The 144,179-nt window shown below is 38.1% G+C and overlaps 5 protein-coding genes, 3 long non-coding RNA genes and 3 pseudogenes across 13 annotated transcripts; 6 read left to right on the top strand and 5 right to left on the bottom strand.

The window, feature by feature from the left end:
- The first annotated feature begins 18,132 nt into the window (after positions 1–18,132).
- On the top strand, positions 18,133–18,766 carry LOC139809851 (uncharacterized). Its single transcript, XR_011731194.1, has 2 exons — positions 18,133–18,562; positions 18,720–18,766. It is a non-coding gene; the product is annotated as an uncharacterized lncRNA (long non-coding RNA).
- An 18,318-nt stretch (positions 18,767–37,084) lies between these two features.
- Positions 37,085–40,672, top strand: LOC139809843 (uncharacterized). 3 transcript variants are annotated; one of them, XM_071773076.1, is made up of 9 exons: positions 37,085–38,395; positions 38,511–38,700; positions 38,872–39,036; positions 39,139–39,335; positions 39,412–39,640; positions 39,732–39,852; positions 39,947–40,033; positions 40,123–40,417; positions 40,483–40,672. In XM_071773076.1, the coding sequence occupies exons 2-7, from the start codon at positions 38,628–38,630 to the stop codon at positions 39,969–39,971; spliced, it is 810 nt and encodes a 269-aa protein (XP_071629177.1). In that variant the 5' UTR covers positions 37,085–38,395; positions 38,511–38,627; the 3' UTR covers positions 39,972–40,033; positions 40,123–40,417; positions 40,483–40,672. The 3 variants fall into 3 exon arrangements, with proteins under 3 accessions (XP_071629177.1, XP_071629176.1, XP_071629178.1); XM_071773075.1 differs by having other exon boundaries at positions 37,086–38,395; positions 39,947–40,417; XM_071773077.1 differs by having other exon boundaries at positions 37,088–38,395; positions 39,247–39,335; positions 39,947–40,417.
- A 32-nt stretch (positions 40,673–40,704) lies between these two features.
- On the bottom strand, positions 40,705–46,053 carry LOC139809842 (putative nuclease HARBI1; annotated as a pseudogene).
- Positions 46,054–49,786: 3,733 nt separating this feature from the next.
- On the top strand, positions 49,787–52,704 carry LOC139809882 (putative nuclease HARBI1). The gene is made up of 4 exons (XM_071773125.1): positions 49,787–50,764; positions 51,067–51,205; positions 51,442–51,598; positions 51,742–52,704. The coding sequence occupies exons 2-4, from the start codon at positions 51,067–51,069 to the stop codon at positions 52,526–52,528; spliced, it is 1,083 nt and encodes a 360-aa protein (XP_071629226.1). The 5' UTR covers positions 49,787–50,764; the 3' UTR covers positions 52,529–52,704.
- Positions 52,705–52,922: 218 nt separating this feature from the next.
- Positions 52,923–58,237, bottom strand: LOC139810564 (uncharacterized). 3 transcript variants are annotated; one of them, XM_071774215.1, is made up of 3 exons: positions 54,996–58,237; positions 54,358–54,880; positions 52,923–54,247 (listed from the first exon to the last, which is right to left on the bottom strand). In XM_071774215.1, exon 1 carries the CDS (start codon positions 56,493–56,495, stop codon positions 55,716–55,718), a length of 780 nt encoding a protein of 259 aa, XP_071630316.1. In that variant the 5' UTR covers positions 56,496–58,237; the 3' UTR covers positions 52,923–54,247; positions 54,358–54,880; positions 54,996–55,715. The 3 variants fall into 3 exon arrangements, with proteins under 3 accessions (XP_071630316.1, XP_071630317.1, XP_071630315.1); XM_071774216.1 differs by having other exon boundaries at positions 54,358–54,419; positions 55,010–58,237; XM_071774214.1 differs by having other exon boundaries at positions 54,358–58,237.
- Positions 58,238–58,979: 742 nt separating this feature from the next.
- On the top strand, positions 58,980–61,490 carry LOC139810271 (uncharacterized; annotated as a pseudogene).
- Positions 61,491–62,798: 1,308 nt separating this feature from the next.
- LOC139810272 (uncharacterized) lies at positions 62,799–114,540 on the bottom strand. The gene is made up of 4 exons (XR_011731274.1): positions 114,046–114,540; positions 67,205–67,383; positions 64,195–64,271; positions 62,799–64,076 (listed from the first exon to the last, which is right to left on the bottom strand). It is a non-coding gene; the product is annotated as an uncharacterized lncRNA (long non-coding RNA).
- Positions 93,184–96,889, bottom strand: LOC139810032 (uncharacterized). Its single transcript, XR_011731233.1, has 2 exons — positions 96,750–96,889; positions 93,184–96,688 (listed from the first exon to the last, which is right to left on the bottom strand). It is a non-coding gene; the product is annotated as an uncharacterized lncRNA (long non-coding RNA).
- Positions 114,541–115,550: 1,010 nt separating the features above from the next.
- On the bottom strand, positions 115,551–118,855 carry LOC139810225 (uncharacterized). Its single transcript, XM_071773604.1, has 3 exons — positions 117,787–118,855; positions 117,554–117,654; positions 115,551–117,469 (listed from the first exon to the last, which is right to left on the bottom strand). Exons 1-3 carry the CDS (start codon positions 118,010–118,012, stop codon positions 116,666–116,668), a joined length of 1,131 nt encoding a protein of 376 aa, XP_071629705.1. The 5' UTR covers positions 118,013–118,855; the 3' UTR covers positions 115,551–116,665.
- Positions 118,856–125,249: 6,394 nt separating this feature from the next.
- Positions 125,250–130,455, top strand: LOC139809844 (maltase 1-like). Of its 2 annotated transcripts, XM_071773078.1 has the most exons (8): positions 125,251–125,425; positions 125,641–125,828; positions 126,010–126,279; positions 127,012–127,254; positions 127,343–127,525; positions 128,034–128,289; positions 129,490–129,829; positions 130,278–130,455. In XM_071773078.1, exons 1-8 carry the CDS (start codon positions 125,269–125,271, stop codon positions 130,342–130,344), a joined length of 1,704 nt encoding a protein of 567 aa, XP_071629179.1. In that variant the 5' UTR covers positions 125,251–125,268; the 3' UTR covers positions 130,345–130,455. The 2 variants fall into 2 exon arrangements, with proteins under 2 accessions (XP_071629180.1, XP_071629179.1); XM_071773079.1 differs by lacking the exons at positions 129,490–129,829; positions 130,278–130,455 and adding an exon at positions 128,604–128,812 and having other exon boundaries at positions 125,250–125,425.
- Positions 130,456–131,992: 1,537 nt separating this feature from the next.
- Positions 131,993–134,244, top strand: LOC139810036 (uncharacterized; annotated as a pseudogene).
- The last annotated feature ends 9,935 nt before the right edge of the window (positions 134,245–144,179 follow it).

Genomic DNA, 144,179 nt, shown 5'->3' with positions numbered 1-144,179 from the left:
GATTTAAGAAAATAAGGCTATTGGTACTATGTGAAAAAATATTTTTTTGGACCTAAGTATTTCTTTTATTTAGTGCACATGTAGCACACTTTAAAGATCATCGTATACCAAAAATAAATAAAACATTATTTTCAGATTATATATATAATGGCGATCGTAACGCAGAAAAATGTGCGCTGGTCTAACGAGCCGAAGATCCGAGTTCAAATCCGACCAAAAATCGTCGGTTTTTATATGATCGCCACCTCTCGGAAGGGTTAATGGCAACCCATCGAGAGTGTATCTCGTATCTCTTGAGCACCCCTCTATATTTGATAACTGATCCTCCAAGTTGGGGGTTAGGCGCTAGGCTAACAACCCGTAAGAAAAAATTATTGTTAAAAAATTATTGTTAAAAATAATATAATAATATTATATATACAGGGTGTTCGAAAAATCGCCTACTCCACTTTGGGAGGTGATTCGGGACCCAAAAACAAACAAAAAAGTTCATACAAACATAGGTCCGGAAATGAGCCATTTCCGAGTTATAGCTACTTTTATGTTCAAAAATCGTAATTTAGAATCCGCTTAACATCCCTCTTTCTTAATTATTTCTTAAATTAAAAATTTTTATTTTTAAATATTTTTAATTTTTTTAATTTTATTTTTTTATTTTTTTTTATTTTTCAATATTTATAAATACGATTACATTATTTTTAAAAGAAATCAGTTGTTTTCACAGCTATTTGAAATCAGTTGTTTTCACGGCTATTCAAAATCAATTGTTTTCACGGCTACTTGAAATCAGTTGTTTTCACGCCTATTCAAAATCAGTAAGTAAATCACGGCTTTTCAATAAGTTTCAAATTATTATTTAACAACACCTTACTTTTAGGTTGTATCTAATCTTTCCGTATTCATCAATGGATCGTTTAAGTTTTAATGAATTAGCTGATATTTAAAAATAAAAATTTTTAATTTAAGAAATAATTAAGAAAGAGGGATGTCAAGCGGATTCTAAATTACGATTTTTGAACATAGAAGTGGCTATAACTCGGAAACGGCTCATTTCCGGACCTATGTTTGTATGAACTTTTTTGCTTGTTTTTGGGTCCCGAATCACCTCCCGAGTGGAGTAGGCGATTTTTCGGACACCCTATATATATATATATATATATATATATATTCAATTCAATCCTTTATTCTCTCCCTTTCCGGGGTTGAAAAGGCGTTTTATTTTGGGCAAACGTTCCCAAACCCTTACATATTATTCATATAAACACATAATACACATTTCACATGGCGTTTTATAGGGACGTACCCAACCCTTTACATAAATCCCTTAACCTAACTTATCATCTGGCTTTTTTACGACCTTACATATCCTATTACCCATCCCACCCCTTCTAGGACCTTCCCTCTCTCTTCTTCTTTTGCTCCGCTTTGTCCTCGTCCGTGCTCATCAGCAGCTGGTCTTCCATCTTCTCTACGATCTCGTCCTTCGCCGACTTCCTGGTCCCCCCACTTTCCTCCTCTTTCCTTTTCTTTTTCTTTTCCCTCTTTTTTCCTTCTTTGATCCTATCTTCCACCGACTTATCTGCATCTATCTTTACCTTCATCCTACTTCCTTCCTTCCTTCTCGCTTCCAGTACTTTCCTGCTATCTTTTTCGCTTCCCATCTTTACGAGGAATGTTATCCAATCCCCTCTATGTCCTATCTGGTTCACCTCCTTTACCTCTGCCCTCACCTTAAGCCCATCTGTAAAAAGTTGCTTCACCTTATTCAAATTCGAGCTACCTCCTCCCCATCTCTTCTTCTCGACCCTAATTATCACATTCTTCTTTCTTTTTTCATCGTCTTTCTCTTCTTCTTCTTCGTACCACCATTTTGTTTTACATACCTTACTATTTTCTTCCTCACTCTCGCTTCTCTTCCTTTTACCTGAGCATTGTTCGAGTCTGTATACCTTCCTTTTTAGCTTCTCTATTTCCTCTTTCATTTCCCTTATCTCCTCTTTGTACTCCTTCATCACCTTCACTATTCGTTCTTCTGCTACCATCTCTATCGCCTCTTTGTCGATTGCCATCGTTCCTTTGCAAATTAACTTTCGCTCCATCTTTATTCCTTCACCTCCTGCTTATCTGAAATCAAAAGAAATTTATTTAATCTCTCTGCTTAGCTGTCATTGTACTCGCTTGCCTTCTTTTCCTTTCTAATTCCGCCATCCACTTCTCTCCTTCACCCTTGCTGTCTAGTATTCTTTTGATTCTTTCGCTAATTCCTTCTCTTTCTTCTCCTTCTTCGTCTCTTGTGCACCATTCTAAAACATGCTCCCATGATTCTGCCTCCGCGCCACATATCCTGCAGCTTGTTTTTTCTATTGTATCCCAGTATCTTCCGCTTCTCATCTCGTTACCTAATCTGAATCTCGCTATCCTAATCATAGATTGTTCTTTTCCTTTTCTTTCCAGGTATTCAGGCCTCCTGATTTCTACTACCTCCTTGTACCATTTGTTGTATCTTGATTCTCTTATCCTTTCGTACTTTTCTTGAATCTGAATGTCCCTGTCTCTTTCCGCTAATTCCTCAATGCTACTCCATCCCTCCCCTCTTTTTCTCTCTATTTCCTTAACTGCATAACCTCTTCGCTCGTAAAAGCTCTTTCTTTTTTCTTCCCATTTTGACTTTTCTTTCCTATCCTTTTCTCTTATTTCCCTCCAGCACTCTCTTGCAATCTCGTTTCCTTCTCCTCTCTCCAATTTTTCTTCATACTTCATCGCCCTTTTACCAGCGCTTATTCTTGCTTTATCTCTTTTAGTTTCCTCTCTTATCATATATCCGGGCGTATTTCAGTCCAGGCCTAACGTCCACCTTATATACCTTTCGTGCATTCTTTCTATTTTCTCTCTTTCTTTCCATCCCCATATTTCTGCTCCATATAAGGCTATGCTTGCAACCAGCGGATCATATAACTTGATCCTTCTTATCCAGTCTCCTCCAAATAACCTTTTTCCTATTCCCCATACCTGTCTCATTGCTATGGTCGCTTTTCTTACTCTCTCATTTATATGCGCATCTTGTTCTCCGTTCTTTTGGAATGTGTAGCCTAGATAGCAGAATTCCTTCACCTCTTCTATTTCTTCTTCCTTCCAACTCCACTTTACTTTCTTCATTTTACCTCCTCCTTTCCTAAATCTCATTACTTTTGTTTTCCCTACATTAACTCTTAGCTTCTTTTTGTCAAAGTATTTTTCTAGTCTTTTCAGCATTCTCTTCAATTCCTCTTCATCCTCTGCTACAGCAACTATGTCATCCGCGTACGCTAACGTCCAGAATTTTATTTTTCCTACAACTATCCCTCCATCTTGTCCTTTCCTCATTGTCTCTTCCATGTCTGCCAGCAGAAGTATGAAGAGCATAGCGCTCAGCGGGCATCCTTGCCTAACTCCTTTGACCGTCCAGAAGCACTTTCCTTTTTCCCCTTTTACCCTTACCACACATCTTGTCTCCTCATACAGGTCTTCTATCCTTGTCCTCAATTGCTCACTGATTCCTTCTTTCTTCAGGACTTCCCATATTTTTTCTCTGTCCACTGAATCGAATGCGGCTTTCAGGTCTATAAATAATAATTAAGGGAAACCGCGTCTTGTCGCAAATTCTTGCTAAATTGTTTTGTTATCACAAGAACGTGATTCCCTAAAAATTTGGAGAAAATCGCTCTTTGCTAATCTACAGTTATTTATCGAATAATCAATAACAATTAATTAAAACATTGTTATATCAAATCAATGAAAAAATTGTTTAAATATTGTTAAAAAAATATATATAGATATATTTAATCTTTATTAATTAATTATATCTCAAAAAAGCCCAGTGGTCGATAATAATTAGCCTACGATACGTTCGTACCCCCCCCCCCCGAGGAACCCACATGACATTTGAACGTCTCCTTCCCGCGAGACGTTTCGCTGTTAGCGCCCGCTGCTAGCTTCAGCTATACGAGTTTTCGGGTTACGTTTATCTGCGGACTTCGATGACAGCGACGTGTAGTGGCTATGCTAGAAACTAAATGCATCTTCGATAAGCGACCATGCCCCCACCACTAGAATTAGCGGTAGTCTCCGGACCTGTATGTAAGACCGTGGTAGTAAGTTTAACATTATTTTTGGTTTTAATTTTAAGTATTATTCATTTTTCGTAAAAATAAATGCGTTCTATACTTATTTTTTATTAATGATCATTTGATTTAAACACAGAACAAGCGAGATTGATTTATGTAAAGTAAACAACTTGACTTCTTGAATTTTGGAAACTATGTCGTACTGTTGTCCAAGATGCCATTACACTGATAAATCTATCAAAGGTTTATCAATGCACATGAAATTAAAACATTATGGTACTTTTCATGATACCGTGTATTGTAAGCAAGATGGATGTATCAGAATTTTTAGCGATATATATACATTTAAAAAACATTTAAATGCTAAACACTCAACTGTTGTAAAATTATCGCCTAAAAAAGTAAATGTTCATGACACGTTTGAAGTAGATGTAAATGACACTACTGTCGAAAAATTACATAACAATTTTTCACCAGCAGCGGTAGGTTTATGTACACTTGGAATAGATGAATTTAAAAGTGCTTTAACTAAATCTGCATCAGAATTTGTGGCTAAGTTGTATTGTAATCCTAATATTTCAAAGGCAGCGATACAAGATATAATACAAAACACAAAAGAATTATTTAATTCTAATTTTCTAGATATTTTGAAACAAGTACATGTTAGTAGTAGTAACAATTCATATGATAATAATTTTAGCAACATGATTGAAGCTCTTTCAAATCCTTTTAAAAATTTGGAAACGGAATATCAAAGAGAAAAAAACTTAGAAAAAACAGGTTTCCTTATTCGACCTACTAAATTCCTAATAGGAATTTAGTAGGCGGAAGAATGTCCTAAGAAAACTCACAATACCATGACAGTAAAAGTAAAAAATGTAACAGAAAACTTTATTCTACTTAGAAGCATCTTTAAGAAATTTTTGGAACTACCGAATGTTTTTATTATAATAGAAAAATATATGAATAATTGCTCGACAGAAAAAAATATAACTTCATTTTTAAACGCTAAACTCTGGTCGAAAACAAAAACTAAATTTCCAGGAAAGTTTGTGATACTAATTATGCTTTTTTACGATGATTTTGAGGTAAACAATCTTTTCGGTCTTCATAAAGGTATTAATAAAATTGGTGCAATTTATTGTAAGATACTTGCTATTCCACCACAATATTCTTCAATGATAGAAAACATTTTTTTGGTTCAGCTGCATAAATCATCTCACCGCAATACTTTTGGGATAAAAAATATTTTAACGCCATTAATTGAGGAATTAAAGTTTTTAGAGAATACAGGCATTTCTATTGAAAATAATCAACGTGTTCGACAAGTATATTTTACATTATCGCTATTTGCGGGTGATAATCTCGAAATTCATACGCTTTTCGGTTTTCATGAAAGTTTTCGATCAAATTATTACTGTCATTTATGTCGTCTTGACAAACAAGTTTTAGAAATAACAACAGTTGAGGATATACAATACTTGAGAACAAAATCGAATTTTCAAGAAAATGTGCAAAACTATTGTTTGCCATGGACTGAAAAGTGAAACAGTTATTCATGACTTCCCAAATTTTTACATTACCGAGAACGTGTATTGTGATGTTATGCACGATGTTTTAAAAGGAATTTGTCGCTATGTTATTATTAAAGTCTTACGTAATCTCATAGATATTGATAAATTATTCTCTTTGGAAACCCTTAAGGGGATGCTGGAGCCGTCTGTATAACGGACAAAATTACCATTTTCTATGTTATCGACTATATTTGTCCTTGTATAGACAAAGATATAGACAAGGATAGCACGCTACATTGCATGCACACATACGCACGATGCACATCGACATTATACTTTTATATTACGCTTCCAAATCTTGATTTCGAGGGTTTATCGATGTTTTTCTTGTTGTGCAATTCGGGGGAACTTGTTTTCGCGTTCGTACCAATAGTATATCTCTTATATAAAATACATCTTGTGACGAGCTGACAGCTCGCCGCAACTCGAGACGTCATATTGGGATAAAAGTAGGATAAGGAAATCTGTACTTCCGTAATTTTTTCTCGTTTTCTATATAAAATCGGAGTTCCCCCGAATTATTAATGTATGTACTGCAATTCTAGAAAAGGATTTTTAATTCTGTCAAATTAATACGACGCTACGTGCCGACGAAAAATGCCGGTAAAACAGACGGCTCCAGCATCCCCTTAACCTTTAGACCGCCGGAAAGCCTAAATATAGGCTTTACGTATGATCGGAACTTTGTATATGTTATATATATAAGATATAAGCACAACAATTTAAGGACTTTCTAAGAGGATGAAAGCTCATCAAATGCCGGCGCTCTAAAGGTTAAGGGGATTCTGCAGTGACAGGCGAACTCGAACGCGAATACAACGCCACCCAAGCGGAACTAAAAATGTCGATAATACCGACATTTCTAATCCCGGTTCTAAACCGCGTTTTTCATGCAGCTGTTATCGATCGTTATTGATTTATCAAAGATTCTCAATTGTTCTGGAGCCTCGGGCCAGCCCGTGGCGTCCGCTTGAGTCGGAGGCTCCACAATTGAGAATCTCGCGATTCGCCGCGATGTAACGGGCGTCTCAGCATGGACGCAACAATATAATGCATATTATATGTATACACATTAGTGTGTCATTTTGGGGCAACTTTTTTTTTATTTCACGAATAGCATATATACTTCCAAGAAGGTAAAATAAGATACCTGTTAAATTTTTAGCCCTTAATATTAGCCCTTATTAATATTAACAAGTCGCTCATCACGATTTTTTATTTTTCATTTAATAAGATAGAAAAAAATTTATAACTATCTAACAAACAGTAATACAGCATTGCGCCACATAGATTTTTTGTAGTAAATTTACCGCTCTACAAAAAAGATCTCTTATCATTTTTTCATAAATTTAACCGTTCAAAAGATATTCAAAGTTAAAGTTTGATAAATTTTATAAAACTTGTTTTTGCTTCTTATGAATTTTGTATCATATCGACTATCAAAAATTATGAAATACTCAATACGTGTTTTTGTAGAAAATTTAACGATCTACAAAAAAGGTCTCTTATGTTTTTTTTATAAATATAAACATTTAGACGATATTAAGGTTTAAAGTTCAAAGTATAAAAAAATGCATTAAAAACTGATTATGCATGATATACATAATGCAAAATGCGCATACGTTAGTTTTTGATAATCATATACATTGTATTTCGTAATTAATTGTGGTTTGTATTTTGTATACATTATATCAAACATTACATCAAAAAAAGAAAGTTTCTTTTGTATGGTAATTTAATGGGACCGTAAAAATTCTAGTTTATTTCTCTAAACTGTGGATACGTAACGTACAGAAATTACAAGTGAATTGCATTCCAAGATTTCCCTATATGCTAATAAAGATATTCTTAAAATTATTTGTAAAATTCTACAATTCTAAAAATTGTACAAGAAGAAAGTCGTCAGATGTATATCAGGATATTTGAAGGGCTTGTTGTTATAATGGGCTAACCCAAAGTTTGTGAAAACGGAGAAAATAAACTCTAAAGATACATTCGGAAGATAAACTAGATGATAGCATATATTCTAATAGGTACCGGTCATTAGTACACTACCAATCCAAGTGTGTTATTTTTACACGCATAAACGTCTAAAAATGACACATTAGACAGTAGTTCTTTTTATGTGTTTCTTTACATATTAAATTACGTCATTTAATACATTTAATCATATTGAATTAAAAGTATATTGAGTTAATACGTTCAATCGTGTTAAAAGTTTTGATTTATCTGTAGTCTTTCAATATTTTGCGGACAAACATTTTTACGTGTTAATTTCTAAATTATACACCAAATAAAATATTGCCAGTAATTGACTATACGGATGAAATCAATCGACAAATAGTTTAATTGAGCGGTCCTACTATTTACATATTGCAATGAGGAAATCAGTTCTCAAATGTAATGATGACACTGAGAAAAAATTTTTTTGCACTTTAGTAAACATTAGTTTGCATACAACTGTTACTCTATTTATTAAAAAAAAGAAATTTTTTTATTTTATTTTAGTATACTTTTTTCTCAGTAAATACACGTGTAATAATGTAAAAAAAGAAAATTTTCTTTATTTTAGTAAATGGGGGTCACAATTGTATGCAAACTAATATTTACTAAAATGCAGAACATTTCTTTTTTTACAATCAGTGTATGTCGTACAGTAAAAGTTTGATTTGGCTGTAATCTGTCAATATTTCGTGGGCTAACATTTTCGTGTGTTAATCCTTGAATAATGCACCAGGTAAAGTATCGCAAGTTCTCAAGCAATTGAACGTACAGATGAAATTAATTGAGAAATAGTTAAACTAAGCGGTCCTGCTATTTACCATTGCACCGAGGAAATCAATCCTCGCATGTAACAATACGTCCTAGAGTAAAAATTTTGATTTGGCTGTAGTTTGTCCGTATTTCGTGGGCCAACATTTTCGTGTGTTAATCTTTAAATAATGCACCAAGTAGAATATTGCAAGTTCTCAAATAATAACCGAACGTATAGATGAAATTAATTAAGAAATAGTTAAACTGGGCGGTCCTGCTATTCACCATTGCACCGAAGAAATCAGTCCTCGTATGTAACAATACGTCCTAGAGTAAAAGTTTTGATTTGGCTGTAGTCTGTCCGTATTTCGTGGGCCAACATTTTCGTGTGTTAATCCTTGAATAATGCATCAAGTAAAATATCGTAAGTTCTCAAGCAACTGAAGTACAGATGAAATTAATTGAGAAATATTTAACCCTCAGGGTACAGACTATAAAAAAGTTACGTTCCGTACGGACATGGGTTAGTCTAACCCGGCGACTTTGATTAACTGTATATATCGGGCTGTAATTTGTCAATTAAAACAAATTTTTTTTCTTTGGATCGGAAATTTTCTCAAAAATACAATGGCGTTGATAGATTTATTACATTACTTGTTTAAACAAAGATACATTTGAAAATGTAAACTATTCTCAAAAAATTTTCATAAAAATTTACTTTTTCTTTTAAATTGCATAACTTTATGAAAAAAAAAAATATCGGCATTTTTTAAGTCACGTTTGAAAGCTAAAAAGTTGTTTTTTGAAATGGCTGAATTCGTTTTTTGATCCATTCCAAAAAGTATATTTTTTTTAACTATGACAATACCCGTTTTTTTTTGCGATAGCGATATAACGTTACTTGCTTGATTTATCGTAATAACGCAAAAAAAAATATCTTAAAGTAAAAATAGTTCTTTTGGATGTTGCTGATTAGTATAATATAAATAAATAACAAAAATTGAAATAATATTAACATGCATGCACGGATACGTTATGCTACAGAGCATCATTTTGAGGTTAGAATGCACAAAAGTATATTAAAAATAGTAAATTATACATACCAGAATACTAAAAAAAAAAGAACTTCTACTGCAGCAAATACTCGAAAAACACAAATTTTTTTTTAAAACACGGATTTTGTAACGTTCCGTACGGACTGGGTGTAGACTACCCGAGTTCAATTTTCAAAATCGTATAACTTGAGCACCAAGCGTAGACTGACGCTGCCCCTTGGCGCTCACATAGTAGCTACCTCAAAGATTCCCCCCCCCCCCGGTACGGACCCCCACCATTCACTTCCTTTGAAATGGCGTTACTTTCAAAATTCGCTCGGGTTACGCTAACCCAGTGTCTACCCTGAGGGTTAAACTGAGCGGTCCATTTACCATTGCACCGAGGAAGTCAGTCCTCGCATGTAACAATACGTCCTAGAGTAAAAATTTTGATTTGGCTATAGTTTGCCGTATTTCGTGGGCCAACATTTTCGTGTGTTATTCCTTAAATAATGCACCAAGTAAAATATCGCAAGTTCTCAAGCAACTGAACGTACAGATGAAATTAATTGAGAAATATAGTTAAACTGAGCGGTCCTGCTATTTACCATTGCACCGAGGAAGTCAGTCCTCGCATGTAACAATACGTCCTAGAGTAAAAATTTTGATTTGGCTGTAGTTTGCCCGTATTTCGTGGGTCAACATTTTCGTGTGTTAATTCTTAAATAATGCACCGTGTAGAATATTGCAAGTTCTTAAGTAATAACCAAACGTATAGATGACAATAATTGAGAAATAGTTAAACTGGACGGTCCTGCTATTGACCATTGCACTGAAGAAATCGGTCCTCGCATGTAACAATATACATCCTGCAGTAAAAGTTTTGATTTGGCTGTAATCTGTCGATATTTCGTGGGCCGACATTTTCGTGTGTTAGTACTTTAATAAAGCACTGAGTAAAATATTTCAAGTAATCGAAAGTACAGGTGAAATCAATCAATAAATTGTTTAACTAAACGGTCCTACTATTTACAAATGATACACTGAGAAAAAATTGTTCTGCATTTTAGTAAATATTTAGTTTGCATACAACTGTTACTCTATTAAAAAGAAGAAAGTTTTTCTTTTTTTATTTTAGAATACTTTTTTCTCAGTAAATGGGGTCACAGTTGCATGCAAACCAATATTTACTAAAATGCAGAACATTTCTTTTTTCATAATCAGTGTATATCGTATACAGTAAAGGTTTAATTTAGCTGTAAAATCTGTCGGCGTTTTGTGGGCCAACATTTTCGTGTGTTAATCCTTAAATAATGCACCAAGTAGAATATTGCAAGTTCTCAAGTAATAAACCAAACGTATAGATGAAAATAATTGAGAAATAGTTAAACTGGGCTGTCCTGTTATTTACCATTGCACCGAAGAAATCGGTCCTCACATGTAACGATACGTCGTAGAGTATAACCTTTGATTTGGCTGTAATCCCTCGGTATTTTGCAGTCCATCACTTTCGCTTTTAAATCTCTAAATTATGCGTTGTGTAAAATATAGCTTATGCGAAGTATACGTAAAATTTGTCGAGGAATAATTTATTTGATCGGTTCTGCTATTATCCATTATATATCATGGAAATCGGTCCTCGCATGTGACGATACGTCTAGTAAAAGTTTTGTTTCAGCTATAATTTTTACTTATGTTTTCATTATTTTCGTGCGTTTTTTCTTAAATAATGCACTGAATATAATATCTGAAAATTTGAACATGAAATTCTTCGAAAAGTATAACTGGTCAGAATCCTGCTGTTTGCTATTACATCGATGAAATCAGCGAAGGAGTCGAAAAACTTTTTTCTACAGTGTATCGTCGTAGAAGTTTGTATGGAAATCGATTTCTTTACTGTAACAACAAAAAATAGAACCTCGTAACATTTTAATTGATTAGTTCATTTATTGATGTTAATTATTTTCATTCTAATTTTAATTAAATTGACTAATTTAAATTTATAATTACAACTTTATCAAGCACAACGTAGTAACAATGATTTAATATAACTTTTTTTTAACATAACTTTTAGTAAAATATAGCATTTTAGAAAGCACATTTAGTAGCTTGATGCATACTTTTTAAATAGTAAAATATTGATAGATGTCCTTTATTATGAATAAATAATCATTATGTGCTAAATATATATAAGTATATAAACAGCTTGATTGGACTTTCTAAATATTTTGAATTTTATATTTAAGAAATAATACGCTCAAAGAATGATGATACAACTTAATTCAGTAAAATTGTTCAGATAAGGAGGTCCCGGTTTTTTACATTGCATATATCTAATTACCGGTACCGGTCCTTATAATTCACAATGCCTAGGAAGGAAACACGGTCCTACTTTGTTACGTTACACATCTTTGTATAAACTAGTACCGGGCCTGATAAGTTACCTTTCATACAGAAAATTACTGGGTCGGACCCAGCATGTGCCAAAAGTCCTGGTATGTGTTATTGCATCTCCGAAATGGTCCCGACATTATTACAAACCATAAAGGTTCTCTCTCTTTCTCTCTCTCTCTCTCTCTCTCTCTTTCTCTCTCTCTTTCTCTCCCTCTCTCTCCCTCTCCCTCTTCCTCTCTCTCTCTCTGGTGAGTACAGCGTGCACGTCTGTCTTATTGCTCCTGCTTTGACCGGATATTTCTCTGCCGTGAGTTGCCTTTGGGCTATTTTGTTGCAGGTGTGAGCATGTTCTTATATAGCTCGTCACGAGCTACTATCATTTTCTCTGCCACTGTCTCTTAATTCCTGGAAATTGTGTGACGAGTGTTTCTCATTATTCTAACCAAATTTCTGAGAATCATTCTCGAGGATCATTGATTCTTACTGCGCATGAGCCTGCTATCTGTTCTGCCCCCTTCTGCACTTTACTCTCGAGGTGCGCATGACGACCTGCTGGGGCCTGTTGCGTTCTGGGTGTTGGCTGACCTGCGTCTGGAACGGCTGGTGGTGCTGTCGGGTGGGGGTTGGCTGCCCTGCGAGCGTTCGATCTTGATCTTCGATACGATTGTCGCTAGTGATTGTGCGCGGAGAGTTAGCGTGCATTTTATCCGGTCGCTCTACGGTTCAACCTAGGCGTCGTCACTTGCGTTCTTGACGAACTTGCGTGTAATTCTTGCGTTGTGGTCATTGTATAACTACACATGCAGCCTACGTGTTATAAGTGCAGGAAATCAATTGCTAATAGGTCGATTGAGTGCAAAGAGTGCAGAAAGGCATTTCATCCCGGTTGTATTAGATCCTATTCGATGTCAAGGAACGCTGAGTCCTGCTGTATTTCTCTCTTAACATCATTGGATATACCCCCTCTTACACCAACACCTGTCACAACCGCGCTTTCATTTGAGTTTGAGAACATGGCTTCTTCTGCTGACTTGCATACTCAGTCGACCTTACTGCCTGCGACAAATGAGCTTCTGCTGGTTTTGATAGAGCAAATGAAATTGTCTGACTCGAAGATCTCAGCTTTTATTGCTAATCAACAAAAAATTAATGACGATATCATGAGATCTGATTTAAGAATCTCTGCTTTTATAGAGAGTCAGGAAAAAACGAATGAAGTTATTAATAGCAAATTAGATCTTATTAATTGCCTATCAGAAACAGTCGCCAACAATTCTCAGCGTATTTCCTCATTGGAACGTGAGAATGAGGCTCTTAAAAAAGAACTGCATGATTTAAAAATGTCTCGCTCGGAATGTCACGATGTTAGTGCTAATGAATTTATTGTCTCCGGGTTACCGGAGCCGCTTCCGTTATCTCCTTCTGTGGCTGCGCGCAACGTGCTTTCAGCGCTTGATGCTGTTGATGTTTCGCCGCATATTCTTAGTGTAAGAGTTGTCCGCAGGTCTCCCCCTGATTCTGCTTCTTCACACTCTACTGCTTCTGCAGCTAGTAATTCTTTGTTTATTACTGTGACCTCTAATGCCGTCCGTGATCTAATTATATCTAAGAAGCGAGCTAAGGGTGTTCTTAGGCAGGGAGAGGTCTGCGGAAATGACTCCAGGAGTATTGTATATATTAATGAATTGCTCACTAAGGATGGCTATGAGTTGCTGCAGCGGACCAAGCGTATTGCTAAGGAACGTTCTTTTAAATATGTTTGGATAAGGCATGGGCGGATTTGCGTGAGACGATCAGATGGCTCGTCTATTATTTACATTGATTCAAGCGCCGATCTGATTCGCCTCGATTGACCTCATGAGACGCATCCACTGAGGTGTTCGAGTCGCAATGAGTCTGAGTTTCGAGTTGCTCATTTCATTGCTAATTCTCTTCGTGGTCACATCGAGCTTCTCAGGCTTCACTTCCGAAACTTGCGCCTCAGTACTTAGTTTTATATACACTGTTTTGTTCTCTTTAGAAATACTGCTCCTTATCTTATTCTTTTCACTGAATTCATCGTTAGCCAAGCTGCGTTAGTTCTTAATTTTTTACAGTGTATATTATTGAGATTGCTGGTTGCTTGCCTTAAGAGAGAGAGCATGCACATCATACTAACTTCTGTCTGTTATACTTCGCTTTTGTTTATATCACATTGTATCTTTGCATCTTGTATTGTATTGTATTGTAATCACCATATTATTGTAACTGCTATTACTTTTTGCCTTTTAGCCTTTGCTTGGGCATAATAAATTTTATCAATCAATCAATCAATCTCTCTCTCTCTCTCTCCCTCTCTTTCTCTCTCTCCCTCTCTCTCTCCGTCTCTTTCTCCCTCTCCCTCTTTCTCCGTCTCTCTCTCTCTCTCTCTCTCTCTCTCTCTCTCTGTCTCTTTCTCTCTCTCTTTCTCCCTCTCTCTCTCCGTCTCTCTCTCCCTCTCCCTCTCCCTCCAACCAAAAAATTAAAAAAATCGACCAAAAAATTAAAAAAATTAAAAAAATCGGTTTCCAGAAAATCGGTAGCAATAAACTATACACTTTATGGCACTCCCCGGGAAATTCTACCCCTATTTCATGTACCCTTGATAAAAATTCGGTCCACTAACGAATGAGTAGTTCGCGGACAGACGGACGGACGGACGGACGGACAGACAAACAGTCGGGTTTTATATAATAGTCTATACTATTATTATAAAGCAACAGGGTTTGCATTTTTTTTGTCCGCTATGATCTCGGAAACCAATGGACCGAATTTTTACCAAACGTATATGAAATAGGGTAGAATTTCCCGGGGAGTGTTATAGGGTGTATAGTTTTTCGTTACCGATCTTCTGGAAACCGGTTTTTCTAATTTCTTCAATTTTTCGGTAAATAATTGACGGAATTTCAAAGAATTGTATATAAAACAGGGTTGAATTTTCCGGGGAATGCCATAAAGTGTATAATTTTTTGTTACCGATCTCTTTGGAAGCCGGTACTGAAATTTTTGAAATTAAAAATCGATTTTTACCAAACGTATATGAAATAGGGGTAGAATTTCCTGGGGAGTGCTATAGGGTGTATAGTTTTTCGTTACTGATCTTCTGGAAACCGGTTTTTCTAATTTCTTTAATTTTTCGGTAATAATTGACGGAATTTCAAAAAATTGTATATAAAACAGGGGTTGAATTTTTCGGGGAGTGCCATAAAGTGTATAATTTTTTGTTACCGATCTCTTTGGAAGCCGGTACTGAAATTTTTGAAATTAAAAATCATTTGACCGAATTTTTATTAAATTTTATATACTTTTAATATTGATTTTTTTGGAAACCGGTATCAGAAGTTTTTCGAATTAAAAACCATTTGACCAATTTTTATTAAAAGTATATGAAATAGGGGTAGGATTTCCCGGGGAGTGTAGAGGTAGAGTGTATAGTTTTTTTTACCGATTTTCTGGAAACCGGTTTTTTTTTAATTTTTCTAATTTTTCGAGAATAATTGACTGAATTTTTGCTAAAAGTATATGAAATAGGGGTAGAATTTTCTAGGGAGAATTATAAAGTGTATAATTTTTTGTTACCGAGATCATAGTAAATAAAAAAAGCTACAAACTGTTTTTTTATTATAATAGTAAAGAATTTTACATAAAATAGGGGAAATTAAAAATCATTTGACCGAATTTTTATTAAATTTCATATACTTTAAATATCGATTTTTTTGGAAACCGGTATCAGAAGTTTTTCGAATTAAAAACTATTTGACCGGATTTTATTAAAAGTATATGAAATAAGGGTAAAATTTCCCGGGGAGTGTAGAGGTAGAGTGTATATTTTTTTTACCGATTTTCTGGAAACCGGTTTTAATTTTTCTAATTTTTCGATAAATAATTGACCGAATTTTAACTAAAAGTATATGAAATAGGGGTAGAATTTCCCAGGGAGAACTATAAAGTGTATAATTTTTTGTTACCGAAATCATAGCAAATAAAAAAAAGCTACAAACTATTTTTTTATTATAATAGTAAAGAATTTACATAAAACAGGGGTAGAAGTTTCGAGACTAAATAAGTTGTTAAATTCACATGTTAAATATTAATCAATTAATCAATATCGAAAGTTGCTTTCGGAAAATAATTGATCAAATCTTCTGTGGTGTTATTTTTTGACTCGGTATTTATTCTTTTTGAATAGAGAATAAATAAGTTGTTAAATTCACATATTAAATAAAACAGGGGTAGAATTTTCGAGACTAAATAAGTTGTTAAATTCACATGTTAAATGTTAATCAATTAATCAATATCGAAAGTCGCTTTCGGAAAATAATTGATCAAATCTTCCTGTGGTGTTATTTTTTGACCCGGTAATTATTCTTTTTGAGTAGAGAATAAATAAGTTGTTAAATTCACATATTAAAAATGGAGAGAGGGAGAGGGAGAGGAAGAGAGAGAGAGAGAGAGGAGAGGGAGAGGGAGAGGGAAGAAGGGAGAAGGGAGAGGGAGAGGAGAGGGAGAGGAGAGGGAGAGAGGAGAGAGGGGAGAGAGAGGGGAGGAGAACGAGAGAGAGAGAGAGAGAGAGAGAGAGAGAGAGAGAGAGAGAGAGAGAGAAGAGAGAGAGAGAGAGAGAGAGAGAGAGAGAGAGAGAGAGAGAGATAGACTATTTGCGTGTCTTAATACACGCATGTTCTCCGGGGCGAAGCCCGGCGGGGCATGCTAGTATGATATAAAACCCGACTGTTTGTCTGTCCGTCCGTCCGTCTGTCCGCGAACTACTCATTCGTTAGTGGACCGAATTTTTACCAAGGGTACATGAAATAGGAGTAGAATTTCCCGGGAAGTGCTATAGGGTGTATAGTTTTTTGTTACCGATTTTCTGGAAACCGGTTTTTTTAATTTCTTCAATTTTTCGGGAAATAATTGACGGAATTTCAAAGAATTGAATATAAAACAGGGGTTGAATTTTTCGGGGAGTGCTATAAAGTGTATAATTTTTTGTTACCGATCTCTTTGGAAGCCGGTACCGAAATTTTTTCAATTAAAAACCATTTGACCGAATTTTTATTAAATTTCATATACTTTTAATACCGATTTTTTTGGAAACCGGTATGAGAAATTTTTCGAATTAAAAACTATTTGACCAAATTTTTATTAAAAGTATATGAAATAAGGGTAGAATTTTCCGGGGAGTGTAGAGTGTATAGTTTTTTGTTACCGATTTTTTGGAAACCGGTTTTTTTAATTTTTATAATTTTTTGGGAAATAATTGATTGAATCTCAAGGAATTATATATGAAGTAGGAGTATAATTTCCCGGGGAGTGCTATAAAATGTTACTATTTTTTGTTACCGATCTTTTTGGAAACAGGTTCCAAATGACTGAATCTCAAAGAATTGTACATAAAGTAGGTGTTGAATTTCTTAGGGAGTGCTATAATAAAGTATATAATTTTTTGTTACCGATCATTTTGGAAACCGGTATCAGAAGTAGATAAAAAAGTAATATTTTTCAATTTATAGCATTTTAGAGAGAGAAAGAGAGAAAGGGGGGGAGGGAGAGAAAAAGGGAGGGGGAGATGGAGGGAGGGGGAGAGAGGGGGGAGAAAGAGAGAGACTATTTGCGTGTCTTATTACACATGTCCTCCGGGGCGAAGCCCCGGTAACCAGCTAGTATATATATAATATATGTATATAACAATTTAAACTTAAATAGGAAACATACACAATTTATTATTATTTTTTTTTTAATTATAGTGATGTGTTACGTCCTGCGGACTCCACGATATCCCTTTTTTGCGGGAATTCTTATGCACCTAAGATAACCCTAAGATTAGGATAAACAAGCCGAGTACGGACGGTTATCGATCGGGGTGAGGTTAGGTCTCGCATTCCTTTTTTTATACAACTATAATAGCTATTTGCCTAGGCGACGAAGCGACCTTCCAGAGTAAAATATTGACAGACGGGGCATACGTAATCGGATTTTGTCTATCAACCTTGTCTAGCCCATAACTATAAATCCGGCGACACGACGCGCCAAAAGGGCCTGAATCCCAGACAGAGTTGATGAAGATCTTTATTGCATCGAGCGAGCTTTCTAAAATTGCTCGTGCGATGTTTCCGACAAACAGAGACAAAGCCTAGGACGTGACTGTAAATACACGTGGCGGAAGTTCTGTTTGCCTTGTACCTACTATTAAGATTGAGAAGTATGCATCGTCTGTCGATATAAAAACAAGGTCGCGAGATAAGTAAGGAACAGAATAATAAATTTCTTTCGCCAGTATATAGAATAACAATTAAAGTAATTTAAATCGACCGTGACTGGCAATATATAACGTCTTTTCGATATGAACATTGAAAAACTGTGAGCCAACTTGGTTTGTCGGATTCACACAGCACTTTTTCGGATCAATCATCGAGACATTATTAATTTTGACCATGGTTTTGGTCAGTTGATGTAATTTCTAAATTAAATAGTTTTTAAATTTTATTGCGAAAAATATTACCCCAGCCAGGGTTTGAACCTGGAACCTCCCGTATACCGTGCGGGTGTCTTGCCAATTCGACCACTGAGGCTGTAGTAATATTTATCGCAATAACAACTATAAGATGGAGCACCGATTTCTAGGTCGACGGTGTATAATAAACAGAATAATAAATTTCTTTCGCCAGTATATAGAATAACAATTAAAGTAATTTAAATCGACCGTGACTGGCAATATATAACGTCTTTTCGATATGAACATTGAAAAACTGTGAGCCAACTTATAGTTGTTATTGCGATAAATATTACTACAGCCTCAGTGGTCGAATTGGCAAGACACCCGCACGGTATACGGGAGGTTCCAGGTTCAAACCCTGGCTGGGGTAATATTTTTCGCAATAAAATTTAAAAACTATTTAATTTAGAAATTACATCAACTGACCAAAACCATGGTCAAAATTAATAATGTCTCGATGATTGATCCGAAAAAGTGCTGTGTGAATCCGACAAACCAAGTTGGCTCACAGTTTTTCAATGTTCATATCGAAAAGACGTTATATATTGCCAGTCACGGTCGATTTAAATTACTTTAATAAGTAAGGAACCCCAATAAAAGAGAAATCGGCGATAGCCGAAAAACAAATGCGTCACTGGAAAGAACCGATGGGTTACACCCTCAATAAGACAGTGGGGCCTTAAGAGGGGGCTCACCAATGGAAAACCGCAAAAATCGATAACCGTCTCTAGCTTTCCAGGATAGGCGAAAACTTAAGAATCTACCTCTTGGGTGAGGAACATCTCAACCAATAAGAAATCCGTCAAACAAAAATTAGAAACATCCCGCCAACCCGAAATCCTTTAAACGAAAACCAGACACATCCCACACGAAATCCACCCCTTCCATCCTTCGAAGCTTCCTATTTAAATCGCGACGTCGCAGGACTCCCCCCCAGAGAAATTTTCTCAGTTTCAGTCTGCATTGCTCGGTATTATAATCTCGACTCCACGTTTAGAGTCAGTGCAACAGATCCGACGGACCATCAGTCGCTCCGACTCATCCACCAGCGACACCAAAAAGAAACCCACTCGTTTTGAACTCATCAAGTAATAAGTCCCGTAATTCTCTTAATCCTTTTTTTTTCCGCGTTATCGCCCCCTTTCTTAAACGGTCTATCGATTGTCGGATCCCCGGAAGCTTATTATTTTGGGGTCGGTCAGTGTAGGCATCAGGTTCCCAGCGGTCGTTGGCGTTGTGGTAGGCCTGACTTGGCTCCCGGCGTCTCGTCGCTGTCGCGGACCCAGCCTGTCCACTGATCTCTCCCCCCCCTTTTTTGCTCGACGATTTCCTTTTGTTCGCTTCCGACCGGGTCCGAGAGAGATCGACTAAACAAATAAATAATTTTAGTGGACCCGAAAGTCCTACCCCCTCGAGGACAGAATCTCCGCACGTTCAGGCGACAGAGAAATCGCCAGAACAAGCGGGCGCGACGGGAGGTCGAACTCCCCCGGGAGCAGCTCAACGCCGGTCCTCCGCGACTCGCCATCCCACCGCCCCTACCAGCTTTTACGGAGGAACCCGGTTGTTCGCATCAGAATCGTCCCGCTATCATCTTGTCCAATCGCCCAGTCGTCCTACCCTCTCGCCCAATTGCCGAACATCGCCCTATTTGCCGCGTGGCTCCGTTTCGCGTGGTCCCGCCTCGCGTGGTCCCCGTCAACCCCGATCCAGCCCGCTTCCTAGAACCTCCCGATTTCCCCTCCTCTTCCCGAAGTCCGTCCCCGACCTCCTCAACCGCCTCGACTCTCGATCTTGAGGAAGTAGGCGATCCTGAGATCGTAACCTTAGATTGATAGCTATAAAATTAAGTTTTATTTATTTCAATTCTCATATGCTGTGCTTCATCAATTAACATACACACACACACACACACAGTAAATTCATGTAACTTCAATCCTGAAACTAATTGTAATAATAGCGGGCAAAATGTGCATTTTCAAGTAGGTATCCCCTTAGAAATCTTGTCCGATCACCCCCGCACTTATGTAACACCCGCGAGAAGTACACACATATACCTTAAACATACACTTCCATTGTAAAATGCTTTCAGTCTCCCGTTTAATTTGCCTAGTTCTCACCTATCGTAATATCGACAGATTACTTAACTTAAATTTATAATAAATGTTTTATTTACGTTAAATATAAATTTCCATTTATTTATAATCTAAGACCTCACCCACCATTCTTCCACCTCTCGAAATTGCACGAGGTCCGATCCTGAGTTAAAGGGATTAAATTCTCTGACTCGAAAAAGGACCGACGATCGCACCGCTCACGAAAGGCGTCCTAACGTCTTTACGGACGTTGACCCTTTCTAAGTCATAAAAGTGCGTTCGGCTCGCGCCACGCGTCTCAGAGCGCGTACCTGCGAGCGACATTTGTAAGTATCTAGCTGCGTCCTCCCTTCTCCCGACCCCTCTGGCTAGCCTTTCCCTTGCTTCCCAGATTTTCATATCTTAATCCCGGGGTTGGACGTAACAGATGTAACATTTACGTTTTCTGCTTGTCCCGTTCTGTATTGTATTTTTATTGTATTGTTCGCTTTCATCTTCATTTGTGACGGCTAAAAAATAAAATTGTACGTATTTTCTTACGTTTAAAAAATTAAGAAGGAAAATTTAAAACATAATATAATAATATAAATTAGGTTACCACAAAACGTTCGTCTTTCTTACTAATAATTTTTAAAAATAAAATTATTTAAGTTTTTTTTAGCAAATTATAAGAAATGCATCAAAATTTCAATTTGATGCATTTCTTATAATCCGCGAAAAGTTAAATCAAAATTGCTTTAATATCATGTGCCCTTGCACACAACTTTGTGACGAACCTTTTGTAGCAACCTAATATAAGAGAGAAATGAAGGAAAGGCACCATTTGGAATGTTATCTAATTCTTGTATTATAATTGGAATGTTATCTAATTCTGATATTATAATTAGAGCTGGTATTTCCTGTAATATATTTTCATTTCCTGCTGTCAATTCTTCAATGGCATCCTATATGCATCACAAATGTTTTGTTTTATAGAATCGCACATATATAAGTGTATAGACAGAGTGTATAAGTGTATAGAGTGCATGTGCAGGTACAAAATGATTCAACAAGAGAAAAACAATTTAACGCGTTTTACTTACATTATGTTTTTCGGGAAAACTATCAGGTACGCCTGTTATGCCTTGTTTCATGCCCAATAATTCCTAGAATTCTTTTATCTACTTCAGATAAAATTATGTCAATAGGATTATTTCCTGTAGCTGCTCTCCCTTTCCTCAATTTTTGTACTTTTTCTGAAATTTTAGATTTAAGATCTCGCCATTTCTGTAAGAAAATAAAATAATTATTATTAAACTAAAAATGAAAATATTACATAGCAAACATGATGACGAATTAATGATGGTAAAGGTAAGGATTTTTATGATCTGTGACATCATTAAAATGTCATCATGTTTGTTGAATAATAACATGTTACATATATACTTATTACTTACTGTTTTCCAGGATTTTACATCCTTTTCTTTACCTTTTGGTACTAATGAATTTAAAAATGTCGCTAAGTCTTCCCAACTTCCTTGTAATTGTGCATAACTGTTTATAGTTGTAAATTTGCCAGATGCCACATGAAGATGTTCTTCTAAATAAGTAATTAGAGCCTCAATCTGTCGTTGAGTGGCTCTCCCTTGACGACTTTTTCCAGATTTCCTAAAAGAAGTTTTAATATTACAGGCTACCCAAGCAGCATTTTTCGGCTAACTTTCCGACTAAGGACTACTTTTCTACTAATCACAACGTTTTAAGCGGTCCAAGAAAGTTATAAAATGTAACTTATAATTACTAACGTTTTTTGGACGTTGTCTTAACGTTAAAATTACGACGTGCTTTTTTTATCACTTTCCCAACGTCAAATTTGGAACAGTTTAAGTTCTATTACCCGACGTTAAGGTATTTAACGTTCGCCTGACGTTATACTTTGCACCACACTTTCAATACGTAATTCCCAACGTAAACCAACGTTTTGTTATCAAACGTTGTAAAACGCTAACGTTGTGAAACGTCGCCTGTGGTCATTTCTGACTGACGTTAAGAAATCGCGAGAAATGGTAACAAATTCTGCCTAAAAGAATGTAGAGCAGATTACTGCTGCGTCAAGCGGGCATCGCCGACGGCAATTTGCGGCGTTGTGCGTGAACTACGAGGACTATGCGACGAATGTTGACGATCCACGATCGAACCGGTCCATCTCATCTCACGCGGTTATCGTCGCGTCGTCGGAAAGCAACGCGCGCACGCCGCGCGGTTTACAGCTCGAGAGCGCGTTCACTCGGCTGCACGGCTGCCATAACCATGCTCTAGATCACCATAGATGGTATTGCATAGGTCGGATTTGGTTAAGATATACGACTCATTCGCAAATCTAGTATAGAATTTTCAACTAATCGATACTTTATCGACATGTTAAGTCAGTTTGGCGACCTTGTTAAGACTTTTAGTCAATATAGGTACAATTTTGCCTACAGTGGTATACTACTTAGTTTGCAAAAGTCTGAAAAAGTTCATTATTTTATACGAGAAGACAAATCTTAGTAGAATTTATCGCACCTTTTACTACGTAAAGTTTGATATAGTGTGGAACGCTGATTTCGCCATTTTCATTCCTCAAAGAGGAAGGCAAATAATCCGCCATTTTCCAATATATTCAGATTTATATTTTTTAACGCACTTTATTAACAATTTAAAGCATTTATATAATATCTGTTGTTAAGGTTTTGACAACATATTTATCTTAAAAGTAATTTTGATAAAAAAAAAACTAAAATCTACATTTTGAAAATTTTAGTTATTTATTAGAATATTTAGTAAATTGGAATATTTTAGAAGGGATTCGTCTAATTTCGACCTATCATTTCCACATTTATCAATAAAGTGGGTTTCGTTATACATTTTCAGTGCTGGGTTCGTGTATTTATGGAAAAATTACAATAGTATCAAAGACTGCGCAAACTATATTTTTCCTCTAAAGCCATTTTATTTGTGCCAAATTCATAAGTACGTATTATGATACATTTATTACACCAAGGCCGTCATATGGTTTGAATGGAAGCACGAAAACTACACCTAAAATGTACATTGTGAAAAAATAACCTCAGGTCTAGCAGAGTGTACAAAATCAAAGTTTACAAAAATTACTTATACCAACGTTAAAACTAGTGGAAAAAATGTAACCTCAATTTAACTTATATAAATCGGATCCCAACGTTGGTATGTGACCGGAACAACGAATGGAATGATATAAATTGAATTAATAACCACTTACTACTTGGGCTGTAATAACGGTCGCCACTGTATTTTCAGGCATAAATACAGAAAACCTTAATGTCTGCGATGCCCCGTCCTTCCTTCTGTTAAGATGGTTGCCTTCTTCTACGTCGCGAACACGTTCGGACAGGTCGGCCACGCCCTTGGATCGTCGTATGTGGAAAGGATGCATTCGGGGTCGCGAATGATTTAAAGATTGTTTGTTATAAACAAATAACAATTTATTTCACTGTTGTACAGCAATCTCTGGATTCGCGGCGCGTTCGCACGGTCGCGTGGATCGTCGTCACCGCTGAGTGCTTTTCTCGGATAAACCGAATAAGATGGGATATATTTCCCGTGTCTCCTTAATGTCGGATTCACAATTAACAATGTCACGCTAATGACGCTAGCGGATAACGGGATAAGACCGCCTGTATCGATTATTACGACGCAACCGTAACGCACGTGTTAACGTCTCGAAAGCTCGCGACGGACTGTCCCGAATATGATGGTAATTACTCGCATTTATCGTAGGCGATTACGGGGTAAGCCCCAAGGAATCGAATTGTTACGTGCAACCGTTAGACGTGTTGACGCCTCGAAATACCGCAAAGGACTGTCCGGGAGGAACGGTCGCAGTTTTCCCACCTCGGGCTCTTGCATGCGCAGAGTCACTCGTTTAGGCGCGAAGCCTCTAACGCTCGCTGCTTTCGTATCTGGTCGCTCGTACCGCGGGTGTCGACGGTACAACTCCGTCTGCACTATGTGCACTCGGATGAGCCGAGTCGATGTCGTGACTCGGCACCTTTTTTCAGAGATGCTACACCAAGGTGCAACGGCGTGAATTAGCTTTTGCACTCGCGTGAACCAAACACGTCGCTGCACGGCAATTTCGCGCAAGCGAACGAAGAATCACTCGATTTACATCGACTGACTCTTAAAAAGTCACATAGATGAATCCCGATGCCAGGTAAGTATAATTAGGAAATCTTTCCCATTTCTAATCTTTTTCTTTCTTTCAGGTACCCAGGATCGACATGGAATCGTCTCATCTCATCACCGGACTCCGGTAAGTCTCGACGGTAAATATAAAATAATGGTAACGCGGCTTATATTTGTCGCACGCGTAATATCGTTAAAACTAACTTCTAAATTGACAGGGAATACAATAAAATTATCGAAATTACGAATATAAAATCAAATTGGCTCGCAGCCGTCGTAAAGTGTAAAAAGTTCACAAAAGTTTAAGAAGGTGTAACTCAATATAAGCAAAATTAATGCAAAATAAAATATAAAATAAATCTTAGATTGGAATGACTCCATTGGTATGTTCTTCCTGTAATAAAATGTAATTGCTATTAGAAGCTAAAAATCTTATTGAAATAATTAAAGTTCGCACCTAAAATGCTCAAAGTGTAACGTAGGTGTACGGCCTTCACTCAGCTCGTCTCGCATGCTTATTCTAACGGTAAGAGTGTAGGAAGTGTAAAAAGTGTTGCACTTTTTCGGTGACTGACTCGTCTTTGTGTTGTGATCATATTGATGTGAAAAGTGTAGGAAGTGTTGAAAGTGTTACTCCTCTTCGGGAGCATCTCCTGAATTCAAGAGTGTAAGGTAGAGTGTATAAAGGGTGAATAAAGTTAGGATCATTTCTGGATCAGGAAAAGCTATTGTTAACGGTACAAATATAATGACTGAGACCATTAGGTATCTTTAAACTTCATCTTGAATATTTCAAGGTAGATAATAAGGTTCTGACTTTACTCTGTGTAAATAGGCTAATAATAGAATGCAGATTACTGCAATTGCAAATAATATGAAAATGAATGAAAATACTATTATTCTAAATTTATCTGGCTCCATGTTAATTAGGAATTGGAATGAATTGAGGTAAGTATGATTTATTTTTTTTGGAAAGTATTTAATGTGATAGGTTTATCGGGATGTATATGTTTATAGCTTAATTCTAACGCGTTGATTCGCTGTTTTTTACTCGAATAATGTTAATATCAAAGAAATAAAATAAAAATCAAATAAACTCAATGTTCGCACTTGTCCTGCACGTATGCATAAACTATATCTTAAAAAAGAAAACAACTTTCACTCCGCGCTCAACGCTTTTGCATCGCTAAACTTCTAATATAATAAAATGTTTCTCTCGCACAATTGTATAAAAAAGTTTATATTTGGGTGAACACGCGATTGTACCTCCTCCTCGTCAGGCTCAGGCTGGCTGGGATCTACGGAGTACAGCTCCTGCTGCACCGTCTTCGGCGTCGCGAAGATTTGCGACCCTGGTGATGCCGTCTCCACGATACGCATTACGCCCGCTGCCATCAGTCTGCTCACCTCGTCGTCCGGAAGCTCCTCATACCGTACTAATTCGATATGACTCCGTTGGGTTGTCAATTCTCCTTGAATCTCGGCTGGCTGCTCCGTCGCGTCTCGGTGCACCTCGACCGGCTGCACCCTCTGCACCTTTGCGTCCCCGTTGGTAATTTGGGACATCTCCAGAATGTCAGTTGATGAATTTCGATTCTGTGCGGAAATCGAAGATTTATCTTTTGATTTCAGGTACAACCTAAATTTGATTCCCAAATTAGTGCAAAAGAGGGTTGAAACGACGTAGCGAAAACGTTGGATACCAACGTTAAGTGTGTTTATCTTAACGCCGGGCGGACGTCAAAATGCTGCTTGGGAAGATTATGCATTCACATATTTACTGTAACATATACACTTACTACTTAATGTATACACATACTTATTGATCGTATATATAAGTATAGCAGACAATTTATGCATTCATACCATATATACCGTAACTCAACATATGTACATTTAGGGTATACATGTGCACAAAAAAATAGACCAATCCATTTCTTTACACATATACTTATGCACCTATGCAAGTTTGTCTGGATTGACCTTTAGGGCCTAGGCAAACTTGCATAGGTGCATAAGTATATGTGTAAAGAAATGGATTGGTCTATTTTTTTGTGCACATGTATACTCTAAATGTACATACTACCTTGATCAAAAAGTTCCCGGAATTTATTTAGAAAATGCAAAATACAAGTTTATTCATCAATATTAATATTGTCCCCTTCAAAGTACTCCCCATCGACTGCAACGCACTTATGCCAGCGCTTGATCCAATCCTCGAAACATTTTTTGTACTCGGTGTTCGGTATGGCCATCAGAGCCGTCTTCGATTTTTCCATTATCTCCTCTCGGCTGCTAAAACGCGTTCTTCGTAGTGGTTTTTTGATTCAATTGAACAGAAAGAAGTCGCAGGGAGCCAAATCAGGTGAATTCGATGGCTGTTGGATGGTGTTCGTTCCGTTCTTGGCCAAAAAGTTCCCGGAAGTGACTGAGAGCGCTACACAGTGGTAATTTGGTTGTATACGCAAGAGCAATGGTGCGACGTAATAAGATCTGCGAAAGTAACCGATCCGATATATAAAGTTCATATAATAGAGCAATCTGAAATTTTTGACTTCTCGAAACTTGTCCAGAAAAAGCAGTGGAAAAATGTTCCAATTTCAAAAATTACTAAAATAGAAATAAAAATAAATGGAGACAAAATCATTGCTTATAATAAAGAATATAATAACAATATGGTGAAATTCAAAAATATTTATGAAGATAGATAGTTGACGCAATGTTATACTTTCAAAATACAGTTGGATGAATCCAAAAAGAAAGATTTTGAGAATCTTATAAAAAACAATTTAATTCCAGCCGAATTTCATGATTTTTATTTTAAATTGATGGAATAAATTTTTTTCATGCAAATATAGTTTAAATTTTGCATTATTAAAAGACAATATTTTCTTTTCGTTAATTTTATATGTTTATGTTCTGTTAATAATTATATTATAGTAAATAAAAATACATATGTATATATATACAAATATGCATTGTATATAATTTATTTCATTCTAATAGAGAGAGGGAGGGGGAGAGAGAGAGAGAGAGTGCAACCATGGGTCATTCATGACCCACCATGTTTTTACAATACTCGATAGATATTTATTAACTTTTAATTCATAAAAATTAGTAAATTAAAAATGGAACCATATTCATTGAGCAATGTAAAAACATGAAAAATTTCTTATTGTAAAGTTTTTATAAAGACTGAATTTGTATTATTTATAATAATTCATGTTATTAAATATATCATTCCATCAATAGATTAAAATGTTATGCTTTTTTGTATAAGAGTTTTTTCGGTAATTATACAGTAATAGGGACCACCCTCCGATGACCTTGACCTTGACATATGTTGTCAAGGTCACCCTCCTGAGTGACCTTCGGAAGGTTTTAGCCGTCGCTCGTTTTTTATTAAAAAGTTATTAACAAAAAAAAGTTTGGCGACCTCACCGATTTTAATGACCTTAATATATGTTGTCAAGGTCATGACCCCGAGTGACCTTCAGAAGGTTTTAGCCATCGCTCGCTATTCGTTAAAAAGTTATTAACAAAAAAAGTTTGGAAAATATAGTATATATAAGTGCATATATAGGTTAGTTGACACGCTTTAAACACTTAAATACTTTTAAAGCGCGTCAACTAACCTATGTGGCATCTCGCATATTAACTTTCCACGCATGAAAAGTTCACGCATACACTTTCCACGCGAACCGAAGTTCACGCACACCTCTCCCTGCTTTCGGGCCGGAGGTGCGGTAGCCCCGAAAGCAGGGGGGGTGTGCGTGAACCTCGGTTCGCGTGGAAAGTGTATGCGTGAACTATTTCGGGGCTACCGCACCTCCCCCGAAAGCAGGGGGGGTGTGCGTAAACCTCGGTTTGCGTGAAAAGTGTATGCGTGAACTATTTCGACATATATATTAGTTATTTATGCGTTCCAATACTCAAAATAGCTGCTATATTTTCGAAACTTTTTTGTTAATAACTTTTTAACGAATAACGAGCGACGGCTAAAACCTTCCGAAGGTCACTCAGGAGGGTGACCTTGACAACATATGTCAAGGTCAAGGTCATCGGAGGGTGGTCCCTATTACTGTATAATTACCGTTTTTTCTTTATGGAAAAGCATAATATTATTTAGAATACAAGATTTTTGACATCAAATTCGTAATCAGCACCCTCGAAAACCTATATGCGCATGCTAATAATTTTTCGTTTCAATATGATTTATGTTATAAATATAAATCAAGCACCAACATTATTTCAGCAGTACTGCCAACTTAAATTGACGCGAAAAATTAGAGTGCGCGAGTTAACGCCTTATTCAACCGGCTTCCGAAATAACGCCTTTTTCAATCAGCTTCCGAGCTAACGCCTTTTCCAACCGACTTCCGAGTTAATGCCCTTTCCAACCGGCTTCCGAGTTAACGCCTTTTCCAACCGGCTTCCGAGTTAACGTCTTTTCCAACCGGCTTCCGAGTTAACGCCTTTTTCAACCGGCTTCCAAGTTAACGCCCTTTTATTCGGAAGCGACGATATTATCTCGTCTTGCCAAAAATCTGATAATGGTATAATAATAAAAATACACATAGATGTATTTGGCATTTGACGCTCTAAAATTTGCGTTGAAAAAATTGTTATATTTGGCAAAAATAATAGGTGGGGGTGGGGTTAAATTAAAAAATGTGACAAATTTGAAAAATCTGATTACGCCATTGTAAAGAACGCAAAAAGCCATAAACCTTTTGTACCAAACTTTTTTTCATACGCCTTATATTTTCGAAAATATTCACTAAAAACTATAAAATCCGTTATTTTTTAGGAGTTGTTTCAACCTCTAAACGTCGAGATAAGCAGCAAAAAAAACCCGTGTTTAATGTTTTTTGATGCTCGACAACATAGCCAAAGCGCATCCAAATCGGTCGTTATTTTTTAGGGGTTGTTTCAACCCCTAAACGTCGAGATAAGCAGCAAAAAAACCCGTGTCTAATGTTTTTTGATGCTCGACAACATAGCCAAAGCGCATCCAAATCGGTCGTTATTTTTTAGGGGTTTTTTCAACCCCTAAACGTCGAGATACGCCGCAAAAAAAATACGAGTCTACTATTTTTTGATGCTCAACAACATATCCAAAGCGCATCCAAATCGGGTAGGGACACTTCCGACCGTTCCCTTGTCAGTCATTATATTTGTACCGTTAACAATAGCTTTTCCTGATCCAGAAATGATCCTAACTTTATTCACCCTTTATACACTCTACCTTACACTCTTGAATTCAGAAGATGATCCCGAAGGGGAGTAACACTTTCAACACTTCCTACACTTTTCACATCAATATGATCACAACACAAATACGAGTAAGTAACCGAAAAAGGTGCAACACTTTCTACACTTTCTACACTTTTTACATTCACTTTGTCAAAACACGAAGACGAGTCAGTCACCGAAAGGGTGCGTCAATTTTTACACTTCCTACACTTTTATAGTTAGAATAAGCATGCGAGGATGCGAACCGAGCGAATTCCGTACACCAATGTTACACTTCGAGCACTTTAGGTGCGAACTTTGATTATTTTTTTAAGATTTTCAGCTTACAATAGCGATTACATTTAATTACGAGAAAAACATACCAATGGAGTTATTCCAATCTAAGATTTATTTTGTATTTTATTTTGCATTAATTTTGCTAATATTGAGTTACACATTCTTAAACTTTTGTGAACTTTTTACACTTTACGACGGCTGAGAGCCGATTTGATTTTATATTCGTAATTATAACTATTTTATTGCATTCCCTGTCAATTTAGAAATTAGTTTTAACGATATTACGCGTGCGACAAATATAAGCCGCGTTACCATTATTTTATACTTACCGTCGATACTTACCGGAGTCCGGTGATGAAATGAGACAATTCCATGTCGATCCTGGGTAGAAAAAAAACCTGAAAGAACCTAAAAAAAAGAAAAAGTTAGAAATGGAAAAGATTCCCAATTATACTTACCTGGCATCGGAATTCGTCTATGTGACTTTTCAAGAGTCACTCGACGTAAATCGAGTGATTCTTCGTTCGCTTGCGCGATATTTGCAGTGCAGCGACGTGTTTGGTTCACGCGATCGCGAAAGCCAATTCACGTCGGTGCACTTCGGTGTAGCATCTCTGTAAAAAAGGTGCCGAGTCACGACATCGACTCGGCTCATTCGAGTGTACATAGTACAGATGGAGTCGTACCGTCGACACCCGCGGTACGAACAACCAAATACGAAAGCAGCAAGCGCGAAAGGCTTCGCGCCTAAACGAGTGACTCTGCGCATGCGAGAGCCCGAGGTGGGAGAACTGCGACCGTTCCTCCCGGACAGTTCGTCGCGAGCTTTCGAGACATTAACACGTGCGATACGGTTGCGTCGTAATAATCGATACAGGCGGTCTTATCCCGTTATCCGCTAGCGTCAGTAGCGTGAAATTAACAATTGTGAATCCGACATTAAGGAGACACGAGAATTATATTCCATTTGAACCGGTTAATCCGAGATTAGCACTCAGCGATGACGACGATTCACTTGATCGTGCGAACGCGCCGCGAATCCAGAGATTGCTGTACAACAGTGAAATAAATTGTTATTTGTTTATAAAAAACAAACATTTAAATCATTCGCGACCCCGAATGTGTCCTTTCTACATACGACGATCCAAAGGCGTGGCCGACCTGTCCGAACGTGTTCGCGACGTAGAAGAAGGCAGCTATCTTAACAGAAGGAAGGACGCGACATTCGCAGACATTAATACAGTGGCGACCGTTATTACAGCCCAAGTAGTAAGTGGCTATTAATTTAATTTTTATCATTCCATTCGTTGTTCCGGTCACAACCTTACCCACACCACGGCGAATCTTCGAGGGAGTACCCGTAACGGAAGAGGTCCGGGAGGATCAAGGACCGAGGAGGGGTGGCGAAAGCTGAAACCACAGGGATCACGGGCGGCGAGAGCAACGCGGCAGGCGTGCGGCGCGTGAGGCAGCGATGAACAGGGCCGCCGATAGCGGGGCTCCAGGCGCTTGGGGAAAACCCGGCTTCAGCAATCTGCCTCCACGGAATACCGGCTCACGGGGTGGCTGGCCACCGCCCCGGGGCCGGTAGCGCACCGGCAGGAACAAAGTCCAGTCCGCTGCCCAAGAACAAATTGAAGGAGTCGCTACGCCGCCGAGGGACCGTTGCGCGCCCCCGAAGGATCCCCTTGCGACGATCCTGCGTTGAGATATCGCGCGAGCTTGCAAGCTCGCTCCCGATTGGTCGGCGCGCCCCTAAGGAAGGAGGTGCCACATCGATTCCGCAATCGAGCGGATTTAGCGAGACACTCGTCGGTCGTCCGTCGGCGAGTCCGAACACGTTACAGTAAGCTCCGCGATAGCCACCCCGAATCGGCAGTTAGTTTTCCGCATACGACGATCGAGCACGAGGTGACGACGAGGAACCCCAGGAGAAGGCGTCACACCGGGGAGGTTGCCCGCAAGTAATATCGAAATGTAAAGCCACGACGCCGCCCTCCGATACGCGTTCTCGCTCGGGAAAACGTTTGTAATATCGCGACACGCACGGTTCTTTGAGACCGAGTATAGAATTGCGATCGACAGCGAGAGCGAGGGCCTCGGGATGATATCGTGGCCGCGGAATTGTGACAAAGACGTTATGGCGATCCTCTGGAGATCGCGATAGATTCGTTGGCGAAAGCCTGTAATGCGAACCCGTTTTCGTGTAATGTCCGCTCTCGTGGTCGCGCCTCGCGCACACGGTGTTCACGGCGTATCGAATTACCAAATATTACTTATGTTGGAATGTCGTCCGCGTCGGCACATTAATCGCGTTAACATGTTTATGTTGGCTAATTGCATTAGGATATTATTCGTGTTAGGATAGTTATGTTCGGATGCGTTGTTTCGGTAATTGCGTGTGAGGATTAGTCGTGCTGGCTGGAAAACGTTATTCGCGTGGTTTACTCAATTCTCGCGGCAGACTCGTTGCATTCATAATTGCGTTCCATTATTGCTCGCGGTAATGCCGTATTTTCCCTCGCGTCCGTTCTAGTATTTCGTGTTATGTCGAGTACCTCGGCGTATCATTCTTCGCGTTCGAAAGAAGGTCACTAAAGACAGTGTGCCGCATTTGATCAGAATGACTTGCGTTAACTTTAGTTATTACATGCGTTAGATTAAGTCCGTATTTTTGCGTTAGTTATAATATTCCGCGTCTCCTCGCGATCGCGCCGAAATTTATCTCGCGTTATTGCGTTGAGTTTGGTCCTCATTACGTTGGAACGTGGCTTGCGCTACGATTCCTACTTGCGTTAGCTTAAGATAATTGGCGACAGAATTCTCATGCGACTCTATACGTGGCGTTCACGCGCTCCGAGCGTGACGTACCGTCCTCTCGCGATCTTTCCTGTGAGACTATATTTTCTATTTCCATGATTATTTCGCGTTTACTGTCTATTTTCCATATTAATCATAAGTTTCATTCTACTGTAATTCTCTAATCTAATCACAGCGTATTCTGCGCATTTACTATACGATAACGTAATACTCCGTTTATTTCTGGCGTCCGCGCCACTATTTTTGTTGTTTTGTTTCTGACGCCCGCGTAATTGATTATTTGATTTGTCCGATTGACTAAAGCCGAATTGGCATTTATTGTTTCACCCGAGAATTACTAAAAAATAAATGTTATTCTTGACTTGTTAATCGCTTGAGTTCGTGGCCTTATTTATTGTGTGTCACCCCGCCGAATATCGCGCTGCCCTTCATCAACCCCGCCCACAGCCCTTAGGTTGAGCTAACAATTCCCTCGCACACCGACTTACTTTGTTTTGCGTCTCCCCTTTTTTTGTTTCTCGCGGTTTCGCGGACGCGAATTCACGCGTCTGGCGCCCAACATTGAAATCGTTTCGGGAAGTGTCGGAGGTGCGAGCAAATCGTCGGAGAGGCCTATCACCTTTCTCTCCTTTTCCCCTTTTTGATCCGGCACACGCCCCGGACCGCTCCGGGAGTGAAAAAGTCGTGACAGTGTATACATTGAGTAGTAAGTGTATATGTTACAGTAAATATGTGAGTGCATAATCTTTTGCTATACATTTATATTATATTATCAATATGTATGTGCATACATTGACTAGTAAATAGTAAGTTTAAACGTTTACTGAATTGATACAATTAGTATGACATGTATACTTACTAATCAATGTGTGCACATATATATTGATAATATAACATATAAGTATAGCAAAAAAATTATGCATTCACACATTCACCGTGACACATACATATACTTACTAGTCACACAATATGTAATTATTGATAGTATATGTATAAGTACATATAACAAAAAAATGATGCTTTCAGTATTACATATGCACTTACTAGTCAATGCACATGCTTATATAGACAACATATAGGCTGCATTCCGATATTTACTGTCAGCAACTGTCAGTACTGGAAAATCTATAGTATACGTTGAAACCGGGTGATAAATCATCCGTTCCAGCGTCGAGTTCTGCTTGCTCTGCAGACGACATCCGACAGCCAATGAGCGTGCCGAGAGCGAGCATGACGGAGCCGACGGCGCCGATGACACGGAGGACCAATGAGGAGGAGGCGAACAACCTCGAGGACACCGAGATCGCACAAATCCTCGAACAGATCCCGAAAGGGGTAGCGGAAGCTATCATCCTTGCCGAAGGAGCCGAACAGCCCGCTGGACCAGGCGAGGTTGACGACGTGGTAGCCAGCCAATCCCCAGCAGCGGAGGAGGTGGTCGAGTCGACGGTTCCGGAGAGCCAATCGCAGCGCATAGAGGACTAAACCCGTGGCTGTGAAACCTTTTTTCCGTTATTTTTATTATTTTTTATGTTCATTCTGATTTTTATGTATTTTATTGGAAAGATTTCTATAACGCATGTTAAAGCAAAACGCGAGATAGCGCGAATCTCCGCGAGCGAGAGTTATTACATTTTATTTTACTGTTCTAATTATGACAGGTGCCATTGGGCATATTAGAGTGTTATACGAAGGTTTTATTTTATTTTGAAAGATTTATTCGTTTTTATTCGAGTACTAGAAAGATTGCGCGAGATAGGCGTAAAGCATTTATGTAAGCGAGCGAGTTATTTTTAAAGAACACATTAAAAACACGACTGATTTTAAACACGACTGAAATACATTTGAAACACACACGTTTACCAATCCCAATCATCCCGAGACAGAATAGTCACAATTAAAGTAGAGAAGTTGTTAGAGTCAAGTAGAGAGCCAATCAGAGGCCAGAGTCAAAGTTTTAGAAGCGATGGATTCGGATAAGTTCCGTATCTTAGTTTTGGCATTCATTTTTGTTTTATTTGCAATAGCGATCATATGCATACTGTTATTAGCCTATTCACACCGGGTGAAAGCAGAACCTTATTACTTAACGTAGAACGACCAATCAGAGCGATGCATTTCAAAGAGTACATAGTTGTCACATTAATCATCTTTATTCCCATAATAATTACATTTCCAGACGTACAGACAGTTACATTGATTTTTACACTATACACACTATACATTTTATTATTAAGCATCGAGATCGATCCGCGATTGATCATCGACGAACGATGAACCGTCAGAATAGAGTTTTGCATGAGAAAGGACCAATGGGGTTCCAGATAGACGGTTTCACACTTATTCATTTCATGTTAAAGATTTGACAGTAAGGGCGGAATTCATAGACCAAACTTGAAAGTCAAGACGGTCTTAAGCTCGTTCTCAAGACTACGATCGATTCATAGTTCTTGCTTAAGACCGACTTTCAAGTTTAATCTTGAGCTCGGTCTTAAGTAAGCAAATAACGTTGCATAGATAAATCTTAAGACCGAAATGGCATTATTCAATGCACAGTTCTTACTTAAGATTTGTCTTGAGCCGGTCTTGGTCAAGTCGAGCAAATAGTCGACTTAAGACGGTTTTGTGAGGTTATGTGCTACATTGGCTGCGTTCGGAAACGTCATCCGAGTGCACACTAGTATACTCTAGAGTCCTAGATAATAGAGAAGCGACATTGAAGGGAATGATCTGATTGGCTAACTAAATCACGTGATCCAACGCCATTTTGTTTCTCCCTTATGGTTAAATAAGTGAGGTTAATGCACGTTAGAGGCTTGCTGCACGTGAGACAACGCGAGACATTACTGTTACGGTTCTGTGAAAGGCCGTGATTCTTCGGATCCTACCGTGATATAGGACATCCTCAAGACAAAGTGGCCACCAGAGACAGGAGACAGGTACACGGAAGAGAAGGAAGCCAAAATCATAGAAAACACGTCGTCGTCGCAGCCTGATAACGTGGCCGCGAGTTACAAGGAGACCAAGAGCAAGACGTCCGTCAGGAAGAAAGACGTAAAGATCAAGGTAGGCGAGCAAATGTCAGATACTGAGCTGGTGGATCCTTTGCCGGAGAAGTTACGCTCGACAGTGAACGCCAGACTGAAGAACGATCTAATCGTGTGCGCGGTGATCGGCACCCTGTCTTTTGGAATTCATCGTACGACGGTGTTCACCGCTCTGCAACCGGAGCTCAATCCGGTACTGTGGAGTAAACTCTTATGTTTCATCGTTTTCCTAGAAATGAAGGACAGAAAGCTAGATGGATTAACAGTATCAGGAATATTAATGGATCTACTTGGGAGCCTAAGGATCCATTGTTTGTGTGCTCTGTAAGCTGCAGTGTAGCAAATATATACATATACATATATAGCGAAGTCATTTACTGATAGCATACATATTTTTTCAGGAGCAATTTGACAGGTTTTCTTGAGAGCGTGTTAGAGAAGATGGTAAGAGGAAACTGAAAATCGGAGCAATTCCTTCAGTTTTTAACGATAGTCTCCCATCGAAGCCATTTAATGAACATACATATTCAATGCCATTACCTGTTAGCGCAAACTTAAAGGGTCAAATATCAGGGAAAGTTAAAATATTACTCTGCAAGAAAGCAAATCCAAAACCTTTGGTTGCAACGATCGTAATATTGCCAGCTGCCGAGGAAAATTTTGAAATCTGAAGAGCACAATTATTCGAATTGTAATTGAGAGTTGAACCAAGTACAAATATAAAATAAATCATATTTTATTTAATTTAAAATGAATTTTCTCTTATAGATGTCAAATAAATCGAATATTATTGTCTCGTAGATATATGTATCTATAAAAAACGTAGTAAAGTTATATATAAATTTTTTTACACTATTCCTCAAAGAACTATTAATAATTTACAATAAAATACACAGTACGTTTTCATTTACTTTATTATATGTATCTGCAAGTATAATCTTGTGAATTAATATATCTTTCGTTTATATCGTCGACATGTTTCAAAGTAATTAACTTTCATATCTATATACATAGAAGATAAAATTGCGTAACTAAAATTAAAAATAACGCTCTTTTTGATATATGATACAACTTTTCAAAAGATAAAAAGATATAAATACATGTTTTTACAATTTCAGCCCGATTAATTTGTATAAATAATTCGTTTTCGTTATTATTAAATTTGCTACGCTTACAAAATTTTCAGTAATTAATAATCAAATAGACTGAGAATAACAGAGATGTAATTTTTCTATATATGTTCATTTAGTTGCAACTTTCCCCATAGCCATTTTCATTCCTATAAAAATAAATCTTATATTTTGTAAAATTATGGATACAAAAGAATTTCTAAAATAGCACAATATAATTATACATATATTTACGATTATTAAAATCATATACATAGGTTTATTGTGTTGTGTAAATAATGTTCAGAATACTTTAGAAGAGATATGGGATATAGGTTTCATTACGCTGTAATATATTTACGACAAGCACACCGTTTCTAAAATGGACAGTTTCTTATACGCACTTTCCTATTCCATATGGAGAAACAAAATGGCGGCTTTATCGATATATCGCACCTATCGATTTCAATGTCGCTTCTCTATTATCTAGGACTCTAGTATACTCCCTTCTCTTTTCTCAGCGAGTTTGAAGAAGGGAGTATACCCGTGTGTACCCGAGTGATGTTTCCGTGTGAGTGGTGATATTCCAGTGTCGGGATTGCTGGGGATTGCGTCATTCTCGCCGTCGTGGCCGGTGGCCGTCATCATCGCGTCGTGTACCGCGACGATTAACCTTAAAGAAAGCGATAGGTGCAGTGGTGGTGTTTTCCCTCCAAGAAGGTACGACGAGCATCATCGCGTCGTGTACCGCGACGATTAACCTTAAAGAGAGCGACGGGTGCATTGGTGGTGTTTTCCCTCCGAGGAGGTACGACGAGTAAACTCGAGTCGCCGATATTCGAGGCGAGGAGGTGTGACGAGGAAAGTGCGGTAGTCATCGATGTGAGAGACGAGCAGCCGAGAACGACGAGGAAGAGCAGAGGGAGCGAGTGCGAAAGGGGAGAGCGAGAGAGCGAGAGAGAGGGACAGCGGACAGGCCAAAGCGTCGCAAGCCAGGAAGTTCCGACGACCGCTACTCCATCAGGGAGCTCCAGAAGTGGCAACGGTTTCGTCGGGAAGTATCGAAATTGGCGCGAGGGGCGGAGAAGTCAGCTGTGGTCTGGCTCTGGTGATAGCGGCGGAAGCGGAAAATCCCGAGGCTCAATCGTTTATGGCTAGTTTTAACGCGTTCAAGTTTCCCAGCAGCGACAATATAAGATTCCAGTGCAACGCGTGTGCTTTGAACGCTGTCAACCTGTGAGTACTCGCTTTTGCAATCATTTTATACGTATGAGCCAAAATGCAAATTTTGACAATAAAAATATTAATATTTTTAAAATAAAAATGTAACGTGTATCTTTTCTACTAACAGGTAAATTGTCACGGTTATAACGCCTTCGGTCGTCGTCGCAGAGATGTTGATTCCGAGACTAATGACACATCTCTTATAAGTGTATCTGATGGATATGAAGGTCAACTTCGTGAAGAGATGACTATTCAATCGAACTTAATATTCACTCTGGAAAGGAGAGAGGAGAGGTATACAGCAGATCCAGCTGAAGGTAAAGCACAGCATGCGCAAAGAAATAACAACTTTCACGTATAGCGTATTGGAATAAAGGAAGTAATCATTCTTGCTCTTTTTGCTACATTAATTCAGCCCAAAGAGTGGAAGGTATCTGTGTTTCTATGGTCGGCTTTATCAATAGCATTAATAATTACGGCGCTTTTAGCACTGGTTGCCGTAGCTATCGCTGTGTCATGCTGGCTTATAGCGTATCGACGTGAGCCAAAGACTGCTGGACCACCGCCACACCCATCAGAGTTCCCAAACCCCTTGTTCACTACTGAATTTGTAACTGAATCTTCTCCTGACTATCTATTGCTGCATTGGTTACGTACGTATGAAATTCTCACGCTATATAATAATAAATAATTAGTAGTACTTGTATATATATATATATATTTTTTATATTTTCTGTTGTTTTTATTTAAAAAAGATTATTCTTTCAAAATGACAACGCCTAGAAGAACCGTGTATTCTGATTTGGAAAAACAAGTATTTCTGGAAATATTAAAAAAATATAAACATGTTGTTGAATCAAAAGGTACAAATTTCTCCACACTGAAAGGGAAATCAGAGGCTTGGACACTCATTACAGAAGAATACAACAACTCTTCTTTGATTAGTACTAAGGTATTAAATTTATTTTATAATTTTTAGATTACAGTTTAATGAATTTTTTTGCAATGGGTAATGTTTTATATTACAGAGGGACGTACAACGATTGAAAAAGTACTGGTCTAATGTAAAACAGCAAAGTAAAAATAATATATTTTTACTTGATTGTCTTTCAGTTGTTAATATAAGGTTTCTCACCGGAGGACGACCACAAAAAAATGTAGGTGAAGTCGATCCAAATGTTTTGGATATCATCCCTAATTTAATGACAACGGCACCAACCATTTCTTCAAGCAACTTTGATACACATGAGTCTGCAGGTACTTAAAATATCATTAAATAAAATATATAAATTTTATAATTTAAAGAAATTGTATTTGACAAGAGGAATGATTGAGTTGCATATTCTAGATCGGCAAAAAGAGGTTTTGAAAGCAATCCAGCAGAATTCTATGACATTTGATCACATTATTAATAAAGGACTTTCAAAAGGACAACAAAAGTCATTAACCTTACCACCCATTGAATATAAGTAGGTTAAATAATTAATTTCAATACAGTTTTTTAAATAGTAATTGTATTAATGAGATAATTATTTTTAACTGCATGTATAATTTTTTTATTAGATATAGTGGGCGAAGAAGTAAATAATGTGGAAATTAAAATTGATGATTCAATATCTATAGATAAAGGATCCAGCAATCAATCTAGTGGTACAATATCATTCAAAAATTATACAAATATTCAAAATAAAATGTTGTTTATTTTTAACATATGCATACAATTGGAAATCATGCTTTAGATATATTTATAATTGACAAAGAAAACAGAGCTTTAATAGATTTTAAGAAAAGCAAACGTATAGATGCCAATTCATGTTCCAATCCAAAGAAACAGAAAATGGAAAGAATTACATTAGTTAGTGAAAAAAAAATAGAATTGGCAAATATAAAAATTAGTCATGAAATCGAGATGTGTAAGCTTAAGAAACAACGAGAAGAATTTATCAATAAAATTACAATGAAAAAGTTATTATTAGAAAAAAAGGAATTGCAGGAGAAATTTAAGTTAGCGAAGTACCGTGCTCAAAAAGAGATGTAAGTAATTACTTTTTTTTCAAACTAACTAAAAATTTTATTTTAAAACGTTTTTTAAATTTTAGGGGAGATGATTACGTCTCGGATATTGATTAGTTTGAATGTTTTATATGAGATATATAATTATTAACAATGTGAAACTAATATATTATGTTGATTATACGTCGCTTTAGTTATAATAATACGCAATAAGAATACGCAATTAATAAACAGTGTAATAAGGTGTGAAGAATAAAAGTAATGATTTACTATTAACTGGTTTGATTCTTAATATCATTAAAATATAGTTAATAAAATAATTCTCGAACTACGTTTTGCCTAATAATATGACCATCTCCAGGTTGCCAATGAGGTTTATTGTAAGGTAGCTCCTCATTATCTTCAATTATTGCATTAGGTTCTGGTTCCTCTGGGAGAATGTCTTTGAAATGTAGTGATAAATTATGCAAAACTGCACAAGCTGATACGACTCCAGTACATGTTAAAAGTTTTAAAGATAGTCCTCTCGATAGACAAGAAAATCGTCTCTTCCATGTTTCAAATGTTCTCTCCACAACCATTCTCGTTCGTGATTGAATTTCGTTATACCTACAGTAAGAAATTTTTAATAGAAGATACATTTTTATCTGTGTATCTCTTAAAGCTTCTGGGTATTTGTCACAATTTTCTTCATTAATAATTATGCGGTTATTTGTTGATTGTAAGTAAGATTGTAGAGTAAGAAAAAAGTTTTTGGACTATTTTATAATAGTCTATTGCATCTACTCTATTGCAAGTGTCATCTTTCTATGTCATCGTATTTTGCAAGAATTTTAAAAGAATGTATTTTCTCGCTTCTAACGTCATAAATGAAGAGAATCACGACAAGAGACCAGGGAGTCGATTGTGTATCTTGAATCGAGGTGAAAATTATAACAGTGAAAAAATTCACTAATCTCTACATTTTATTTGTCGAAATCTAGTCAATCTGTTTACTTTTGCAATTTTTATCTCATTTTAAAATACACAATCAACCTCCAGAAGCTTTAAAATGTATTAAAATGTATTAAATTCTGCTTTTTTATAACCTTTGTTCTTCTTCGCTTTGTGGATTTCTGAATGGCGTTAAAAGAAATGTGAGAGAAGGATATCCTGAATATCCAACTAACATTCCTGTTAGTTCACGTTGTTGAAATCGCATGAAAACTCGAGAATTTTGGAAAATTATACTATCATGTTGACTTCCTGGCCATTCTGGGACAAGGTCCAAAAATTCCATTCTTGGACCTACTACAACCTTACACATAAAAGATAACAAAATAAAAATAAGAATAAATATATGTAAATAAACATTACTCTTATTAACTTACCTGGACATTTAAGGAAAAATAACCTTTTCTATTTCTATAAATTTCAGCTATTCCTCCAAAGTTATTACCACATAATCTTATATGGGTGCAATCTATAGCTCCATTAATACAAGGAAGCCCAATAGCTCCATAACCATATCCTAATTCTTTAAACAATCTTCGATTTCTTGTATAGCTGCTTGGTTTGTCGGAAATTTGACATAAGTATTTAGATAAGTTGCTAATGTAGCAGTTACTCTAAATACGATTCTGCAAATTGTAGGTTGTGGTAATTCCATAAGATCTCCGTTTACTTTCTAAACCATAAAGCAATATACATAATACAATTATTTGTATTCTTTCTTTAAAATTAAAAACATGTAATACAAAGAATTTATGTTACCTGAAAACTAGCAGTAGCATAAAATCTTAGACAAATCAGTAATTGAATAACTGATTCAATTGAAAGACCTCGCATATCAGGCTTTGTTAAACTATCAATAACTAAAGGCAGTAGTCCATACATAACAGATTTTTTTGAAAATCTGTATCTTATATGGAATTCGTGTTCACGATAAGCTGTAAATGGATTAATAGCATCTCGTACATATCGTTTTTCACGTATTATGCCAATATTGTCATTTTCTTCATCCGAAGAGCTTTCAGAACTATCAAATAAATTAATATCAAATTCGCCCAATATGTTACATTCCATACTGCTCTTATCTAAAATACATAATAATAAGTAATTACTAGTAATCTTGTATATATATATATATATTATTTATTATTATATATTTATGTACAATTTTTGAACTAATGCAGTCAGCGATAGGAAACAAACCTAAAAACTGTTGTTGTGATACATTACGGATTTGTATCGCATTTGACAGGTGATATGTAGAATCAAATTTTTGACATTATTTTGTTAATAATATATACAAATGTGCTTATTAAAAGATCTGAAAATTACTCAAGAAAAGTTGTCAGTTATATAACTTTTCTTGAGTAATTTTCAGGTCTTTTAATAAGCACATTTGTATACATTATTAACAAAATAATGTCAAAAATTTTTTATAAATTAATTCTACATATCACCTGTCAAATGCGATACAAATCCGTAATGTGTCACAACAACAGTTTTTAGGTTTGTTTCCTATCGCTGACTGCATTAGTTCAAAAATTGTACATAAATAAAGCGTGAGAATTTCATACGTACGTAACCAATGCAGCAATAGATAGTCAGGAAAAGATTCAGCTACAGATTCAGTAGTGAACAAGGGGTTTGGGAACTCTGGTGGGTGTGGCAGTGGTCCAGCAGTCTTTGGCTCACGTCGATACGCCATAAGCCAGCATGACACAGCGATAGCTACGGCAACCAGTGCTAAAAGCGCCGTAATTATTAATGCTATTGATAAAGCCGACCATAGAAACACAGATATCTTCCACTCTTTGGGCTGAAATGTAGCAAAAGGAGCAAGAATGATTACTTCCTTTATTCCAATACGCTATACGTGAAAGTTGTTATTTCTTTGCGCATGCTGTGCTTTACCTTCAACTGGATCTGCTGTATACCTCTCCTCTCTCCTTTCCAGAGTGAATATTAAGTTCGATTGAATAGTTATCTCTTCACGAAGTTGACCTTCATATCCATCAGATACACTTATAAGAGATGTGTCATTAGTCTCGGAATCAACATCTCTGCGACGACGACCGAAGGCGTTATAACCGCGACAATTTACCTGTTAGTAGAAAAGATACACGTTACATTTTTATTTTAAAAATATTAATATTTTTATTGTCGAAATTTGCATTTTGGCTTATACATATAAAATGATTGCAAAAGCGAGTACTCACAGGTTGACAGCGTTCAAAGCACACGCGTTGCACTGGAATCTTATATTGTCGCTGCTGGAAAACTTGAACGCGTTAAAACTAGCCATAAACGATTGAGCCTCGGGATTTTCCGCTTCCGCCGCTATCACCAGAGCCAGACCACAGCTGACTTCTCCGCCCCTCGCGCCAATTTCGATACTTCCCGACAAAACCGTTGCTACTTCTGGAGCTCCCTGATGGAGTAGCGGTCGTCGGAACTTCCTGGCTTGCGACGCTTCGGCCTGTCCGCTGTCCCTCTCTCTCGCTCTCTCGCTCTCCCCTTTCGCACTCGCTCCCTCTGCTCTTCCTCGTCGTTCTCGGCTGCTCGTCTCTCACATCGATGACTACCGCACTTTCCTCGTCACACCTCCTCGCCTCGAATATCGGCGACTCGAGTTTACTCGTCGTACCTCCTTGGAGGGAAAACACCACCACTGCACCCGTCGCTCTCTTTAAGGTTAATCGTCGCGGTACACGACGCGATGATGCTCGTCGTACCTCCTCGGAGGGAAAACACCACCAATGCAGCCGTCGCTCTCTTTAAGGTTAATCGTCGCGGTACACGACGCAATGACGGCCACCGGCCACGACGGCGAGAATGACGCAATCCCCGGTAAATTCCTGTAAATCTTTCTCATGATTGGTCAAAAAGCTTGGATTCCCGAACATTGCCGAAGCCATATTCTTAAGCACAGACTTCGTCAAGACGATCTTAAGCTAGAACTTGTGTTCTCAAGATTTATCTATGCATCTAAAGCCGTCTTCAGACGGTTTTCGATCTTAAGACCGTCTTTGCCAAGATCATGCTTAAGACAAGTCTTGAGCAACGTCTATGAATTCCGCCCTAAGACAGTCATGTCGAATCGAGACGACCAATGGGGAGCGACCCAGTCGATTTTGTTAAGATTAGCATTAGTTTCGATAGATTTAACAGTATCGCACATTCTCGACACAGCGATGGCCAATAGGAACGATTCCTGGCATTTTGACTTAATTTTACACATTTTCAGAATACTTTATGATTTTGCGAGGCCTTCAGCCAATGAGAGCGCGAGGCGCAACCTTTTGAGATAATCGCGACGAACCGACCAATAGGAAGCGAGCGTGGCTCAGCGAAGCGAGACAATGTCGAAACGCGCGAATTTACATTATATAATTATTATTTTATGTTTCCCTGTCGAGATAATTATGTTTAACCATATTTTATTGCATGCCATGCATTACCGTATACTTACCGACGTTGTGATTACCGGTAAGCCAATCACGTCCATTGATTGGGCGAGACGATCCTAAGAGACGCGGGTACCTGAAAAAAAAGGGGAATTAATAAAATTTGATTCCGGTAAAAGATATACTTACCTGCACTGTCGAGGAACGTCAAAATGACCATACAAGGTCACTCGGAACCGTTCCGAGTGACTAGCCGCGAAGGTGCACTATGTGCGCATTGCGACGGCTGGCATTGGTTGCCGCATCGCCGAGACCGAAGCGAGAGCCCTTGTCCGCCGTCCAATCGAACCGCAGTTTCTCTGATCTACCAGAGCTGGGCCAATCACAGCGGCTCAGCACGCGAAAACGATGCGTCGTTTAAAATGGGATCGTGTCGCTCGTCAGCAAGCGATACGATTGGTCGAGAGAGGTAAACGCGCGAGATAGAGTCTTTTCGCGCCGAAATGCGAAGCAACGCGCCGGCGCAAGCATCAAAGTGGGGGAACTCTACCCGTTTCTCCCGGACAGTCTATCGTTAGATTTTGAGGCGTTAACACGTTTCGACGGTTACGCGTATATTACTCGAGTCGAGGTGGCTTATCCCGTGATCGCCTACGATAAGCGCGAACATCCAGCCGTATCATACGAGTGCGAGCACGTTCTGTACACGCAAGACGACTTTTAGTCGCAATTAGCTCTGAATCGTGGATATTCGAGTTCGAGAAAGCTCGTTGCCGGTAATAGCGCGAGTGAACGAGACCGCGACGACGGAGAAACTGTAAACTGTGGAATATTAAATTGTTATTTGTTTATAATAAACAACCGAGTCATTATTGGCGACCCCAGTGAGAATCCTGTTCCAATGTCCGTGAATTACGCAACGCGCAACCAGGGCGTAGCCGACGGCCTTGAACACGTCCGCGACGTAAAAGACGGCAGCCATTAAGCTGAGAGGAAGGACGGGGCAACGCATACGATTCGGGTTTCTATATTTGAGCCTGAAAATACAGTGGCGACCGTAATTTCAGCCCAAATAGTAAGTGGCTAATATTTTAATTTTATCATCACTCATCGGTGATCCGGTCACAACGTAACGTAAAATATAGAAAAATATAGATATTCCAATGTAATATATAAATATAGCCTAAAAATATTATGCAATTACACACTTATTGTTACTACGTAGTACGTTTACGCGAGCGTTACTTCTTACGATAGTAAGTAACTGTAGAGGACGAGGGGTAAGAAGTGTGAGGTGAGGTTATACATCTGTCACCATCTGTCACTATCATAGCAAATGTGTTTTTCAGTATTTAGTAAGTGAATGTGTTGCATACTGTGTTTACGCGAACGTTACTTCTGTAGTAACTTACGATAATTCACTCCGCGTAAACGCAGAGACCCCCGTTTACATAGAGTAATTATCATATGTTACTACGGAATAACCCCGTTGACGCAGAGTGAATTATCGTAAGTTACTGCAGAAGTAACGTTCGCGTAAACACAGTATGCAACACATTCACTTACTAAATATTGAAAAACACATTTGCTATAGGGCGGCAGTGTAGTCTAGTGGTAGAGCGCCAGACTCGTAATCTGAGGAACCAGGTTCGAGTCCACTAGAGCCATGAAGCATGGAATGTTTTTCCGATAGCTGCGCCCCTCCGTGCAAGATAGGCCCTTGTGCGAAGAAAACTGGGCTCCGTCTTTCGGAAAGAGACGTTAAGCCGTTGGTCCAAAGGGTTAAAGTGAGAGGAAAAAGATAGTGTTGGTAGTAGATTGCGAACCCTGCGGGGATATGCAATAAATTACGAATTTTACAGGAAATTTTTACACATTTGCTATGATAGTGACAGATGGTGACAGATGTATAACCTTGAAGCCGTGCGCAAAAACCGTGCGCGCGCAGCTTCTCAGTCAGCCCCGTGTCGTGATAACACGACTGTCACCCGAAGAGCTGAGGCGTGCGGAGCGACGGGCGACGCCGCTGCCACGGCAGGTGGCAAGACGGAGCCGGCGGAGCACACCGCTGCCGTTGGTTCGCCGTGCGGTGGTGCACCAGTCGATGCAGTTGGCGGGGGACGCGAGCCAATGGGGCTTTCCCGCCGAAAGGGAGGCGATCCGGCAGGCTGCAGAGGCGTTCAACTGCGCCTACCAAATACAGTTGACCCGGGTCACCGTGCAGGAGACGGTGACGTTGACGGCGGTGCCGAGCGGGACGGCGCCGAACCAGCAACGAGCCCAGTGACGAGTTTATGAGCCCGTCCAGCGGGGAGGAGAACTCCGGAGACGAGGGGGACATCCCCGATTAAGTTTAAGTTGCGCGAGCGCTCCGAGGACGGAGTCGAGACACATTTCTTTTCTTTTCTTTTTTTCAGTTCATGGTATATTTATTTTCTTCTTTGTCATTTATTAGAGTCATCGATTTTATCCGTCCGGCGCCTTTAATATTAAGTAATGCGACAGCGGTCGCCGAGCAGCGGCTCGTATAGTTATTAAGACTTTTCCTTCCCAATCCACAGTTTCAGTTTCTTTTCGGCACGACGATGCCCGGCCCGACCAGTAGCGAAGGGATTTTATTTTGATTTGAACAGGTGCGTGGATTGCGGTAACGCACCGGTAAGTTAAATGGTCGAGTCACACACAATCTTCAGAGCGCGGGCACTTAGTGCACGTACCGCGCGTGCCACGCGAGTAGGAGTCAGGATGCCGACTCATGGGGTCCCTAAGAAGGGGCCTACGCAAAACGGGCGTGATCCGAACACGCGGACCTAGGGTTTGGGCGACAAGCCACGAAAACGCGAACGGGACGCTATAGCTCAAAATGGCTGAAGGTGCATCCAGAGGGAGGCCCAACCGACTCCTGGAATCGATCGCGGGCGAAATCCGAGCGCATAGTTCCCGGACGCATAGTTCGGGCGACAACCCGCGAAATAGCGAACGCGGCGCCATCTCGTGAAAAGGCCGAAGGTGCGCCCAAAGGAGACTCCGACGAACCCTAGAGACCGAGCGCGGGCGAAATCCGAGTACCCGGAGAGGTAGTTTGGGCGACAACCCGCGTAATAGAGAACGGGACGGTATCCCGGGAAACGGCCGGAGGTGCATGCTAGGGAACTCCTAAGACACCCGGGGAATCAATCGCGGTCTAGATCCGACCACCCGAACATGGGGTTCGCGCGACAATCTGCGCGATCGCGAATGGGGCGTCATCCCGGGAAATGGCCGGAGGTGCCAACTGGGTGACACCTAGTACACCCGAGAAATGTATCGCGACCGAGATCCGACCATCCGGAAGGTAGGTTATGGCGACAGTCGCGGGAACTGATAGACCCGGACATCGGCTGCGAGAATTTATGCCGGAATACGGTTAGTAGGGACTGGGAAAATAGGCACCAGGGTCGCCGCCATCGGCGGACATGTAGAAAGCGACCTGGACGTCGTCTCCAGGAAGTCGACCTGAAATCGGCATCAGGGACGTAGGAGAGGCCGTGCGCACGGGTCGGCGCCTTCATAAGTCAAATTTTCGAAGAGGTGGAAAACCACTACCCGGGAGCCCATTAAGCGTGTCGCAAATAGTGTACTGGGAGTCGATTGTGTATCTTGAAACGAGGTGAAAATTACAAAAGTGAACAGATTTTACTAGATTTCCACAAATGAAATCGTAGATACGCTAGTGAATTTCCTCACTTTTGTAATTTTCACCTCATTTCAAGATGCACAATCGACTCCCTGGCGGCGGAAATTTCCATCGAGAACATCTGGCGCACACCTGGCGATCCGAAACTCGTAAACAGCTATTGTATCTGCGTAGAATGGAAAGTTACCGCGAGGAGAAAGCGGCCGAGACCCCATGGTGGGGGTAAAACTTCGGAGGTAGGGAGCCCAAGAGAGGAATATTCCTCGAGGCAGTCTCTCGTGGGCGCTCGAATGGTAGCTATCTTCTCGCGCGTATATCTCGGCGTGTCGCAGTAACTATCGCGAAAACGTACCGGATTACGATTGTAAGCCTACCACAGTGTCCGAAACAAACGGGAACGCCCGCACATAGCATTACATGACGCCGATACGAAAGGCGTACGGTTTTTCGCGTACCGAAATCGTGAAATCGCACTTTGCAAGACGTGCGACCACCATCTTGCGCGGCATCAGTAATTGTAAACCACCACCATTGTGAAACGATAGTTAACAATAAAAGCAATAATTATTTGCAAAAATATATACAAATATATCGATCACTTACCTTCAACTTACCTGAACAAGCGGCTGTCGTCCATCTTGTGTGTTAGCGGTGACCGAGCTTCAAGGTCATCATCGATCCTGCATCAGAGGAGGCCATAGATGAGGCACCCGTGGCGGAAACTTGAAAAGAAACGGCATTAATTATAGTTATCGCGACAATTCTCATACTTACCTCGTGTCGCGACATCTCCCATACGCGGTGATCCTGGACGTCGGTGAGCAGCGGTGATCCATGACATCGGCGATGGTGATGAAGCACCCGTAGACGAAACCTGAAAATAAAAGATAATTAGTTAGTTAATTGAACTTAATGCTGGGACTTACCCGATCAAGCGGTTGTCGCGCCATCTGGGTTCCACGAATGAGGCAGGCGATTGATAGATAGCGGAAGCTTTAGGCAGAGCAACACAGAGGAGGCACCCGTGGCGGGAATCTAAAAAGTGAAAGGGTTAAGGAGAGATAGACGTATATATACCTGATCAAGCGGTTGTCGCGACAACCGGTATCCCTGGCTGGCCGACCAAGGTCATACCTAGCGATATCTTGAGCACAGGCGATGCTGACGAGGCACCCGTGGCGGGATTAAAAAATAAAATTGTTTAAACAAATTGTTCAACTTTTGTGTCGTTTGCATTACGAATACCTACCTTCTCGGTAGTTTAAGGTTAAACCGAGTGGCGACCGATGACTTAGAGAACAAAATCGCGTACCCCGTAGCCCGATTACGTATCGTTCGGTTACAACCACACCTCACACTTCTTACCCCTCGTCCTCTACACTCATCTCTGAGTGTGTGCGACCGTGCGTGCGTGCATGCGGTGCATGCCATGGAAATTTACAACGCCTCTAACCGAATATCTCGGAACTAATCTCCTGCTATTTTGCGCTCTACTTTTATCCACAATGCACGCATACATGCGCACGATACACGCATACATACGCACGATACACCTCGACATTATATTTTTATATTACGCTTCCAAATCTTGATTTGGGGGGTTTATCGATGTTTTTATTGTTGTGCAATTCAGGGGAACTTGTTTTCGCATTCATACCAATGGTATATTAATCTCTTATATGAAATACATCTTGTGACGAGCTGACAGCTCGCCGCAACTCGAGACGCCATATTAGGGTAAAAGTAGATAAGAAAATCTGTACTTCCGTAATTTTTTCTCGTTTTCTATATAAAATCGAAGTTTCCCTGAATCATTAATGTATGTACTGCAAGTCTGGAAAAAAATTTTTAATTCTGTCAAATTAATACGACGCTACGTGCCGACAAAAAAATGCCGGTAAAACAGACGGCTCCAGCATCTCCTTAACATCTTCCTCCATATCCTTCCTTCTGCTCCTTCTAGTTCCTGTCTTCCTTCCCTCTCTTTCCTTTCATCTGTTATCCTTGCAAGCTTATCCTCTTAGCTTCCTTCTGATCCGTCTTCTCTGTCTCCTGTCGCACCTCGCCTCCAGACTCAGCGCCTTCTACAACATTCAAAACAGTAGACAAAAGAGACAAGTCACTGGGTGTTTACGACAATTCGAGTACGAGTTAGTTCCACTAGGGCCGAAAAATATGATAAGTACAACCATCTACTATTTTCGTGAATCATTGCAACTCACAACGCTTCCGATAAGTCGAGTAGAGTTAGCTTGAGTTGGCTAGGCAAGACGTACGTAATACATTTATAAATCAACGGTACGTATTATCAGGTAAAGCAATATTGTAAAATAAGAAACGTTAAAAAACAGTACGTTATTAAATTTTAGCAAAATTACAAATACTAAATTAAAGTTACGATTAATAACAAGTATTATATATTTGTAGAATATCCGAAAAAAGAAAATTCGATTATTCTAACCTATAAATGAACATTATTTTTATGTAAATATAATGTAGCTGCTTGTATCAATTACTGACTTTTCATTATAAAAAAATCAAATTCTGTGTTAAAAGTAATAGTAAGTATTACAAATTATATATCTATACAATAATTTCAGATGGATATACAAGGAATGTGGGATTTATTTGATAATCCATCGGATGACGATGATATTATCGAGCATCAACCTGAAGGCGAGCATCATCCTAAAATCCCAAATTTCTTTGAAACTGTTGTATTAACATATTCTTTAACAGGTAAGAGACTTAAGTCCATTTCTACCCATGCAAATTAACTTTAACCTCGGTTCAATTTGCTTTTCAACTTACTTTCTCACATTTATAGCACTAGAAAAGGAAGTTAAAACGAAATTAAAATTAATCTACATTGGTAGAAATGAATATTAGTTTTGCTTTATTATATTTCATTGTTATAACTTTTTGCTGATGTTTCTTCTTATAAGTAATACATAATATTAACATTGTTTCATCAGATTTCAAGTCACACTTTCGACTAGAAAAGCATACATATGAAAGATTGGTGCAAGACTTTGGACCTCGTTTATACCACGAATATGGTGCTCCAAAAATGTCCCCTCATAAACAAATAGCTCTAACATTATGGTGCCTTGGTAATCAGGAAGTTTACAGGTTAGGTCTTTATTAATATGTGAAAAACATTCGACTTTTTTCAAATTTTGCTAGAAATCGATCCGAACTTACCTAACTGTGTACAAACACACACACTACACAAATCTAATTTTATATATAAATATATAAAATTTCTGTTTTAGATCAGTAGCAGATAGGTTTGGTATATCTAAAGATACCGTCTGGAAAACTATATTTGAAGTTATGATGCTACTCACTACAGATGTTGAGAGGTATATAAAATGGCCTGAACCACATGCAATGATAAACTTTGAACGAGAATTTTATCAATTAAGTGGTTTCCCTGGGGTAATTGGAGCAATTGATGGCTCCCATATTGCTATAAGTGCACCAATTGAAAATGCGGATAGAGATATTAACCGTAAAGGCTGTCACTCAATAGTATTACAAGGCATTTGTGACTATAAGTTAAGATTTATTGATGTTTTTACGGGTCTATGTGGGTGTGTTCATGATGCCAGAGTCTGGCGTTTAAGTCATATTAAGCAGTTAATAACAAATGACGAGAATAGATATTTCCAAAATCAATATCATCTGTTAGGTGATTCAGCATATCCCTTATCAAAATACTTGTTAACACCATATCGAGATAATGGTCACTTAAACAATGGACAAAGAAATTTTAACACTAAACATTCAAGCACTCGTGTAGTTATTGAGCGTGCGTTTGGTATTCTAAAAGGAAAATTTAGAAAATTAAAATATATTTACATGTATAATACGGAAATGATCCCCTTGGTAATTCTTACTTGTTGTATGTTACATAACATATGTATAGAAAATGAGGATGCACCATTAGAAAATGAGGATGAACCAATGGATTTAAATCTAATAGAAATGCAAGTTATTAATGAAAATGTGTTTATAAACGGAGCAGAGAAAAGAGAAGTTATTTCTCATTTATTGTAAATTATTGTAAAGTACCTTCTAAAAATGTTAAATGCTTTTGTAATAAACTATACTTTTTTATATTATTCTTGAAAAATAAAAACATTCTCTAAATTTGTGAAATTGTAAGAATACATATTTATTTACTAATATATTCATTACATTATACATATTTATAATATATTGGTTATCTATTATTTAAATATCTCTTTATTATATCCTGTACATTTTATATTTATTCTTATAAATTTATGTAAAAAAATTAATAACTAATGATCAAATAAGATTAATAATAAAAAAATATTTTCTTAAATTTTTAATCTTTCAATACGTACACGTTTAATAATTATCAATCTACGTAGCCATTTGATAAATGGCACACGATTTTTTTGCTTTAATTTATTTAATGTATGCACACGAGGAAAAATATAACAATTATAACTTAACTATTTTACTTAATTTTAATTAAGTAAAGATAATTTTAATTAATATCTTAACAATTATTGTAAATGTTCCAAAACGGTAAGAGATTTTTTATTTTTTAAACCTATTCTATGCTTTTATTGAGCAACGGTACAGATGGGGACATTTATTCATGTATATATTGTACATATATGTACGCGCGCACCCCTTCTCCGCACGCACGCACGCACGCACGCACGCACGCACGCACACGCTATAATTTTAAAGGAAAAGGAATATGAAATAAGACAGATAAAATGTCAATTCAATTCGTAATTATATTTAATACATTTATTATATATAACTTTTAAATACATCTAACTTTACATAAAAAATAAAAATAAAAGCGTTTGTTGTAGCAAAAAATATTACACTATATGTATTTGTACTATTAACTTTTATACAACTTTCATATAATTGTCTATAACAAACATAACTTTATGTAAAGTATTGAGAAGATAATAATCTTTAACAAAAAAGGTATGACATCTTGTCCAACAAAAACAGTGGAATGTTTGAACACAATAAAAAAAGAAAAATGTTATGATATAATAATATGATTAGATAATATCACATTTTATTAATACTTTTAATATCACATTCTTTTATACTTTTAAAATTGTAATTGTAATACTTATGTAACTACTATCTTATATAACTTTATTTGTTTAAATATTTTTCTAATAAGGATATAAATCTCTCGCTGAGCATAATTTCTTTCATGATGTTGTTGTCTTTGTTCAATTAATTGTTCAACCCAAGCTGGTGTTTTGGATTTTCTTGTTCTTACTATTCGATTTTGTGCAAAGTTAGTTGATTGTATTAAATGTAAATTTTCTTCATTTTTTTCAGTACAGTTATTAAAATTAGTTTCTTCTTCAGTACAGTTATTAAAATTAGTTTCTATATTTGTGCTTTCAGATGTACTTAAAGCAGTTTGATTTAATTGAAAGCCACGTGAGCTCGATGCTGTAGACAATGGTACAATATCTGATTTTTTAACTAACATGTCATTAATAATATCATAATATTCCCACTTTTGTCTTGCTGCGCCCGTTTTATTCTTTGCATCTTTTATCGTTTTATATTCTTTTTTTCAATCCATTCTATTTAATATTACAATTTTCCGCCGACAAATTGTAACCATGAATATTGATGCAGCAATGTCTTTCCATACTTGCTTATTTACTGGACTCGTCACAAGTTCTACATGTTTATTAATTTCAGTTAACAGCAATTTCACCATTGCATCAGTCCACTGAATTCTGCTGCAACTTACTAAATATATATATACATACAATAATTATTTACTGCTTAAGAGAATTTATTAACTTCTCGGAATAATACACTTATAAATACAATTATTCTAATTAAAGAATCATACGTACCAATATCATGCACTTCATTTAATGATTCTTCTTTCTCAGTCATTTTGTAGAACAAGATAAATCTGTGGAATTTAAAGCTGTTTTTCCATAAGAACACATGTAAAATTAGAAGTACAATAACTCATGAACTAGTTAAGCCCATTCTACAATAGCCGTAAAAGTGCGTTAAGACATAAGCAGTAAAAATTGACCAACTACAGTCGATCATTCTTGGATTTTAAAAATCCCATTAGTCAATAGCTTACTGCTTACGTCTTAACGCATACTTTTACGGCTATTGTAGAATGGGCTTTAGAGAATTGGCTTCAGGTTTTAACCACGTGTTCAGATAATAAATGGAAACAATCTATAAAAGTTCTACGGTATTTTCAATGTAACAGTGTTAGCGCCAGAACATCCTTAACACTATCTACATGATGATTAACATTACTTTGAACAAAAAGTTTTTATTCTATAAAAATAAATTACGAAAATAATGTTTATTTATTGGTTAGAATAATCGAATTTTCTTCTTTCGGATATTCTACAAATATATAATACTTTTTATTAATCGTAACTTTAATTTAGTATTTGTAATTTTGCTAAAATTTAATAACGTACTGTTTTTTAACGTTTCTCATTTTACAATATTGCTTTACCTGATAATACGTACCGTCGATTTATAAATGTATTACGTACGCCTTGCCTAGCCAACTCAAGCTAACTCTACTCGACTTATCGGAAGCGTTGTGAGTTGTCATGATTCACGAAAATAATAGATGGTTGTACCTATCATATTTTTCGGCCCTAGTGGAACTAACTCGTACTCGAATTATCGTAAACACCCACTGACAAAATTAAGCCCTCTCTCCCTCTCTCTCTCCCTACCCCCTTCTTCATCCACTCCTGCAACTGCTTTTCCTCTTCCTTTTCCCTGTGCTCTCCTCACACTCTCCTCCATTCCTTCCTATCTTCGTTTCAGTACATCTTCCTTCCATTAATCCACAAACGGCTACTCGTGGCAACCACCGAGTTTCCTAGATTTCTCTCTTTTTGCCTTTTCTTCTATTCTCTATCTCACGTATCTTTCCTCTCTGGTCAGTTTCTCGTTTACCATTACCCCCCATCTCTTCATTTCCCACCGTTTGCTAAAAAGCTTCTTTTTGTCCTCCTCCTCCTCCTCCTCCACTAGCAGTAACTCCTTCTTTCCTTCTCCTTTTATCTCCACCACGCCTTTTACTCCCACCTTTCTGTCCAGCGCCATCTCGGCTATGATCTCCATAAATTCTTTCCTTTCTACTGGTCCTGCACCCTCTAATCCGCGCCATACCAGAGATCTCCTTTTCTTTGCTGCTCTCTCTCTTTCTGCTCTATCCTCTTTATACGCTCTCTCTTACGCTTCTATCCCTTTCACTTTTCACTTTCTCTTCTCTTCTCATCACCATCTCCCAAGCATTACTCTTTACACTCTCTGCGCCTCTACCTTTCTTCTCTGCTTTTCTACCTCCTTCGCTACCTGTCTCCCCGTCTGTTCTCCGCTCCTTCTTTTCCTCCTTACTCGCCGATCCATCTTCGCTCACTTTTTCGCAACGCTCCTTCTCCTTTTCCGTTTTGACGTCCCCTCCTCTTCTTTCCATTGTCCTCTCATGCGTGTCATTGCCTTTTCCTTTGCCCTCTCTTCTGTCAAACTTCCACGATTCTTCGCTACTCTCCTCCTCCTCACTTGTCACCTCCTCCCGTCCATTTCTGCTCCGTCCTTTGTCACCCCCTCCTCTTTCTGTGCGTCTCTCCCCTTCGTGTTTCGATCTTTCTTCCACACATCTTCCTTTATGGATTTTTTCTTCTCTTTCTATCTCTTCCTCACTGGGTTTCTCCCCAACGTCTGCGACGCCATCACTTTCGTCTACTCTCCTCTTCTCTGCTTCTCCTCGTCCTCCACTTTCCTTCCTTTGTCTCCCTGGAGCCTGACTCTTCTCCATCCTCTCTAGCTGCCTCTTTATCTGCTTCATTTCTCGTCTGAGTTCCTCTCCTTCCCGTTTTACCTCTTTCAAGAGTTCTTGTCTCATTTCCCTTAGTTCATTCATAATTTCCTTCATAATTTCCTTACCCCAACCATCCTTCTCCTTCCTTTGACCTTCTCTCGACATCGTTCCTGCCATCTCTGCCTCTCCAATCTGTTGCCCTCCCCGCGCACCTGATTATTCCCACCGCTCTTTTTTGCCTCCTACCTTTGTTCTCCAAACCAGCCTCGGTCCACTCTTCTATCACTTTTCTCCTTTTTCCTCCTACAAGCAAAGATTTCTCAGATCCTGCTCTCTCTCTCTTTCTCTCTCGCCTTCTCCCTTAACCTCATCACATGAACAAATGTATTAGCCACCTGTCTCTCCTCCCTCCTATCTCTTGCTTCTTTCTCCTCTACTTACTTTTCTACTGCCTTTACCTCCAACTATCTCCTGCGTTTCCTGCTTCTACTTCCTTATTTCTCTCTTTCTTTTACTCGCATTCTTCACCTTCTACCCGAAATTGTCTTTCACCTCAGATTCCGACCACGCGCTATCGCCGGGCGCACCTCTGTTACGGTCGACCCGCCAATCTCGATCGATTGTGCATCGACCTCCCCATTTGTCACCGCAACAATCGATCTCCCATTCGACGCGTGCGGGTGGTACCAATAACCCCGGACTGCGCCTCGACGTCCCGCAGTGGCGCCAACCCACTCTTTTGGAGGGGCCAGCCCCCCGCGTCGCCTCAGCCCCAGTCGGAGTCCTGTCGTCTCACGTCGACTTCCGCCACGTGCGCTTGCTTGCGATTCTATCGGTCGATCTCTCGATCCCGACACTTCTCCATTGCACCCATTGCGATGACGCGTGTCAACTTCCCCACTATCGCCTCCGGTGCCACATCCTTCATCGCCCAGTTTGCCACGATCCTAACCTCTCTCTCCTGCCTCTTTTTCTTGAACAAATTTCATCCGTTCTGCAGCATATACCACCTGGCCTCCATTTGCTCTTCTTCCTTTCCACCTCCCGCACGCCTGCAATTCTTCTTCCACGTTTCCACGCCTCAATAAATCCTTTTTTCGACACATTTTTGCTCCCTTTCCACGCTCCACATGTTTCCCCGCCGAGGGCTACAGGGGACCTTAATGAGATTTTATAATAAAAGAAGATATCCAAAATCGCTATTAGAATAGGAAATAGAAATAGCATTCAGACGAGTCACCTGCATGACTCATTCGAGTGGAATCTAGTCCTCGCATAAGCCATATATGGGCATGTCGAGGCAGAGCGAGCCGCAGTACCATATAATGTCGCCCTATGACTCACTGTAACGAGGTGTGGTCACCTCCCATTATCGTTTCCGAAATTGTATAAAAGCCCAATCTTTCACCTCTTCAACGGAGAGTGTGGAACGAGTCAAGAACATATTTTATACTCACATATCTTATACTTGTTCTATCCTCTCATATAAGAGCCAAGACACTTGTAACGTGAAGTTCTACAATAAATACCATACTTTTATATCACAAAGAAAGATAAAAATTATTGAATACCTACCTTCAACGGATCCGAGGAGCCACAATCCACATCGCCGAGGACAGTTAATTATTTTGGGGTTTTACCTCCTTAACCGCAGAAGAAGAACCCATCAACGGAGACGTTCTGCCGTTCTGCAGGATCGAGCCACCTCGCATCACCAGGACATCACACGGGGACGTGCCTAGTGGTGTATTGGGAGGGTGCTTTTGGACCACAATATGATCACGCTCTTACTTTTATCTAATGTCGCTCTTATTTTTAAAGATTATTATTTTCTGGGATTTGTGGTGGGGCAGACATAACATGCTTCGTTAACTTAATACAAAATCGATTTCAAGAAGATTAGATACAGGTGATTTGCCGGGTCCTTGTACATGTTGCACAATGTTTTCGCAGTATAGCATTTTTCTTTTCCTGCAGATATTCAAAATGCGTTTTTAGTTCCACCCATTGATACAATATTCGCTTTACTGCTTCTTCCTACGCTAGCCATCAAGTTGCAGATAACTGTATGAGATTAAGAAGCACTTTGTTATTATCATTGATTAAGTTGAACAAATTTGCATAGTGAGCACGTCTCAACAAACTATTCGCGAACCAATTTCTCGTTTCTCGCACAAGAAACTCGAGAGATGAAGGCAATACCTCTGATGCTTTTGAACTACGTAGGTGCAGCGAATGGCAAATACGTTGTACGTTCTGAAGCTGTGGCAATGAAACTCTTTCCTTCAGAAGAGTGAATAGAGATGTTGACGTTATTGCTTTATGGAAGGAGTAGAAGGGCTAAAACTCTATATTCGTTTTTTATAATATATAGTTTGCTTATTGATCACACACTTCGATCCATACACCTCGTTTGCCAGCAACCAACTGAACTCTACTCACACGAGACAGCGGAAACCCGGTATATAACAGAAGAATACCGGAGGCAAGCGAGCTTACAGTAAATGGCGCAAAACTTAAATAATCCAACACTCCCTTCTGAGTTTAACTCTATAGTATTCTTTATAACTCAGACATGTCATAACGTCGTTTACTACTATTAAACTCTTAATCTAGGTTACAGTACACTAATTTTTGGCAATAACATATAAAATTATATAATATGATATCTATTTGCTTTATTCAAACAAACTTAAGCTACACTTTATCTTAGAACTCTAGCGTTATCCTCAACATTCCAGTTATTTCAATGTCATAAACTACTGTTCATACTATCTTCTTCTCGTTAATCACGTTGTTACTTTTGATTCATTGGCTTTCTAAAATCTAAAATTACCAAAACCAGTCGTTATTATGTAACGATGCACCCCTTTTGACAACGCATTGTTCCCCGGCAAACATCCGCCGGATGCCACCCGACCGATCCTCCGTCGGGCGAGAATAGGGCGCGGTGCGCCCACCTATTTTAAATTATTCCAAAGTACAGTGTGCGCGAGCAAAAGCGCGGCACCGGTACCTCCCCCCGCGCGGGCCCGCCAAGCCCCGACGGGAGCCGATCCGCACCGAAGACGAGCGTACGTACCCGTACCACTACGCGGCCCGCCTGGCCTGCGTTCAGAAACTTTTACCCAGGTAGAGTAGGAGTAGAGTTAGAGTTGACCGGGTTACTGTCGTTTATGGACGACGAAAGTAACATCACGGGTTAACATGGCGCTCTCCCATCAAGCATTGAATATGAGTGAAAATATGGCAGCGCATCAGGAAAATAGTGTCCGTATCAAACGAGCTATTTCTTTTGTAATAGCACGAATCGCTGCTCAAGCCGCTAATTATTGGACCATTATAAAGGCATCAGAGGTAAGTTGTTATCTACAAAATAATGTAATAATATTAGTCGGAAGACAATTGATATATTAATGTCAATTTTGTTAACCCATTGCCATTATGAGGTTAGGATTGACAAATTTTTACTGATGGAAAGCATTATACGTTTTTTATATATATACGAGGTTTATGTAGTATTAGATAGTCTTTATTTTAAATGGAACATTGACAATATAATTGAGAATGAAAATAATAAGTAAAAAATATATTAAGAATGATACGGTACAGTCTAATTTTAAGTAACATTAAAGCAAATGATTACATTTATGTACAATCTAATAGACTCACTATCGTAATTAATAAATCAGTAAGTGACCTTCACTAATTTTTGTTTACTTTAATCAAGCGATGTATGATAATTAAATTTAAGGAGGATGATGACGAAGAGGAATTGTTTTGCCTTATAGCATTGGAAAAAGGAAATACGCCAACACGCATTACTGGATATATTGAGAATGTGGTGTCGAATTACACGTCCGTTCAATTTCAACAACATTTCAGAGTACCACTTGATACTTTTGAGGATTTACTACAAATGATTGGATGTATGCTAATAGGTGATGATAATCGACAGGGCCGTCCAATGATCGACCCTCGGAAGCAATTACTTTCTGTAATTTGGCTCCTTCGTACACCAGACTCATATAGATATTTATTTATGGTATTTTTTATTGGTATTTTATTTATGCAGACAAAAATTATAACAGAAATAAATAGTTGACAATGTTAGATTACGGAATGTTAGAATTGTTTTCTGTAAGGACACTGCTTGAAATGACACATATTCACTTTACAGTCCCGCATAAGCTACAAAACGTTGCAGAAAGATTGTGACATTGGAACGAATAAAGCTCTTTATATCCTTTCTATTTATAGTTTTCTGTAAAAACGTTATATGCTCCAAAATATTGATCATACACAAAATTTTCTTTTCTAGATCCATTGGAGATCGATTCAACATGGCAAAGTCTTCATTGTCAGTATCATTCGTTCGAGTGGTTACAGCGTTGTGCAGAATTGCACACCGATTCATTAAATGGCCTCAACGAGCAGAAATAGAGGAGGTCAAAGAGAAGTTCCAAAAATTTTCACATATTCCGGGTGTACTTGGCGCGATTGACGGAACATATATCCCTATTAAAGCTCCACAAATAGATCTAGAGGTGTATATAAATCGAAAATGTTTTTATGGCATTACTTTGCAAGCCATCTGCGACCCATCGTTGAAATTTATAGATTGTTTTGCTGGCTATCCAAGCTCCGTAAGCGATGTCAGAATATTTCGTAACTCGGATATCTATGCACAAATAAGTGGTGAACCGCAAGCTTACTTCCCAAATGGGGAGTTTTTGTTAGGAGACAAGGCCTACCCTGTACTAACCTGGCTTATTCCCCCGTTCATCGACAGAGAACACTACCGAAATTCAAAGGCACTTTAATAGAAATTTGGCAAGCACTAGACAGGTGATTGAGAGATCTTTTGCGTTACTGAAAGGTCGTTTTAGAAGATTAAAATATCTGGACATGAATCGTACTGATTTGATACCTGCTACGATATTAGCATCATGTGTTCTGCACAACATGTGTATCGATCATAATGATTTATTTATAGAAAAATATGTCATTGAGGGAATGAACACTGACAACCAAGATGCAGAGCTGATCAATCCCGTACATCGAGCTGTGCCTGGTGAAAATGATGGACATCCGAAAAGAAACGAATTAGCCGAGTTATTGTATTACCGAGTCTAGCTGATGTAGAAATAAAGTACCCATTTTTATACTTCAGACATTTTTCTCAATTTGCAATTTCGAACTATTAATTGCACGAAAGTATGAAAATCGTTGAAGCTCAATATCGAAACGAAACGTATCCCTTTTTGTTCGCCGGTTCTTGTGAATAACTTGTGAATAACTTGTGAATAACTTTAACCTAAAAAAGGCGCGTTTCGAGAACATGCGTTATGTGCCCCTTATGTGACGGAATCCATATGTGCGCATGTCGAGTAATTTCTACCTACCTCCTCGACGTGGGTAGAAATAGTTAACTCGAGAGTTGACTCAAGCGTGTTTCTGAACGCCACAAATGGGTCAACTCGGCATTTCTGAACGCCTCGAGTTAACTAGAGTTAACTCGAGTAAGGTTTCAGAACGCAGGCTTGAGGATCGGCCTCCCTCCCACCGAACCCGCCGCGCCGGGATATATAAACCGGCGTTCCGGCGAGAAAAGACACTTCGTCTCCACACCAGCGTTCCGCTGTTCCCGACGAAGCTACCTAAGTCCTAGAGCGACACACCAATGAGGTCCAGCGCTCTGTGCCTCAATCGAGAGCTCTCGGTTGTCCCCGACCTTCGTCAACCAAATTCCCGTCGGCAAACGGTTAAGCGGCGGCCCAGATAACCAAGCGTGCGATTCCCGCACAAGAGACTGCTACCGTATTGTTACTGTACTGCCACGAGATGTCAGTGTACGGCGTAGCTGTACAGTACCAGTACAAAAATGATACATGATACTGATACAACGTACCATTCTGGTACTATCGTCGTACCTGTACTGCGTACTGTTCGGTTTATATGCGCAATAGGAACTGTACCATATCAGTACAGCGTACTGAGCATGTATTGAAATCTAAAATTTATAATATATATAAATATATATATACATGTATATATATATATATATTATATATATATAAAAGCGTCAAATTTACATCAATTTAGAAAGACCAAAATCCATGGTCGAAATGTCTTGACGATTTAATCTTGCAATTTAATTGGTCGAATTGTCATGACGCGATGATAGCCAATTGCAGTCGATCGATTAAAGAGTTTTAATTGGAAACCTAGAATACTTAACCCTTAATTAATATGCATACGTTTTTTCGGTACCTTCAAAGTGCATACGTGGGTCTGTCATCAGGTTCAACGCTATTTTCCCCTACCTTAAAGTACTTTAAAAAATCTAAAAAAAATTCATGAAACATTTGTCTACATTATAGTTGACAATTTTATAGGCATTTTGATAAATGAAAAAAAAACGAGCACATATATCACTTTATAGCTCGGACACCGTAGACCCATGTATGCACTTTAAGGATTAATTATAATTATTTTTATAATTAATTAATTGCAGTAATAACATTTTTTAAATTATTATTCTATATAATTTTAAATTAATTTAGCACTGATAATATTTATTCCTAATTGATTATAATAGTGGGATTGAGTCTGCGGGTTACTGTTTAAATTTGGGTCCTAACGTGACAGACCCACGTGTATCACAATAGCTCGGACACCGTAGACCTATGTATGCACCTTAAGGGGATCCTATAGTGGCGGTAGTTACCGACATTTTTTCATTTTAAGAAATCTTTGAATTGGCTTTACAGAATTGCAAGTTTTTGGTCTAGAATTAAAGTACGCACAAAAATCTACATCGCGTTATACGATTTCATATCGGGAACAAAAAAAAATTAAAAATTTTACTAATTTGGACACATACAACTGTCATCTGACGACAATAACAAAATTACTGCAGTTTATATATAATGACACCAAGGCGACGTAGAGACAACATGTAGGAACAATATCATGTAAATAAAACTAAGATTCAACGTCTAGAAAAAAAGATTTTGTAAAATGAAGTTTTATTAAGCAAAAGCACATTCAGGTTGATAGGATAAGCAGTATTGCGTGTAGCGAGAGATGGCGCAGCAATCGAACAAAGACAGATGCCTCTCGTTAGACAAGGACAGATATAGATATATAACATAGAAAACAGGATTAGAAATGTTGACATTACCGACGTCGAGGAAGTTCGGCCTTCGCTATAGGATCCCCTTAAGCAAAAGCACATTCAGGTTGATAGGATAAGCAGTATTGCGTGTAGCGAGAGATGGCGCAGCAATCGAACAAAGACAGATGCCTCTCGTTAGACAAAAACAGATATAGATATATAACATAGAAAACAGGATTAGAAATGTTGACATTACCGACGTCGAGGAAGTTCGGCCTTCGCTATAGGATCCCCTTAAGGATTAATTATAATTATTTTTATAATTAATTAACTGAAGTAATAACATTTTTTAATAATAACCTTACTATATTTTGGCGCGCGCAATCGACGCAAGCGCGGCCAGACGGGATGTGATAGCCCACATTGCCAATTGGCAAGCTGAAAACGCGATCTAATTCTGATTGGTCGACTGTGCTGGGTACACCTTATGCCGCCTTAATGGAGAAGTTTGTGCAGTGTAAATCCGCCATAATAACGGAAAGTCTCCTCCCAACGGCCAGCGCGGCTATTTTGTTTTTCTCTGCGCATTGTTCTTTTCTGCGATAACATGAACCTGTACGGACGTGTTTTCCTTACTTCTGTAATTTTTCAAGTTATTACAGAATATTCAGAAGGTTCAGGAATATCTTAAGGATTTGAGAATCATTGTTATTTATTCAGTATCTGAGGTAAGTAATTTTTCATGTAACAACTCACTCTGTATACATATATGTTATTTATATAACTGCAGCATTGTCTGTCGACACTCGACATTGATTTCTTTGTTATAAATTCTAAAAATAAGAGCTAAATCATTAATTGCTACTGAGCGGTTAAACGTACCTGTTAAACGTCCCTGGTAACGCAAGCTCAGATAAGTCCCGAAGAAGTGCGCAAGAAAACAGTCCAAAATTGCGACAGATGTGCATAATATCTGTGATTGAACGAGTACTTACTGTACTATTGCAGCAGTGTCTGCTGTAAGAAGCTAATGTGAAATTTATATATAAAAATTTATTACAAGTTATAATCACAGAGATATATTATAATCACATATATTATGTACTTCTATCGCAATTTTGTACTGTTTCCTTGCGCACTTCTTCGGGACGTATCTGAGCTATCAGATTGTGTTACCAGGGGTCTATTGAGTGTGACTTGTTAAAAAATTAAACATTATAATATATTAAACAAACACATTCCAAAACGTATTACAAAAAAATCAATCTTTCTGTCCACGATGTACATGAAAAAATAAGTATATTGTACATTGCATATTAAATATATATATATATACAATATATATATATATATATATATATATATATATATATATATATATATATATGTTACGGGCAATTTGATAAATTGGGCATTATGCATAATGGCCGGGCATTATGCATAATTCCCAATTTGTTCGGCCAATATGATTAATAGAGAAGAATTAATCAAATTGCCCGGTCATTATGCATATTTCCCAATGCTAAATGGTCATTTTGATAAATCATCTCATTTGAGTTGATTTTCCCGGCAATCTTAAGCCCCTTGCACAATAGGCGATAGCGATAGCGGACTTAAATATTTGTTAAAACTAAATAATTTGTTAAAACAGAGAATAGTTGATATATGAAAAGTAAATATTTATGTGTACTTTTCATATACCAACTATTCTCTGCTTTAACAAATTATTTCTGTTACAAATATTAAGCGTTTAAGTTAACGAAACATAAAAATAATTTGTTAAAACAGAGAATAGTTGGTATATGAAAAGTACACATAAATATTTACTTTTCATATATCAACTATTCTCTGCTTTAACAAATTATTTATGTTACAGATATTAAGTGTTGAAGTTAACGAAACAGAAATAAAATTGTTAAAGCAGAGAATAGTTGGTATATGAAAAGTTCATATTAATGATTTTCGTTAAAGCAGGGCACACACACGTGTGTATGCCCTGCTTTAACGAAAATCACAACTTCTATAAAGCAGGGCATACACCAGCATACACACGTGTGTGTGCCCTGCTTTAACGAAAATCACAACTTCTATAAAGCAGGGCATACACACGTGTGTATGTGCCCTGCTTTAACGAAAATTATTAAACAGTTACATCGTGCAGAATAACCAAGCATCTCGATTCAAGCAGTTAGGTCTCACGCTGGGAGTTTCATTAGTTTAATTATGCGTGAGAAACACACACACACACAACGGGGGGGTGCGAGGGGGGGGCCTTCGGCAGCCTTCCCCCGCACCCACCCCGCCGGTAGGCTGCGTGGACCTCGCTTTACAACATAAAGTACATGCTAAGTTGTAAAGCGAAATTATAAAGCACATGCATGGAGGGGTGCAAGGGGGCTTACATGCGTGAGCGCACGTGAACAGAAAGGCTTTTCTCCCCTGCACCCTCCCCCATGCATGTACTTTATAATTTCGTTTTACAACTTAGCATGTACTTTATGTTGTAAAGCGAGGTCCACGCAGCCTACCGGCGGGGTAGGTGCGGGGGAGGGGGGGCCGAAGGCCCCCCCTCGCACCCCCCCGTTGTGTGTGTGTGTGTGTGTGTGCTTCCCACGCATAATTAAACTAATGAAACTCCCAGCGTGAGACCTAACTGCTTGAATCGAGATGCTTGGTTATTCTGCACGATTGATTCATTTAAAATTGGCGCAGTTTTACATGCGCGTGCGACCACTGAGCATGCGCGTGTGGCCGCAGGGCATGGTCGTAGTCGCTGCATCTCGTCGATATGACAGGAATCATAACTTGATTCCTGTCAACTTTAACCGTTAATATCTCGCTTCGCGGGGCAGAGCGACACTTTTTTCTGCCAGATTCGGTCGTTTCGTGCAAAAACGCGTCGATTAAGCCCAAGTTGAACGAAATCGGTGAGGAGGCCACTATTCTTCAGATTTACCCAGTTAAATATTTTTAAAGCGCGTCATCTAACCTATGTAACTGTTTAAAGCGCGTCACTAACCTACATAAGTTAGATGACGCGTTTTAAAAATATTTAACTGTTTAAAGCGCGTCACTAACCTACATCTCGCTTCGCGGGGCAGAGCGACACTTTTTTCTGCCAGATTCGGTCGTTTTGTGCAAAAACGCGTCGATTAAGCCTAAGTTCAACGAAATCGGTGAGAAGGCCACTATTCTGCACATTTACCAAATAATTTATTAATTTGTCTGTTATAAATTATGTTTAAACACAAAATATAAAATATTTTAGTGCATGAACTCATTGTAAGTAAGAAAGTTGAAATTATAGACAGACTGCCATTCTTTTTAGAAAGATATTTTAATATGTTAATCACATTTCCCACTTGTCTGTGGGCATTATGCATAATGACCGGTCAGTTTGATTAATTTGAACATTTTTGCTTTTATTATTCAAATGTCCCGAAAGAAGCGGGCATTATGCATAATGCCCGGCCATTATGCATAATGACCGGATTAATCAAATTGCCCGTAACATATATATATATATAACAAAATTGTCAATTTATATATCTTTTTAGATCATGTACTAAATAAAGCTATTGTTTATATAAAATCGTGTATACTTTATTTATATATGTATATATATATATATATATATATATATATACATATATACATACATATATTATCTTTGAATATTATTATTGTATAGAATTATGAATATTATTGAGCCTCAAATGTTAAAAAATTTATGAATAATTATAATTTATTATAATTGTTTACACACCTGTTTCCATTGTTTTAATGTCCTCGTCTCAGTCTGCAGGGCATTCAAAACGTCCACCAACTCTTGCCACTGTCGGTGCAAATTTTCTTTGCCCCTGGCTCCGACAAATTTATTGGTTATGAGCTCGCTATGTTGCTATAATCGAGGATTATTCCGAAATGCTCTTCCGTGGTTCTCATCTAAAAACAAAGAAAAATTTAATTTATGTATAAATCACCAATCACTAATAATATAAGTTAATGAAAACATTGAATCTTCAAGTTATTAAAGAAACCAATGTATTGATCGTATAAAAAATTTATTTTACATAAACAATAATATTTTTATGTGAATTTTGTAAAGTTTTCAGAATATACAAACGTAAAATTGTTTATAAAATTATAATTTTATCACAGCGGTTGTTATTTCCTTTAAGTTGAGCAGTCTTCTTCTTTTTTTTCTTATGTATGTATGTATGTATGAAAGTACTTTATTTGCCCCTAAGGGGCCTTAAAGGGCGTTTTTAAGGAACGTACCCAAACCTTTACAATCTCCTACTCTTCTTCCTTTTCTCACAAACCATTGGCGTTTTTCAGGAACGTACCCAAACCTTTACAATATTTACATCTTATATCTAACTTAATTCTAACTTAATTCTAACTTAATTCTAAGGTTGGACTTCCGTTTCCTTTGCTTCCTTTCTTTCATATTTTTCTCTCATACGTCTCAATCACACTGCTCTCTCTTCTATCACTTCCCTTCTCCTCTCTTCCTCTCGTCGCATTTCCTCTATCGCTTTCATCCATTTCTTTCTTTCTCCTCCCTCTTCTAGTAAATTCTCCACCACATCCTGCCACCCCTCTCCATCCCATTTCTCCCATCTTGTACATTCCTCCCATATGTGTTTCCAAGTTTCTTCCTCCCTCTCGCATATCCTGCACCTTCTATTCTCCTCTTTTTCCCAATACAGTCCTTCCCTAATTTCATTACCGAGTCTGAACCTCGCGACCCTACTCCACCTTTCTTCCTCCCAGTTTTTCTCTAAGTATCCTGGAATCCCGTCCTTCCTTATAAATTTATACCACCTGTTGTATTTCGAGTCTACGATCTTTTCCATCCTTTCTTGTTTTTGCTTTGCCTTCTCTCTGCTCTCCAGATTTTTCACTTCTAACTCTTTCTCCTCTTCAACTCTCACCCCCAGCTCTTCCAGATAACTTTTTCTTTCTTGTTCCCACTTTCCTATTATCTTCCCCTTTTTCCATCTTTCTTTCATTTCCTCTAGGCATTTCTTCGCTATTCCCCCTCCGTTACATTCCTCTAACTTCTTCTCGAACTTCCAAGCTCTCTTGCTCGCCCTGCCTCTCATCTCTCTCTCCACTTCATCTCTCACCATATATCCGGATGTCCTCCAGTTTAGCCCAAATATCCATCTGATATATCTCTCGTGTATACTTTCTACCTCCACCCTTTCCTTTCCACCCCCACACTTCTGCCCCGTATCCCATCACTGTCCATATCAGAGTATCATACAGCCAGATCCTTTTTCTCCAGTCCTTTTTCCACATTCTTTTCCCTATCCCCCACACTTCCCTCATTACTCTCGCCGCCTTCCTTCTTCTCTCTCTGATATGTGTCTCTTGTCCCCCATTTTCCTTCAGTGTATATCCAAGATATTTAAATTCCTTAACTTCTTCTAGTTTCTTTCCTTTCCATCTCCAATCATACTTCCTCTTCCTTCCTCCTCCTTTTCTGAATCTCATTAACTTTGATTTCTCTATGCTCAATATTAGTCCCTTCTTGTCCAGGTATCCCTCTAGCCTGCTTATCATTGATCTCATGTCCTGTTCCTCTTCCGCCATCAGTGCTATATTATCCGCATACATTAACGTGTAAATCTTTCCCCCTCTCAGCTTCACACCTCCCCATCCTCCTTTCTTCATGTAATCTTCCAGGTCCGCGATCAATATGTTAAAAAGTATCGGGCTCAATGGACACCCTTGTCTCACGCCCTTCGCCATCCAGAATGCACCTCCACACTCTCTTCCTATTCTTACCCTACTCTTCGTTTCTCTCAATACCTCTTTAACCCTGTCTATTAAACCCTGCCTCACTCCCCTCTCTGTCATCGCCCTAATTAGTACTTCCTTGTCCACTGAGTCGAAGGCTGCCTTCAAATCTATGGAAAATACTGTCATCTTTCCTTTCTCCTTACCCAATTGTCTATTTACCAGATAATTCAGCGCGAATATCTGGTCCATCGTTCCTATCCCTTTTCTGAATCCTGCCTGGTTATCTGGAATCAAATTCTTTGTCTCGACCTCCTTCCTTAACCTTTCTGCCAGTATCGCTGTGTATATCTTGTACATTGATGACATTATTGTTATTCCTCTATAATCCTTCACCCCTCGTCCTTCTCCTTTTTTAATTATTGGGACTATTTCTCCTTCCTTCCATTGTTCCGGCCAGCCTTCCCCTCTCCAAACTTTTTTACAGATTTCCCATATCCATTTCTCCATTTCTTCTCCCCCAAATTTCCACGCCTCGTTCGGTATCCCGTCATTTCCTATTGCCTTTCCTGCTTTTAACTTCTTTATTACACTTCTTACCTCCTCCAACTCTATCTCCTCTTCTTTTTGTCTGTTCCCTTCCCCTTCTCCTTTCACTACCCTATTCTCCATCCCACCCATTAGTTCCATGAAGTACTCCTTCCATTCTTCCATCTTTATCTCTTCATTTATCCTTTTCCTTCTTTTTCTTACTCTGCCTATCAACTCCCATACTTTTCCTTCCGTTTTCGCTTCCCCTATTTCTCTTATCATCCTTTCTTTCTCCTCTTTCTTCTTTCTTTTACACATTTCTCTGTACTCCTTTCTCTCCTCTCTGTACCTTTCCACTTCTCCTCTTCCTTTCTTCCATTTTCTCAGTTCTTTCCTCACCTCTCTTTTTTTCTCCTTACATTCTTCGTCTCACCATCCTCTTCCATTCTTCTTCTCCCTTCTCCCTCCCTCATTTTCGTTCTCCTCTATTACTTTTCTTATCCTTGAGATTCCTACTTCTATCTCCTCTTGTATTTCTCCTTTTCCTCCCTTTATCGTTCCTAATCTCTCTTTAAATTGCGTTCTTCCCCCCTCGCTCCATATTCCTCTTCTTCTTACTCTTTCTCCTTCCTTTTTTCTCTGATCTTTCTCAAGTTTACCCCTCATCCATATTGTTATTGGGTGGTGATCTGAATCCACTCTTTCTCCTACCTCCAGTCTTTCCACCCTTTCTCTAACCTTCTCCTCCCCTATCACGTAGTCTATAATTGTCTCGCCTCTCCCTCCTGTGTACGTAAATTCACCCTCCTCATCTCCCTTCACGCCTCCATTTAGTATCATCCAACCTCTTTCCTCTATGAATTCCAATAGCTTTCTTCCGTCCCTATTTATTTTCTTGTCTTTTGATCTTCTCCCTCCACCTTCCACTCTTTCCTCGTCTTCCTCTACCCAACCTCCTTCGTCCCCCGTTCTCGCATTGAAATCCCCACCTATTATAGTCCTTACTCCTTTTTCTCCCTCCTCCGTCTTATCCTTCAGGCCCTCTAGCTTCCTGTCTATATCATTATTTACATAAAGCCCTATTATTCTCCATATTTCCTCTCCTATCCTTATCTTACATTCGATCTTACCTTCCTCTTCCTCCAACTTTCTTTCTTCCTTTATTTCTTCTATTCTCTTCCGTATTCCTAACAGCATACCCCCACTCGCTCTTCCTTTCTTGTTCTTCCTGGTCGCTATCTGTACTCTCCATTTGTATTCTCTTGGGATCTTCTCTTTCATCTTTTCCCACCCCCTCTCATCTAACCATGTCTCCATCATTATCACTACATCCCATTCCTTTATCGTTTCCCAGAATTCTTTATCCTTGTTTGCTATGCCCGCCACATTCCAGAAAGCCACCTTCCACATTTCCTCCTCCCTCCTACTTTTCCTTTTCTCTCTCTCTCCATTTTCGGTATCCTCCTCTCCATCTCTTCCTCCTAAGTTCTCTTCCTCATTCTCCTTTTTACCTTCTTTGTCCTTCTCATCTCCCTCTTCCATGTTACCTCCATCTTCTTCCTCTCTTAGTTTTCCCCTTTTTCTTTCCACACCTTTCCTTCATTATCTCTTAATACCTCTTCATCCTCTTCCCATTTCCACCATTTTCCTTCTAAATGTATCTTTCCATATCCTACTTTTACTCTCTTACCATTTCCTCTCTGTAAGAGTCAGTGATATTCATGTTCATATCTTTCTCGGTGGGCAAAGATAAAACCGAGTGGCGACCGTAAATAAAGTCAAATAAAATTTAAGTCCGGTCACAACCTTACGTCGGATTAGATTTTACAAAAATCTATTCCTAAACCGCGATCTCACATTAAAGGTAGTTGGTCCTTTGCGAGGACGATTGTGAATGCGAACATCGATACTGACAAGATCCTCATATCGCTTGATGTCAGGACTTTATTCACTAACATCCCGAAGGATTTGGTGTGCGAGGGGTTGACGAAGAGGTGGCACCACATTTCTCAACATACAAAACTCAATTTGGCACAGTTTCTCCACGCCGTTGAGTTGATTTTGCAGTCCACCAGTTTTGGTTTCGATGGTCAATTCTGTGAACAAATATTTGGTAGCCCCATGGGATCCCCTCTCTCACCGATCTTAGCCGACATAGTTATGGATGACTTGGAGACGCACTGCATTAGCCTTCTGAATTTTGAGATTCGGTTGTTCCTTCGGTATGTAGACGATATTTTTGCCATAGTGCCGAAGAATGCGGTTAATGCGATGCTTGACGTCTTTAATAACTACCACCCCCGTTTACAGTTCACCTTTGAAACCGAGGTTGATAACTTAATACCGTTTGTTGATACATTAGTCATAAGAGATGGTGAGAGGCTAATTACGAACTGGTGCAGAAAACCGACCTTTTCGGGACGATATATAAATTACTTCTCTAATCACCCACACAAATATAAAATGAATACTATAACGAACTTGGTTGACCGTGCTGTTTTGTTATCTGATGATCGGTTTCATTATGCAAATGTCAAAATTGTTAAAGACATTCTTATAAATAATTGTTTTCCGACCAAGTTAGTGAATAAGCGTATACATAATAGACTATTACAATTGAAGAACAGAAAAGATAGTGGCGATGATTTCTCAGATGTTTCCTTCGACACGCGTAATCATATAGTGATCCCGTATATTAAGGGCTTAAGCGAGGGCATATGTCGTACCTTAAAAAATGTCGGACTTGAAGTATTATACACGATACCGAAGAAGCTGAACACAGTTATCAAAAGGGGTAAGGATAGATTGACAATGAACAAAGAAACCAATATTGTTTATCAGATTGAATGTGGAAGCTGCGAGGCTTCTTATATAGGGCAAACTAAGAGACATCTCGAGACTAGAATTAGGGGGCATTGCAATGACATCAAGAAACATTTCAGCAATCACTCTGTTGTGAGCAAACAGATTACACAATAACCATAATTTCAAGTGGTCTGAACCTAAGATTTTACACAAGGAGTGTAATACGAAAAAGAGAGAGATAGCTGAAATGTTTTTTATAAAGAAACATAACAACATTATTAATCTTCAGAGAGATACAGATAATAATCTAAACGCTGTATACGACGGCGTCATCTCGTCAGTTTAATTGTTTATATTTGTTATTTTTCTTGGCAACCTTTTGACTCCTTGATTCTTTTCCTCGTCAGCGTTCAGTCTCCTGAGTGATTCCACTCACATAACATCACATATCGGAGAGTCTCAAACTTAAGATGCTTGGTGTGGAATTTTAATATTTAAGACACGTAAGAATTGATTGTCGCATTTCTCTCTCTGTATGTTGGTTTTATGTGAGTGATTTCCCGTAGTTTGTGCTTTGTGACAATGCTGGGACATTCCCATGAACGCAAGGAGGTCTTGATTAACTTATGACGAGTCTTTTTGACGATTAGACGGCACTTGATAAAGGCTCTAACGGTGAGCCGAAACGTTGTGCACCTATGTATAAATTTAGACAGGTAGTCGAGCAATAAAAAATTTGAATTTGTTTTTAATCACTGGCGGATAAAAGTTTTCGTTATAATCTTACGTCGGATCTTATTGAAAAAATTGAGATGATCCAATCGGGAAGTCAAAGCCTTCAGGGGCCACTAAGTGGCTCTCTTAGGCGTGATCTGCTAAATATTTCCGAAATCTTTTCTATTCTCTTCGAGAGATTGGAGTCAACCGGAGATGTCTCCTCTTTGAGAACTCAAAATCTCGAACTTTCTGCGCAGTTTTGGGCTTTCAAGCGCGAGGAGAAGACTAAAAGGGAGCAATCCCTAATTAAAGATGAGAATGTCATGCTTAAAAAGGAGATCGATGCTCTTCGAGATCGTATGACTAGGCTCGAGAAAGTCGAGCCGATTCTGACTTCTTCTGATACTCGCTATATCAGATTAGAGAAAGAGAACGATAAACTGAGAAGGGAGCTTGAGGCCCATCGTACTACTTCTAGCTTTCCTTCATCCGCACCGCGATCCCCTCGTAAGAAGACGGTACCTGCTACGGAGTCTGAGGAGACAAATTATATCATCAGGAGCAGCCGGAGTTTCCCCCCTTCCTCGGGTGATAACAAAACCTAAAATGACCAGCAACCAGTTGTTACTGGGAGACAGAAAAGTGCGGATACCATCTAGTGGATCGAACACGGATTTTCGATCTGGGATAAACTTTAGGAAACGTATTCCCGGTGTCAACAATAGCAAGATTGGCGTTCTTCCTGTACAAAAAACTGGAAAACCAGTTAAAACATGTCTGGACCCTCCTGGAGCTGTTCTCTCCCCTAATGAGGCGGAAAACGAAGAGCTTGATCTGGAGATAAACCAAATCAAGGTACAGATGAACTACTTGGCTGACCGCAAAAGACAGTTACGTGCGAAACTTGCGGCTCATTCAGACAGACCGTCTGAAGAGGCGAATACAAAAGAAACTCGGACGACAAGGAATATCCAGAAGGTAGCTCCTGGGAATTTCGATGGTGAAGTGGAACGTGAGCTCCGACGTGGTACACTTAGAAACATAGCGATATCTGGTGGAACAGGTAGAACCTCTCGCGGGGTCTCCCGACGTAAGCCCCCTAAATCAGCGGTTATTTCCATTACCAGCATCGACTCAGGGACCTCGTATGCAGATATCTTGAAGAAAACCCGGATAATATTGCTCTTGATACCTTGGGTATCGAAAACTCCAAGATACGTCGTGAAATAAATGGCGGTATTATTTTTGAGATCTCTGGCGAGAATGGAGCCTCTAAGGCTGACGCATTGTCTAAGAAATTAGAGGAGGTATTGGGAGGTTCTGACGCCCGTCAACAGGCCCACCACAATGGGCGAAATGCGTATTTGGAACATTGATGATTAAATCTCGACATTTCTAACACTGTCTTATCACTGGAGATTGCGATGAAGCAGACATAAAGATCGGGAACATCAGGCCGATGCGAAACGGTTTGCATTCAGTTTGGATTAAATTCCCGATGACCGCAGCAATTAAGGCGACTCTTTTTGGAAAACTGAAGATTGGATGGACGGTTGCTCGTGTAGAACTCCTGGACGCGAGGCCCGTTCAATGTTATAAATGTTGGAAATATGGGCTTATCAGGAACACATGCAGTTACCCGGAAGACCGTACCGGGTTCTGTTTCAAATTTGGCGCACAGGCCCACTAAATTGGAAAATGCGAAGCAGCTTCACACTGCGTGATTTGCGAGGAGGCTGGCAGGCAGTCAGCTAACCGACTGGGGTCCTCCCCTGCCTGGTTTGAGAGAAGCACTATTCCTAGGCCACATGCTGGCTTTAGCAATAAATAAACACAATGTCGACCATCATCCAAGTCAATCTGAACAAAAGCAGAGAGGCCCAGGATCTGCTTCTGCATCATGCTGAGGAGCTGGGGGCTGCCGTGTGTGTAGTATCTTATCTGAGCCTGCTTGCACACCCAGCTCCCAGCAATGATTTTGCAGTGGAAACGGATTAGCCGCTTTATATATTAATAACCGTATTGCGCGGCACCCTGCGGTTCTGCTCACCAAGGGCCGCTTTTCTTTTATTATCAAGTACGGTGATATTTGTATCGCTTCCTGTTATATGTCTCCTAACACGGATTACAGTGGATATTCTGGCTTCCTTGACCAGCTTACTATCTTATGCTCAAGTATCCTAAACAATCACAATTTGCTGATTTGTGGGGACTTTAACGCCCACGCGACTCTTTGGGGATCTAGATTTCAGGACTTCAAAGGTGATTTTTTAGAGGACTGGGTCGCTTAAACGGATGTCCGGCTTATTAACATCGGGAATAGACCTACTTTTATATCCGCTCAAGGAAGCTCAATCATTGATCTTACCTGGGCTTCTCCGAGCCTTCTGGGAAGGATCCGTCACTGGACTGTCCGCGATGACATAGAATACTTGTCGGACCATGTCTACATGACTTCAGATGTTTCCGATTCCTCATCTGAAGATCTCGTAGTTAAGCGAGCCCCACGATGGAATTTCCGAAATATGGACACGGAAATGTACCAGGCCTCTATAGAATGGACTTTCGCGGTCACTCCTCTGGACGAGGATTTTATGATAAACGCTAAGCCGGATAAATGGATCCACTCGTGTATTTCGAATGCGTGCAGTGCCGCGGTTCCTCGTGTTTATAATCATGTACTAACAATAAGTCACAAACTTACTGGTGGAGTAAAAATATTGCGAGACTTAGGAGAACGGCCAGAAGAACTTGGATGAGAAGCCGTGACAGGGATTTACCTGATCATTCGGAGCGCAAAAGAGCGGCCTTTGTTTTGGCGAATAAAGAGCTCAAGTTAGAAATTCGCAAGGCAAAATTGACCTCCTGGCAGGAGCTTATTGCGACTTTGGATGACGACCCTTGGGGCCTCTCATACAAGATTGTCTTCAATCGACTCAGGAGGTCTACACCAGGACTTACCACCTCCCAGGAACCCAACATATTGAACCAGCTGTTGGATAATCTGTTTCTTCACGGCAACGATCTGAGGCCTGTGGACCTGGGAGACTGTGAGGAGGATAGGCCCCCGATTACTGTGGAGGAGGTTGCCAGGGCCATAGACGCCAAAAAGGACGTAGGCACAGCTCCTGGTCCTGACAGCTTTAAAGCCACAGCATTGAAAAAGCTGCCATTGGTCATGAAGCAGAGGTTGGCTCAATGCTTTAATATTTATATAAAGCATGGCATCTTCCCTTTCAGTTGGAAGATTTCGGATCTAGTGTTGATTTCCAAGGGGGAAATACCTGTCTTTAGTGAAATCTCAAAAACGCGACCAATTTGTCTTCTCAATGAAATCGGGAAGACCTTTGAGAGAACTATAGCAGATAGTCTTAACAACTTTATGGATAAGAACCCCTCCGCCAATCTTTCAGATAATCAATTCGGATTTCGGAGGATGCGTTCGACGACCAACGCACTTCAACTTGTTAAGAAGATTGTTACTGAAACTCGAGAGAACGGCAAAGTCGCCCTCGCCTTTTCTCTCAACATCGAAAATGCGTTCAACTCCGTAAAGCTGCCGGGAATAAGAAGAGCTTTTCGCGTCAAGAATTTTCCTGCTTACCTCCGCAGGATGGTCGACGCCTATCTCTCTGGTAGGAGAGTCAGGTTTGTGACGCTTAATGGACGCCGTTATAGACGTGTTAACAGAAGGGGGTCCCTCAGGGTTCTGTATTGGGTCCCCTACTCTGGAATCTGGCATATAACTACGTACTTAGAACTCTGCTTTTCGAGGAATGCCACTTCATTTACCCTACTTGTTGTAAAAATTCCTGTAAAATTCGTAATTTATTGCATGTCTCCGTAGGGTTCGCAATCTACTACCAATACTATCCTTCTCCTCTTACTTTAACGCACAAGAGCCTATCTTGCACGGAGGGGCGCAGCTATCGGAAAAACATTCCATGCTTACATGGCTCTAGTGAACTCGAACCTGGTTCCTCAGATTACGAGTCTGGCGCTCTACCACTAGACCACACTGCCGCCCACCCTACTTGTTGTAATCGAGGACAATTTCGATGCTGCATGCGCCGAGTCGTGGAATGCTTAGAGAGGATTTTGATTAACATCCGCTTCCTCGGTCTCCGTGTGTTCTGGTCTAAGTTGGAGGTTATGTTTTTTGGTCGCGCTCTCCCTAACTTCTTCTTCGAATTTGAAGGAGTTAGAATCAACATTAAGAACTCTATGAAATATTTGGGGGTCTACATTGACAATCGGTGGGCTTTCAACACACATTTTAATTACATTGCTGACAAGGTCACCAGAGTTAGCAAAGCTTTGTGTGGTATTCTCCCAAATTTGAGGGGCCCCATTGAGAGTAAAAGAAGGCTCCATTATAGTGTTATAATGTCCATTATATTATACGCGGCCCCAATCTGGTCCGACGAGCTCTCTAGCTCTGGCAATAAACAAAGAATCTTACAACGCGCAATCAGACTTACGGCTCAGCGCACTGTCACTGTGGCCTATAAGACAGTGTCGTATGAAGCGGCTTCTCTCCTGGCGAGGATCTCATCAGTTTATTATATTTGAAACGTGTATACGATCGACTCAAGGAACTCAAGGATCTTGGCTTATACACCGTGGATTCACCGGCAGCGGAGCGTGCAGTGGAGTGACTGGCTCTCAGGAGAAAGTGGGCTGTCCACTTGGCGCGCGATAACTTATCCGGAAAAAGAACGAGTGCAATTGTGCCGAACCTGGATCTTTGGCTCGATCGACAATCGGGGTTCCTCACTTTCCGGATTACTTAATTTTTGACCGGTCACGGATGCTTCGGGGCCTTCCTTCATAAGATTAGTAAAGAAGCAACTCCGATCTGTCGGTACTGCGATAGTGCCGAGGATACGCTGTGTGTAACTTTTGGAGTTGTAAACGTGGGGTCACGGCGATCCTTGGCCAGGATCTCTCTTTGGCCAACGTTGTTGAAAAAAATCTGTGAATCTCGCGAGGCTTGGAACGCCTTTTCAGCCTTCGCTGAGAAAGTTTTGCGGCGCAAGGAAGATGACGAGCGGCGGAGACAGCAGGATCTTGCGGTTGGGGAAGATGATCTCCCCCCTTAATTTATTTGAAAGGTCTCTCTGGAGTTACTGTTAATTGCGTTTGCGTTTTGCGCTAGATTAATCTGTTTATTTATATAATTTGCGGTTGTTTATCTGGGTGCTTACGAAAAAGCGCTCGGAGCAGCTCGGAGTCAGAATTTGGTCAGAGGTACGCACGCCTCTCTATGATTCAAGTATTTCATGTTCTGCCCCAATTTGTCTGAAATAGCGACCCGGGTCGTTTGAATAGGGCTGGATAGTGGATAGGGCTCTTTGCACAAGAATATTTGGACACGTTACGTTATTGTAAGTAATTACATATATTTAGACCGTAAATTTAGACTTGATCTGAGCGTAGTAAGTCTGAATTTACATACAAATGTAAATAAATCAGCACTTAACGTAACGTAGCGTGTTACAAGTGTTCTTGTGCTGAGAACCTAACCAAGATATTGGATTTCGTTTTTATTCAAGATACCGTTCTTCAAGAGGTAACTATTACATATATTTAATGATATTTGCAATATATATAACATAAATACATATATAATATTTATATTTTTTCCTTTAAATTTACTTTGCGGAGATACTGGATTTCGTCACAAGCGTATATACTTTAGAAGTATACCGTTCTTCAAGAGGTAACTATTACATATGTTCAATAATATATGCAATATATATAATAAATAGATACATATATATGTAGGGGATGCCGGGTTTTGACGGTTTTATTATTGCGCGTGCGACATGATCACGCAAGATCAGCGTGACACGCAAGTCACGACCGTGCGAGTGTCCTCTGCGCGAGGCGATAGTCAGAGGCGAGCATTTGACGGGGACGCATCAGAGACGGTCCGCGAGTTACGACAATTGTATTATCTCCGAGAACTTACATCGTTTTCTAAATATTAAACGATTGCATGCTAATAAGATCTAGCCTCCGCTTTATCTACTTACATAACATCCTACATATATAATATTTAAATCTTTTTTTTCAGATTTACTTTACCGAGATATTAGATTTCGTCACGAGTCACGAGTGTAATTTAGAAGTATTTTCAAGATACCGTTTTTCAAGATACCGTTCTTCAAAAGATAACTATTATATGAAAAAGTAAATATCACATTATTCAGTAATATACACAAAATATACATATATTATAAATATACATATAGGAGTTCTCCCGTAGCCCTCGGCGGGGGAACAGGTGGATTATAGTAAGGAAGTTAAGAGTGTCTGGAAGAGTGTAATAGGGAGGAGGATGATGGAGGAGGAGTAGCGGAGGGTGTGAGGAAGGCAAAGAAGAGGTGCAGGAAATGGAGGCGAGAAAAAAGGCGGAGCAGGGCAAGAGAAAACAGTCGGAGAAAAAGAACCCGAAGAAAGAGGTTAGGGCGGATTGGAGGAGATGGCCAAGGGAAGGAGATGGCACAGGAGGCGAGAAGGAAGTAAGGCGAAGGGAGGACAGGAGGAGGAGACGAAGACAGGAAAGCACGTATGGTAAATAGAGGAAATAAATAGTTTTGTTTACAGATTCCGAAAGAGGAAAGGAAAGGAAGATGGACGAAAAAGTCGAATGTAGAGAAACACTAACAATCGACAGGGAGGTGATAGAGACGATAGTGGAGGAGCGAGCAGCAAGAATGACGAAGGAGCTTAAGAAGGAAATAGAAGAACTGAAAAGGAGGATACACAGAATGGAGCAAAGCTCAGGTAAAAGGATGTAACGATGCGCCCCAAAACGCATTATTCCCGGCGAGCATCAGTCGGATGCCTCCCGGCGGCGTCGGGGCGCCGTACTTCCCGAACACTCCGCCGCTCCATTTCGGCGCGCGCGATTGCCGTCGCGTATACCCCCGCCACGCCGACACGCCGCCGCGGGCGTATATAAACCGAGCAATGTTGCTAAGTTTTAGATTCCGCCGTGAGCTAGCAATATCGGTCGGATCGTCTGATCCGACCGATTTTCCGCTGCTCACGGATCCCGAAATCCCACAGTCGAACAACCAGGAGGTAGAGAGTGTTCTCTGCCTCTGCCAAGTGAAGTATCTAGGCGGTTGACTCGAACTTCCATCCACACACCTGTGACACCGGAGTGAACCAGGGTAAGAGAGTTCTTCTCTTACTCGCCAAGGGTCTTGGCCACCCGGTGCCGCCTTCCGCCTACACGATTCGATGCGCCAGGAGATAGAGAGTACTTCTCTATCTCCGCTAAGGGTCTTAGCCGCTCGATATCGCGTCTAATCACGCTCCAGCGCCGCGCGCGCTTACCGCCAACGCTATCCAAGCTTGCGGTACCGCGTCGTCCACACCGTGATCGTACACCGTGCCTCAGCGAGCCCGCGCGCCCACCGATCTGCGAACTCCGCGATCTCTCTATATACCACCGCCACCGTGACCACGTCCGCGATCTATTGTATATATCCGTTTCTTCCGCGATCTCTGTATATCACCGCCGTCGTAAGCACGTCCGCGATCTATTGTATATATCCGTTTACTTCGCGATCTCTGTACATCACCGCCGTCGTAATCACGTCCGCGATCTATTGTATATATCTGCTTAATCCGCGATCGTTGTATACCGCCGCCAGCATAACGGCGATCTTTTGTACCGTTTCCGCGATTACCTCGATGTATTCACGTTAACTGAATAAAACCCTATTTCGTTTTGTTGTATTTTAACCGAGTCTTGTGTCTTCCTCCGTGCCTACTCCGAACCCTGACCAGCCGCGAGTTAGGTCCGCGCTTCGGATCTAGGTTGTTTTAAGGAAAAGGGACGAGAGTGAGGAGAGAGGGGATATCGCGTACAAGAAAAAATGGTATGAAGATAATGAAGATAACAATGAAGAAAAAAGAAGGAAAAACATAATAATCAGGGTAGAGAGAGAGAGAGAGAGAGAGTTTGAGTTTGAGTTTGAGTTTGTTTATTATGCCATAGTCAAGACTTTAGGCAAATGATGAAAAATACAATGATATACATGAAGTAAACAAGAGTAAAGTAAAAACAAAAATTGGAAAAAGTAAGAACTAAAAAGATACAGTACAGATGAGATAATTATAATAAAGCAGTGAGCAAAAGGGGAAACAATGAAGATAATAATGACTATATTGCAAAAAGTAATAATGTTGTTTCCACCTCAGCAAACGCTTCAGAACCAAATTTTGTTGACAGTATTAATAACTGAATTAATACTGAAGAAAAAGAAAAAAATCAACAGAATTCGGTCGTGCTCTTTCTCTAACAACAATCGCAGAAAAATGACATTGATACTTAAAACTAGTTAAGACGTTAATGTAGCGACGATTAATGTACAGTGACTAGGAAAAATGACATTGATACTTAAAACTAGTTAAGACGTTAATGTAGCGACGATTAATGTACAGTGACTAGAAAGGTTTAGACTAGATGTACTTACAACTATCACGCACCAGCGCTACATCATACATAAACATTAGATAGCCCCAAGGTAGAACCTCAACCAGAACCGAGCTCAAGTGCAAATAGATAGCTATTGAGCTTCTGCTTAAATTCATTTAGAGACGAAGACGACACCACCTCGGTAGGAAGCGAATTCCATAAGTAAATACCCGCTAGGTGAAAGGACTGGTGGTAAGTCTCAGTTCTGTGAATGGGAATTTGGAAAGTACTAGGCAGTGCTAGCCGCGACGATCGTCTAATCGAGAGCTCGGCTCTGACAAAGATCTCCGAGAGATAGTTAGGAGACATACCATAATGTATCTTGAACATTTCGATGCCAAGGAAATAGAGACGTCGATTTCTAACAGACAGCCACCCTAATTGGTGACGGTAAGGAGTGATATGTTCGTCTCGATTCAAATTAAAGATAAACCGTATCGTACAATTAATAAGCCTCTGCAGTTTTGTGTTAAGCTCATCAGTAACGTCGTTATAAACAAGAGAGCAGTAGTCTAACAGAGGCCAAATCAATGCAGACACAAGTTTTACACGCAATTGTAATGATAAGGAGTTTTTGTGAAACTTAAGCTTGTGCAGCGTAAAGTGTACCCGCTTAGAAATATGAGCGACGTGGCCATTCCAGGGTAGAGAGAGAGAGAGAGAGAGAGAGAGAGAGAGGGAGAGGGAGAGGGAGAGGGAGAGGGAGAGGGAGAGGGAGAGAGAGAGAGAGAGAGAGAGAGAGAGAGAGAGAGAGAGAGAGAGAGAGAGAGAGAGAGAGAGAGAGAGGGAGAGAGGGAGAGAGGGAGAGAGAGGGAGAGGGAGAGAGAGGGAGAGAGAGAGGGAGAGGGAGAGGGAGAGGGAGAGGGAGAGAGAGAGAGAGAGAGAGAGAGAGAGAGAGAGAGAGAGAGAGAGAGAGAGAGAGAGAGAGAGAGAGAGAGAGAGAGAGAGAGAGAGAGAGAGAGAGAGAGAGAGAGAGAGAGAGAGAGAGAGAGAGAGATTGAAGTTTATTAGCCTTCTCGGCTATTTTTTACATAAAATATCCTTAAATTAATTCCTTTACATGAGGTACAATATATTCTCTTAACCTACGTTTAAATGGTACAATTCTTTCGCATTGCTTAATTTCTAACGGTAGGGCGTTGTACATATTCAAACCTTCATAAAATAAACTTTTCTGTGCGCTTTTCGTCCTGCGATATTGAATTCTAATATTCTCAGCCTGTCTCGTTCGTCGTCCACTCACATCTCCTACTATTTCTATCCTATTACTTAAGTGTTTTGGCATTATGCCTCTTACTATCTTAAAAATAAAAATACATACATTGTACATTAGCCTCTGTCTTACATTCATAAACTTAAGGGTTTGCAGCATCAAATCTACCTTTGTATATCGCGAGCACTGCAGTATGACTCTCATGGCACGGTTTTGTGCCACTTGCAGTCGATTCAGTTGCGTTTCACCCATGCTTACTAACATTGTTGCGCAATATTCAAAGTGAGGCGTTATGATAAACTTATACACAGTACATCGAGTGTACGCCGATATATCATTTCCTATTCTATTCAGAAAACTCACTTTTTTCCCTATTTTCTTTAACATATAATCACAGTGATTCTCCCAACGAAGTTTACTATCGATCATTACACCCAGATGTTTCGTTATCTCGACACGCTCAATTATAGTTCCATTCAAACTTTTTACTATTATGTCTGTTTTTATTTCTTTCCTTATACTTCTAACTATCATATATTTGGTCTTATCTGCATTCATTTTTAACATATTCACATTCATCCATTCTTCAAGTATACCGAGCACCATATTTAGTTTTATTTCTATTTCCTCACAACTTTCTCCTGTTACACTTGCGGTCGTGTCATCTGCAAATAATCTAAATATACTTCCCTCCGGACAGACCTTAACTATATCATTTATATACAAAATAAACAATAGAGGTCCTAATACTGATCCCTGTGGCACGCCATATACTGTCTCAATTATTTTAGAACACATATCATTGAATCTAACTTGCTGCTTTCTATTACTTAAATACGATATTATCCATTCCAGTACCACTCCTCTTATTTCATACTGATATAATTTTTCCACTAATCTTACCCTATCTATTGTCTCAAACGCTCTCCTGAGATCCAGGAATAACACTCCCACCATTTTTTTCTCCTCATATATCAACTTCCATTCTTCGATAAAACTTTGAATTGCTGTCTCACACGACTGCTGTTTCCTAAATCCCGATTGGTATTCGGTTATTATTTTATTGTCATCTAAAAATTTTTCCAACTGTTTTTTTACAACTAACTCTAATACTTTTTCATATATCGGTAACATATTAATCGATCTATACTCGCTCGCTTTTTTTGGTTTGTTTACCTTTGGTATCGGTATTATCGTGGATGTTTTCCATCCTTCTGGAAATTTACCTGTCCTAAGCGAATCATTTATTACCCCTACAAACTCATCTTTTATCACAGGTAGCACCATTTTCAGTATATCACTATTTATCCCTTCCTCTGTTCCGTTCTTTCGTGGTAGTTCCCTAACAATTTGTTCCAAATCACTTGCACTAATTGGCTCAAAATTTTCCATAATTTCCTTATTCTCAATTACATAAAAAATAGGTCTCCTACCCGTGCCTTCTATCCCCTTATTACTAATAGATTGCACAATGTTGCTAATACTTTTTACATAATATATATTAAATTTATCAGCTATATTGCATCCTTCTATGTTTCCTAATATTTCAAAATCTACATTATCGATGTTCTCTGAACCCCTTTGCTCACCTTTAATTAATTCTTTTAAAGTTTTCCACATTTTTGTGGGATCACTCCTATTATTATCTATCATATTCTCATAATATTCTTTCTTTTTTTCCCTGATAAGTTTAACTACTGCATTTCTTTCATTTTTGAAAAATTCCCAGTCCTGTTCTTTACCTGAGTTTATTGCTCTACTGTGAGCCTCATCCCTTCTATCTGCTGCCATTCTAATTTCATCTGAATACCACATTTTCCCTTCCCATATTTTCGGAATCTTAAACTTTTTCTTAGGTGCTACAGTATCCAATACACTTACTATACTATTAACAAACCTCTCCGCCCTTATGCTTATATCTAGCCCTTGACCTTGCTCAGTTCTTTCTTCCATTATTCTAAGAAATTCATCTACATTAAATTTACTATAGTCCCTGCCTCTAAATTCTTTATATTTATTTCTATTTTTATTTGTATTAAATTTTACTTTTAGCTATGTATGGTCTGTGATTTTAGGTTTCTCATTCACTTGTACCTTTATTTCTTTATTCGAAAAAATTAAATCTATTATCGTTCGACTATCTTTTGTAACTCTCGTTGGACAATCAACGTATTGCCTCATCCCTAGGTTTTGCATTACCGTTAATAATTTCTTTGTGTAAAATGAATCTACCATTATATCTATGTTAAAGTCCCCTATCACTATACAGTCATACTTTATTATTAAATCTTCAACCGTATCTTCCAAAAATCTCACGAAATCGCCATTTGACGCACTCGGCGAATGATACACTACTGCTATCATACCTTTATACAAATTCTCTCTTATTTCTACCACCACGCACCAACAATTTGACACTATCTTTTTCTTATCAACTATTTTAAATTTAATATCATCCCTAACATATAACAGTACTCCTCCTGTGTTTCTATTTTCAGCATCACATCTAACTATACTATACCCCGGTACATTAACCTCACTATCCTCAATTTCTACAGTCAATCTAGTCTCGGATAACGCTAGAATCACAGGATTCACCCTTGTAACGATGCACCCCCAAACATGCATCGTTCTGGCAAGAACATCACGCCGAGACCACCCCGCCGACCACCCGCGGGGTGAAGAACGGGCACGATGTGCCTAGCGTATTTTTTAATCATCGCATACGTTAGGAAGTCCGCGAAGGGACTTAAACGCGGCAACCGCTTCACCGCGCCGAGCGGTGCCGAAGGCGGCCGAAGACCGCCGAACGCGATCACGGCGTCGGGGCGCCGCGATCCCCGATCGTTCCGCCGCACCGGCCCGGCGCTCGCGACCGCCGTCGCTACCCCCACCACGCCGCGACGCCGCCGCGACGCCGCACAGTGGGGCGAATCTATCAAAAACCGGATATTGGACGAAAAAATGAAAAACGTATAATTCAAATTTTGACGAGATTTTATGTTAATATATATCCTAAACTATAAATAAATGTACTTATAATTGATTTTATCCCTTGTTCTTTCCTCAAAATGATCTGATAAAGTATGACATTTTCGTGAATACTGAAATTCTAGTAATTCGATAGGTTACTTTCTAAAGACTCTGCCGAAAGCCTAACTGCGAATATGAGTTAAATGCCTATCAGAACTTATTTATTAGGGTTCAAAAAACATATTTATTTTAGTTTTATGCCATTCGAGTACTATTATATATTAATAAATATACACGACATATTCGACTATTAAAAAATTCTTACTTCAATATTCAAACAGGAAGAAAGTTTGTGGATTAGAATGGATTAAGGTTTGCTCTGCGCCATTTGATAGGGCAAAGTGTCTAGTTTTTGGACATATAAGGTTGTTTATCCGTATATGTACGTCCGGCGTTTATGAGAAAATTGACGTCGAAGTTCACTCGACATGGTCGAACGTCGTCCACGAATAGCTCAGCGGACGCCGTTCGATCATGTCGAGTGAATATGGATGTCTATTTTCTCATAAAAGAAAGACGAAAGGGGATATATAATTTGTTTAAATATTGCTATTTTGTAATGATTAATTACATCCATATTTTATAACAATTAATTATGTCAATTAATATAATAGCGATGAGTCGAGGCTCTATTGGAAATCCAATCGTAGGGAAAGCGGGCTAATTAAGAGCCGTTTGCTGTTGACAATGCGAAAGTTTTGTTAAAAATATTATTAAAAATATTGTTCTCCTCGAGGAGGGAGGGGAGGAGAGAGAAGGGAGGGGAGGGGAGGGGAGGGGGAGGAAATAAAAACAGCGGAGATAAGAACTTTTCGTCAGTCTTTCTCGATCAGTAGTCGATTAAAGACTTTTTGATTTTGAAAGTTTTGCTTTACACAATTCACTTTGCGTCCTTTTCAGGATACAGTGAAAAATATATAGAATATATAAAATATATAGAAGATTATACTTTAACACGCTCGTAAAATGGAAAATTTCCGAATGAATCGTCAATTTTTTAATTGTATGCGTGCAAATAATCTGGATTTATCAAATTATCAGGCTTTAATAAGCCACATAACATCATGTATTAATACTAAATTATCCAAAGTTGCGTTGGAAGCATTGAAAAAAAAATTCATGATTTTCACGAAAAATTTGAAGTTAAAATTGGTAGCTAGCTCGTACAGTTACAACACATTTATTACAAAGCATGAAAGTTGGTTAAATTGTGAATTCTCTTTTCCGAACGAAGTACTGAATTTAATTCCTACTTCTTCACGATACAGACTGCCTTCAGAACAAAAGCAGGTCTCTTGATAAACTTCGTGAAACAAGGAAAAGGTACAACCAATGATGGCAACACGGCCAGAAAATTTTTTGCTAATCCAGAATTATCAGCTGCCATTACAGGTTTAGATAAGAATTTAATAACTAGATTTGGAGTTTTGTTGCAAGTAATCGCTAGCGGTAATAGGATTAACGTGTTGGAATTCGAATCCTATGCTTTTAGAACTGCCGAATTATTTGTATCATTATACCCATGGTACTACATGCCAGTCTCAGTTCACAAATTATTGATTCATGGCAGTGATATTATAAAAAATGCTATCGTACTAATAGGACAATTATCTGAAGATGCTCTGGAAGCAAACCATAAATATTTTAGAAAATATAGAAAAAATCATTCGCGCGAAAAATGTCGCGAATACAAAATAATGAAGATATTTTTAATAATTTGATAATTGCTTCAGATCCAACAATATCTAATTTGCGAAAAATTATGGGACATAAAAAGAAAGAATTAACTGAAGATGCAAAATGTTTATTATATTTCAGCGATAATGATGTAGATGATGATTAAGTAAAAGAATAGATGTGAGAAGCAAGAAAAACAGTTCCTTTTTTATTGTAAAACTCACAACTAAAACATCAGGGTACGGAGCAGTAAGGAAATATGCGATAATAATTAATCATATTAATTTAATGAAACACTAAAAAAGTATAAAATAAAAAATTTTTTTAAAAATAGAACCGACTTCAAAAAAAACTAAAAAGTATTTAAAAAATTATCTATGCACTTTTTATGAAAAATTGTTAATTAAATAATTTTGATTTTATACACTAAATGTATAATAATCGTATATGATTTATGTCAAGTTTCAAGTCATTTCATTAAAAAATGTAGAAGTTATAAGCAAATGACCGAAAAATGAGGCGTTCGCCCCACTGTGCGCCGCCGCGACGCGTATAAAAGCCCGGCGTCGCTGGCACAGAGCGCGATTCCCGATCATCCGTCTTCCAGACAACACCGATCCTGAATTCCCGCACGAAAGCTAATCCGAACGTAAGGTAGAGCGCCTCCGGCATTCTCTGTCTTCGCCGAGTGTGTCTCGGTTAGCGACCAGCTTTTCGCTCCTATCTGAATCACCCGAAGCCGTCCGGATACGAAGGTAGAGCGCCTCCGGCATTCTCTGTCTTCACCGAGTGTGTCTCGGCGAAGGACCAGCTTCTCATCTTCCTAATCATCCGAAGCCTGTCCGGACAAGACGGTAGAGCGCCTCTGGCATTCTCTGCCCTCGCCGAGTGTGTCTCGGCCGACGACTCGCTTATCCACGCTTCGCGATCCATATCGCCGCCGCGCTTCGCGCCATTTTTCCGCGCTCCGGGCCGCGCCAGCCGGGAAACCGGCGCCGCCCGTGCCGATACCTGCCGTCACGCGATTCGGTCCGCGCGAATACCCAAAGCAGCGGCTCCGCCCCGCACATACCGCGAGTTACCCCGCGCCGCCCGCGACCAAACCAACGTCGCCTCGCACGCATCGACCTATTGTATATGCCGCAAGCATAGATTGTAAATTGTCATAGAATAAATTCAACTATTTTCTTGTAACCGAGACGCGCCTTCATTTCGCTAACCTCGCCCTCCGTCTGCTTCTCCGCACCTCCTTCGAACCCCGGCCAACCGCGAGCTCGATCCGCGCTTCGAAGACAGGTTGTTTTACCCTCTTCATAATCTGATGTTGAATTTCGTCCTTATGCGCCAAGAAGCTTTGTGCATTCGTATACCAGAGTAAATCCGCTTCTCCCTGTGGTTGCTATTTTGCATCTTCCCAGCCGGCTCTTTTTTTCTTTTCCTCCAATACTTTCTTAAATGTCGGACATTCCGAATCTAGCGCCTCGTGTTCAACATTTATCTTCAAGTTGTACGTCTGATTCTTATAGGTACAGTTTACACACCTCTTCTTTGCCGTCGTACATTCATTCGCCTTATGATTTCCTGCACATTTATAGCATGTTTCCTGTCTCGTGCAATTCTTGACAATATGGTAATAGCCCCAGCATTTAAAACATCTTCTAACACTAATATAATTAAATATAGGACACTTTCGCCATCCTAAATTTATTTTTCCTCTGTTTATTAGTGAATTATGAGTGCTTTCATCCACTTCAATTATTACGGATTTTTGCTCAGTATCCTTACTTTTTCCTCTTAATATTTTCTTCACTAGGTGCATACAGGATTCTTCGCCAATTCTGTTCTGCTTCTTGATTGTATCTATCAGTTCATCATCCTCCATTTTCATTTCTTCTCCACCAACATTAATTATTTTAATCTTTGGTTTCCTTTTCTGTGGCTCAGAAACCTTGACCTCCTCGCCCATTGCCGCTTGTACCGTCGCCTTTAGCTTATCCTTCTCTTTTTTCGACTCACATCCTAAGATCACTGTCCCTTTACCTCCCTTTCTTAATTTGGTAATTCCTATTTCCATCTTGGTTATATCAATTTTATCTTTAATTGTTTTCTTCGTAATTTCACTCTCTTGTTGTACTATTGGTTTTATAATCAAGATATTTTCTTCCTTCCTTTCTTTAATCACATCGCTATATTTTCTTGTCGCTCCACCTGACGATCCATATGCCCCTTGCGTCAACATTTTTCTCAATTCTTTTATTTCCTGTTTAATGCCTCCCACCTCCTCACGGACTATTTCTTTTATCATTGACTGATCCCCCCCCCCGTGAGTGGGCTGTGGTCAATTGCAATGTGATCAATCAGACCCGTATCGTCTACAATTAGCATTTTTTACGTCTAAATATGTATTTTTGTATATATACGTACATTTATATTGACGTTTTGCATGTACAGATGTATTTTATGTTATTGATAAGATGTTATTTATTATTTGTATTTACATGCAGCATTTATAAAGAATTGTCTGTTATTTTTATTATATTGTTTATTGTGTGGCCGCTTGCCACTTACGCTGGGGCGTCGCGTGCCCTTCGCAGAGGATATGCCGTAGCGTGAGAGGAATCGTCGAGTGATCTGAGAGACAGATGTATGTAATAAATAGGTCGTTTATTCTATGTCCTATAATACAGATGTAGGTGTGTCAGTGTGCGGAAGAAGGCCCTGAGAAGGGCCGTTGAGGCGGCCCTGAAAAGGGCCGTTTAGGCTCTTCAGGTGCTGTGGTCTGGCCAGTGCTTCGTAGTCGATGGCCTGGTGTACAGCATCTACCCTCGATAAGGCGTCGGCTACGACATTGTCTTATCCTGACACATGTCGTATGTCCGTGGTGAACTGCGCCGTATATTCGAGGCGTCGTGTCTGCCGTGGTGAGCTGCTTGGTAGGTGATGGCGGCAGAGGCGACAAGAGTGGAGGCGCCGTCCATGATAGTTGAGGAGAAGTGTAGCGCCGGACTCTTACGTCCCACGTTGAGTGTGCGTGGAGGACGAGTCAGTCGTACCGGTGAGAGCTGGAGCGGGATGAGTTTCCCCGTGTGGCCAGGACGGTAGTCCAGGGGCCGTTGAGGGTGTCTCGGTGTCGGCAGGCGAAGTGGCGCAGCTCGTCTCGGTAGTGGCCGTAGCTTCGGCGGCGGCAAGGTGGCGGCGAGATGTAGTATCTTTTATCCAAAAGACTTCTCCTGGTCTTGGCGGTGAGCCTGCGAGCAGTCGATAGCTGCCTAGGCCGTCGCCGTGTGGCCTTTTATTCTTCCCTGTCGGGAAATGAAACGCGAGAAAGTCTGCCACCTATCGGCGGCACTTTCGTATAGCTTCGCGGGCCGTAGTCTGGCCCACGCGCTCGGTGCGTGATCGGTGGGCGTGCGCGCGGCGCGCGTACCATTTCGATTGTGCGGTCGGAAGACCGCTACATATTGCTTTACAAATATCTTATAATGATAAATAGCTTACTAATAATATTAATGTATATTTACAGGAAACAAAAATGGATTTTATTGATATATGGGAGTTATATTTTGATGAACAAAATGAAGATCAAGAAGAATATAATATACCATTATTTTGAGAAATACAAAATTTTTATGAGAATGTTGTCAAAGCATATTCCTTAAATGGTAACAAGATTTCTTTAAATTATTATATATTATTTGACCAATATTACTTTAATTATATAAGGAAAATTGTTAATTATATGACATTATTTTATAATTATTCACTTTGATAATAAAACATTATTTTATTGTTGCATTCTGTTTATATTTCTTGTTGAACGTTGGAAACAAAAGAATTTTACGAAAGTATATAAATTACAATTAATATTTTCATAACATTAAAAATTACGAATCAAATTTAAGAAACAAAATAGTAACAATAATCATATTTGTAAAGTATAAAATATTTTGAAAAAATCCTAATTACATAAAAAATATTAATATTCTTGAAATATACCCTTAAAACACTGGTAAATATATGAATAAAATTTATAGAATATTAATTTGTTTTCCAGATTTTAAAACACATTTTCGTGTAGAAAAAATAACATTGAAACGGCTAGTTCAAGATTTTGGACCAGCACTAATTTTGGATCAGCACTAATTTTGGATCCCAATGAAATATCTCCTGACAAACAAATTGCAATGTCATTATGGTATTTTGGAAATCAGAATGTTTATAGGTGAGTAATTGTATGTATGTATGTATGTATCCCTTTATTGCTTGTCCCCGCAGGGTTTGCAAGGCGTTTTTGAGGAACGGTCCCAAACCTTTACAAAATAGCCCGCTCCTCTCTTATCTGCATACATAAAAAATTTACATCACACATTTAACACAAACTTATCCTACACCCGTGGCGTTTTTCAGGGACGTACCCAATCCTTTACAAAACCTACCCCTTTCCTACGACCTGACCATTACGGCCCTTTACACTCTTTTTCCTCCCTCCTCTCCACGCCCTCTACCCTGATCTCATCCCCCATTCCTCCCTCTCCTCGCTCCATTTCCACTCTCTGGCATCTTTCTCTCCTTCCCCGCGTGACAGACCTTCTCCCTCGCAACAAATTTACACAAATTTACACCTTTCTAACCCGACTTGACCATCGTGGCCTTATACACACTACATTACTAGTCCAGTCAAAATACGGAAAAAAGGGGAGGTACCTAGAAAAAATTGCAACACAAGGTTTTATTACGTCATTAAGTTCAGAAAAATATACTGAACAACATATTCAAATTCCGCCATTTTCCGCTAAGTATGTTTTTTATTAACAATTTATAAACAAATTCGTTTTTCTCCACAAATACGATGAATTTTGAAATTTTTGTAGAAATCAAAGTTGTAGAACAGACAAATATCTACAAAAAATGTTTTTATAAATTTTTTGAAATATTTCATATTATTTGAGATATTTGCAACAAGAGCTACTAGGCTACGCGCGGAGCGGAGCGGAGAGTTCTAACAAGCACACGGCAGTCTCTACCGGTCGCTGCTAGTTCTCTAGGTTCTACAAGGAACTTGAGTTGGTTCTCGATACTAGTATATGTGTCTATGTATACACACATATATATATATATAGGACAATCCACGTCACTTTTACCCTCCTCTGTCCAAAATTGGTATGGATGGATTTGAATGACTAAGGGCGGAAAATGTTCGTCTTGAAAAAAGCTTTCGAAAGGCGTGTGGCATATATGCGCAATTCAACATAATGTCATGTACTTGAATCTGAAATTTTGAATTTATCCCTTTAAGCAGCCATAACTATGACGCCATGTTGAATTGCGCATATATGCCACACGCCTTTCGAAAGCTCTTTTCAAGACGAACATTTTTCGCCCTTAGTCATTCAAATCCGTCCATACCAATTTTGGACAGAGGGGGGTAAAAGTGACGTGGATTATCCCATATATATGTGCGTGCGTGCGTGCGTGCGTGCGTGCGTGCGTGCGTGCGTGCGTGCGTGCGTGCGTGCGTGCGTGCGTGCGTGCGTGCGTGCGTGCGTGCGTGCGTGCGTGCGTGCGTGCGTGCGTGCGTGCGTGCGTGCGTGCGTGCGTGCGTGCGTGCGTGCGTGCGTGCGTGCGTGCGTGCGTGCGTGTGTGTACATAGACACATATACTAGTATCGAGAACCAACTCAAGTTCCTTGTAGAACCTAGAGAACTAGCAGCGACCGGTAGAGACTGCCGTGTGCTTGTTAGAACTCTCCGCTCCGCTCCGCGCGTAGCCTAGTAGCTCTTGTTGTAAATATCTCAAATAATATAAGATATTTCAAAAAATTCATAAGAACATTTTTTGTAGATATTTGTTTGTTCTACAACTTTGATTTCTACAAAAAATTCAAAATTCATCGTATGTGTGGAGAAAAACAAATTTGTTTATAAATTGTTAATAAAAAACATACTTAAGGATAGCGAAAAATGGCGGAATTTGAATATGTTGTTCAGTATATTTTTCTGAACACAATGACGTAATAAAACCTTGTGTTGCAATTTTTTCTAGGTCTAATCGTATTTTGACTGAACTATACCTCCCTTCCTTCCACGCATCAAACTCCCCACCCCCTCATTTCCCTCCTTTCCGCCTTACTTTCGTCCTCCATTTCTTCCCCTGACAGGCTCTTTGCACCTTGCAGCCGCACCCTTCAGCGCAGCCACGGGAGCCGAATGCACCGTCTACCGTGCACATCACGGTGGACCACGGGTCCTTATGGAGAGAGTCATGGAGCCGGCGACGACCGGGCCAGCCGAGAACGAGCCCAACGAGACCGCCAAGTAGGCGACCGGAGGTAACGACCGGCCGTCGGAGATAACGACCGCGATAGCGACACGCGACAATAAGTTTAACGCGAGGAATTAGATTTGTATTACTGTAGAGACACCGCGGTCAGCGTTAGAATTAAGATTGTGGAAAAAATAAAAAGTTCAATGGTGATGGGTTAATAATATAAGTATTAGTGTCCTAAATATACGCGTAGTAAGTAAGCAAAATAATGTGCGAAATGCATCGGAGGGGTCGCGAACAGGATGACCACGCGTCCAGCGAGTCGAGGGAACCGGTTCGAGAAAATACGAGCGGGGAGATCCCGCGCCGGAACTCGCGAGACCACCGCAGTCAAGCAATCGCAAATAAGATGACCATGAGGTCCGCGGGACGGTAACCGCACTGTCCCAAGAACTAGCAAACCGAGACCGCTCGACGGGAATTGACGGCGCGAACGTATTAAGAGGGTCGCGAACAAGACACCCGAGAAATCCGCGAGGTGATCGGAGCACCGGCTTAGGAACTAGCGAACCAAGACACTTGCACAGGAAGTTGCGGTACAAACACGTAAAAGGGAACCCGAATAAGACAACCATGAGGGTCGCGAAGTAATAGGATCACCAGGTCCGGAATACGCGAGCCGGAGCACTTCCCCAGAAAGTAGCAACGAAAATACGTTAAGGAGAGCCTAAACAACACAGGCATATAATCCGCGACAAAGTCCGATCGCGGAAACGGAAACTAGCGAGCCGGGGGTCACCGCCGGGAACCAGCGGCTGATTCCGACAAAGGGTCCCGAGAGACCCCGTAGATAGAGCCAACGCGATTCGTGCAGCGGTTCGGGAGAACGCGTGCCACGGATGACAGGCGGTCCGAAAGGACCTAGGGCGCACTCCGCGTAACGAAAAGACGCTCGCGGACGAGAAGGCGAACGTAGCATGCGAATACGACGCGTTAATCCGAAATTGCCAGAAAATACGGATAAATGGAAGTTAAATAATATAGTGGGCAGTTTCGGAGTGAAGCATTGTAATAATATTAGAAAAAAATATTCTAATGTGAACTTGCGATACATCGAGCGCAATGGAATGCAGATGTAAACTTGTTATTCGACAGCGTGCGGCGAAAACACGCAAAAACACGATTGGCGGAATGCGGAAGACAAATGTTATTCGAGCCGGGAACAAAAGGATCACGCGAACGAGCGTGGCAAGTCACGACGTCGGTCCGTGAGGAGTGGGGATGAGACGTCGCTAGGAGGAGCCGAATGGACAACGGCTCGAGGCAGTCGCTCGAAGGAGGCTCACGCGAACGGACGTATCCAACTAGCCTCTCGTAACAAACGGGCACTTAGCCGCGGATACATGTAACGCGAATTATAACTTAGCGCGAAACAAGTCTTGTAAATTCGAATAGCGGTATTGGTCATCGGGATTGTAAGGCCATCCTGAAACAGAAAAGTGATTGTATTATGATCTATGAATAAAAGATCAATAGTTTATATCAATTTAATTTCTATCAAATTCAAAGATATTTTCAGAGATTCAGATACTCACTTATCATACTACAGTGTTAATAAATTAATTAAATTTATCAAAGTTCAGAAGGATGCTCTTCCGACTTTTGCAACGAGTAATGTTGTCTACAAGATTTTTTGCCGGAATTGCGACGCATCATACGTGGGTCAAACTGGTAGACAACTAAAAACCAGAATATCTGAACATCGCAACCACATCAATAGAAATAGTTCCTCCCACTCCGTGATCACTGATCATAGAATTCAGAATGACCACGATTTTGATTGGGATGGCGTCGAGATATTAGATCATGAAAGATTCTTCCACAAGCGACTTATTTCTGAAGTTCTATACATAAGACAACAGCGCCATAGTTTGAATTTACAATCGGATACCGACTGCTTACACCACGCATACCTGTCTGTCATAAATAATGGTTAACCTTTGGTTTTCCCTTTTCGGCTGGTTATTTTGTTTCTAATTACGTTTCCGACCGGCATACTTGTGACCCGCTTCTCACTTCGTTTTCTACCGACACGTGTGTGACTGCGATATTCTCGTTTCTGTTCCGAGATGTGCGACTCTCCGTATCCACACCGTTTTTCTACGACTTTTTAATTAATGCATATTGTATATATTGTATTTTTGACTGCTGCAGAACTTGAGGTGAGCTCTTTCCTTTCTTCTTTTGTTTCCTTTAACGATTGAATATACATAATGCCTTTTCCGTTTCTTAGTGGTAATGTCCACCATAATCGTGTGTACCAGCTCGTTTATCACGACATCTCTCCAGGAAGGGAGTTTGCTACCTCGAGCCCTGCAGAAATAATTTCCTGTTTGTGCTAATAAAGCTGAAGATGGCTCAAAGGAAGAGCCGAAACGTTCTTTACTTGTAAATACACGTTTTAATTTTTATTGCGCACCATGTTCCGCGCTTGACTCGCATCGCCGTTTGTATAGATGACATTTTCACGAGTCTAGATATATTATTAATAGTTTATAATTAATCAAAAGTTTCAATCAGTGAATACTTACCTGGTACTTACCTGATACTTACCTGGTCCTTTGATATCGGCGAACCGTGGTCCAGCGGCGATCCATGTCCAGCGTTGTCCAGCGGCGATTCATCGCTGTCCAGCGGGCGATCCAGGGTCACATCGTTGGGGGTCCATCGTTGTCCATCGGCGATCCATCGAAGGCAGGAACCTGAAACATAAAAGAATGGTTATTACTGATATCGTAGTCTAACGAGATACATAGAACTTACCTTCTCGGTATATTAGAGGTGAAACCGAGTGGCGACCGGACAGTAGATCAACATATTTCGCGAATCCGAGCCGTCACTTAGCCGTGTCCGGTTACAACCTTAGCTGGGTTTTTTCTTTTCACCTCCTTTCCTATTGTTTTCTTCGCTTTCTGTCCAGCTCCTCTCCGCGTCCTGCCATCTCCTTGTCCTGCTCCCTTTCTGCACACAAAACTTTATCAACCTCTCCTTACCACCCACCATCTTAACCTCCTCCTTATTTTCTCTCCTTAAAGAAAACTCCCTCTAATTTTACCCAAACAGATCACTAAACCAGCTTTCTCCCGTGATACCCCTTTCGTCTTTAACCGCCGCCTCGTCGTCCCACCGTAATGCCACCCTGCTCAGCATCTGATCCCTTGCGCCGTTTTGGTCCTCCTCCGCTCACCTCACCATAGCTGCCCTCCTGTTCTTCGCCTCATTTTACCCCACCACCTTCTCTTACCCCCCTTCGCTCGCCAACCCTCTGCAATTGCACCCAGCACCCGTTCTTTGCTATCCCAGCAAAAGTTCTTTGCTATAAGAAAAGAAATCCTCCTTTTCTTGCAAGATCTATCTGATACAAAATATGACAAATTTATATCTTTTTTGCAAAATGTAGACTCACTTTGCGAACTCGCACTTTTATCAGATATAACGAATCATTTGAATTATTTAAATCTAAAGCTGCAAAAGACCGAGCAAACTATTTCGCAATTAGTTTCTCCCTCATCAAACCCTCCGGTTCCTCTCCATCTCACCGCTCCCCTTTCTGCCACCTTTTCTTCACCCTCCTGCCCTCTTCTCCACTGCGCCACCTCATCTTTCTCTCCCCCCTGGTCACCTGATCTCAACCTAAACTCATTGTCAGCCTAAAAACCTCTCGAATGAGTGAGTGAGTGAGTGAAGGCTCCTTGACTTCTCGCTCCCTTCCTTCTCTCTTCCCTCTACCACTTTCTGTGGTCACTTCTTTCCGTCTTTTTGCCATGCGGCGGCCGCTCTCTTAGCTCACGCGCGCTCGGCACCTCCTCTCCTTACTCATTCTTTCCTCCTTCGTCTTCTCACTCTCTCTCTCTTTCTCTCTCTCTCTCCTGTCCACGCGGCCGGCCCCCAGTTCTCTCCACAGCCCTCGGCCCTCGACTCGCCTCGATCGTTCGATCGATCGATCCGTCGCGCCGACTCACAACTCCCTTCCTCACCAGTCACGCCACCATTAGCAGACTCTCCGTCTCGCGTCATATCGATCGATCGCCCGATCGATACTCCATGTTATCACTCCACGCTCGACTCCCTCGTCTTGTAACATGGACTGCCGACTATCCGGTTCCCCTGCCTTCTCTCGTCCTTCCGAGTATGCTCACCCCCCCCCCCGGCCGCTCCGGCGTTATAGGTGAGTAATTTTATATAGTATTTAAAAACGTAGAAAAACATTTCATAATAAATTATACATCTAATGAAAAAAGAGTTGAATTACATAATCGTTATTTGAATCTCATAACTGTTATTAAAAACAAGTACATTATTAATTACATTATTAACATACATTACATTAATTCAATTAAAATAAATTTTAATTTATGCAATAATAATCCACATTTACAATAGATGTAGTAAGCCGTTAGCTTTTTGCTGTAAATCTAATTTTGTTGTAATTTCTGATAAAACGCGTTTTTTTTTCACGCTATGACAATCATACAACTTAAACATAGGGATTAAGGCGTTATTTATTACTTTTGGCAACTTAATTCTAATATTAATTGTATTGAAAATAAAAGACAGCGGATAGTCATTCTCTAAAAATGTGTCAATAATAAATTTCATATTTTTAAAATGAAATTTTGGGTGTGATAAGAGAAACGCTCTATTTACCATGCTCATTATTGTGCCTATTTTTGGGGAAACAGAGTGCTGCGACATAAAATTAAGATACCGGCCTGAGAAAGTAGGTTTGTGAAACCAGTCAAATTCTAAAACGTTATTATTAATGATAGTTAAATCTAAAAAATTGTGCTCATCACCCCCGATTTCAATCGTGAATTGTAATCTAGGGTGGTAAGAATTAAAAACATTAAGTATTGTGTCAATTGATTTCTTTGGTGCCGCCATTGCCACATCGCCTACATACCTACAATAAAAAGGTAAATTAAAGCCTAATGTCTGCAACACCCTGTTCTCCAAGTCCTGCATCACCATGTCGGCGGCGACGGGAGACAGCGGAGAGCCCATTGGAGCGCCGAATTTTTGTTTATAAATAATATTGTTAAACAAAAAATATGTTGAGTTTAGAATTAATTCTAAGGCTTTCAGAAATTTCTCTTTCGGGATTTGGCAATTATTAGCAATAAACGGCCATCTCATAGAAATGCTTTGCATCACTAGATCTATCGGTATGTTGGTAAAGAGAGATATAACATCTAACAAAATCAGTGCATTCCTCATTAATCAATGTTCTATTTAATTTGTTCACTAACTCAAAGCTATTCTCTATATAGCTGTTCGGTTTTGAAATGCTGTTAGAAATAATGCTGTGTAAAAAAACAGCCAGTGGATATGTTGGACTATCGATAGAAGAGATAATTATTCTCAGAGGATTGCCAGTTTTGTGGATTTTCGGCAATCCATAGGCTCTCGGCAAATTCCCGTCACTGCAGTATAGCTGCGGAACGTGACATGACGAAATTGACGTTAGAATTTTTCCGTCCGCCTTCTTGACATGTTCGTTTGATTTCGTCTCTGTATATAATGTTGTATCTTTTCGGAAGACTCGTTATATACTCTGTATGGCTTTGTAATACTCTTGTTCTTTTTGGCTATTGGGTGAGTTTAACCATATCTCGTTAATTGACTTGAATTAAGATACTGACAGGAATATTGAATATCATTGTTCGTTCTGGATCTGTTACAGAAAGTAATTCGAAAGTCAATGTTGTCTTTTGGGATCTTTCAATCTCGAAACTCACCGATCCAACAAGGAGAATGGGAGTAATTATTAACTTTTTATATATTTCACTGAAAATGGCTCAATCCCGAGCCGAAACGTTTGAATATATATTCGATTGATGAAATCGCTTAAGCTTTTTTACGCACTGACAACTGCGTTTGACTCCTATAGCCATTCCTGATCTTTAAATTATAAAAATAATTATAACAATAATCTATTGTTAAATCGGGTTATTTCTATTTCCGGATACTCGGATATCTAACTTCATGGATATTATAAAAAAAATCGGTTATCCGGATAATCAGATATTTGGGAATTACCTGGGTATTTTCCAAAATTCTGAGAAAATTCTGATTTTGAACACACTCGAATCAAGAGACACGGTAGTGTCTCGCGCCAAGTACGCGCGAAGCGAGACGCACCGTGACACATTTACGCGAACGCACGAGTTGCGAGTACCCGAGATTTTGAGATCTCAATAACGAGTGAACGGATCAACTTCTAAGTAGGCTTGATCGATAGCTTGGGGTTTGATTTATAAATAAGAGTCTTTATTTTTTCCGTTACGTGCCCTACGAGCGAAGATATTGCGATGCAAGTCCAAATGTGGAACATTTTTATTTAAGAAACGTCCACGTCGGACAAAAATGACGGCTGGTGTGTCACTTTCCCATTTTTGACACGAGAGTGCACTCGTGCACTGTCGCAGTGCGTGAGTTTTTTATAACCTAGAAAAGGATAAATGTGTGATAGTCGTGACCGTTGCCGCGTCGTGACAGTTGCTACGTTTACGCGAGCGTTACTTCTGTAGTAATTTACGATAATTCACTCGTTTACGCGGAGTAAATTATTGTAAGTTACTACAAAATCCCGTTTACGCAAAGGAAAATTCCGTTTACGCGAAGGAATTATTGTAAGTTTACTACAGAAATAACGCTCGCGTATACGTAGTAAGTGAAATATATAAAGTATTAACACAGAGAGCTGATGTCGAGGAGATCTTTAAAAAGAAGGAAGGTGTATCCAAAATTGCACACGTACGTATATGCTGTCTTGTAAAAGTTATCGAACTATATGTTTACGCGAGTGAGTACATCTGTAGTAACTTACAGTAATTCGTATACGTTAATTTAGGTGTGCTTTATTCGTGGTATAAATTTCAGTACCTCTTCCGGGATAAAAAATCAAGATACTGAGCCTCAAAGTTTCAACTTTTACTAATGAAAAGGTTTTCCAGGCCAAACGGTAAGAGATACGAGGTTGGCCAAGAGGACCAAAGTTGCTTCTCTCGTCGAGTTCTATAAGGAAAAAAAATGCCAAAACTAAAAAAAATTAAATTTAAAATTTTTTTTTTAAACTTTGAGGCTCAGTATCTTCATTTTTTATCCCGGAAGAGGTACCGAAATTTATACCACGCATAAAGCACACCTAAATTAACGTATATTCACAGTTTCAAGAAAATCCTAAGAAAATCAATTTTCTCTAGTATAAGGACGAGAGAACGTCCTTAAGATACGTCGTCGTCTCTCAATCAGAGAAACGTAACTTTCACTACTTTCAACGGTGGCTCTTGATTTCCGATCATAGTTACTATAAAATCTCCCGCGGAGGAATTATCGTATCGTAAGTTACTACAGAAATAACGTCCGCGTAAATAGGTTAGGTTATAAAAATAACACAATGTTATATATGTGGTTTGCCGTGAATATATATATATATATATGGGCAGATCCATTACTTTTCGACCAAAAGTTGCGGGGGTGGGTCACCGATTTTGATGCCGATTTTTTCCTCGAAAGTACACTAGAAAAGGAGATGATCCTGAAAATTTGAGCCCGATTCGATCAAATCCGGCCGCTGGAGATTTTTTTGAATTTTGAAAAAAGTCGATTTTTCAGTCATTTTCAAAAATTTATATCTCAGCTTCTATATAACTTAGAGACTCGTTTGAGGCCGCATTCTTTTCTGTAAACCCTCTACTTTTAAGGAAAAAATTGGTCATTGGTTTACACTCAAGTCCGGCTTCACGGCGAGCTGCTAACTAAACCACTGTTTTAGAGAAATTTTGCCTATTTTTGAAATGCTGTCATATCTACAGTTTTCGAAGTAGAGGGTTGATCAGCAGCTGATATATTTTTTGTTCAGGTATACTCTGAAGAAATCTACCCACTTTTTACTTGATTGCTTCTATTTCGTTAAGTTATGGCCATCTAAAGCCGATCGATTTTCGAAAAATCGCCATTTTCAGATAGCCAGAACTTTTTTCTTTCAACTCGAAATCCTTTGAAATTTTCAGGGAATATACTTCATTATATCCTTAAACAACCCTGAAAATTTCATTTTTGGAATAGAAGTGGTTTCCGAGTTATGAAATTTTTAAAATGTCAACTTTTCGATTTAATATGACATTTTTTGTGGTTTTATCATCAATTTTGTAAATTTAATGTAAATAAAATTGATATTTTTCGTAAAATATATTCGAAAATAAAGAGCAAAACGGATTGTTTGAGAAAATTGAGGGAAAAAATTAATATTTTTTATTTTAATTTATTTGTTTAAAATTTTTAAAAAGTAAATATTTGTTTATTTCTTTTAATAATATGTTGAATACAAATTTCCAAAGTATTTGAGAACCATCATGTCATGTTTAGCAAATTATACTTTGCTCATAATTTACCGCCAGTCTATTGAAAAATCTAATCTAATTTAATTAAATTAATTTTTTTTTCAATAGACTGGCGGTAAATTATGAGCAAAGTATAATTTGCTAAACATGACATGATGGTTCTCAAATACTTTGGAAATTTGTATTCAACATATTATTAAAAGAAATAAACAAATATTTACTTTTTAAAAAATTTTAAACAAATAAATTAAAATAAAAAATATTAATTTTTTCCCTCAATTTTCTCAAACAATCCGTTTTGCTCTTTATTTTCGAATATATTTTACGAAAAATATCAATTTTATTTACATTAAATTTACAAAATTGATGATAAAACCACAAAAAATGTCATATTAAATCGAAAAGTTGACATTTTAAAAATTTCATAACTCGGAAACCACTTCTATTCCAAAAATGAAATTTTCAGGGTTGTTTAAGGATATAATGAAGTATATTCCCTGAAAATTTCAAAGGATTTCGAGTTGAAAGAAAAAAGTTCTGGCTATCTGAAAATGGCGATTTTTCGAAAATCGATCGGCTTTAGATGGCCATAACTTAACGAAATAGAAGCAATCAAGTAAAAAGTGGGTAGATTTCTTCAGAGTATACCTGAACAAAAAATATCAGCTGCTGATCAACCCTCTACTTCGAAAACTGTAGATATGACAGCATTTCAAAAATAGGCAAAATTTCTCTAAAACAGTGGTTTAGTTAGCAGCTCGCCGTGAAGCCGGACTTGAGTGTAAACCAATGACCAATTTTTTCCTTAAAAGTAGAGGGTTTACAGAAAAGAATGCGGCCTCAAACGAGTCTCTAAGTTATATAGAAGCTGAGATATAAATTTTTGAAAATGACTGAAAAATCGACTTTTTTCAAAATTCAAAAAAATCTCCAGCGGCCGGATTTGATCGAATCGGGCTCAAATTTTCAGGATCATCTCCTTTTCTAGTGTACTTTCGAGGAAAAAATCGGCATCAAAATCGGTGACCCACCCCCGCAACTTTTGGTCGAAAAGTAATGGATCTGCCCATATATATATATATATATATATATATATATATATATATATTCACGGCAAACCACATATATAACATTGTGTTATTTTTATAACCTAACCTATTTACGCGGACGTTATTTCTGTAGTAACTTACGATACGATAATTCCTCCGCGGGAGATTTTATAGTAACTATGATCGGAAATCAAGAGCCACCGTTGAAAGTAGTGAAAGTTACGTTTCTCTGATTGAGAGACGACGACGTATCTTAAGGACGTTCTCTCGTCCTTATACTAGAGAAAATTGATTTTCTTAGGATTTTCTTGAAACTGTGAATATACGTTAATTTAGGTGTGCTTTATGCGTGGTATAAATTTCGGTACCTCTTCCGGGATAAAAAATGAAGATACTGAGCCTCAAAGTTTAAAAAAAAAATTTTAAATTTAATTTTTTTTAGTTTTGGCATTTTTTTCCTTATAGAACTCGACGAGAGAAGCAACTTTGGTCCTCTTGGCCAACCTCGTATCTCTTACCGTTTGGCCTGGAAAACCTTTTCATTAGTAAAAGTTGAAACTTTGAGGCTCAGTATCTTGATTTTTTATCCCGGAAGAGGTACTGAAATTTATACCACGAATAAAGCACACCTAAATTAACGTATACGAATTACTGTAAGTTACTACAGATGTACTCACTCGCGTAAACATATAGTTCGATAACTTTTACAAGACAGCATATACGTACGTGTGCAATTTTGGATACACCTTCCTTCTTTTTAAAGATCTCCTCGACATCAGCTCTCTGTGTTAATACTTTATATATTTCACTTACTACGTATACGCGAGCGTTATTTCTGTAGTAAACTTACAATAATTCCTTCGCGTAAACGGAATTTTCCTTTGCGTAAACGGGATTTTGTAGTAACTTACAATAATTTACTCCGCGTAAACGAGTGAATTATCGTAAATTACTACAGAAGTAACGCTCGCGTAAACGTAGCAACTGTCACGACGCGGCAACGGTCACGACTATCACACATTTATCCTTTTCTAGGTTATAAAAAACTCACGCACTGCGACAGTGCACGAGTGCACTCTCGTGTCAAAAATGGGAAAGTGACACACCAGCCGTCATTTTTGTCCGACGTGGACGTTTCTTAAATAAAAATGTTCCACATTTGGACTTGCATCGCAATATCTTCGCTCGTAGGGCACGTAACGGAAAAATAAAGACTCTTATTTATAAATCAAACCCCAAGCTATCGATCAAGCCTACTTAGAAGTTGATCCGTTCACTCGTTATTGAGATCTCAAAATCTCGGGTACTCGCAACTCGTGCGTTCGCGTAAATGTGTCACGGTGCGTCTCGCTTCGCGCGTACTTGGCGCGAGACACTACCGTGTCTCTTGATTCGAGTGTGTTCAAAATCAGAATTTTCTCAGAATTTTGGAAAATACCCAGGTAATTCCCAAATATCTGATTATCCGGATAACCGATTTTTTTTATAATATCCATGAAGTTAGATATCCGAGTATCCGGAAATAGAAATAACCCGATTTAACAATAGATTATTGTTATAATTATTTTTATAATTTAAAGATCAGGAATGGCTATAGGAGTCAAACGCAGTTGTCAGTGCGTAAAAAAAGCTTAAGCGATTTCATCAATCGAATATATATTCAAACGTTTCGGCTCGGGATTGAGCCATTTTCAGTGAAATATATAAAAAAGTTAATAATTACTCCCATTCTCCTTGTTGGATCGGTGAGTTTCGAGATTGAAAGATCCCAAAAGACAACATTGACTTTCGAATTACTTTCTGTAACAGATCCAGAACGAACAATGATATTCAATATTCCTGTCAGTATCTTAATTCAAGTCAATTAACGAGATATGGTTAAACTCACCCAATAGCCAAAAAGAACAAGAGTATTACAAAGCCATACAGAGTATATAACGAGTCTTCCGAAAAGATACAACATTATATACAGAGACGAAATCAAACGAACATGTCAAGAAGGCGGACGGAAAAATTCTAACGTCAATTTCGTCATGTCACGTTCCGCAGCTATACTGCAGTGACGGGAATTTGCCGAGAGCCTATGGATTGCCGAAAATCCACAAAACTGGCAATCCTCTGAGAATAATTATCTCTTCTATCGATAGTCCAACATATCCACTGGCTGTTTTTTTACACAGCATTATTTCTAACAGCATTTCAAAACCGAACAGCTATATAGAGAATAGCTTTGAGTTAGTGAACAAATTAAATAGAACATTGATTAATGAGGAATGCACTGATTTTGTTAGATGTTATATCTCTCTTTACCAACATACCGATAGATCTAGTGATGCAAAGCATTTCTATGAGATGGCCGTTTATTGCTAATAATTGCCAAATCCCGAAAGAGAAATTTCTGAAAGCCTTAGAATTAATTCTAAACTCAACATATTTTTTGTTTAACAATATTATTTATAAACAAAAATTCGGCGCTCCAATGGGCTCTCCGCTGTCTCCCGTCGCCGCCGACATGGTGATGCAGGACTTGGAGAACAGGGTGTTGCAGACATTAGGCTTTAATTTACCTTTTTATTGTAGGTATGTAGGCGATGTGGCAATGGCGGCACCAAAGAAATCAATTGACACAATACTTAATGTTTTTAATTCTTACCACCCTAGATTACAATTCACGATTGAAATCGGGGGTGATGAGCACAATTTTTTAGATTTAACTATCATTAATAATAACGTTTTAGAATTTGACTGGTTTCACAAACCTACTTTCTCAGGCCGGTATCTTAATTTTATGTCGCAGCACTCTGTTTCCCCAAAAATAGGCACAATAATGAGCATGGTAAATAGAGCGTTTCTTTTATCACACCCAAACATTTTAAAAATATGAAATTTATTATTGACACACTTTTAGAGAATGACTATCCGCTGTCTTTTATTTTCAATACAATTAATATTAGAATTAAGTCTCTCCTTAAGGGGATGCTGGAGCCGTCTGTTTTACCGGCATTTTTTGTCGGCACGTAGAGTCGTATTAATTTGACAGAATTAAAAATCCTTCTCCAGAATTGCAGTGCATACATTAATGATTCGGGGGAACTCCAATTTTATATAGAAAACGAGAAAAAATTACGGAAGTACAGATTTCTTTATCTTACTTTTATCCCAATATGGCGTCTCGAGTTGCGGCGAGCTGTCAGCTCGTCACAAGATGTATTTGATATAAGAGATATACCATTCGTACGAACGCGAAAACAAGTTCTCCCGAATTGCACAACAAGAAAAACATCGATAAACCCTCCAAATCAAGATTTGGAAGCGTAATATAAAAGTATAATGTCGATGTGCATCGTGCGTATGTGTGCGTGCAATGTAGCGTGCTATCCTTGTCTATATCTTTGTCTATACAAGGACAGATATAGTTGATAACATAGAAAATGGTAATTTTGTCGATTATACAGACGGCTCCAGCATCACCTTAAAAGCACACGCAGGCAAAATAAATCTTCACCGATTACTGATAGTGAAGAACAACGCATTTGGTTTACTATTCCTTACGTCTCTAACATCGCGGGTAAATTTAAAAACGTCACTAAAGACTTGAATGTCAATCTTTCGTTTTTCAGCTTAAATAAAATGCGTAACTTTATTCGAGTACAGAAGGACACTCTCCCAATCCAATCCAGTAAAAATGTAGTATATAAGATCTTATGTAAGAATTGTGATGCCTCATACGTGGGTCAAACAATGAGACAATTAAAAACCAGGATCTCTGAACACATTCGGAGAAATACTACAACTCAATCCGTTATTACGGAACATAGAGGATTAATTTTGACCATGAATTCGATTGGGAGAACGTTGAGATACTAGACAAAGAGAGATTTTTATCTAAAAGACAAGTTTCGGAAATGGCGCATATTAAGTTACAGAAGAACAGTCTGAATTTACAAACTAATACAGAATTTCTTCATTGTTGTTGTATGTACTGTGTTGGGAGGTACCACTGCTTTTAGTTTTTGGAATGTTCATAGTGGCGACCCTTTATGTTTTCATATTTTATTTGTCACGGTTGGTTATTGTGAACGTGACATGACGAAATTGACGTTAGAATTTTTCCGTCCGCCTTCTTGACATGTTCGTTTGATTTCGTCTCTGCATATAATGTTGTATCTTTTCGGAAGACTCGTTATGTACTCTGTATGGCTTTGTAATACTCTTGTTCTTTTTGGCTATCGGGTGAGTTTAACCACATCTCGTTAATTGACTTGAATTAAGATACTGACAGAAATATTGAATATCATTGTTCGTTCTAAATCTGTTACAGACAGTAATTCGAAAATCAATGTTGTCTTTTGGGATCTTTCGATCTCGAAACTCACCGATCCAACAAGGAGAATGGGAGTAATTATTAACTTTTTTATATATTTCACTGAAGATGGCTCAATCCCGAGCCGAAACGTTTGAATATATCTATTTCGATTGATGAAATCGCTTAAGCTTTTTTTACGCACTGACAACTGCGTCTGACTCCTATAGCCATTCCTGATCTTTATTTTATATTTTGGGAGTCTAATATTCATTATTTTAATTTTTATAATTAATTAGTTATTATTACTTCTTTATTTAAAATGTATTAACATGTTTTTTAAATTTTCTGTTTCAGGCACGAGATTTACCAAATATTATACATGCGGCCCTTGCGGCTACACGTGCCATGGAAGAGGAAGAGGAAGAGGAAGAGGAAGAGGAAGAGAAACAACCAGGGGAAGAGGTAGGGGTGGGGCCAGAGGTAGAGGCAGAGGTAGGGGTAGGGGTAGGGACATTAATGTCATTTTTTATAATTAAAAAATAAAAAATAATATATATGTAATATATATGTAAAATATTTTTTACAATTCTTATTCTTATTCCTATTCCTATTCTTATTCCTAATCGTGTCTATTCGCCTCGTGAATCGGAAGACGGTGAAACCGGCCGTATCTATTTTATTTAAGGGGATGCTGGAGCCGTCTGTATAACCGACAAAATTACCATTTTCTATGTTATCGACTATATCTGTCCTTGTATAGACAAAGATATAGACAAGGATAGCACGCTACATTGCACGCACACATACGCACGATGCACATCGACATTATACTTTTATATTACGCTTCCAAATCTTGATTTGGAGAGTTTATCGATGTTTTTCTTGTTGTGCAATTCGGGGGAACTTGTTTTCGCGTTCGTACCAATGGTATATCTCTTATATGAAATTACATCTTTGTGACGAACTGACAGCTCGCCGCAACTCGAGACGCCATATTGGGATAAAAGTAGGATAAGGAAATCTGTACTTCCGTAATTTTTTCTCGTTTTCTATATAAAATCAGAGTTCCCCTGAATCATTAATGTATGTACTGCAATTCGGGAGAAGGATTTTTAATTCTGTCAAATTAATACGACGCTACGTGCCGACAAAAAATGCCGGTAAAACAGACGGCTCCAGCATCCCCTTAATCTCGTTCCTGTGGATATAGCACTGAAGAGAATCATAAAATCGTGGATATTACCACCAGAGAGGCTTCTCTCTGTTACCATATAAAGTCGTAGACATAGCACGGAAGAGCATCACAATATCGTGGACATTACCACCAGAGTGGCTTCTCTCTGTTACCACAAAGTCGTAGACATAGCTACGGAAGCGCCTATACGCCATAACGTTGGCACCTCGTGTTATAGGAACTTTTTGTCCTAAGGAACGGCACTGTGTATTCCAGGAGGAACGGAACCCTGGGTGCCGTTCCTTTTCGAGATTAAGGTAAATATTGTTAAATTACATTTTGAGTAGATCTTTACATTTTTTGATGGATAAATTTGTTAATTCAACAAAGATCTTGAATTTAAAAATTTTAGGGTAATTAATTGAATTAAATACAAAGTTTTTTAAAGTTAAGGTTAACTTTTTAGGTTAAAACGAAATTGTACACAATATATCCCAGGTAGAATAGAAAGTCATAAAATGTCAAAGTGACCTCAAATGATGTCCAAAAAATGATTAAATTATGATAAAAGGTGAATTTTGTAGTCATATTCTCATAATTTTGACGTCACTTTGACATTATCATGACTTTCTGTTTTACTTAGAATAATCCTTTCTTTTTTGTATTTTAATGTATTAGAAATAGTTGTACATAAAATTATTCTGACTTATTGCTATTTTAAAATAATGAAATGTATATTGAAAATTACTGTAATTTAAATATCAACTTAATTATAACGTGCTTATTATTATTATTTCTATAGATGGATTCTGTACAATCAAGGAAAATTAAAATTAGATACGGTGAGAAATGTATGAATATGAATGTGACAAATAATACTTTGAAGAAAAGTGTCTTAAAAGATTATTTTCCTGACGGTGGGACTTTGACATATCAAATTGATGGGGAGACATATCTAGTAGACACGGATGCTCAATCCATCTACGTAAATGCAAATGTGAACATTTATGATTTCAACGTTCCAAAAGGTTTGTATAACATTATCTTACATCATATACTTTATACTATACTCATAATTATTGTAAAGAAATGTTATTTTGAATAATATATAGCTATATAACTTGGCTACAGTTTTCAAAAAATAATCAATATTTTTCTAGATGTACCTGTTTCACAGCTCAATGGAAAAAAACGTAAACGTTTTCACGATATTCTTGAAACGTTATATTCAGACAAAAAATCAAATTGTGTTAAAGAGAAGGTATTTAAATTTTATCATATGTATTCTATTTAGTTGTATATTTGTACGAGGAAGCTAATTGTCTATTTTCTTTGATATTTTTACAGGTGATTCAAATAAATCTTTTCCATTTTGAAAAAATTAAAAAGTATTTTTATAAGAACTATTGTTATGAAGCAATTCTTCAGAAATTAAATAAAAAGCATAATGTTAAAATTTCGATGCGTACTTTATCAAGAATCTTAGCTCAAAATAGGTTTAAACGAAAAAATATAAATGAGAGTCCAATCGAGGAAATAGTTCTTGCTATTATATTAGAATTAGAAGGAAGTGGGTGTAATTTGGGATATAAGTCAATGTGTCAAAGGTTGAAGAAAGTTTATAAACTGAAAGTTAAACAAAAAACTGTTATGAAATTGTTAAAAATAATTGATCCGGAAGGAGTTGAAGCTCGGAGCCGGTACAAATTGAAAAGAAGAATATATTCGGTTCCAGGTCCAAATTATCTTTACCATGCAGATGGGTACGATAAACTTAAAAGGTTTGGTTTTGCTATCTATGGATTTATAGATGGCTTTTCCAGAAAAGTATTATCACTGAATGTTTCAAAGTCAAATAATTGCCCTGAAATTATCGCTTATTATTATTTACAACTAATAAAAAAACATGGATTTCTACCAACTATCATTCGAACAGACAACGGAACAGAAGTTTCACATATGGAAAGTATTCACATTGCTTTACGGTATCATCACACAGATGAACATGCAGGTGAGAAGAGTTTTTTAAAAGGAAAAAGTACGCACAACCAGCGAATTGAATCTTATTGGCGTCAATTTCGACAACACATGGGTGACTTCTATCTTAATTTATTTAAAAAAATGGAATATGAAAATGTTATTGAGATAAACATTCCATTACACATTGACTGTTTACGTTATTGTTTTGGTCACCTGATTGAAGAAGATATAAAAATCACGAAGAAAAAATGGAATGAGCACAGAATGCGCAAACAGAGTAGTAGAAATGTTCTTGGTGGAATACCAAATGAGTTATATTATTTACCTGAAAATTTTGGAGGATTTAAAATTATCAGAAACCATTGGTTAAAACACACATTGATATTCTATTAGGAAAGTATGCTAAAAGGCCTGTATTATTTAAATCAGAATTTAAAGAACTCGTAAGCCTTATTACGGACGCTCCAACTCCATGTACAGCTTTCGAAGCATTTAATCTGTATATATGTTACGGGCAAAGTCAGCATGGTGTGCAGTGTCGGCATTGCCCGGGCAATGTCAGCATTGCACAACGCGACTGGGCAAAGTAGTTTATTAGCGGACATTGCCCGGTTTGATGTGGGCAAAGTTAACACTGCCCATCCAGCGATGGCAATGTCAGCAACGATTATCACATTGCGGACTTTGCTCGGTTCAAAGTGGGCAATGTCGACAATGCTAAATCTCCGTGGGCTAAGCTGCGCTAAATGTATGGTAATTCTTCAGTTTAGCTACCTCAGCACAGAAATCGATGCAATTAGGCTTAAGTTGTGATTTTCGTTAAAGCAGGGCATACACACGTGTGACGTCACAACTCATTATCAGTTAAATGCAAGTTCTTTTTGCATGCTGGCAAGTGAGATTCAACTGAGTTTTTATCCACAATCGAGACCATGTGCTTTAATAAATGTAATAAACTTACGGAAGTTAGAGCTACCATATGCTACCATGGACATTTCTAAAAAAATTATGGACCTTCGATCGCGTATAAAGCTGTGTGTGCCCTGCTTTAACAAAAATCATTAAACAGTTACATTGTGCAGAATAACCAAGCATCTCGATTCAAGTTAGGTCTCACGCTGGGAGTTTCATTAGTTTAATTATGCGTGGGAAGCACACACACACACACACACACGGGGGGGTGCGAGGGGGGGGCCTTCGCCCCCCCCTCTCTTGCACTCACCCCGTCGCACAGTGGTCCAGAATCATCATTTTTTGTTCAAAATTGTCTACAGACCACAATTCTCAATGAAATCAAACGAATTTTTTTTTAAAATACTCGTGAATAGATAACAAAAAAACGTAAGAGAAGGGTTTTTCGAATTATTTTGAAATCTGATTATGGCATAATAAAGAATTCGGAAAATATATGAAAAAAACTTAGTTTTCGGAAAATTTTTTTGGTTTACGTTGCTGAAAGTCATTGTAAGAGGTCTTTGAGGTTGCTGATCACAAATTTGATCTCAGATGAACGAAATTCAAGATGGCGGATCCAATGTGGCGCATCAAAAATCGGAAAACGATGAAAATTGAACAAAAATTTGCCTATATGGCTTATCGTACTGCTGTCATTGGGAAATATTCGAAAATATTGACATATTTAATACATGTATATACCTTTAACGATTGTACCTTGAATGTAGGTTCAAGGTACAATCGTTAAAGGTATACATGTATTAAATATGTCAATATTTTTGAATATTTTCCAATGACAGCAGTACGATAAGCCATATAGGCAAATTTTCGTTCAATTTTCATCGTTTTCCGATTTTTGATGCGCCACATTGGATCCGCCATCTTGAATTTCGTTCATCTGAGATCAAATTTGTGATCAGCAACCTCAAAGACCTCTTACAATGACTTTCAGCAACGTAAACCAAAAAAATTTTCCGAAAACTAAGTTTTTTTCATATATTTTCCGAATTCTTTATTATGCCATAATCAGATTTCAAAATAATTCGAAAAACCCTTCTCTTACGTTTTTTTGTTATCTATTCACGAGTATTTTAAAAAAAATTCGTTTGATTTCATTGAGAATTGTGGTCTGTAGACAATTTTGAACAAAAAATGATGATTCTGGACCACTGTGCGTCGGTAGGCAGCGTGGACCTCGCTTTACAACATAAAGTACATGCTAAGTTGTAAAGCGAAATTATAAAGCACATGCATGGAGGGGTGCAAGAGGGCTTACATGCGTGAGCGCACGTGAACAGAAAGGCTTTTCTTCCCTGCACCCTCCCCCATGCATGTACTTTATAATTTCGTTTTACAACTTAGCATGTACTTTATGTTGTAAAGCGAGGTCCACGCTGCCTACCGACGGGGTGGGTGCGGGGGAGGGGGGCCGAAGGCCCCCCTCGCACCTCCCCCCCGTGTGTGTGTGTGTGTGTGTGTGTTTCCCACGCATAATTAAATTAATGAAACTCCCAGCGTGAGACCTAACTGCTTGAATCGAGATGCTTGGTTATTCTGCACGATTGATTCATTTAAAATTGGCGCAGTTTTACATGCGCGTGCGACCACTGAGCATGCGCATATGGCCGCAGGGCACGTTCAATGTTGCTACATGTCGTTGGTTCAACTTTGACGATTAATATCTCGCGTCGCGGGGCAGAGCGACACTTTTTTCTGTCAGATTCGTTCGTTTCATGCAAAAACGCGTCGATTAAGCCTAATTGCATCGATTTCTGTGCTGAGGTAGCTAAACTGAAGAATTACCCTTATTTAGCGCAGCTTAGCCCACGGAGATTTAGCATTGTCGACATTGCCCACTTGGAACCGAGCAAAGTCCGCAATGTGATAATCGTTGCTGACATTGCCATCGTTGGATGGGCAGTGTTAACTTTGCCCACATCAAACCGGGCAATGTCCGCTAATAAACTACTTTGCCCAGTCGCGTTGTGCAATGCTGACATTGCCCGGGCAATGCCGACACTGCACACCATGCTGACTTTGCCCGTAACATATAGATATAATTGATGCTATTGAGAATGAGAAACAATAGATTTCTAACAGTGTTCGCGAAATCGCTGTTAATCCCGGCGATGGAAGCGGGATGAGAAGGACGCGCGTGGAAAGGTGTTAACTGAATATGCACTTTATTTTTTGTGTAACTCAGACCACCGTCTGAGCCGTCTTTAATGTATCGAGATTGTTACAGTCTGACCTGAGAATCGATGAGCGGTGTACAAATGAGACGTCTTTATCTGATCGTTGAAGTCGAGCGACAATTATATGAATTGCCCTTCTAGTGTGGTGAGTCGCCCGTGAGCCGGTGAGACACGTGGCGGTCGGCACTCGCGCACGTGTGAGCTTGAGTCGTCTTGTTGAGGCACCAGAGTTGATGAGCAGTCTATTTTACAGTTTAAATGAGAAGTCTAAGCAGCGTGAGCACTGCGATGTACACGATTAACCAAAGTCACTAATCGAAACGTATCGAGCACACGTTATGCGTCTAGTCACCGCGCGGCCATTTGCACAATTGCCTCGATCGCGAGGAAGACGGTGGCGATGAGCGTGCCCGTGCGGGCGCAAGCTGCCGCGATGATCGAGCGTCGCGTTACCCGATCGATGCTGCCATCTGATCGGACGGCGCAACGCTACGGGAATCTCGAACAAACAGTATTTTAAATCTCTTATTGAACTTCAGTGTTATGTATAATACTGTATTATGTATAATATCTGTATAATATTTATTGATTGTATTGTTTAAAACTGTCAACTGTTGTACAAATTATGAAGTCATTTTTGAAATATGTAAAATAAACTAGAAACTATAAGTTTAATTAGGTGCACTTTTTCAATACTAAAAATAATATATTTCTTTGAAATTAAACAGTATATCATGTATTATGTATAATATCGTGGAATATATAAGTTATATATATGTATACATTTTACGCAAAAAAATTCGAAATTCTAATGAAAAAATGTCGGCCCTCTAAAGATTAATAATTTGATAATGACAATAATTAGAGAATAAAAACGCAGACTTTTTAAATACATTTTATTCATTAATATTAAATACACAATTGAGTTTCAATAACATTCAATGGAAGAAATACTTGATAACACATTATTCATATGTCTACAGATCAAGATATAAATTGTAATATTACTATTAACATTTGATTGTTATTAAAACTACTACTAACTTTTTATAAACCTTTTAACTTCATGTTGAGTAACAATTTTAAACAATGTTTCAGATATTTAAAGGATATGCAAAAAATTAATATTCAATTATGAATGGTGAATGCAGTTATTTAAGAAAACAAATTACAGTTTAGTATAATATATTATTTTCTCACAGATGAAATCTTTTGCATATGTGAGAAAATAAAGCACACAGTTTACTGATTGTATTGTTTAAAACTATTAACTGTTGTACAAATTATGAATACATTTTTTAAGTAAAATAAACTAGAAACTCTTAGCTTGATTAAGTGCACTGTTTTCAATACTAAAAATAATATATCTCTTTGAAATTGAAATAACTTTATACTTAATACTTAATAATAATACTTAATAATAAGTTTGACTGAGTGCACTGTTTTCAATATTAAAAATAATATATCTCTTTGAAATTGAAATAACTTTGTACTTAATACTTAATAATAAGTTTGACTGAGTGCACTGTTTTCAGTACTAAAAATAATATACCTCTTTGAAATTAAAAAAAAATTTATGCTTAATACTTTGAATCAAGCTTTGAATAAAATTTTATATCAAAATAATTATGTTTGAATTCTTTCAAACAAATTTAATAATTTAATCATATCTGGTCTTTGTGTAGCATCGTAGTTAAATCATTTTGTTAACATTTCTGTTAAGTAAAATGGAACCTTGTTCATGTTAGGAACATTTTTATCTTCAAGATTTTCTTTGGCACAGCACCAACCATTAAAGAAGTTACGTGTCTCCCACACTGTTTCTTCATTAAATAATTCAACTAGTGTGCATGCAAAAGCCCAAACATCTGAGCTTTTACTAGCTCTCTGTCTATGTAATAGAATTTCAGGTGCCATAAACAAATAAGTGCCTCGTATTGTATCAGCTTGTGTTGATTACAAGCTTTCAATTACAGACTTACATGTGCTTAATCCTAAATCACAGAGTTTGGTTTCAAAATTTTCATTAACTAAAATATTACCTGGCTTTATATCCCGGTGTAATATCGGTACTGGCTGTAAATGCAGAAACGTAAGTGCACAGCTTATTTGGTAAGCTATTTTGTTTTTATTTCCTAAACTTAAAAAATATTTTTTTTTACTTTAGGTTTAAAAATTATATCCAATAAAGAGTCAGACTTAAAATATTCCATAACAATATGAAATTGCGTTATACTTGAACAAGCAGCCATTATTGAAATTATGTTAGGGTGTCTAATTTTGTCAAGAAGCATTATTTCTCGCAAGATGAGTTTATCATCGGTTTTTTTTTTGCATAGATTTAATTGCGACGAGCGAGCCTAAGTACTTTCCCTTTGTGACTACACCTTGGGCACCTTTACCAAGAATAATATCAGAAAATTGTATATTCTTTTCATTTATCAATTGAATAGATAATTTTAAAGAATTAATCTTTTTAGTGTCAAGCGTTTTATTACATACTTCTGAAAATGCTAAAGTATCATCATTCTCTCCATGATTTTTATTATATTTTATTATATATTTCTTTGGTCTTGACTTGCTATCTATCAACTTGGAATGTTGCGAAGAAAATACTGAATCTTTAACATTAATATCATCGACATTTAACTTCTCATATTTTTGTGGAACAGGTACTCAAAATTGAGAAGAAATTGTTTTATTGGTTACATCTTCTAAAATGCTTTTTTCTTGCTTTCGTTTTGTTTCAATTGTATAGTCAGTAGATTTTTGTAATAAAATAGACTTTTCAAAGATATTAATATTTTCATCTTTCTTTTTAGCTGTTGAAATTTGATTTAAGCCTGATGTATAACCTGATGTACTTGAAGATCTGCCTGAACTACTTTTCTTCTCGAATTTAATGTCATTTATTTTATGAATACTTTCCGAAATGTTTGATAAATTATAAGCAACCTTTGAGCATTTATCTATTGATAAAGAGCAAGAAAGTTTATTGGAGATTTCAAATGGCTCTTTGTTACTAGAAATACATGTGTTCTTTTTTGTCGTAAGAAGGTAAAGACTTAACATATGACTTTTTCTGCGCAAGTGGTATTTGCAAAAATTCCAGAAGTCACATCTTTTTCCATCATGAATATAAGACTCAATTACTGTTTCATTAAATGTGCCTATTTCAACTGTGGAGTTTTCAAAATAATACTTGTTATTTTCGGTGATATATTCTTTTAGAAGAACGTCCTTTAATTTTTGTAATGGATAATCTTCATTCCCATTAAGAGTAATCTTTATTCTTGGTCCAAATGTTGCACCCATGTACTCGTATCTAGAATTTAATTGGTTTCTATGTTTCCATCCAAGATGTAGAATTCTTTTAATAAAAGTCTTCTTGTTTTCTATTTCATCTACTTCCAATGATGAATTTTCAACTTCCAGTGATAAATTTCCTTGCTTTTTATTTACTATCTTTTGTTGAGATAACTGAAATTATTACATTTATTGTCATTATTGTTATTGTTATTATTTTTAAATATTAAAAAATAGAACACACATCATAAAATTTACCTTCTTTTTAACATAATCTGATTTTTTGTCTGAATATAACGTTTCAAGAATATCATGAAAACGTTTACGTTTTTTTCCATTGAGCTGTGAAACAGGTACATCTAGAAAAATATTGATTATTTTTTGAAAACTGTAGCCAAGTTATATAGCTATATATTATTCAAAATAACATTTCTTTACAATAATTATGAGTATAGTATAAAGTATATGATGTAAGATAATGTTATACAAACCTTTTGGAACGTTGAAATCATAAATGTTCACATTTGCATTTACGTAGATGGATTGAGCATCCGTGTCTAATAGATATGTCTCCCCATCAATTTGATATGTCAAAGTCCCACCGTCAGGAAAATAATCTTTTAAGACACTTTTCTTCAAAGTATTATTTGTCACATTCATATTCATACATTTCTCACCGTATCTAATTTTAATTTTCCTTGATTGTACAGAATCCATCTATAGAAATAATAATAATAAGCACGTTATAATTAAGTTGATATTTAAATTACAGTAATTTTCAATATACATTTCATTATTTTAAAATAGCAATAAATCAGAATAATTTTATGTACAACTATTTCTAATACATTAAAATACAAAAAAGAAAGAATTATTCTAAGTAGAACAGAAAGTCATGATAATGTCAAAGTGACGTCAAAATTATGAGAATATGACTACAAAATTCACCTTTTATCATAATTTAATCATTTTTTGGACATCATTTGAGGTCACTTTGACATTTTATGACTTTCTATTCTACCTGGGATATATTGTGTACAATTTCGTTTTAATCTAAAAAGTTAACCTTAACTTTAAAAAACTTTGTATTTAATTCAATTAATTACCCTAAAATTTTTAAATTCAAGATCTTTGTTGAATTAACAAATTTATCCATCAAAAAATGTAAAGATCTACTCAAAATGTAATTTAACAATATTTACCTTAATCTCGAAAAGGAACGGCACCCAGGGTTCCGTTCCTCCTGGAATACACAGTGCCGTTCCTTAGGACAAAATAACACGAGGTGCCAACGTTATGGCGTATAAGCGCTTCCGTACCATAGAGATATAAGAATAGAGTGCGCGAGCGAGCTGAAAAAGCGATATAGGAATAGAAAGAGAAAGCTGCGCAGAATAGAAAGAGAAAGCTGCGCATGGGCCCCTTCTGTCTTTGTTTCGCATGCACGCGTAGACAAAGACAGAAAGGGCCTATATGCAGCGTTCTTTTTCTATTCCTATATCGCAGCCTCTTACGTGCTAGCATATGACTCGCGCACTCTATTCTTATATCTCTATGTTCCGTACATAGCACGGAAACGAACTATAATATCGTGCACACAGTACGGAAGAGCACCACAAAATCGTGGATATTACCTACATATTTATCGACATTGGCCACGTAGTTCAATGTCCACATTTTGTGAACATAGAGGCGCTTCAAAATAAAGTTACAGCTAAATCGCGCCCGTGGGCTCTCTCAGGCTTCTCTCTGTATGTACAGTATGTACATTGTAATTCGTTACTTCTTTACTTAAGGTGATGCTGGAGCCGTCTGTATAACCGACAAAATTTTCTATGTTATCGACTATATCTGTCCTTGTATAGACAAAGATATAGACAAGGATAGCACGCTACATTGCACGCACACATACGCACGATGCACATCGATATTATACTTTTATATTACGCTTCCAAATCTTGATTTGGAGGGTTTATCTATGTTTTTCTTGTTGTGCAATTCGGGAGAACTTGTTTTCGCGTTCGTATACCAATGGTATATCTCTTATATGAATTACATCTTGTGACGAGCTGACAGCTCGCTGCAACTCGAGACGCCATATTGAGATAAAAGTAGGATAAGGAAATCTGTACTTCCGTAATTTTTTCTCGTTTTCTATTGTTACGTCCAACCCCGGGATTAGGATATGAAAATCTGGGAAGCAAGGAAAAGGCTAGCCAGAGGGGTCGGGGGAAGGAAGGACGCAGCTAGATACTTACAAATGTCGCTCGCAGGTACGCGCTCGGAGACGCGTGGCGCGAGCCGAACGCACTTTTATGACTCAGAAAGGGTCAACGTCTGTAAAGTCGTTAGGACGCCTTTCGTGAGCGGTGCGATCGTCGGTCCTTTTTCGAGTCAGAGAATTTAATCCCTTTAACTCAGGATCGGACCTCGTGCAATTTCGAGAGGTGGATGGTAGCGGGTCTTAAGTTATAAATGAATGCAAATTGAAATTAATATTTAACATAAGATAAACATTTATTACAATAATATAAGCTAGGTGAACAATAAATGAGAATTAGGCAAAATAAAATTGAATACATTTATAAGTGTGAGTGTCGGATGCATGTGTAACGTGTGTGTGTATTTCGCGCGGGTGTTACATAGGTGCGGGGGTGATCGGGCAAGATCCTTAAAGAAAAAACTTATTTGAAAATGAACATCTTGCCCGCTATTATTATAATCGGAATCAGTAGTGAGATTACATGAATTTAGTGAAGTGTGTATGTGTGTAAATTAATTTAAATCGGAGCTTAAAATTAAAGTACATGTAAATTGGGAAGTTAAAACATATGAGAATTAAAAAATTAAAATTTATTCTAAGATTACGATCTCTGGGTCGGCTAGTTCCTCGAGATCGAGGGTCGAGGCGGTCGAAGAGGTTGGAGACGGACTTCGGGAAGAGGAGGGAGAATCGGGAGGTTCTAGGAAGCGGGCTGGATCGGGGTTGACGGGGACCACGCGAGGAGGGACCACGCGAAACGGAGCCACGCGGCAAATAGGGCGATGTTCGACAATTGGGCGAAAAGGCAGGACGACTGGGCGATAGGGCAGGATGTTAGCGGGACGATTCTGGTTCGAACAACCGGGTTCTTCTGTAAACGCTGGTAGGGGCGGTGGGATGGCGAGTCGCGGAGGACCGGCGTTGAGCTGCTCCCGGGGGAGTTCGACCTCCCGTCGCGTCCGCTTGTTCTGGCGATTTCTTTGTCGCCTGATCGTGCGGAGATTCGGTCCTTGAGGGGCTAGGACTTTCGGGTCCACTAAAATTATTTACTTATTTAGTCGATCTCTCTCGGACCCGGTCGGAAGCGAATAAAAGGAAATCGTCGAGCTTAAAAAAGGGGGGGGAAGGGGTCAGTGGACAGGCTGGGTCCACGACAACGACGAGACGCCGGGAGCCAAGTCAGGCCTACCACAACGCCAACGACCGCTGGGAACTCGATGCCTACACTAACCGACCCACGAGCATAAGCTCAGGGAGGTCAGTGGACAGGCTGGGTCCACGACAACGACGAGACGCCGGGAGCCAAGTCAGGCCTACCACAACGCCAACGACCGCTGGGAACTCGATGCCTACACTAACCGACCCCCAATTATATAATAAGCTTCCGGGGGTCCGACAATCGATAGACCGTTTAAGAAGGGGGGCAATAACGCGAAAAAAAAAAGGATCAGGAAAATTCCGGGACTTACTACTTGATGACTTGAATTCGAACTAGTGGCCTTCTCTCAGAATGGACGTTGGACTCGTCGGTGGGTGAGTCGGAGGCGACTGATGGTCCGTCGGATCTGCTGCACTGACTCTAACGTGAGACTCGAAACGAATGAGGTTTAGATTATAACTGAGCAATGCAGACTTGAACTGAGAAAATTTCTCTGAGCCTAGTCCTGCGACGTCGCGATTTAAATAGGAAGGTTCGAAGGATGGAAGGGGTGGATTTCGTGTGGGATGTGTCTGGTTTTCGTTTAAAGGATTTCTGGTTGGCGGGATGTTTCTAATTATTATTTAAGGGAATTTTTATTGGGCGAGATGTTTCTTGCCCAAGAGGTAGATTTGAGTTTTCGCCTATCCTAGAAAGCTAGAGACGGTTATCGATTTTTCCGGTTTTCCATTGGTGACCCCCCTCTTAAGGCCCCACTGTCTTATTGGGGGTGTAACCCATCGGTTCTTTTCAGTGACGCATTTGTTTTTCGGCTATCGCCGATTTCTCTTTTATTAGAGTTCCTTACTTATCTCGCGACCCTGTTTCTATGTTGACAGACGATCCATACTTCTCAATTTTAAGTGCAGTTTTATTGCAAACAGAAACTTCCGCCATGTGCTCTTAAGATTTCTAAAAGCACGTATTAGGTTTCGTTTCTGTTTGTCGGAACATCGCACGGCCAGTTTTGAGTGAGTCGCGCGATATAATACAGATCCCCATCATCCCTCGTCTGAAGTTAACCCTCCTTTCTGCGCGTCGTGTCGCCGGATTTATAGTTATGGGCCAGACGAGGTTGACGAGAATCTGGTTACCATATCCCCCGTCTGTTAGTAATTTATCATCTGAGAGGTTGCTTTTAGTTGCCCAAGCAAATGGGTAGTTTGATCATAAAAAAAAAGAATGCGAGGAGATCTAACCTCACCCCGATCGATAACCGTCCGTACTTGGCTTGTTTATTCTAATCTTAGAGCTATCTTAGGCGCATAAGAATTCCCGCGAAAAAGGGATATCGTGGAGCCCGCAGGACGTAACACTATATAAAATCGGAGTTCCCACGAATCATTAATGTATGTACTGTAATTCTGGAGAAGGATTTTTAATTCTGTCAATTTAATACGACGCTACGTGCCGACAAAAATATGCCGGTAAAGTAGACGGCTCCAGCATCCCCAAAGTCCTAAGAATTAACTGATTTTTTGGTACGAGAAAGTTAAAATGCATATCTTAACGCCAGAAAAAAATTAAACCAAATTACCGAACATATAAAGAAGAATTATGATTTTGAAAATTCGATATTTTATATGTGACGTTATCAAAAAAGTCTATTTTCCACATTTCAATGTAATAATTTGTTTATCTTAAGATTTAAGTTTATCTTAAGATATTAAATATTAACTGCGCTACATATTCGCTAAACTCTATACTTTCGATAGTGCCGATAAAAATACAGTCACCGAATATTTGAACAAAGTATTTATGTTAGGGGATGCTGGAGCCGTCTGTTTTACCGGCATTTTTTGTCGGCACGTAGCGTCGTATTAATTTGACAGAATTAAAAATCCTTCTCCAGAATTGCAGTACATACATTAATGATTCGGGGGAACTCTAATTTTATATAAAAAACGAGAAAAAATTACGGAAGTACAGATTTCCTTATCCTACTTTTATCCCAATATGGCGTCTCGAGTTGCGGCGAGCTGTCAGCTCGTCCCAGCAAACGAAAAAAGATTGAAAAGAATTAAAACGGGATTGCCAGGAATTCAATTAAAGACTTTCCGAATTCCATTCTGTCCAAAAAAGGGATTGAAATAGTTTCAATATCATGGAATTCCTTATTTTGGAAAGAATTTTGTCTTTTTTGAATCCCATCCAATTCCGACACAAAAATATTATACCACTGAATGCCAGGTTAGGGATTGGAAAGTTTCGTGATGAATTCCATTGATTCCGTTAACGAAATGAATACCACTGAATGCCAGGTTAGGGATTGGAAAGTTTCGTGATGAATTCCATTGATTCCGTTAACGAAATAAATACCATTGAATGCCAAACTAGGAATTAAAAATTTCCGTATTGAATTCCATTGAATTCCGTCTATTCTGACAATAAAATGAATACCATTGAATGCCAGGATAGGGATTGAAAAGTGTCCGTGTTGAACTCTGTGGTGGTACGCGCCACCAATAGTACACGCCCGCGCGGTATCTGCATTACCGGCAGTTCGCGTCGACGCCGCCAGGCGTCACATCGCCGGGGCATCTTCTCGAGTTCAAAGTTTCGTCTCGACTGCTATGTAAAGGGACCCCCTACGGTGCCTGACAGATCTTACAAATTTCATTTTCGGGCTAATTGCCCGTCGGCAGTAGTGCGTGTAATGCCCTTAGGCATACACAAAAGCTCACCGACGAACAACGGCGCTTGGTCGCCAACGGAGGAGCGAGACGTTTCCTAAACCATCTAATGCCATGCAATTCCATAACCTTTACGGATTCCATAGGATTGGATGGAATTGAAAATTTCTTTTTTGGATTCCATGGGATTGGACCATCTTATTTCGAATCCCATCTAATTTCATCTAATTCCGCCAAAAAAGGGATTCAAAGGTATTAAAAAATTTTAATATCTTTTAATCCTTTTGCGTTTGCTGGGGTCACAAGATGTATTTCATATAAGAGATATACCATTGGTACGAACGCGAAAACAAGTTCCCCCGAATTGCACAACAAGAAAAACATCGATAAACTCTCCAAATCAAGATTTGGAAGCGTAATATAAAAGTATAATGTCGACGTGCATCGTGCGTATGTGTGCGTGCAATGTAGCGTGCCATCCTTGTCTATATCTTTGTCTATACAAGGACAGATATAGTCGATAACATAGAAAATGGTAATTTTGTCGGTTATACAGACGGCTCCAGCATCCCCTTAAGTTGACCACTTAAAATGTGGTTTATAGATGAATATTTTTGATGGCGACTTTCAAGGAATTATTTGGCAACGCTGGCGCTGCAAGCTGTGCGCTCATGTCACACTTCATTCATAACGTACGGTTTATTATCAGCTTTTATTTTCACAAATTGTTTCTTATTTTTGCCCACATTACTCCTCACTTTATGTTTCTTATCACTCATTATTATTATAAAATACCTCTTTGATAAAAAGAAAATGTCACAATATTCTTTGATTAATGAAATTGACACTTACATTGACACTTTTGTTATCAACTTCACATTTTACAATCGGCGCCCTGAAAAGCGCAGCGTTGCCATATTGTTTGACAGTATTTACCGAAAAATGAAAAATTTCTAAATACACATAATATTTTCACTTTTTTCTTATAATTAAACATAATAATCAATTATAACTTGATTTTATATAAGTTTAATGCAATATGCAAGAGTTTTCTGAGGCCCTGCTTAAGCGCCTACAAAATACGCTTCTCCGTGAAAGGAATATACCTTAAGTATAGAATATATGAACACCAACACCTTATTACGACTCGATGCTCCATTTTTCTTCGATTAATATATTATTATTTTCTAAAAATTATAAATACAAATAATAAAAGATTAATTTGTATGGATAAACTTTATAAAATAAGTTATAAAAGTAAAAGTTTCTACATATATTTTTATGACCAATCTCTTAATTTCTCTACGTTGGATGTCTATAGTTAACAAAATTGAAGAGTTATGAAATTAGCGCACTTTGAAACTTTTGACATTTCCACGTACGAGTGCAATGTATTCCACGTAGTAAAATAAAATGCACAAGATCGTGCCATGCTCAACACGATTTGTTCTGTTATTTCCGGGTGACTCAAACAATAATGTCATTAACACAGACATTAACAGAGATATGTTTCGTGATATTTCGATGCGAATCATCAATCTGGCCTTAATTATTATATTGTGTAGTGTATTTTCTAATGTATGTATTAGCTTTGTTAAAGAAAAGGCGTTGTATGCCGTTGACCTAAGTCTACAGTCGTTAGTTTTGCAATTTTTCAAAGATGCATTAACCATTTATCATGGCAATTATCACAATGGAATAATTTCATACAGTAATAGTTGCACTAATAGTTTTCATTTTTTATTTATTTCTTTTCAAATGCAACGTCGAGATAGCGTAATCTTTGTTAAGCATAATCGATAATTGGAGCGATATCGATTCTTTTTACCACTGATACATATATATATAATTTTGAGATTTGACAACCACAAACGACATCATGTCGTGGACAACTCACTTGTGTGCTTTTTTGGTTTTTGCAAGCGGTTCCTTCGCTACGATTCATAATAAGTCATGGTGGAATAATACCGTCTTCTATCAGGTTTATCCGAGAAGTTTGTTTGATACGAATGCTGATGGCATTGGCGACTTGAGGGGTAAGCAATGCCAATTATCATTTGTTATTACGTCTCACACAATAAACAATAAATTGTTGTATTAATTCGTAATATTATATAAGTTTTATCCCATTAATTGTTGCATTTTATATAGTTAATATAAAAATGGTTATTATCAGAAAATTTTAAAGCAAATGTTGTCAAACATACGTAACGTTAGCGACATTTAGAACTGTGTTATTTTACTTTGTCAGGGATAACTTCAAAGTTGGACTATATCGCGAGCACTGGCATTAATGCGATCTGGTTGTCACCCATATACTCAAGTCCCATGATTGATTTTGGATATGACATATCCGATTTCAAAGCCATCGATCCGACTTTTGGTACATTAGAAGACTTCAAAGCTCTTGTAGCGGTCGCTAAGTCACTCGGTTTAAAAGTGAGACCGCTTGCCAATATCATGCCCATTTATAAATAAATTTCTCATGTTATGCCCGTATCTAACAATAAGACAAAGATGTATAAACTTTATTTCTATTTATGTTATTTTAGAAAACATACTATCCTTTATTTTTCACTGCGCTATGTCAGAGAGCTACTTTATAATATTATTCTTATAGGTGGTTCTCGATCTCGTGCCTAATCATACATCTGACAAGCATATATGGTTCCAAAAGGCTCTTGAAGGTCACCCGATATATAAGAACTTTTATGTGTGGGCATACGGCAAAAATAGAGACGGCATAACGCCGCCCAACAATTGGATCAGCGTATTTAGCGATTCCGCGTGGACTTATGTCGAATCACAAAAACAATGGTACCTTCATCAATTCGAGTATAGACAACCTGACTTAAATTACCGTAACCCGTTAGTGAAAATAGAGATGATAGTAAGTAACAGAAAAAATTTTAATTTTTCTCTAATAAGATGTTGCCATATATAATGTTGCACTTTTGGAGAAGACTTGCATAACACAGAACACTTACAATTAGATAACAATTTACAGCTTTAATATACTATAATATTAATACATCATTTTGACATTACTAATATAATTAAATATTATCATTCTTGTTAATATAAACTACTTAGAACTTGATCCGTTCACTCGTTAATCAAAATCTCAACATCTCGAGTACTCGCAACCCGTCGCGTCGCGTAAAAGAGTCACGATCGGTCTCGCTCCGCGTATACTTGGCACGAGACACTACCGTGTCTCTTGATGCTTAATATAATCTTTGACCCACTATGATTGCTGCTTTTTTTCGACTCTATATGCAAACACAATAAAATAAATAATGACATAATTCACTACTATACAAATTTGTTGGCCATTTCTTAATTTTGTAAGAACATTTCTTAATTGCTAAAATTATCTATTATTTGACTTAAATTGTAAATCTGTTCAATTCAAGATATATATTTCACGTATAGTGCGGTAAATTTGTAAATTAAACTGGAAATTAAATTCATATTATTTTTATAATTAAAGTATATGGAAAGAAATTGAGAAAAAAGTTTAACTGCAGTATTCAGCTTGTATTCTTACAATATTTTTATTATATTCTTAAAATAGGCTTATTCTTAAAATTTTTGATCATATATGATTGCATGGTTATAGAAAGTCTTGAAATTTTGGCTGGACTTGGGTATAGACGGATACCGTGTTGATTCCGCCCCATTTATGTATGAAGACTTATTATTGCGGGATGAACCTAGAACTTACGTGAATGGTACTACGCCGCGAGATTATACGTATTTGAATCATATTTATACTACGGATTTAATCGAGACTTATCAGCTGTTTGGAGGGTGGCGAAAATTCTTGGATTTTTATGCTTTTATACATAATCAAGATCAGAAGGTACATTTTCCGTTTTCTTTTATTAAATCCATTTATTGTGCTTTGTTAATCTTCTTGCACGATGTAAAATGTTTCTTTTCTGATTTAGTTGTTAGTGATGGAAGCATACACCAATTTTGAGCATACTATGCAATATTACGATTACAACGTGTTGCCTTTTAATTTCATGTTTATTACAAATTTGAACTCAAAATCATCCGCGCAAGATTTTAAACGAGAAATAGATTCTTGGATGAATTCAATGCCAAGTGGTAAGATCGCTAATTGGGTGGTACGTATTCATATGAAATTATTATTATCTTGATCAAATACCTTGAACAAATATCATAAATAAATTGCGTTTTATCTTTGCAAACCCAGCAAGATATTTAAATTACTCTAAATTTATTGTGATTTAAATGGCGATGTGTGAATTTGGCTTATTTGTTAAACTGGATACGTTATATATGTTATTTTTAAAGGAAAATATACTCTTTCATAACAATAAAAAAATACTTGGATTATACATTAGAAGAAATTTTTGTTTAAGTGCATATATGTAGAGTTGGCAAATTTTATCATTTTATTAATTTCATAAAAAATATCTAAATTTCAAGTTAATATAACCTCTTAATATTTTAACTATATATATAAAAATCTTTGTAAACATTTTTGAAAAATCTTAAAATTGCTGAAGAATCTGTAACAGCTCTTATCTGTCTCGCGCGTTACATAAAAATAAAATATCAGTCGCTTCTTTTACATAAGCAAAGTTAAAATATAATATAAATTTCTTTCAGTTGGGCAATCATGATAATCCGCGTGTTGCCTCTCGTTATCCTGACAGATCGGACCAAATGACCATGTTGTCTATGATCTTGCCGGGTTTGGCGGTAACGTATAACGGCGATGAAATCGGCATGGTGGACAAAAGAGATATATCCTGGGAAGACACGAAAGATCCTCAGGCGTGCAATGCGGGTCAAGCGCAATACAATAGTGTGTCCCGCGATCCTGAACGCACGCCATTCCAATGGGACGCGACGAAGAATGCAGGTAAAAGACAAATTCGTGTCTCTAGTGTGTTTAATCTTTTAAGGGCCTTTGTACATACACCCGAGTAGAAATTTCAGTTACTGTCTGAACAGGTCCAGATCAGGTGTGCCATAATACATAATCTGGCCCTGGTAAAGTCACCTGACATGGTCCTGACAAGATGTGTAACGCATTGCATGTTCAGGACCGGATTTCATTTACCTAATAAGGACCATGTCAGGCGAATTAATGAAAACCCTTATATTCACCCGACATAAAAAAATTTGTTTATTTTGAAATTTTATTACTATTTTTTAACTAAATTTGTTTCTTAGATGCAGTCTATGATTATAAATATTTTCTGTATTTGAAAAAACACCTACCTTGGTGGGATTCGAACTCGGGACCTCTGGATCGTGAGCCAACTGCCTTACGTGGTAGACTACTTCTTAATTTAATGTATGTGTTATATATAGTCTACATATGTCATAACCAGTGCAAATATATAATTTTTCAAAAATCATCTTAAGAAACAAATTTAATTTAAAAAGAGTAATAAAATTTTGAATTGGCTATATGATATATAATATTATATTAATATTATATGATGAAAGAAGACGAATTGTACTTCTTACAATAATAATATTAGTCAAATAAAAAAGGCCTTCAATGTTTTATTATAGATATTATATTAATAATATTAGATTAATTATAATTATTAATTAATTTTGATATGACCTTTGAAAATTTGTGTATTAAGGGATACTCAATAAGGTCCTGACTATTGCCTTATCAGGCTTGCCTGATTATATATAACCAGGCATGCTTGATATGGCACCAGTCAGGACCTGATCTGGCATGCCGTAGTCAGGCATGCCTCATTTATACCTGATCAGGGCCGTACATGACAACAGGCACGCCTGAATAAATTTCTACTCGGGCATAATTATGTACATTCACTTTGAGCTCTTCTCAAATTTTCTCTGTTGGTAAAATAGTGATTCCGTCGGTATAGTATTATCAATTCATCCTAGATGGAGCTAAAAAAAACTAAAAAAAAACTAAAAAAATAAAAAACTTATCAGGGACGTTTTTTAAGATTATCTTATAAATTATAACATTTTACTCCAACGGGATCGATGTATGGCCCCTAAAGGGTTAGTAAAAACGGATAATATACTTTTCTATACTTTTCTATTTAATTATTTCTCGTTACGGCAGGTTTTAGCACGGCAAATTCGACGTGGCTTCCGGTAAATCAGAATTACAAGCAGTTGAATCTGGCGAAGCAGATGAAAGCCAAGGAATCACATTATAAGATTTATAAGACCTTAGCCCTCTTGCACCGTACGGAGCCGGCTGTTACCGAAGGAAGTTATAAATCGATCACGACAAACAATGACACTGTTCTGGGTGTAATTCGAAACAATGGTTGCCGCGTCGTGGTGCTTCTGATTAACTTCAACGACGATAAATCTCAAGTTGTCGATCTGTCACAAGAAGGTCTTCCTTCGAAACTGTTGGTCAAAGTCGCCAATTTGGGTTCTAAAGTGAAAACTGGGTATGATTTACGTATTTCTTGAAATTGTTTACGTATAAATAAGTAAATAATAGTATAACTGTGTTTATTTAATACTTATTATGATTTTTTTCATTCTGCCAACATAATTTTCTGCCAACGTGTAATTTGCTTTCTAATTTCTTGGTACAGTTATTTTCGATGGTATCTTATTGAAGATCTAATGATAGAAACGTTTAGATATTGTTATTGATAAAAATTAATTTTTGTATTTTAATTAATTGTTTGTGTACATACAAAACATGTGTTGCAAAAAATGCAATTATTTGAAAAATGTTTGCAAGAAAATTGTTTTTTAGATTTTTTAAAGAAATTATTACTTATATATAATAGTTTTATGATATTAAAAGTGAAATTTATATTTTCTGTAGATTTAATATAATACTTAATGATAATATTATAATTCACGTTTGTATTCTTTTGAATTTAGGAAACTGGTTGATGTAAACAAGCTACCTTTACCTGCGAAAGCTGCTATAGTGTACACGAGCGTATAAATATATTATTTCCGAAATATATCTATCTTTTTTACAAAAGTTTCCAGTTGCACTTGAAAAGTGTAATCTTTCTTGTAATAAGAAAAAATAAATAAAATAATCTTAATTGACTATGTGGCTATTATTATTAAATGAGTTTTTTATACAAATTTTTGGCATATTTATGTATCTATAATTGGAATTTTTACCTAATTATTAATAATTTGTATATATATATATATATATATATATATATATATATATTAGAGTAGTTCTTAAAAAAGGTAATTTTGAATTTTGACTGCTCAAACGGTTCGGAAGGCTCGAAATAAATTAAAAAAAAATCTGTGCCAAGCGCAGCTTCCTATCTCAATTTTAACACGTGCCGCAGAGCACTTGAATTTTCCTATTAAAATCAAATAGCAAATGATTTTAGTATGAACGCAATAGCTATCGGAAAAATTTGAAACTTGGCAATTCTCTTACCTATAGTTGTACCTATCTTCTGAAATTTTTATAGATTTTTATCTACATATTTCAGGTTGCTAGTGGTCGATGAAAATAATTTTTTTTGATTTTTGAAAAATTAAAGGAATCTTGTTTATTTATTTTTTTTTATAATTTTGTTTATATATTTATTTATTTATTCGTAGTCTTAAATAAAAATTCAATACTTTTATAAAATTATTTATTTCAAAAATCTTTCATGAGTGTCTCCTTTTTCGCATCGGAATATTTTTTTTATATTTTTTTACTATTTGGACAATAAATTGTTTCTGATCTTTGTTTTTTGTTAAAATATTATTATATTCTGATATTAACTGTAAAAAATTAAATAAATTATGTTTCTAGCCATTTTGTTATATTTTGGCAGGATTATATCATGTATAATTTTGACATTGATAAAATTGTGATGCAAAACTATTGGCGCTGCGCTCAACGGTCGCAACGCATGCTGACTAGAGTTCTAGGCCGGTATTCATAGTCGGATCTTATATTTAAGACCATCTTAAGTAATGCCTTAAGATGCTAATATGGCTCCGTGATTGGTTTATTAGCATCTTAGGACATTACTTAAGATGGTCTTAAATATAAGATGCGACTATGAATACCGGCCCTAATGATGATTAGTGGCGCTGCCATCATTGAGTGCCAGAGTGCACTCAACGGGCAGCGCTACTAGTCCGCATTCGTATACGACAAGTCGCACAACAGCCACATCGTTACTCAAGATTCATTGAAACAGTATTTTTATAATTGTTTTAATTGAATTTATTAAATACATACGGTATCTAATTATTCAATCCACTTCTACTTATTGTGAGGAACCTATCCAAAATCCCACGAGCAATTTGCACTAGTGCGTTCTAGAATTGTGATGATATATTAATCGTGCGCAACGCATGGTTGAGTTATAACCTCAATAAAACACGTGATACCGAAAAGACTTGTCTTATTGCCGTTGTTTAAATTGTAGATAAAAATCCAAATTTTCATATAAATATGGCTTCAAAGGATATATTACGGCAAAATATTTATTTAATTGGAGATGTGGATGCGCAAATACTTGGGAATAAATTGCCATCAAAATTGCAAGTTTTGAAAGTTTTGTTTGTTTATCTTCGCATATTAAAATCAAAATTGCAAGAAAGTGCACAATTGACAATAGATGAAGTTACAGTTTTTTGGGGAAAGGCGGGTTTACCAATCCATAGGTCAGATTATTGTGTAAGAAAATTAACAAAGTTATACGAAGAATGGCGATCTCTACAAAAAAACAAAGGAAGACCAACTAGTGTACAAAACAAGAAAAAATTTGTGTTATTACTACAAAATTTATTTGATATAGCTAGTGCAAATATCCTCGAAGTTATTAATGACATACAAAAGGATTTTTTTTGTTGAATCAGAGAAAAGATGGTAGGGTTGGTTACATCGCGGATATTGAGTCAGAATATGATGCTTGTGAAAGAGAAAAATTACAACAAAAAGAATTACTTTTACAACGATTGAGAAAAAGTGAATAGGAGAAACAACTTCTAAGTAAAATTATTCAATATATTTTTAATCGTTTTCAACCTACTATTTCTCTTGAAAAATTAATGAAATAACGACTTATAAATAACGTTTTACAAAAATCCTATAATTTTTGGTAGAAAATATTGTATTTTATTTTTAAGGTGACTTCATAGAATTGGCGTCAAGTGGTGAAAGTCAAGGGACAAAATCTTTGAGTCAATTGAGTGTTACTTATTCGAATCTGTCAGAAGAATTTATCATTCCATACAATGTCGAATATCAACCAGAAACTGGACCATCACATTCTAAAAAACGAACTCGAGGAACAATAAATATCCTTAATGATAAAGTCGTTGCGGTACTAGATAAATGTAAAGTTAGTGACAGAAATGCTGTACATTTAATTGTTGCTATAGCTGGTTCAATGAACTATGACATAGAATCTTTAATTATAAATAGATCGTCGATTCGAAGATATAGGGAACAAATACGCGAGGCAAAATATATCAATTTTAGAAAAGTATTCAAAAATGTAAATTTAAAAGCTGCAGTTATACACTGGGATGGAAAAATGCTTCCGAGTATGCTGAATCGAGAAATGAAGGAAAGATTACCAATTCTTCTCATTGTCAGTGATGGTAATGTAGAAAAAATCTTAGGCATACCAAAGTTAGATGATGGAACGGGAAAATCTCAGGCTGTTCTTTTTAAAGTTATTGTTAATTGCGGTTTACCTGAATTCGTCAAAGCAATTTGCTGTGACACTACGCCTTCCAATTTAGGCCGTAAAAATGGTGCTGCAGTTCAATTTGAACAGTTATTAGAAAAAACGTTACTGTATTTGCCATGCAGACACCACATATTTAAGTTAGTTTTGAGAGGCGTATTCGAAGCAAAAATCCCATTGACAACAGGTCCAAACGTGCCAATATTTAAACATTTTCAAGAGTCTTGGACGAGCATAGATAAGAATAAATATGCTGGTGGTATCGAAAATGATTATATCCGCGAGGTTCTACATGATCGTATTGAAGGTATTAATTTATTCGTGCAGCAACATTTAAAGAACATACAGCCTAGAAATGATTATAGAGAACTCTTACAACTAACTCAAATATTTATTGGAAAAATTCCTAGCGGTGGTGTCGAATTTTTGAAACCAGGTGCCTTTTATCACGCTCGATGGATGTCGAAGGCGATATATACGTTAAATATATATTTATTCTGCAAAGAGTTTGAATTGACTGCAAAACTAGAAAAGTCAATATCGGATATATGTATTTTTATTGTAACGATTTATGTACAAGCGTGGTTTACATGTCCCCTTGCTTCTAAAGCTCCCTATCACGACTTACAATTCGTAAAAAAACTATGCGATTACAAATCAATTAATTGCGGCATATCTCAAGTATCATTACAAAAATTCAAGAACCACTTGTGATATTTGAATTCAGAATCAGCTGCAATGGCGTTTTTTGATGATGAAATAACAGACGATATAAAAAGAAAAATGGCGAATAAGTTAGAAAATTACGAAAACGAAGATGACGATTGTCCTAAGCGAATAGAAATTAAAAATGTTAAAAAATTTTGTGAGATGGACATGGATTGCTTCATATCTTCTCAATCTAAAAGATTTTTTGAAAGGTTTGAAATTGGCACCGATTTCTTAAAATTAGATCAAATTGGCTGCAGAATGAAGAGTACAATGAGGGCTTGCGCATTGTTAAAAATTTAAGAGTCGTAAATGATACGGCAGAAAGAGCCATTCAATTGATATCAAAATATAATAATATTTTAACAAAAAACGAAGATCAGAAACAATTTATTGTCCAAATAGTAAAAGAATATAAAGAAAAATATTCCGATCCGAAAAAGGAGACACTCATAAAAGATTTTTGAAATAAATAATTTTATAAAAGTATTGAATTTTTATTTAAGACTACGAATAAATAAATAAATATATAAACAAAATTATAGAAAAAAATAAATAAACAAGATTCCTTTGATTTTTCAAAAATTAAAAAAAAATATTTTCATCGACCACTAGCAACCTGAAATATGTAGATAAAAATCTATAAAAATTTCAGAAGATAGGTACAACTATAGGTAAGAGAATTGCCAAGTTTCAAATTTTTCCGATCGTTATTGCATTCATACTAAAATCATTTGTTATTTAATTTTAATAGGAAAATTTAAGTGCTCTGCGGCACGTGTTAAAATTGAGATAGGAAGCTGCGCTTTGGCACAGATTTTTTTTTATTTATTTCGAGCCTTCCGAACCGTTCGAGCAGTCAAAATTCAAAATTACCCTTTTTAAGGACTACTCTAATATATATATATATATATATATATATATATATATATATATATATATGTTGGATATATATATGTTGGTAATATATATATATATATATATATATATATATATATATATATATGTTGGAGATACGAAGTGGCTCCACTCGAACTAACTGTCGCGACATTACCGACGCCTATCTATTCTATTTTCTGATACTCATAGTTCAGTTCAGTTCTCTTTCTGGCGTCGCACGGTTGACCACGTGTAACCATAATCGTTGTAATTCTATACTGAATAAAACCGCGTTATATAGAAACAAACTCTAATTATCACCCGCCAACAGGTTATGGGCCCAGGGTGCGTGAAACGCGAGTGTTCGATTAAAAGTCGCGAGTGAAGAACTCGGAGAAAACGTGGTTAAGGTGTATCGTGCGCCGCGTATACGGGAAAACCGTTAGCGTGTGAGAACCAATACGCGAAAATAGAGAAATCGCGAGATAAAGACTGAAACAATAAAAGACAGTAAAAGTGGTGTTAAAATGTCAGCGATTATGAGAATCGAGCCGTTAACTGCCGAAAATTATGATACGTGGAAAATGCATGGAGGCTATACTGGTGAAAAACGACGTATGGGCCTACGTGAACGGGACAAAAGTGAAGCCGTCGTCTGGGACAGATGCGATGGAATGGACAAATAAAGATGCGAAAGCAAAAGCCGATATCGTGTTGTCGATGAGTACGTCGGAGCTGAATGTGATCCGTGGTTTAGAAACGTCAAGAGAAGTATGGCTAAAAATCGAGTCGACATTCCAGTCGAAGGGACCGGCGCGAAAAGCGATACTCTTGAAGAAAATCATTTTGTCACGATTGAAAGAGGGGGACAATGTACGAACTCACCTAACGGAATTTTTCGAGGCAGTGGCAAGATTAAAAGAGATCGGTTTGATAGTCAACGAAAAAGTGCTAACAATCTTATTGTTATACAGTTTGCCAGAATCGTTTGGAAATTTTCATTGCGCTATTGAGACGCGAGATGAGTTGCCAGATCCCGAGATATTGCGAGTGAAAATACTTGAAGAATACGGATCGCGAAAAGCGAGCAACAACAATACAGAGCAGAATGTTATGTACGCGAGAAGGTCAAAGTTTCGTCAAAATACGCGTGTGCCACAGGACAGTCGTGAAGATTCGAGGAATGATAAAACCGAAAGCCAAGCAAGTGCGGCTCAAAGAAAACTTAAATGTTTCCGTTGTGGTAAAACCGGTCATATTGCCAAAAAGTGTCTGGCAAAGTATCCTGCGAATTTACAAGTGAGTGCACGACAGGTGGAAGACAATGACAATGAATCGGTGAGTTCGGAACGAGCGCGCGGGGACACGGCGATGCTGAACACAGTTGAGACGGTATTATTTAATCGCGAGAGCGTAAATGGTGTAGAATGGTGCTTGGACAGTGGGTGCACTGCACACATGTGTACTGAAAAGACAAAGTTCGAGAAAATCGAAAGTGCGTATAAGACATTGAATTTGGCGAACAGTGAGACAACGAATATAACGGGCGCGGGAAACGTGCGAATGGCCGTGAGTAATGGTAAACAGGAGACAAATGTAAACTTTGAAAAAGTATATTACGTGTCGGATTTACGTACAAACGTGTTATCGGTGTCAAAAATAACGGATCGCGGATATGAAGTAGGGTAGACCGGGGCACGTTGTCACATCGGCTTTATTTAAAAAACTAATAACCACAGGGCAGCACCCGTCATTCCCAAAACGTGTTAGTGTATGCCCATCTTTGGTGTGTTTACAGTGTTGAGATTGCTCCAGCCGTGTTGACGTAAAATCAACTTGAAAGTTTTTTGCGACCGTAAGTAAAATTTTATTGTCTAATATTCAACGTATTGGACATGAAGCTTATGTTTTTTTAGAACAGATCTTTATATTATCTTAAAGTATGTACTTTTACCTACCGCGTGCAATACCTAACCTTATGAATATCTCAAACGTGTCGGCCATAAGGCTGTTTGAAGTAAAAAAATGCCCTAGGGGCACGTTGTCACGAATTTAATGGGAATCTATTACGAATCTTCGGATGACGATAACGAGTAAAAATATTTTATGTTTAATCACCGACATGATTGTAAAAGAAAAAATGTGTATCAATGAGTTGCGCATTCGAGTGGAATTCTTGTATTTAGATTAAGACGAAAACTTCGTGCTTTTTGTACTTTTTTGAAATAAAATAAATGTTTCTGTGAAGGATTTTACTTTTTTACATTGCAGCGCACTACAATATATTGATATTTACGTTGAATACAGTTTGGATAACATTTTGCATGCAATTACATTTGATGTTACAACGTGCCCCGGGCATGGGGCACGTTGTCACAAGCGACCTGTCGTTATTTATTGTTATGTGACAACTGTAAAGTAACAATCACACAAAATTCGATACTGTCCAATTGAAGCTGAGGGTTCACTCGAAATTTTGGCATATCAATAAAGTACTCTTAAATATTGAATGTGAAAAATACAAAAAATATTGAACCAAGTGTGTGACAACGTGCCCCGGTCTACCCTACATTTTCGTGAAAAAGGCGCGACCGTGACCGGTGAGCACGGAGAAATAATTTTTCGAGCAGATAGAATCGGAAATTTGTATTATGTGCGAAGGGGCAAAAACCCGATAAATGAAAACGATGCGGCGAGAAAAGGAGAGAATGTGGTGATGTCCGTGAATCATACTGAGAGTGAGATCGACGAGTGGCATTACAAGTTGGGACATTTAAACGAACGAGACTTAAAAAACATGGCGAAAAGCGGAGTTGTGCATGGTTTGAAACTTAAGATCGATCAAACAATGTCAACATGTGAAGTGTGTATTCGCGAGAAACAAACTCGAGCTCCATTTCCGAAAAGTGAAGGCGGTCGTACGAAAAACTTATTAGAAATAGTGCATTCAGATGTGTGTGGACCGATGAGAACTGCGTCACATTCTGGCGCAAAATACTTTGTGACATTTATCAATGATAGGTCGCGTTGGTGCGAGGTTATCTTTGTGAAAAACAAAAGCGATGTTTTGAGTGCGTTTAAAAAGTACAAGGCCGCAGCAGAAACTTTAACAAGAAGAAAAATAAAAGCATTACAGTCGGACAATGGAAAAGAATACTGCAACAAGGAATTTGACCAATTCTTGGAGCAAAACGGTATCGTGAGGCGATTATCGACACCGCATACCCCCCAACAAAACGGCGTGGCGGAGAGAAAGAATCGGACGCTGGTCGAAATGACCAGGTGCATGATGCGTCAAGCGGATGTTTCTCCAGTGTTTTGGGCAGAGGCGGTAAATACTGCGTGCTATGTGAGAAATCGGTGCGTGACAAAATCGCTGGATGGACAGGTACCGTATAAATTATGGAAAGAGAAAACACCTACGGTGATATATTTTCAAATCTTTGGTTCGAAAGTGTTCGTGTCGGACAAAAATCCCCAAAAAGGAAAATTTGACTCGAGATCAGAGGAGGGTATTTTCATAGAATATTCAAATGAATCGAAAACATATCGCGTGTGGCTACCGAAATCGCGTAAAGTAATCGTGAGTCGCGACGTGAAATTTTTGAACGAGTCAGCTTTTGATCGTGAATACCAAGAGTTTCTTGAGGACGAGAAACCCGACCCAATCGAAACTAGAGGACACGAACGGAAAGACGAGTTGATTGAGGACGAGGCAGAGGAGCATCACGCCGAAGGAACTCAAGTTGTCATCAAGGAAAGGCATCATACAGAAGTACCTCGAGATGTCATCGTTAGAGCACCTAAACGAAGGGCAACGGAAGGCTCTACTCCTTTACCAACGAGGCTTCAACCACCGAAACGTGGAAGGGGAAGGCCGATGATATTGCGTACCAGATCGGTTGGAAGGCCGAGAAAACTATATCATCTGGACGCTAACAACAATGACGGAAACGATGGTGAGGATAGTGAGGTTTCGGATGATGAGGGTCTACCTGGTGAGACTCCAGACAATGATGACGCGTTTATGGAATGTAACTTAACAATAACACACGATCCTGCAACGTGGCAAGAAGCGGAGCAAAGCGACGACGTCGAAGACTGGAGAACAGCCATGGAAGATGAATACCTTGCGCAGATACGTAACAACACTTGGGAAATTGTACCAAGACCGCAAAAGCGAAAAGTGATTGGTAGTAGATTTGTTTTCTGTACCAAAGATAGTGGACTAGTCACAAAGAAGAAAGTACGTCTCGTGGCAAAGGGTTGCTCACAACGTGCAGGGGAGGATTTCCATGAAACTTATTCCCCCGTGGCAAGATCGACTTCAATTAGACTATTGGCGGCATTGTCGGTAGAATTGGGGTTGCAAATTCATCAAATGGATGTGGTAACCGCCTATCTCAATGGTGAACTGGAAGAGAACGTGTACATGGAGGTACCTGAGCAGTTGCACGAGGTATTGACGAAGATCATCGCTGGAAAACATGTGGGTTCAAATGCGGAAATAACTCAAAAAGAAGATATTATAAGAACTGCAAAACGTTGGCTACATGCATTGAACGCACATCAAGATAGTGTGTGCTTATTGAAGAAAGCACTTTATGGATTGCGACAATCAGGGTTGCAATGGTATCGTCGTCTTGTGTCAAAACTGAAGCAAATGGGTATGCGACCAACGGACCAAGACCCATGTATGTTTACATCGCGGAGGAAAAATTGCGTGATGATAATTGCGATTTATGTCGACGATATTGTGATCGCAACCAACGATCCGATATGGATGAAGGAGGTGAAGCGGAATTTGGCGGAGTCATTTGAGATGAAAGACTTGGGACCAGTGAATTATTGCCTGGGAATCGAGTTCCAACAAGACGAGAATGACTATAGTGTTGTCTTAACACAGCGCCAATACACTGAAGCTATCTTGGAGCGGTTTGGCATGCAAGATTGCAAACCAGCGAGGACTCCAGTTAATACAAATGTACAACTAACAAAACCGTCACAAGCTAATGAGAAGATAATGAGGAAATATCCTTTCCAACGTCTCATTGGAGCATTGATGTATCTTGCGGTATCTACGAGGCCAGATATCGCGTACGCAGTCAATTTCTTGAGTCAATTCAATACGAACTATTCAACTGAGCACTGGCTGGCAGCCAAAAGAATCCTCAGATACCTGAGGGGCACCGAAGGTCATGGTCTGATGTACCAAAAATCAGATATACCATTGTACGGAGTAGTTGACGCAGACTGGGGTGCCAACACAGTTGACAGGCGATCATATTCTGGATACGCATTTATCCTAGCAGGAGCAGCAATATGTTGGGAAGCTCGAAAGCAACAAACTGTAGCGCTATCGAGTGTAGAGGCCGAGTATATGGCCATGTCGGAGGCCACCAAAGAGGCGATTTATCTTCAAGGCTTATTACGCGACACAGCAAGGCCATGCGACGGGACCATACTATTCAACGACAACCAGGGAGCACAGCGTTTGGTATACAGCACTGGCGTGCATCATTCAAGAACCAAACATATTGACTTGCGCCACCATTTTATTCGAGATCATTGTGCATCGGGCGCGATTGAGCTTCAGTATATGTCTACCAATGACATGCCGGCAGATATATTAACCAAGGGATTAACCGGACCTAAACACATTCAGTGCCAGGATGGTTTGGGGATGATTGAGTTGCGCGAGTAACCTAGCTCGAGCCTACGACTTCGAGGGGAGGTGTTGGAGATACGAAGTGGCTCCACTCGAACTAACTGTCGCGACATTACCGACGCCTATCTATTTTATTTTCTGATACTCATAGTTCAGTTCAGTTCTCTTTCTGGCGTCGCACGGTTGACCACGTGTAACCATAATCGTTGTAATTCTATACTGAATAAAACCGCGTTATATAGAAACAAACTCTAATTATCACCCGCCAACAATATATATATATATATATATATATATATATATATATATATATATATATATAAACGAGCTTGTAAAGCACGCCACGAACCCATGTGACAACTCGTCTCGCGTGGAAAGTGTATGCGTGAACTGTTTCGACATATATATTAGTCATTTATGCCTTCTAATACTCAAAATAGCTGTTATATTTTCAAAACTTTTTAACGAATAACGAGCAACGCGTCGGCTAAAACCTTCTGAAGGTCACTCGAGGTCATGACCTTGACAACATATATCAAAGTCATAGAAATCGGTGATGTCGCCCTTATATATATAATCCGAAGTTTTACTATATATGTATAATTATTAACGCTGACATCTTGTTATTACGGCTCTATGCTCTTTATATTTTTAATTTGATTCTTTAATTGTCTGAGCCTTTATTACTTATATTTAAATGTTTATTTCAAATTATGTGAATATAAAAAATCTAGATTTATAGCATAGTATTTTTTTGATAAATTTGTATTATTTAATTATTTTGCATAATCAGAGAGAGTCAAATTTTAGAGAGTTAAAATAATAAGAAATTTTAATTATTATTTTATTTACATGATAAGAAGTTCATAACTGAATACATCTTATTAACTCACATCCGATTATGCTCATCTAATTCGATATATAATATATTAAATTAATTTTGTCGCATAATTTATTGTTTAGCAAGGTATCAACTGCCAGTATGTATAAGGTGGTATTTTCTTTGCGATGAGAATTAATCAATCAACGTGCCAGTAAATCGAGACGTTGTTGTATTGATTGTGATAAATGCATGCGCCTTTATAAATCCGACTGTATATTGGAGGGGTAATGCAACGTTACATGCTAATGGATCCGAGATGCGAAGCTGCAAAGTTCGCGATAATGCAAGTCCATAATAGTCCATAATTCTATATCAAGAGTAGTGTTGCACATGTTCGTTATATACGAACATTCTATGAGGGTGATAGAGTGATCGTCTTTGAGCCTGAGTTATTTTATTCCTGCACGGTATTAAACTCAAAGAATATATCAATTTATTAACCCGCAATATGCTTTAACAGATGCATCGATTTATTTTATTTTTTGTCCCCCCGATTACATTGTTTCTTATTATAATTTTTTAAAAGAGGATCTATATGAGTTTGAAATCCATCAGCAGGATACTCTTTACTTTGATTGGTAAGATGATTTTTACAGGACGATAGAATGTCGTTTGTTTTAACAATTGTGCTTGTGTTACTTGCAAATTGCTCACTATCTGTTTCTATTAATATTTATTGGTTAATATTATTTTTATACTATCAATTATTTGAAATAAATATTTATAAAAATGTAGGACTGTAATAACTTCTTCATTAAATGTTAGTTTCAGTTATTTAATATATTATATGTATATAGTAATTATCGGTATTAATTAATACATTCATTGCTGATATAGACAGACATGTTTAATACTGAATGAAGTATTTAATTAGTGATATATATTACTTTTTGATTTCTGTGCATATATTATTGATATATTAAAAGCACAGTATATAAGAGAAGAATAAATTTGCCTGTTAAAACTGCCAATGTTCTTACTACAAAAGTTGAGCAAAATATTTTTGGTATTATACATTACTTGTGGAATCATGCTTTAAATTATAATATTATTTGTTAGCTCTTTTATTATTATTCCTCTTTATATTAAATAAACTTAACAGCCAACTTGCTGTAGTTACAGTCATAATATAATTCTAAATATGTTAACGTTGTGTGATATAAATTTTATTGATAACTTACTTTTATGCCCTCAATGTCTATATGGTGATATAAATAAAAGTAGAAGTAAAAAAATAAAAATTATTTGTTATTTTAATATTATGAATATTCCTTAATAATCCGGGAGTCAGGGCTATTAAAAAATGAGAATATTGAAGTTCACGGCGCAAAGCTGGAATTTTTTTTAATTGATTCTTATGATATCCCGTAACAAGCGTGTAAAGTCTCTAGAATCAACTCGGCCCGCTTCGCCTTTTTTTATTGCAAAATATATTTAAAAATGCGTTTCTGTATAGTTTTCTTTAAATAACTCCTTCTGTGTTGGTCAAACGACAAAACTTGAAGAGAGGAAAATTGTTCGGAAGGAAATTTCCTATAAGAATAAGCCTTAAAAAAAATTTAAAAAATTTTTTTAATTGCAAAATTGCAAAAAATACGCGAAAAAAGGGCCATTTTTACAGGTTCCCGAAAACTGGGTTAAAAATTATCATATTTAAGCGGACATTCACTCAATGATACCTTTCAGTATGCTGAACAAGTGTGCACAAGGCTCGCCTCCAATTTTTATATGGCTGCCTATTAACAAATTATTTATGCAAATCGGACGCTTGGCTCTCACGTCTGAACGGGTGAACTTATTTTGATGCACTTTATCGGAAATGAAAGGTAACGGTCTACTTTATGAATTTAAAATAAAAAAATTTTTTTTTCTAAAATTTGACTATTATTTTAAACAATTTAAATTTCGCATATTAAATATCGGCGTTATTTATTGGCGTACAGTAATGCAAATAGCACCATTGGTTTGCGCTTAAAAAATTATGAATTTCAAAAAAAAAACGTGCCGATACGACCAATAGAAGCCGAGATAATTGACTTTTACATAATTAATGATTACAGCTAAATTATTTCATATTTTTACTTGAAATTTGGTGTAAAGGTACTAGAGTGAGTGCTTTAACGGCGGAATTTTTTTCGCTGCAATTCGACTGCCAGGTTCGGCGAAAAAAAAAGTCGAATACAACGGTTTTAGAGCGAGAGCGCCGGAGCGGACGCAGCGGCGGGTCGACTACGTGGCGCGCGAGCCGCCGCTGCGTCCGCCAAGCTCGCTTAATTAACAATTATTTTTCTCTGCAACAAAAGCACGTATCCAAACGATTTTTTTTTTAAATCTGCTTGAAATTTTCCGAATTTTATGATTATCACATTATAAATATCATATTCTCAGTATTAACGGAGATAAACAAGACATATTAGGAAAAATATGTATTAATTAATAACAAATTATTTTTGTGATATTTTATACTGTATTGTATATTGTATATTGTCAATACAAAGAGAAAATAGGTTTTCTACACACTTATTTTACTTTATTTTACGTGAATTTTTCCGAGTCTTTTTTTGCTTAAAATAATTTAATTTGTTTTTCTAGTTGCAAATAAAACAGAATAACGCATGGTGAACTTCTTGAATCTTTGAAAGATTCAAACGACTTTTCTTTAATATATAATAGTTTATCACTATTAGTTACGAAAGTATATCTTCTTTTTAATGAAATAATCATAAAGATCAGGAAAATTCACGAAAATGAAATAAAATAAGTGTATAGACAACCTATTTTCTATCTGTATTGACAATATATAATATACAATACAGTATAAAATATCACAAAAATAATTTGTTAATAATTAATACGTATTTTTCCTAATATATCTTGTTTATCTCCGTTAATACTGAGAATATGACATTTATAATGTGATTGCAGCAAAAAAAATTCCACCGTTAAAGCACTCACTCCAGTACCTTCACACC

Source organism: Temnothorax longispinosus, chromosome 3, assembly GCF_030848805.1.
Source record: "Temnothorax longispinosus isolate EJ_2023e chromosome 3, Tlon_JGU_v1, whole genome shotgun sequence".
Classification (NCBI taxonomy): domain Eukaryota; kingdom Metazoa; phylum Arthropoda; class Insecta; order Hymenoptera; family Formicidae; genus Temnothorax; species Temnothorax longispinosus.
The sequence above is the reverse complement of the archived record's forward strand: the minus strand, read 5'-3'. Positions and strand labels throughout refer to the sequence as shown.

Excerpts from the sequence above, each read along its gene's own strand:
- LOC139809882 (XM_071773125.1), top strand. The coding sequence starts at position 51,067 with ATGGATATACAAGGAATGTGGGATTTATTTGATAATCCATCGGATGAC. Across the intron at positions 51,206-51,441 it reads ATTAACATATTCTTTAACAG|ATTTCAAGTCACACTTTCGA; the intron begins GTAAGAGACTTA and ends TTGTTTCATCAG. Across the intron at positions 51,599-51,741 it reads GGTAATCAGGAAGTTTACAG|ATCAGTAGCAGATAGGTTTG; the intron begins GTTAGGTCTTTA and ends TTTCTGTTTTAG.
- LOC139810564 (XM_071774214.1), bottom strand. The coding sequence starts at position 56,495 with ATGGCAGGAACGATGTCGAGAGAAGGTCAAAGGAAGGAGAAGGATGGT.
- LOC139809844 (XM_071773078.1), top strand. The coding sequence starts at position 125,269 with ATGTCGTGGACAACTCACTTGTGTGCTTTTTTGGTTTTTGCAAGCGGT. Across the intron at positions 126,280-127,011 it reads TAGTGAAAATAGAGATGATA|AAAGTCTTGAAATTTTGGCT; the intron begins GTAAGTAACAGA and ends GCATGGTTATAG. Across the intron at positions 127,526-128,033 it reads GTAAGATCGCTAATTGGGTG|TTGGGCAATCATGATAATCC; the intron begins GTACGTATTCAT and ends AATTTCTTTCAG.
- LOC139810225 (XM_071773604.1), bottom strand. The coding sequence starts at position 118,012 with ATGGATTCTGTACAATCAAGGAAAATTAAAATTAGATACGGTGAGAAA. Across the intron at positions 117,655-117,786 it reads TGATTTCAACGTTCCAAAAG|ATGTACCTGTTTCACAGCTC; the intron begins GTTTGTATAACA and ends ATATTTTTCTAG. Across the intron at positions 117,470-117,553 it reads CAGATTATGTTAAAAAGAAG|TTATCTCAACAAAAGATAGT; the intron begins GTAAATTTTATG and ends TAATAATTTCAG.
- LOC139809843 (XM_071773076.1), top strand. The coding sequence starts at position 38,628 with ATGACTATTCAATCGAACTTAATATTCACTCTGGAAAGGAGAGAGGAG. Across the intron at positions 39,037-39,138 it reads TCTATTGCTGCATTGGTTAC|ATTATTCTTTCAAAATGACA; the intron begins GTACGTATGAAA and ends TATTTAAAAAAG. Across the intron at positions 39,336-39,411 it reads CTTCTTTGATTAGTACTAAG|AGGGACGTACAACGATTGAA; the intron begins GTATTAAATTTA and ends TTTATATTACAG.